Source organism: Larus michahellis, chromosome 11, assembly GCF_964199755.1.
Source record: "Larus michahellis chromosome 11, bLarMic1.1, whole genome shotgun sequence".
NCBI lineage: Eukaryota > Metazoa > Chordata > Aves > Charadriiformes > Laridae > Larus > Larus michahellis.
Window position 1 is genome coordinate 15,727,221 of NC_133906.1, and position 121,896 is coordinate 15,849,116.

At 45.8% G+C, this 121,896-nt stretch overlaps 4 protein-coding genes and 2 long non-coding RNA genes across 6 annotated transcripts; 4 read left to right on the forward strand and 2 right to left on the reverse strand.

The window, feature by feature from the left end:
* The first annotated feature begins 979 nt into the window (after positions 1–979).
* Positions 980–12,684, forward strand: LOC141749746 (F-box/LRR-repeat protein 21-like). The gene is given in 7 exon segments (XM_074603804.1): positions 980–1,069; positions 3,449–3,544; positions 7,595–7,655; positions 7,658–8,044; positions 9,421–9,543; positions 10,245–10,416; positions 11,731–12,684. Coding segments are annotated over 7 exon segments (1,488 nt in total). The 5' UTR covers positions 980–1,064; the 3' UTR covers positions 12,375–12,684.
* A 2,961-nt stretch (positions 12,685–15,645) lies between these two features.
* LOC141749747 (myeloid protein 1-like) lies at positions 15,646–20,364 on the reverse strand. The gene is made up of 7 exons (XM_074603805.1): positions 20,283–20,364; positions 19,652–19,784; positions 18,625–18,776; positions 17,901–18,071; positions 17,036–17,150; positions 16,319–16,470; positions 15,646–15,879 (listed from the first exon to the last, which is right to left on the reverse strand). Exons 1-7 carry the CDS (start codon positions 20,326–20,328, stop codon positions 15,689–15,691), a joined length of 960 nt encoding a protein of 319 aa, XP_074459906.1. The 5' UTR covers positions 20,329–20,364; the 3' UTR covers positions 15,646–15,688.
* Positions 20,365–26,230: 5,866 nt separating this feature from the next.
* On the reverse strand, positions 26,231–29,408 carry LOC141749961 (leukocyte cell-derived chemotaxin-2-like). The gene is made up of 4 exons (XM_074604313.1): positions 29,171–29,408; positions 27,654–27,750; positions 27,365–27,510; positions 26,231–26,840 (listed from the first exon to the last, which is right to left on the reverse strand). Exons 1-4 carry the CDS (start codon positions 29,220–29,222, stop codon positions 26,674–26,676), a joined length of 462 nt encoding a protein of 153 aa, XP_074460414.1. The 5' UTR covers positions 29,223–29,408; the 3' UTR covers positions 26,231–26,673.
* A 30,724-nt stretch (positions 29,409–60,132) lies between these two features.
* On the forward strand, positions 60,133–82,999 carry TGFBI (transforming growth factor beta induced). Its single transcript, XM_074604236.1, has 17 exons — positions 60,133–60,304; positions 64,714–64,812; positions 71,575–71,639; positions 72,527–72,684; positions 73,786–73,950; positions 74,449–74,595; positions 75,297–75,438; positions 76,024–76,236; positions 76,386–76,523; positions 76,766–76,911; positions 77,070–77,206; positions 77,824–77,954; positions 79,827–79,951; positions 80,910–81,012; positions 81,214–81,293; positions 81,657–81,681; positions 81,851–82,999. Exons 1-17 carry the CDS (start codon positions 60,192–60,194, stop codon positions 81,904–81,906), a joined length of 2,043 nt encoding a protein of 680 aa, XP_074460337.1. The 5' UTR covers positions 60,133–60,191; the 3' UTR covers positions 81,907–82,999.
* A 655-nt stretch (positions 83,000–83,654) lies between these two features.
* LOC141749883 (uncharacterized) lies at positions 83,655–121,235 on the forward strand. The gene is made up of 3 exons (XR_012589495.1): positions 83,655–83,964; positions 112,222–112,328; positions 121,053–121,235. It is a non-coding gene; the product is annotated as an uncharacterized LOC141749883 (long non-coding RNA).
* Positions 91,595–97,455, forward strand: LOC141749882 (uncharacterized). Its single transcript, XR_012589493.1, has 3 exons — positions 91,595–91,828; positions 96,280–96,716; positions 96,868–97,455. It is a non-coding gene; the product is annotated as an uncharacterized LOC141749882 (long non-coding RNA).
* Positions 121,236–121,896: the final 661 nt, after the last annotated feature.

Consider the following 121,896-nt stretch of genomic DNA (forward strand, 5'->3'; position numbering starts at 1 on the left):
CCCGCTTGCGTGTAGCGTTCGTCAGCCCCCGTCCCCGGCCTGAGGGGAGGTGACCGGGCAGGGACCCGGCCGCGCTCCCTCCCCTCAGGGAGAGCTGAGGAGGACGTCTCTGGAAAAGGTAATGCCCTGCCGCGGGCTGCCTTCGCTCCCAGACGCCTTGTGCTGAGGTAAAACAGTGTGGGAAGGATTTTATGTGCTTTACAGTCGGCTTGTTACCGCTCGAAACTCCCCTGGCCGTCCCCACGCCGGCAAAATGACCGGACCGGGCCCCGGCGGGGTGGGCGTCCGCCCTCGGGAACAGGGTGCTAGGATTGCTCCGGGCCGTCGGCTGGAAAAAAAGGTGGTTTTTTTTTTTTTTTCCATGTGAAGAGCTTGAATGGCTTGAAAGTCGGGTCTAAAAGTTTCTAGAAAACCTGTAGAAAGAATGCTTTTTTTTCTTCCTGCCGTGTGATGTTTGGGTAAGCCCTCGAGAGAACTCTTCAGATGTGTCATGTAGTGAAACAAGGGAAATCTTGAGTGTTGTTCGTGGTCTAAAAGCTGTTCAAGTGGGGGTGGTTTCTTCTAAAAATAGTGCATCAGTATAACACGAATAGCAAAGTTTGATCACCTAACTAACACTAAAAGTGGCAATGAGTTTGTATTTCTTCACTTAATGCAAGCATTAAGATGTTTAGCTGAATGCTGTTATTTTTAGGTCTCTGAGGCTTTGTTGTAAACATTAAAAATGTGATAAATCCCTCGAGAGAGAGAGGCTTGGTTTTAAGAAAAACGAGGATTGATTTTTTTTAAAAAAATAATAATCCTGTTCAGAAGCAAAAATGCCACCCACTAGAAGATCACTGTGTCCTAAATGAAGGAAAAAAACTTAATCTTGGAGCTCATCACGCTGAAGGACTAGAATATTCTGAAACTTAAGCTAAAAATGCATTTTTGATCTGTGTTTTGAAACATACTCAGCGATTGCATTTGAGGCTGCATCAGGAGTTCCAACAGTCTTCCAGCGCTGCCTTTTTTGTGTACCGTGTCTGCTGCACTTGTTCCCCAGATGGACTCTGAATTCCTTAATGTTGTGAGTGGGTGACCTTGATACTATCACTGAACTGTGATTATTTTTTTTTTTTAAAGACACTGTGATTAATGTGGCAAGTATTTCAGCTGTTAAAAGGCAGATCCATAAACATTAATTTCCAAGTGTTAGAAAGTTAAAGCTTAGTGACCATGATGGCTACTTTATCCTGGCGGATTTCCAAGTTTGAAAGGGTTTTTTTTATTTCTCAGAAACTTCATTTCTGCTGGATTTGGTTTTTTTGGGTTGGTTGGTTTGTTTGTTTTGTGGGGTTTTTTAAGTGTCTCTATTAGAAACCTGATTTTATGGTGTTTTGTTTTATTAATTCCTGCTGAGTCCTGGTGTTGAGAACTGAAAAGGAGAATCTACAAATTGGAGAAAGCGGTTATTTCTTTGTGGCTTGAATCTTTGTATAATAATAAAACCTCTTTTTTGCAACTGTAGCATGGGAAGCAGTGAACAGCTGCTGTCTTAACTGAGCCACTGCTGACCATTCCTTAGAATCCCCTGCCAAGACCCCATGTCATGGGAGAGATTTCATCGTCTTAATTTTAGCAGAAGTTTACAGTTCTGTTACCAGGATAAGCTGCAGAAACAGTTATTTAACTTGAATTTTTGTGGATCCCTGTTGGGTTTTGCAGATTTGAGTTTGTTTGAGTAGGATAACATGCAGCTGTGCAAAATACTTGATCACAGGACGCTGAGGTAGTAGAATTTATAGAGGAGAACAGCTGTATAGGGTACTGAACTAATATTTAATACTTTGCTCTACACAAATGAGGATTATGAGTAGATTTGATAAACCCCATCAGTTGCCAGAGTGTTTAATTTCAACGACTGTGCTGCTGCTGTTTATGTTTGGTAATAATTTGGCTAACTCTACTTTAGACTAACAATTCACTGTTATTTACGTAACAAGCATCTGTGATAACTAGTTATTTTTTGTCATAAACATATCTGTTTACATGAGCTGACATGGTTGCAGCTGCTTTGGATGGTTCTTGTGGCCTTGGACGCTTAAAGGAAGCATCCTTAGACTGTACACCTGATTATTTTTGTTGTTAACAAGAACTTTCAGTAACTTTTTTTTAAATGTAGTATCCAAAATTTTGCTACTTTTATCTGCAATGTAACATATAAACTCCTGTATGCTGGGGGGTTCAGGTCTGTGAAAGGGAAGCTCCCTTCATCAGGAGGCAGTCTGTAGTTAGGAGGTAGTATTCGCTGCTATCAATAACCAGCCCAAACCTTTGTGAAGTTCAGAAGCCTGCTGAACGCTATAGCTAGTCTTTATTGACTACATTAATAGAACTATATTTGATACATTTCTTACTATAAAAGGACATTGCTGTCCTTATCTTAATTTTCAGATCTTATTTTACTATTAACGATTACTTTGCTTGCACCCACACTGAGAAGTGTTGGAGAGAGTACTGAAGTCTTGAGTTTAACAGATGGAAGGGTATACTCCCTGTCCCCCCATGATAGGCACGTGAAGTTTATCATGCGGAGGATTTCAGTTATTTGGTGTGTTTTTATAAAAGCAAACTTAGTGATATTCTTGTGGGTAAAGCTTTGAATGATTACTTATGATGCGGGACACACAAACTTACCTGTAATGTGGTATTGAAAGAAAATAGTGTGGAGGGAGTTAGGGGACTTCTAATCTAAGCCCCCGTGATGTGGTTGTTGGTGATACACCTGCCAGGTTGTCCAGGCTGTCATGTGCTTTCTGGGAGCTCATAAACTGGGAGGAGGCTGCAGGCTGGGAGGTTTGTTGTTGATGGAGCATCTCCTGTCTTCCTTCTTGCCATGTGACTGTACCCAGGGCTGCGCCGGGTGGGGATGTCAGGCTGCTGCACGTTTGGTGGTAGGAAGCTGTGCCATGTGGCCTCTGTGTTTTCATCATCTGTTGCATACTTCCCTAGGCCAACAGACAGCCTTGCCAATGAAGGGCAAAAGGCAGGAAAAAAGATTTGGGGTTTTTTCACCTGTTCTCCATGTCTCTTAGATTACATTAGTAGTTATAGACAGTGTTATTAGCCAAACTTTACTACTAATGGTAATGATAATGCAAATATTGAATAACTCACTGTTTACATTGTACTCTTGGCCAGTACAATGCAAATGTAATTGCAACACATGTTTCCTATCAGTTTTACACTTAATCTGAGCTCACACTTCTATCAATGACACAGTATTTGCAATGTAGGATAAGCTACCTTGTGTTAAAATGATGCCCTCAAGCTCCTTTACTAAAGCAAGAAAATGTGTAAATTGATGTCAGCTTATTTTCCTATCATTTTTGCGTGGGATGTAATACAAGGATTATTTTTTTTTCCCAAAACTAATAAAGGTTTTTGTGGCATTTTATCTGGACAGGAGGGGAAAACAGACAGATGCTTGTGAGTGCCCCATGGCTGCAGCTGCCTCAGTTCATTCCTTTATTGCCTATTGTAACTTGGAAGCATTCTTTAGGTAAGAAAGCTGCTTCAAAATATGTCATGTGGTTTATAAACTTACACTTAATATGCTTCTGTGTTGAATCTTTCAATTGCATCTCAGTGTTTTGTGCTCTCAATTATAATGTTATTTATGTGTTCTGTTTACATGTGTCATAAACCTGCCTTTTATGTGTTAGAAACTGACAGCACTTTTTTAAATGAATTTTATGTGCTGTGCCGAGTTAGCAAAGGGATAGTCTGCTTGCTTCACAGGAGAACATGTAATACTTGTAGACTGACTGTGCAATACAAGGCCACTATAAATTACAAACTTCATCAGATGCCGCCTGTGAACAGAGTTACTAATGTGTATCAACTTTCTAATTATAAAGAAGCCTGTCTACACAGATCTTAAATTTTCTGATGTGCGAGCTGAGCAAGAGCATTACTTGCACAGATTTCAGTACTTGAATTTGATTTTGCTTAGGAGATAGGGGCTGCTTATCCTATTGCATTCCTAATTAACATGTGTATTACACCTATGTTAAACTTTACAACCATAAAGCTAATATTAACTGGGTAGTTTTTCAAAAGATGATGATATGACCCAGGAGAATCTAAAACCTCGTGTCTCCCATCTTTTAAAGAAAAAGATGGTTTCTAAAGATGTTATTACTGGCTGAACACAACAGTTTGTAAACATCTTCAGCTTCTAATTTACTTTTAATTTCAGATCTGTCATGATTTAGTAATATATGCGTTGCTGTTCCTGTAGCTTTCCATTAAAGCATCTTCAAATAATATAAAATGGGTAACTGAATTTGGAGGTTTGAGGTATATTTTCTTATAGCAAACCAAGATACTGTTTCATAATAAGATACAGGGCAGCTCTTTCGTATTAGTATATGGGAGCATATTTGTACATCATCGCTATCTCTTTTTCCAAGTAGAGTTTAATTAGCCAAAATAGTTTGTTTACTGTCAAGATTATCATGATGCAGTAAGCATACTTTTGGAGTAAAAGTGGGTAATGTTTAAAGCGAAGAGTCCTTAAATTTTAAAATATTAGAAGTCATATCTTTAACTATTTTGATGTATGTGGGGTTTGGTATATGGTAGGCTGCAAAAAAGTTAATGTTTCGTATCCAGGTTTGTAATTTCTCTAGGTAATATTCAAGAATTCAGAGGTGTATTTGTGTTGCATGAGAGTACTGATGTGACTAAAATTGTAGATAGTGCAAAACGTAGATTTCTTACAACAATTACACCTTCCCATTAGTTAAATGATAGTTTTCAGATAACATCTGGTAAAACTAATTGCCACTTTTTGTTATTCTACTTCCATGTCAGCCTTGCGGTACAGTGTGTACTGTTCATCTCAGTCTTTGTTCCAAAACTTAGTCCCTCCAGTGGGTCTCCCAGACATTGCAGAACAGTTTTTCTTTGGTCGGTGGCTTCACAGGTCAGTTCATCTTCTGGGACCCGTCCCTGCCTTCTGGTTAAGGAATCCATGCACACATACAGGATGACTCAACAGTGGGATGGATGTTCAGATACCAGAAAGGTGCTGGTAACTTGACAGGAACTTCCACATTCTTTGGAGGTATGTGTGCATGTAAACCTCTCATTGAATGCTACCTGGATTATATCACATGGAACTACAATGTAGTTAACTTCAGTTGTGTTTTAAAATATATACTGTTCATAGTTTAAGTATTCAGAACAAAATAAGCATTCACATTTTTACAGTAAATATTAGGGCTTCCAGTTTGGTGAAAAAAATTGTGATATGTAACCAATGGAACCTTTTTCTGGCTTTGCATCCCACATTGAGTAATAAAATTAAATTCTGCTAAAGTACTGCAATGCAGAATACTAAAAATAGAAATTCTAGAGTTATGAGTTTGAGGGATGCATTAACAAGAACAAGTTACGGCTGCGTTCCATCAGTGAGAGCATGGATACTGTGTATGCCATGCATACCTTGTTATGTCTCTTCCTATGAAGAGTCTCAACTGGATATACTGCATCTGGTCTGTAGCCTGGCCTGTGGTTTAGGGGAACGGTGTCCTTTCTAGTAGTTCTCAGATGCCAAAACTTCTTTGTGGGAGTCAAAACAGCACCCATGAAGCTCGACTAAGTTTCAAATAAAGTGAAAATTTCCAATTTTTTTTTTTTTTCAGAAACTTACAGTTTACCAAGATGTTGCAGAGTTACATGAGAATAGCAAAAGCGTAGAGAAGCTTCTCAGACAACAGCATTTGTGTAATTTCATTTTTTGTTCTGGACTTTAGTTTTAGGAAACAGGTGAATTTGTAATTCCTCCCAAGGAGGGAGGAGGGAAAAAAACCAAAACGAATATTTGACTGAAGCTAAATTTAGCAAGGCTGTGAGAAACTGGAAGAGAGAGTTATGTAATGGTTAATTACTACATCCACCCATAATGCTTTGGAATGCCCATTCATTGTGTGACTTAAAGCACTCAAAAGTCATAAAACACAGTTGTGTAGATTATAATTTGATAAAATTGTCAAGTAGCAAAATATTTATTCGTGTTAAGCTTACGTCTTCATTACATTAGTAACACAAATGTATTGTTTAGAAATACTGCCTTGTTTTGGAATGTATTGTTCTTCATTCTCTTTGACTTGCTGCCTTTGCTTGTTAATGCAAGGCACGTGTATCTATTGAGGGATGGAAAACTTCCATTATTAAATATAAAGAGTGTTACAAGCTTGTCTTTCTGTGTGTATCACCTATCCCTATCATAAATGGAACTTTAAAGAGACTAAGTGAAGATTTCTGAAGACTGCTAGAATGAATTCCTTGGTAATTGAGATGATTTGTCAGGAGGACAAACAGTAGAGAAGCTGGTCATACGAACAGCTCTTGATTAATTGGCTAGGTTGTTCTTTCCACTTCTCAAAGAATGCACATGCTTTCTTTTCATAAAAGTGGAGTTACGCTTGTGTGTCAGACACGTAATCAGCCATACAGATTGGGTTTTTTAAGTTGGGAAAAATGACAGATAAGTTTTCGATAGGATAGTCTGTATTTTGGCAGCCGTTTCTGGATTTTTGGTGTCTCCCCTTCCCTTTGCCCTGAAGATACCATGGAAAATTTTCAGTCCAGAAAAAGCACACTGTGAAGGTTGCTGTGGGAGATTTTTCAGTAATAATAGATAACATGTTCTGTTTGTTGTTGAAGAATGCATGGTTGCTTTGAAAATGTTAGCTTCAGTCTGGCTGGGAAGAGGTACAGTCTGGCTGAACACCTCATTAGTAGGGCACTTGAGATGGGGCCTCATCCCACTGTAAAATGAAGTAGCACTTGAAACAGTTAACTCGGTTGTTGAGAATTGACTGAATAACAGAATTCAGTCTAAAATGGTCTTGAGTAGATTGCACTGCTTCAGCACGCAAAAGCAGAGCTTTTCCTTATGCTGCTCTTTTCCGAACTCTGTCTCACGTGGCAACGGTTCCTCAGTCAAGTAGGTTCATGCATTTTGCTGTATTCTGGGATTACCATCTTTTTCTCTTGCTGAAAAACAGCACGTGAACCTCACTTACTTGGCCCTGTTTTGATAATTGGTCTCTGAAGTTCTTTGTTGTTAGTTGTACAGATGTTTTTCCTCTGCCTGGCATGATTTAAAAAAAAAAACAAAACCAACCTAAAACAATAAAGCAAAGCAGTGGGGGAGGTGGGCAAAGCTTTTGAATCTGTATCTTCTGAATGCATCTGTTCCAAGTTCATCGTTATTTAAAAAGGGAGTTTATGAATTGGGTTCTGTAGTTGATAAAATTCTTCTAGAAATCATGAGTAGATTCTGTAGTTTGTCTGTTGAGTTTAAACATAAACATACATAATTTGCTACTGCTAAACTAAATTTCTGTTAAATACTTCTTTTTCTACTTAGTGCTTGAAACACTATGAAGTACTAACACATAAAATGACACTTGGTAAATTAACAAACCCAAATTCTTTGGATTCAAATCAAGTTGTACAAAACAAAAGGTATCAAGAAAGACAGTCCTTGGTAATGTCTGTGCACTGGATATTGATATACGGACATGCCTTTTTTCAGAGACCTACTGTACGTGAGACCTTTCAGGAAACTGCAGTTTGAATCCATCGGATTGTTACAGTACCTGAAACCTTCACAATGAAGAGAGCTAGGCAGAAAGTTGGGGTTGAAAATGAAGCTCCTCAAACATCACAGAAAAGCAAAAAGCAGAAAACTTGTTTATATGGCTCAGTGTTTGGTGAATCTGACTTGCACACCTCGATGGACTGGGGAAGCCTTCCGCACCATGTTATTCTGCGCATTTTTCAGTTTCTACCTCTAGTAGATCGAGCCAGGGCATCTTCTGTTTGTCGAAGGTGGAATGAAATTTTTCACATCCCAGATCTCTGGAGGAGATTTGAATTTGAGCTTAGCCAGCCAGCCACTTCTTACTTAAAGTCTACACATCCTGATCTCATTCAGCAGATTATCAAGAGGCATGCTGATCATCTGCAGTATGTCAGCTTCAAGGTAAGTCTTGAATGAATGGTGGCTTGTTTTGTCAGATTACTGTGCATGACATATGCAGCTTCTCTGTCGCATGGCTCAAGTGTTGTACCTGGGAAGTCTTAGGTTTAAAAATGCAACTACTGCTGTAATTTATTTCCACACGTGCACATGGGTTCCTTCCATTCTCTACATTCTAATCTCTACAAAGTAAAGAAAGAGCTAATGTCATACAATACAGTGCTGAAGATATGTTTTCAGAATATGGAGAATACGTAGTATCTGTGAATCAATGTTAGTGGCAATCTGAGTTGGAAGACTGTTGTGCAGATAGACGTTACTTACATGTGGAAGCATTTGAGGAAATAAGTTTGTGTTGTATGTATAATTTACTTACAAAATAGAGCTATACAGTGAAGAACGTTTTGAAATTTAAGAACCCTGCTTTGAAAAACTATGAGTAAGGGAGAAAGATTCTGTGCCTGTATATTCAGGTGATTGACATATAAGGACATATTTAAGTAATGGTACACTTGATTTAAATGCGGGCTATGTTTGTAGTCTCAAAATTGCATGAATTCAGACTTTTCATTTGAATACTCGGTAGAGTTCACTGTTTATCTGAGGAGATCATAGTTAGAATTATAGGCACTTTGTTCACTTTTAATAGAAATTTCTTAAGAGGAGGTCATAGTTCTAAGCTGTGAAGGAAAAGCAGAAGAAAGCATTGATATTAAAGCCGGGTGAAAAACAGAAGCTTCTTTTTCTCGCACTGTTAGTGGTTTTACATTTGGAGATACTGTGACTTGCTTGCAGAGCAGTTAATGGATAATCAGGTATTAAATACCTGTAACTTCTACACTTCATATGACTGATTATCATGAATTAGCATTATAACATCTTAATGCAACTTCTGTGCTTTTTCAGCTATTCTTTTATCAGAGCTACTACAGAGGAGGAAGGTGAGATGAAACAGTGATTTGTCCAAAGTTAGTCATCAGGTTTATAGATGAATTAAGAATCAATTCATTATTCAAGATGCAAAGGTGTTGTCCTTGCCCCAAGAGTTTAGAATTGCCATTTAAAAAAAGGTGCATACTTACCACTGTCTGTTATAACACCAACACTAAAGTTATTTAGGAAGGCATGAGGTCATTTGAAGAGAAGGCTTAGATTTAAGCTCTCTGATCATATTAGAAATACCCAGCAGTCATACTTAGGAAAATTTTCTAATATAACTTTTCTGAAATTTCTAATTAATGTTGCGTTTTGTCCTTGTGGTAAATAGTCTGGTGCAGTACAGCTGAGTGGATGTGGACCTTGCAGTCTTGAATATCCAGGATGCTGTTTTCTAAGTAATAATAAAGAATGACTTCATGATTTTTAAATTGCTTTTATAGGTTGATAGTAGTACTGAGTCTGCAGAAGCAGCTTGCAACATCCTTTCTCAGTTGGTGAACTGTTCTATCAAGACACTGGGTTTGATTTCTACAGCAAAACCAAGCTTCATGAATGTCGCTAAGGTAATGTTCTGTGAACTGTAAATAGAGTTACTTAATTCACTCCTGAACTGCTTTAGCTTTCTTATTGTGTTGTTATTTGGCTGATGGTATTTTTATGAAACAGTCTGTATTTATTGGCATATCTTCTTTAATTTGTGACATCTGTTAGTATCAGGAAAATAGTTAAACATTGATTCCATTCTTTAAATCTAGTAGTGTTGATACTTTGTGGTGTAGAGATGAGGAATCGTTAGAAGGATTGAGCTTCCTCGTGTCAAGATTTAAAGATACAATGATTACATGCTGCAATATGTTAAAATATTTGGGAGGTTTTTTTCTTTGACTCTGTAGGTCACAGCAGAGTTACTTTCTGGAAAATAAAATAAATACCGTTTCCTTTTTTCTACAGATAAATTCTAGATACTTCATGCCCATCATTATGTCCATTTATCCCTGGTTTATTACTGCGAAAATATAAATCGGAGTGGATGAGTTAACTACTGAGTGTACAGTTAATTTTTGTCACATGTAGCAGTGTATTTTTAAACAAAGATGTCCTGTGTTCAAATAAGCCTGTCTTTGTTACAAAAGAAGGGGGATGCCTAAGATGTGATTATTTTTGTAGTTTCTGTGCATGCAAAACCTGAAGTTTAGATGCTGAAGTTCTGCCTGTCTTTTAATAAGTTAATTTTTTTCCCCCCTCCTTCAATTTCTCCAAACAGGCTCATTTTGCGTCAGCACTGACAGTAGTTTTTGTGAACTCCAAGTCATTATCATCAATCAAGATAGATGACACACCACTTGATGATCCTTCCTTGAAGGTTCTTGTTGCTAACAATAGTGATACTCTAAAACTGCTGAAAATGAGCAGTTGTCCTTATGTATCACCTGCTGGTGAGTAGTGAATATATATGAAAAATGTAGTAGTAAAGTATCATAAAACAATAGTCAAGAGTTAGTTTGAAACAAGTGATTCATAAAACTTTTAGTGCTCTTCTGAGTCTCTTAGAGGCCTTTTATTGTCCTGGTCTCGGCTTTGGACAGGATGAAGGGGAATAAGAATTGTGTCTTTGTGTTACTGAATGAGTTGGATTAATGAAGGTGGAGTTGCTTCTTGCTTTACTGTGTCTTCTAGAATCCTGGGGATTTTTTTTTTTTACATTCTTCTCAGCTGCTTCAGTACCTCTCGTGATAGGCCTTGAGGAGGAAAAGCCACCAAAATTAGTGCAAGCCTTTAACACACATTCCAAGGAGTTGTTCATTGTCAGTTCTGTGTAAGGGTAACCAAACGCGTGCGACTCTGTAAACTTAACTGGCATTCTGTGGGAACACACGTGCAAAATCCCTGACCCTGATGAAAGCAGTTGTCAATAACTGTTTTGTAAGGTGCTGTGCGTTTAACTTACTGAGCAGAAGTGTTATACTTCAAAGATACATTAAAAAAAACCACCATGGAGTGTGTATTAATTTAAAAAACCAGTAGTGCAAGACTAAGAGACTTTCAGTTTCTCTAGTGCCCTCGTGTGTCCAGATCTGGTAGTACAAACATGCTAATTTAGTATTGGTTGGTGAAGGGCTCAGTCCCTTCAAAATAGAAGTTGAGAGCTTTTGAGTCCCTTCTCATGTACCTTTCTCCTGAAACCCTGGTCCTAGGGAAGGGGAATTCTGGTCTGGTCTCCTTCCTATATTCTTATGAAGAGTCTACAAAAGGTGTTTTAATCTGTGTACGTTGTATTCCAACAGATTAAGAGCAGTTACGTTGTTTATGCCTTAATTCAGGGAAGGATCTGTTTTAGCATAGCTCTTAAAGTACGCTACTGGTGGTCATTTAAATAGAATGCTTAGATGAATGCTGAAGGAAGGAGTATTAGGGAAGGGAGCAGTGGCAACTTCAGCTGGACCTTACCTGATTTCAGCTGCCTCTTCAAAGCTGAGGAAATTCTGCATAGGGATGAGCAAAGAGGAAAAAAGATATGCAGATCCAAGATGAATGCGACTAGTTAGACTTGCTGCTTTTACTGATAAGTGTTCATGGCCAAAACACCATAAAAGGGTGTGGATATCTAAACTTTATCATATTTCATGGGGTTTGGATGTAGGCAAGAATACTTGAGCCAATAGAATTAGTACCTGCTTGAGCTTTACAGCAAACAGCTGTGCTTATATTCACTTGTTGTTTTACAGAGTAACTTTTTTTTTGTTCCTCAGGAATTCTTTGTGTTGCTGACCAGTGTCATGGACTTAAGGAGCTGGCTTTGAACTACTATATATTAAGTGATGAACTGCTACTGGCTCTTTCAAGTGAAAAACATGTTGATCTTGAACACCTTCGCATAGACGTTGTGAGTGAAAATCCCGGACAAGTCGAATTTCACACTATTAAAAAGCAAAGCTGGGATGCTCTTGTTAAACACTCCCCCAAAGTCAACATTGTGATGTATTTCTTCTTATATGAAGAAGAATTTGATGCTTTCTTCAGAGAGGAAACCCCTGTTACACACCTTTACTTTGGTCGTGCAGTCAGCAAAGCAATGTTAGGTCGTATTGGCATGAATTGCCCGAGGTTAATTGAGTTGGTTGTGTGTGCTAATGGACTTCAGCCTTTGGACGATGAACTTATTCGGATTGCTGAGCGCTGTAAGAACTTAACAGCAATGGGACTTGGTGAATGTGAAGTAACTTGCAGAGGTTTTATTGAATTTGTTAAGATGTGTGGGGGCAGGCTAACCCAGCTTTCGATAATGGAGGAGGTACTGATTCCAGATAATGATTATAGTTTAGATCGACTTCATTTGGAAGTCTCCAAACATCTTGGAAGAATGTGGTTTCCTGATATGATGCCAACATGGTAAATTCTCTATATTTGTGGGTAAACTGGTAGAGTCAGGCGTTGCTTTCTATGCAAATAAAGAATTTAAAAATGAAATATGAAAACTTAATTTCCAGATTTGAGTTTTTGTACCTTGAGAACCTCTAGTAGCATAACAGCAAAACATTCTAGAATGTTAATGGTCTATTGAAATAGAAAACAGATTAAGTGTACTTAACACTTCTGAAAGTATGTCTGTGGTTTACAGGTGCTTCAAACTCCAGTGAACTTGGGCTTCTCTGAGCTTCGATTTAAATGTTCCATTCACATTAAAGAATTTTTTTTTTCGTGTCTATGTTTAGTCTTTCCAATCTAGTCAGAAGAGGACTATAGAAACTTTTCCTTTAGCAAATCTAACTTTATGGGAAGCTGAATACAACTTGGAATTCATGAAAACCATATTACTTTTCATGTTTTATACAGCTATTTTTTCAAAATATTCATGTTATAAATGTAAAAACTTGTACATTAATATACTTAACACTAGCCCAGGTTACTCAAATATATAATCTAGCTTAAACTCATGACAGGATATTAAAATGTTCTGGTAAATAAGCTTATACTTACAAAAAAAAAATTACAGTTTTAAATTGCACTTTAACTTTTGCCATATTAGCTAAACTGTATAGACTGCATTGTACAGTATGTTGTTATTCTGTCTTATGCATTAAATGGATGGGAAAAAGACCTTGTTAAAATTAATTAATTTAAAAGTTGGATCTAGACTGATTGATTGTGTGGGTGAATGACAGAGCACTCTGGAAACTGCCAGAGTATAAGGAAAAACTTCTGGGTTTGAGAAAGTTGAAGTCTCTGATTAGAGATTGACGTCTGAATGCTGTTGCATGTTCTCATTATTAAGAGAAGATATGAAGGATGTCATAAACGTGGCTAGTGAGAAGGAAGGATCAAATGGAATACGGTTATCTTTGATCACTTTCCATCTGAATCAAGGGTTTAGAGCACTTAAAAAAAAAAAAAAATATATATATATATTTGCCAGTTAGAGGCCAAAATGGCCTCTGGTAATCCTGCCTATATCTCACAGAGCTGTGCTGTAACCCCCGATTTCTAGAGTAAGGATTGCTGGAGGTGATCCTGAATTTTTTATTTCAGGACTGTTTAATACTTGTTGCTATTAATTGATTTTTGAGGAAGCAGGTGTTATTTCTTTATTTTCTTTAAAGGGGAAAGGAACGGTGAGTTGATGTGAATTAGAGTATGTATTTTCGTGTTGACGTTTTGCACACTGTAAACTGAAATGCATCATATATAAATTTTGCTGTAATTATTTTCATGCTGTAGTTGTTCCATCTTCCTATTTATAATGAGAAGTCTACATTTGATTTGCTGGTAGTATTTCTCACATCAGATAAAATGTCAGTTTCTTCCACACTTACGCTTCTCTACTGCAAAAATAACAGCTACAGGGTTAAACCGCCATTGTCTTGGACAGACTTGTTCCCAGTTGCAAGCTAAAGGATTTAAGATAACAACATATAAGGCCTGTCTGACTTGGTAATGCATTATTGCCTGTTGCACAGTTAAGAAGCATCTGACTCTGGTTACTAGCACCTGCTACCCAAGCACTTGCTTCTGTAATAAAGGGGGTTATAATTGTCTTTTAAACAAAAGACTGAAATATTTCTAAACAGTATTTGGTTTAAGGTGGGGTTTGCTTTAAATGTAAACATAATAAAGTGGTCTAATACATGCACAGATATTAGATTTTTATCCATTTGTTGTTGCATCACGTCCTCCCATTATGCAGGGTTCTGTCCTGTTAGAAACCATCTACTTGACAAACCTGGGCAGAGGCAGTAGAGATGATTACCTGCTGGATTATAGTGAATTAGTCATTGCCATTTCATGTTCATGCCTCAAACTTGAGGATTTTTGACATGCTAAAACTATAAAATGGCATATGGACAATGTTGTAGATGGTTGGTAAGTCCCAGAGTCCTCCATGTCTCTAGCCAACATAACAGCATTAATGAACTATCAAACACTGGTGGCTATATCCAGAAATGCAGTTCAGGAGGAAACTAAAATGCTTTGAATATTGTCCCTTTCTTTGTCCCTGTTACTAAAGCAGATTTTTCTGTGAAGTTGTGAATGTTAGCTTGCTCCAGCTCCAAGCTTCTAGTAAAATGGGCCTGCATTTTTTAATGTTGTGAATTTTGGTGTGATTTCTTTTTTTTCCGGTGCATTCACTCCGCTAACTGATCTTAACAAGACCTGTTGATACTTGGGTTTATAACTAAATGTCAACAAAATGGATGCATTGGTCTCAATGTGAAATATTGATTGCTCACTGGTAGAGTGGGAAACTAATTTTAGTTCTTTTCATTCATTAGTCGGTCATCCTTAATGACTGTGGTGGAGGTATTGTGCTTGGCAAGAACCTCTGCAGGTAGCTGCCTGCTGCCACTACTTCCTGGTATCCCTTGTGTAGCTGGGACTTCAGAGCTCTGCCTTGTCCTGTCTGGGGCGAGGTTTGGCTCTTTTATTGGCTTTTCCTGGTTTTACTGCCCTGCAAAGGCTTTCTGCAACCCCATCTCTGAAGTGTATAATGCAATCATACAGTTTGTTAGAGTAACAAGAACCCTCAAAATGAAGCACAGAACTTCCCCCCCATGTGCTAAGGGGATTTGTAGGGTCAGTAGGAAGTCCAAGTTGCAGTGAGAAGCTAACAGTAGTGCACCTCTTCTGCCACATGAGGGGGTGAGAGATTTCATGCTCCCTGACTTTTCAGACTCCTTGAGAAAGCTTATAATTAGTCATTGTTAATTTCTGGATTCTTTTGTAAATGCAAATTCCAACAAAAACCTGACTCTTTTTTTTCCTTGTGTGGAGTCCCTTTTGCCACCCAATAGAGACACTGGTGGTTCTGGCATGACATCTCTAAACAGCATATTTTATTCCTTGTGGAGTGTTTAAATAAATTTCCTTCTACTTCTCAGTTCAGGTACCTTCAAAATCTAAAGTAATCTTGTTTGCCAAGGTGTAGTTCGTCAGTTAGCCCAACATACAATGCTTGCAACTATTACAGGTACTTAAAAACCAATACCAAACTGGTATCTGGAGTGTGTATCAATGTTAGCACCTTGCACTATTGTGTAAGGCCCAAAGTCATATTGAATCAGTAGTAACATTGTGCATATTGTGTAACTTTTTTAATTATGTAAAATACACTTTTTCTTTCCTTCCTTCACTGAGATGGGCTGTCCACATGATAAAGAAAAACAACTTTTGGATGCTGAGATGAATTTATTTGGAATTTACTGCATTTCCATTTCACACTTTCTGCCCTTTCCCCCTTTCAAGATTGGAAGTAGGATCTGAGTGATCGCAGTTCTCAACATGAATATGAGATGTGATCCCAGGAAACACTCTTTGCATTGGCAACATTTTCCCAAGGATTTGTCCCTTAGAAATTCTACCGTTGTATCTGATGGGATGGATGCAGAGTAGTTTTACACAGAAGCCTGGTGAAAACAAGAGGAGGGAAAACATCAGATGACCGATGAAGCCTTTGTTTATCTGTACTAACTCTATTTCTGAAATATTAATGTTTTCTGTCTTGTCCTTTCCGCTGAGATAGCAATAGTGCAAATACCAAAATAGCAAAGACACTGTCATCATAAAAAAACTAGAGATAATGGTTGGAGTTGTTGGCTTGGTGGAAGAGGGAAGGTGGGAGGCAGGGAGAAGGTGGGAATTCCTGCTTCAATAAAGAGAAGAGCTCAAAAACATTCTGTGAAACTGAGTTATTTGCATTGTAACACAGGAGCAAAAAGTTCGGCATGTAAATGGATAGATGATGCAGTGTTTCAAAACATGTACCTTGCTTAACTGCTTGGCTAGCTGCAAGATAATACATCCTGTATGACCTAAAGACATAGTAAAGGAAAACTAGCGGTTTACCTGATCCCCTGATTTGGACTCCATCATCAATGGCATTTCCGTTGTGGAAGAATTTAATGGGTCCCGAGAGCTGGCCAGAAAAGGGAGCGTACACGGTTGCTCCATCAGAACAGATGACATCCACACCCGTGTGCTTTCCTTTGCCGTTGCGTCTGAAAACAAACGTGTAATTAGAGAAGTCTCTTGTCAGGCCTGAAGTTATATAGAGATAGATCAGTTAGCAGGCTGCAAGATCTGGAGACGCGTTGTTTTTGTACTGAGACAGCATTGACATAACGGACTGGCTGAAGAATCTATAAAAAGTGTTTTGGTGTAGATGATGCAATGCCATGTAGGGCTGATGGTCTGGTAGAGTTGAGGTTTTTCAAATTGGAAGCGGGGGGGGAGAAAGCCTTCTTCCAAGCCTTTAAATAGAACTGTAGAGTCTCGGAAATGGTGGTTGGCAGGTACCTGTGGAGGACATCAAGTCCTTTCCACTTGAATCAAGCCTGTTCCCAACACCAGGTCAGGTCAGGCACGGCTTAGCCTGGGTCATAAAAACCTCCAAACAGAGGTTTTATGAGCAATTTGGACAGCCTGTTCTGGTGCTGTAGTGAAAATGTTTCCTCATGTCCAACCTAAACCTTCAAAGCTGTAATTCTTAAATGGCTTCAACAGAGTTCAGCTCTATTTCAGTGGAAAAGCAATAAAACCCCACAGATTCCAATTATATAGTACCTTGGAGCTCCATAGTATCCGCAGCCGTAGCGATCGCAGCCTCTTATCTCGTTTGTAGGATTCCCAGAGCACACTGTTGCCCAGTGACTGCCTTGCTGTGGGAATGGTGGAACAACTTGGAAATACAGAAACACAGCACATGGAAATTAATTTTTAGGTTCTGTTTTAAGTGTCGCATGTTTGTAACTACTATGTTTTAATTTTAGTTAGGTAGGAATATAGTGGAATTATATCCCATGCCTGTAGTTAGTTGTTTCCTCCACAAAATTTGTCATCCTTTAGGAAATGTAAATAGAATGTACACATAAAATTGGATTGTAACATTTCTAGGTTAGGATTATCTCATATAAGGAATGTGCTTTAAAGAGAAAAATTCAAAAAGAGCATCTGAGGGATGGGAAAAGATTTAGTTTTGTTTCTTATTCTATGCCCAGGCTGATGGGACTCGACCCCTCAAGTCATAGTCCTCCATTGCTACCAATGTAGTATTTGTAATTGCAAACAATCATCCTAAAATCTGCTAAAATGCGATACTGAAAACGTTGGTAGTAGGTAAAAGCACGCAAGCAGAAGAGATGTCTGACTTGGTTTATGGCTGAGACTTGATGTTGCTGTGTCATGGCAGGGCAAGAAATACAACTTGGTAAGCTGATACGTTCTCCCTGGAACACTGCCTACAGTCCTCTTATACTGTATTTATAACGCGTATTTTCTTTCCTTTGGATGTTGCTGTCAGGGAGAACATAAGACAGAGGGGACTATTGCTATTTGATAGTGTTGTCCTTATTTGAAATTAATTAATAACTTAATTTTCATTCATTATACTACTTATTCTGGTTGGTGGTGTTTGCTTTTTGTTTTGTACCGGGCATAAGTTGCTGAGTAGGATCGGAGTGGTCGCAGTTCTCAACATGGATGTGAGAGATAATGCCAGGAAACACTTTCTGCATTGGCAGCATTCTCCCGAGCTGTTGCCCTCTGTGGATTTGGCCGTGGTACCGGATGGGGTGAATACAGACCAGCTTCACGCAGTAACCTGGAAGAGACGGGGGAGGAAGCGAGGTCAGGAAAAAGCAGCTGCATCTGTTCTGGGGGTGAGCGAGAAACCTTCCGTGCTGGTGGCCTCTTACTGGAGACAGTAATGATGAAGCAGAAATGTGCTCAAGGTACCAACAGTCCTGAAATCAAAATTACTTGGATTGTTATAGAAAAGAGGAAAAGAGGGGAGTGGAAAACAGGGTCAGGAAAACATCCTCTCAGCAAAACTGAAGGCATATTTCTGTACTGTATTTTTACAATTTCCTTTTTTTTTTTTTTTTTTTTTTAAGATGGGATTGCTGTTTTCCTGCTACCTATTTTTCAACTCCCTTCTTCCCTCCTCTCCAAGAAAAGCATAGGAAAAGGAATACATCCTGCTGGTGCTGATTTCCGATATCTCTTAGCAGCGGTCTAGTTGTGCTTCAGTGGAGGAACTAGAGAGGGTGTAAGGTTAGTTCTGTGGCTTCTTGAAGAGCCACAGAAAGCTTACTCAAGTAAATAAAATGATTACTTGTGCGTGCCTCACAACGCATCTGCTGTTAATTACTTGCCTGATCCCCTGATTTGGACTCCATCATCGATGGCATTTCCATTATGAAAGAATCGGATGGGTCCGGAGAGCTGGCCGCTAAAAGGAGCGTACACTGTGGCTCCGTCAGCACAGATGACATCCACACCCACATGCTTTCCTTTGTGACCGTGCCTGAAAACAGAAATATGTAATCAGAGAAGTCCGTCAGGCTTACCTTTATGTACAGTTAGATCAATCAACGCAGAGCGATAGCTGAAGCTTGGCTGACAAAACTTTTGCAACTCAGAAATGAATAGTGGCTTCGATCCATCTTTTGTCATTGCAAAATGGTTGTATTACTCTGACGTTCTTCAAAAAGGGGGGTGAAATTTGAAATTTTAAGCGTATTTTTATTTTCCCAAGTCCATAGGGTTATTCCAAGCTGTGATAGAGAAGTACCCCTGTTCTACCCCAAAATACATCTGTACCGGTGCGAAATAGAATCTTATGTTTGGCATTTTATCATTTAGAAACTTGGAAGTTGCATGGTGAGGATGGACACTTACAGTGCCTGGGGGGAGGAGATGTGAGGAAAACACAGGGAAGGCAGGAGTCATTCTACGTATAAAAGCATTTTTCAGGGAAATAGGACCCGTTCTGCTGTGAGGTACCTACTTAAAGCCAACGATGCTGGCAGACCTTTAGCTTGTCCAAATTAATCTACTTACCTTCCTGTAAGCTGTTGCTGAATGTTAGTTAAATATCTGGTCCATCAACAATAAGAATAAATGACCCACATCCTTGAAAAACTTTCCATTTCCTTTACTCTGGCTGCTAATTCATGTACCGGTCTCACTTCTTCCCCTGTGCATCAGGTTAGTAGCAGTGGTATTACTGTACTGCGAGATGGCCAAGTAACGTCCCAAAAATGAGCAAGAGATCCCGCAGACAACAGTATTCTCTCATTCTAAGTGTCAACTCTGGTTAAACTTCGCTTTCTCCCTTGTGAATATTTAATTTAGGAAAGCAAGAGCAAATCCCACTGCTCCAGACTCCCGCTGTGTTACCTGTCAGCGCCGAAATAGCCACAGCCGTATCTATCGCAGCCCCGGATCTTGTTGACGGGATTCCCGCTGCAGATCTGTGCCCAGTGTTGGTGTTGTTGTTGGGGCGGGTGCGCCTCCAACTGCTTGGCAAAAACTTCACGTGCGAAAGAGGAAAACGGAGAAAATTCAACCATGTTCTTAGTACAGTACACCAGAAAGTGTTAAGGTGCAAAAGAAGGTGTTTAAAGTGGAAGACATGAGCTCATGGGAGTTTATAATTTCAGAAACTGGAGGTAAAAGAACATTGTACAACCTGCTATATATTTTTGATGCCTTTTTCTTGAGGTCTTAAAGGTACGTACACTACAACCAAAGCAAAGCTGTAGATAAACATTTTTAATATTAGTTTGTGAAATAAGTCAAACCACTTTGACTTTCTTCATGAAACCTCTAGAGGCTTCAATAAGTGACTCCAAATGCACACCTAATTCCATATTTTATAATAGTCATAACTGCGTACATTATTGTAATTCTTCATAAAACTGGATTGGAAAAAACTTTGCATTATTTATATTAGAGCGAATTTCAGTAATTCATTCCTGCCTGTCTAAAACCAGTCAAGGTCAACTGCAATATTTCAATTTCAACTCACCAGTGGACACCAGGCTGACCAGAGCGACCAGACTGAGAGCTGGCATCTTGTGGCTGTTCCGCTGGTGTTCTTTGACCGAATCAAAGGCATTGAGCAGTAGCTGCCTGGGGTATTTATGTGTTTTTGAAAAGCCAAGTCTGGGTGTCTTGGCCAATCGATCTTGAGCAAAGTATTACAGCTCCGGACAGATGGTGTTGCCATATTAGGCACTGAGGATGACTACAGACTCTAACAGTTGTTAGAGCTGGTTGGGAAAGACGGATAAAATAGTCTCTTAGCACACAGTAACAGATGGAAATGGACAATCCCACATTTCAGGAAGCTTTGGTTGAACTGTTTCTTAACACCTTTTCTTCCCCCTCCAGAAGCAAGGGCGCACTTAGGCCAGAAATAGTTGGAACCAAGAGTCTGGTCCAGAGGATTGAGTTGAAGGGAAAAGATGGGCGAAACTCCATGGTGGATGTATCCAGTTTGTCCTTTCCTTCTCATTCCAGTACCCCTCCCCAGATGTATGTGCCCATTAGAGCTTTCTAACAGAGTGACAGAGAACACATGGAGGTGCAGTGTTCGGTGTAGCATGAGCATTCACTTAGGCTAAGAAATACAGATGCTTTTGCATGGAAATGTGTCTTTTTTCCTGTTCAGCTGAAATTACCACCTAGCCTGGGCTTAAATCCATGAAGTCTTTTCACTAAAACCCTAATTTTTGACAATTAAATTCTTATTAAAACATCTTCCAGTTCTGAAACAAACAGGTGCAAACCCAAGTGGCATGGCATAACTGACATGGAGTTAAAAAAATCTAGCTTTTAAAATGATTCATTTAGTATCTGCTTGATTTCAGCTACTATACTATTAAGCAGGTTCCTTAGTGTCTCTCTTAATCCTTCAGTTTGAGTTTTCCGCACTACTTACAGAAAGGCATTAGATTTTCTTTATGGACGTGTCTCAGTTAATATGGAATTTAAATGAGTCGTGGCGCTTTCACCTAAACTATCTGATATTCCAAATTACGGAAACCTCTGGAAGTCCTGCACATCTTATTCGGAGCAGAAACAGACGTCCCTCTGCCCCGCCTCTAGTTTGCATCGAGTGTCGGTACATCGCGTTTTCTGAAAACCGCCACGGAACAAGCAGCTGGAGATGTATTTTTTGCTCGTGGTTCCAAGCTTTTTTTACGGCCACTATTTAACCCCCAAACAATCTTTTAGCCCTCCCCGGGGTTATTACAAGTCGCTTTGCTGGTTTTACCCCTGCTGCTTTCTCCCCCGTCCTGCCAGAAAGAGCTGCTGGTTTTCACACTCGCAGCCACCAAATAAATATTTATATAAAAGTTACGTCCTCTCAGTCTAGTTTTGATGAGTTTTTTGCTTATAATTTGCTAGTCTAATAGTCTATTTGCTAAGCCTGGGCTTACAAACGATACAAAGTGCTGGTAAGAGCTCTCAGCGGGTGTTGAGGATTTGGGGATGCTGCTTACCCCTGAACTGAGAGAAGTGGCATGTGGGTTTGTGTAACCTTTGCCAGAAAGAGCCTTTGTCACTGCGAGCTGGGAGAGCCGGTGTAATATTCGTTCCAGGATTATTCACCTTCGCTTGGCACACGCTCTCCACGAACCCCCTCAGCTCTCTTTGGCAAAGAGAATCAGCGAGGGAGGTGGTACGCGTGGAAGCTTTCAATGAGATTTCATAGCATAAAGGTAGTAAAGTATTTCTGAGCTTGGCTAGCTTGATATCAGCTGCTGTAAGTTTTTTTTTTCCTGCTGGAAACAAAACCATTTAAAATTACAGACTTTATTTGGGTGGTGCCTGCGCACTCCCGTTTGAGGGGTCTCCAGTGAGGTTTCTGCAATAATGATGTCTCTCAACCAGATTTTATTTCTGATTTACTCCTGGCTACCAGTTTGCATTAGTAAAGGTTTAAATATCTCATTATATAGATTTTGGCTGGGGCAGACCTGCCTTGAAAAGCTAATGATTTTTATAGACTTTTGTGAGCTCACATGCTCCGAATTTTACCAAAGAAGGAATCGCAGCACTCGATCCACTCTACAAAGTGTGGCCGAGGAAAGGCTGGGTGTAAAGCCAGCCAAGCAGGTAGGCACGAGGAGAGATGTACAACTGTGTAATAAGCGCACAGACACTGAAGAAGCTTTTTTGAGACCTGTTTTGCAGTCTGGTATTTTGTAAAACGGCTCAAAGATACCCATTCTTTGTGATTTATTTTTTTCCATCTCATTTATGTGTTAGAGCTGACTCCAAATTGCTCGTGGCTGTGTATGTTTTTTATATTTTCTCCACAAGAGATCTTAACAGCACTGTACCTTGCTCTGTTCTTTCTAAAACATGTCAAAATGTCATTTGCTACAATAACACATCTAATGCACTTCTGGTAAAGTATTCTTAACAAGACAGTTTTCAAGTGTATGATATCGCAGTTGAGATTTCCCAGTGCGTTCCCCATCCCTCCTGGGCGAGCTGGAAGGGGCACACCTCTCACCTTGGGCTCGAGGAAGCTCTCAACCGAAGCCGGTGGGATTCCTGTGTTGGGCAAGGGAGATGTCGTCGGTATAACGGTTGGTGGGTGCAGTTGTGAAAGACCCGAACTGTCCGCTTAGCACGCACCAACAGAAGGATATGGAACAACCGTCCGGCGTTGCACGGCCCCCGGGAGCTGCGGTTGCACCGTTTCCTTCCCTGCAGTGGGGAGCGGGCGAGGAGGTGGATGGAGAGGAGCCAGCGTGCAGCGCTGCGAGGAGCACCCCGAGAGCAGCTGGGCTCACATGGGAAATGTTGACCTCTTTCTCTTGCATGAACGGTGTGAGTTCCCCATTTTGGCCCTTTTATGTCAGTAGTAACTTCCCTGGCTATGCAAGTCCTTTTGAGGTCGTCTTATGGACCAAGCAAGAGTGCAGTGGGCAAATGCAAGCGTTTGGGCTGATACCAACAGGCAGGGAATGAGCTAAGCCTGATGCTGTCCAGGAGAAGTCCTGACTTCGCTATTCAGCCTTTCCAAAAGCACTGTGACTCTGCTGTTTTAATTACATGTGTTTCAGGAGGGTCCACTGCCAGTTACCAGGGCTTTGGGATAGATGGTACCTGCCATGCCCGTGTCCATAAACCTTGCAAATGTTAGACTTGACCTTCTTAACGTATTAATTATCTTAACGTTATCTCCTAGTAAGAAAAGTCAGATGGGAGAATGGTGGAATGAGGTTTTTGGAGGAAAAAAGCCATCAAACTGGCACACACCCAGGCAATGGTTGTGGACCCTTTGAGCAGAAACATCAGCAAAAGCCACGGCCAAACCCTGAGCTAGAGAAATCCAGCCCCCAGCCAAGGCTGCTGTTTCCTTCCAGCCATGCAGCCGTCCTCCTTTGGTTGCCCACAAGTGAGGGCTGGTTTCTCCACCATTAACTTGACACATGTTTTGGCTTGGTGGGATTCAACCGACATCCAAAAACTGATGATTTGCTCCATGAAGTCCTTCCCCTTTGCGCCCTCTGTGGGGCTGCAGCCCTGGTGAATTGGATAAACGAGAGGTGCGCATCTTATTTCTTGGTAATGTTAGAGTATCGTAACTGTAGCTTTGCCAGGCCTGTTAGCAGGCAACTGAAAAGGTAAATCCTCTTCCTGTCTATATTTTACAGAACAATTGGCTTTGTCCTTCTTGGCAAAGTTGGCATGTTCAGTGTGGGAACAAGACAATGCTGAGCACTCGCTTCCCGGCTGATCTGCATGTATTATGTTATTAAAGAAGCTTGAAAGCTGTTTCTCTGTAAAAGAACTAACATACTCTGTGCTAATCACTAAAAATCAAATTATGATTTAAAAATTAACTGTAGAAGAATTTACTTGTGCAATTAATTAGCAGCGCAGGCTTTCACGGTGGAAATCAAGCTGGCACAGCGTAAAACAAATGGCACTCGCTATTTATTCAGGCTTCTGATCATTGACAAGGCTGAGATAAGAGGAATTTTGCCACAATGATGAATTAAGCTTTGTGTACATGGCTTATACTGTAGTATCGCTGGCAAATCAGCAGGTTGCGCTAGCTGATCAGCCAAAAGGCATGGTTGGACATGTCATTTTAAGCAGATAGCAGGCTCTGGGAGACCTGAGCGAGTTGCCTTCTTTGCTAAGGATGAGCTAAAGGCGAAGCTGCGGTCGTGCTGGTGCGCAATTCTGGTTCACGGCTCCGTCTCAAATTTATTTGGCTTTTATTAGCATACTTGCGAGGCCTAGTTAGGCAGGTTTTAATGGGGAGGATTGAGGAACGCAAAAGAAAATCTTTTTGCTACCGACGCCCTGTCTCATGGGGAGGATAAAGCTCTGTCCGAATCCTCCAGAAGTCCTTTAATGCTTGGGGAAATAGAAGGGTATAGTGTAGATTTGGGTTGCAACCTTAGGCAGTTAGTCTGGGACCTTGGGGTGCAAACGTACAAAATGAAAGGGATAGCGAGGAAAAGGATCCCTGCAGAACTGGCATGGCACTTCTGCATGGCCCGAGTTTGCTAACTCTTTCCTGAAAAGCCTAGTTGTCCCCGGTACTGCTCCTCGCCTTCAATATTTCTAGAACTATGTATTTTACCAGCCCTTTATTTCCTTCCCAGAGTTCAGCTACAAATTGTACTTTCAGTTCTTCTACGGCCAGTTATTTTTTCACCAGACTGAAAAGATAAAGCTAGATTTACTTATACTGTTTGCCCCAACTGCTCTGTAGCCTAAAATAGAAGTGGTATTTGCTTTTTATTCTCTGCTGCTGGGTGACAGCCCCAGCTAAACCAGGAATTTTTAGTATTTGCCCTCTACCTCCCTCAGGCGCCCGCAGGAGCGTCCCGCATCCCTGCAGCCAAGCACTGCACCTCCCTGGGCTGCTGGAAAAACTCGGCTTAAACAGTGGCTCGCTGAAAAGGTTTGTGAAATCAGTCTGTGGGGACAGACCAGGAAAGTGCTGCGCTGTTGTCATTAACGTCCGGGTGAAAATGTTACTTGCAGAGGAGCAAAGCGGGTGTGCTGGCTGGAGGCTCAGAGCCCTGCTCCCTCGGCAAGGTCAGCTCCCTCTTCCATTAGGATTTGCACGGAGAAAGGGGGGCTTGATCAGGACCTTCCCTTTTCAAAAGGGAGAAGTCGATAACTGGGTTAAAACCTGGGATTTCAACCAAGCGAAACTTAGGTGAGAGTCTGTCTTTTCCGCAGGCAACTAACTTCATGACAAAAACTTTAAAAATGGGTCAAAACTGGAGAATACTGGGTTCTTTTGCTGAACTGTTTCTGCTTTCAGCGTAAGGAAAAGGTTTTTTTCACAGCAAACTCAACCGTATCGGCTCACCTTCAATGTCTGGTTGCTGTCGGCAGGTTTGGGCTGTATATTTCTATGGACATGCTGGTTTTTCATTCATAGCAAAAATTAAAGTGGTCGCTGAGGAAGGTGAATGGCACACAGCAGGTTAAGCCCTTCTCACGGATGTAGCAAATACCCTTCTCTAGTTTCTTATAAGAAATAAATCTGCTGTCAGGACATACACAGCTCCCATGGAAGCAGCTCCCCTGCTTGCCTGAGGCTGCAGTTGTGTTGGTAAACACGAACTAAATAGTCCCTGCAGCATTTGTGGAGACTCCGAGTAGCGTATTGGGAGCCTTGGCCCAAAAAGCCTTGTCCTGTTAACAAGAGCTTGTTGTCCCGGGAAAGTCTTCAGCTGATTTACTAATGGAAAGAAATGCCTCACTTGGACAAGAGGAGACCTGGGAGTGCCAAGGTATTCCTGAAACAGGAGCCTGGGGAAAAGGAATGAGTTACTTCATTAATGTTGTTTTATATTTTGGGTCATGGGCCCCCCGGGAAAGATTTGGGGTTCAGCTTTATACCGGGTTTTTTTCTCCTCAGCTGCATTTAAAAAGCAGAACCCAGCCCAAACTCTGTGACAGCACCAAAGAAATTCAAAGCAATTTGTAGTGAAGCAGCCCTTTAATAATGCGATTTTTCCATATGTGAGCACAAGTGAAATTTGTGGCTTATTGAAGAAAACTTCGTGTTTGGCTGCAAAGAGAGCAGAGAAGTCCAAGAGGAGGGAGCTGCAGCCCGGGGCTCTGCTGGGCAACCAGGAGCCACCACCTCCCGGCGACTCCGCTCCCCACCGCTTCAGCCTCCATCGACGGGCGCAGTGATGTGCAAGACACGACAACCGCTTTACATCGCGTGTTATACCTCACTGTGAGTCTCTTTATGTTCAGATAACCACCAGCATTTTGGTCCCGGACACTTTTCAGGTGGAACAACTGTTTGAGGCTCAGCGGTTTCCACTTTACTAGAGCGAGTACGTATGCCCAAGCAATTTAATGAATGCACAAGCCGGGGGCTGAAGGCTTTGCCCTAATGCGCTGCCTCCCATTTACAGGTTGGGAGTAGGATCTGTTAAGTCGCAGTTCTGGATATGGACATGGGATATAATCCCTCGGTAGACCCTTTGCATGGGCAGCAGGACGCCGATTTTCTCTCCCTTCTCGATGGGGCCGCTGTACTTGACGGGTTTGATGTAAAACATCTTAACGCAGAATCCTGTTAACAGGGGGGAGAGGAGAGAGGGAAAAACCGTTGCTGCCGTGAAATGGTTTAAAAGCCTGGCAAAGTCAGAATGTTCAGTAGCAAAATGCAAATGACAACAAAATGGCAAGCGATTCAGCAGCAGAAAAAGTGACAGCAAATGCTGTGATGCTCCTAAAGCATCAAGAAGAGAGAGTAGGAAAAGAAATAAATTAACACAGAGGAGACTGGGGAAGGAGATTAAGATAGGTAAAACTGCACGAGCAAGTCAGAGGCTTTGATGAGCCAAAATGTGCAAAGTGACCAGCTTCGTCCTTTGACTTTTTTTAGTAGAGGCGAAATGCTGTAATCCCTTCAATCAATTTTCCTGCGTTAACAGAACCTGGATTTCAAAGTTACAGTTTTCACTTGGATTCACGTGCAAGCACACTGCAGTTTCGGTTGGATTAATGATTTTTGGCTCAGTTTAAAGCTCTATAAATGAATCGGAGCGTTTCACAATTAGGCTTTGCAAGACGCGCATCTTTCAGCGCTGGTACCTGATCCCGAGAGCTGGACTCCGTTGTCGATGGCATTGCCGTTTCCGTAGGGCCTGACTTGCCTGGTGATCCTCCCCGTGAAGGGTGCGTACACCACGGAGCCATCCTCGCACACCACGTCCACTCCCCTGTGCTTCCTCCCTCCTCTGAAGAAGAAGAGCAAGGCGGGTTAGCCCGCGGCAGAGCACCTTACCAGCTAGAAACCCTCCTCCTGCCCATTTTTTAATGCTTATTTCTATTTTTAAGAGCATCTCAAGCGCTGCCATCTCCCAGCAGCCCAGCCCAGGACCTGGGGACGTTGTATCCCCCGCAGCCATGGGAGTCGCAGCCTCTGATTTTGTTCGCAGGTTGACTCGAGCAGATTCTTGCCCATTGTGCTGCAGCAGCTAGAAAAAAGAAAAGAAAAAAGAACAGAAGATGAAAGACCACAAGCTAGAAAAGGGATTTCCCAGCCTGTGTTGTTTATTCAATAGCGAGGTCCCTTTGGATTTTGCTGTAACCATGGATCAGGCTTCAGGGAACTAGAGAGTTGTTCATCTTTTAATGCAAGTTAATTTTAGGGATGCAATGAAACAGCATTTTTTTGTTTTATGCTTTGTCCAGTGATGTCTGAGGGTACTTAGAGCAGCGACTTCAAAGGAAAGATGCAGAACAAATAGATCTGGAGGGGACATCGTGGCGTGACCCCCTCCTCTCCCATTGCCCCGGGGCAGACGTGCTGCGTTCACAGGGCAGGCGTGGGGCTGGAGCTACGGGATGTCTCTGCCTGGAAGGTGACCTGAGCCACCCGGGATCCTGGGATATTGAACTGCGGCTGTAAAAAAATAAGGCTGAGAGAGACCCACCGAGTCCATCCCTGTTCCCTAATGCGGGATCCAGTCAAAAATACAAGCTGTCATCTACCTTTTACTAATTGCATTTTCTATCTCCCAGTGTTTCTATATGACTATTTCAAAGTAGCAGCCAGTGGGGTAACATCCTCACATTTTTTTATTCCAAACTCCAGCTATCATCACCCAGAGTAAACCCACTCTGATCCTACGGCCCCGGCACTGTCTGGGAGAGGGAAGATATTTTATAGGGGAGAAGCGGGGAAAGGCAACCCCTGACTCAGTACCTTCTAGAAGCCTCTAACAGCCTTGCTTCCCCCCACCAAAACTTCTGGGGTTTCCCAGGGGATGCTTTAGGAAGAATGGGGCTGCTCCAGCAAGAAGCAACGCGTTGAGGTTTATTCGCGTGCGAAGAGCCCGGGAGGCACCATCCCCGTTGGGCTCTGGGGGTATTCGCAAACAGGGGAAATGGTGTGCCGGCGCTGAAGGTCTGGTGCTAAAAGGGTGCAGGAAATCTCTAATGCCTTCCTCAAGCGAAACAGCCCTTTGTTCTCGGTTGTCTTCATTTATTTTAACGAATTGCGTATTCTTTGTGAAATCAAAGGTGATGACATTAAACACAGAAACATCTCTGGGAACACTCTATGCTCGGCGGGCTGATCTTTAAGCAAAAGGCTTTTAAGAAAACGCGCATGCTGTTAGTAATTGATACACCTCAGCCCATTCTTTGTGATTCAATCAACATTATTACTCCAACAATTTTTTTTACCACAACTCCTTACCGTATCTAAAAAGCATTTTTCTGTGGAGGTTTTTATGCAATGGGAGAGGGGTTATTTTCAAAAAGCAAAAAATGGCAGAGAACAAATCAGTTCCCAAATCCTTACAGATACACTTCATTTAAAAAGAAAAAAAAAAAAAAGAAAAAGAAGGCAGGTTACAATGAGCAATGTTTACTAAAATTCAGCTAACTCACCACTGGAGATGGCAATCACGAGGACGACTGCTGTGACTCTGTGCATTTTCATGTGCCTTGAGAGCTCTGCTTTCAAAGTGAGAGGAATAAAATACTTTGCTTTCTATTTATACACCTCAACAGAGGCTGTATCCAAATTTTTCCAGCCAATCAGGAAATTTGTGTGGCCTTTTGCTTGCAGATCCAGACCAACAGCAAGTCCTGACGGCAGCCCTCGAGGTGTACCTCCAGCCTGGCTAATTGGCGGTGTAGAGGTTCCAAACTATTTAGCAATAGCAGCTAAGTGGGTTTGTTTACAACGAAACCATGAATATTAAAGCCAAATTTTCAGGACAATTTGTAACTATTCCTGCCTGTTGCACAATCCTGAAATGTAGCAAGATTACTTGGGTGGAGAAGGGGAAAAGAATTTAAATGAACTTTAAAAAAAAAATAAATATCTGGGCAGATGGATACCTTGCCCTCCCACCGTGGCTGCCGTTTCATGGAAAGAAATTCATCCAGGTGGACACAGCTCGGTGCCACGCATCACACCCGGCCTCATGCTGGAGAAATCTGATTAGGCAACCCGTGAAGTGAGACCTTTGTACCCCGTTTTTATTAGCCAACTTCATTACAGCATCCCAGATATTGCCATGTTGCTGCTGCTGAACCTTCAGCATCAACAGTGGGAGAGACACATGTTTACAATCTTCACTGTCCCTGAACAGAAAATATTATAAACCCTGTAATATTGTGGCTGAGCAAAATTACAGGAAATTGAAGAAGAGGAGAACGCTGGAGCACAGACAAGGCCACCGCGAGTGTTGTTTCTGGGAAGGGAGGGAATGTGATGTCCTGGTTTACAGCCAGGAGCTGGAAGTTGTTTGTCTAGAAGACTCTTTGGCCGCCTGGTCTGTGCCGCTGGAAGCCACTGAGTGTTTTGTTTCTCTGTGCAATTCAAAACTGAGAGCCCAGGTTAGATACGGCTTTGGGTCGGGGCTCTCAGCGAGGATGCCATGTCCTCGCTGTCTCTCTTTGGTGGCACTAGGTGGGTGAAGACTGGTCTTACATCCCAAAACAGAACCAGGGGCAGTTCTGCTGCACAGGATTCAAACCCCACCTTTGCTGGAGATGAAAACATCAGCTGCCGGTGGATGCTGCTGAAGAGAAGTTGTACTTCATGGGAAAAGAAAGTGATCCCATCAGGATGTCTTCCAGACACGCGTGCCGCCTTCTCCTTACCCCTTCTACCAGTGAAGTGTCATCCAACTATGTCACTTGTGTCTGTCGCATAGTCACAGTGACAGGGCAACAGCTTGAAGAAAGCCACCACCTGAACCCAGCGGAAGCCTGGCTGGAGTGGGCTTCACGGCCTGGTGGAGACCATGCGAGATGTTTCAACTCCAGACAAATTGGCAAGACAAGGAGGAGAGTCATGCCGGTCCTGCTACACGAGGGCTTTTAAACCCACCGCTGCCTTCCCCCACCCTCTGCTCCCCGTCAATCCCCCCCGATTTTTTCTCCGGAAGAAACACTCCTGGTTTCCCATTTTCCTGCTCATCAGATGTTATATGTAGGGGGGGAAAAAAACTATTTGACGGTAATACTTTGAAACGACATGTTCCAACAGAGCATGTAGGGGAAAAAATATGACAATACCTATCTCTCTCTGCAATGCTTCTTGTGCCCAGGGCTCAGCTAAACCAGATAAAATTGCATTATCTTAAACTCATTTTGTTAATTGCTAATTTTGTTAGAGACCTAGCAATCAAGATCAAAGAGGAGAAAAGAATGAGTGCATTTCCTCAGAAGCTCAGAAAATAAGATTTTTTTTTTTGCCTAATTCTGTTTGTCATACTTATCCCGAAGGCTGGGTACTTTCTCAGTTTCAAGCTGCAGACTCGGTTCAGTGCAGCGGAGGTGAACGTAACATCGAGAGATCCAACAGGAAAACCCACCAGCTTCAAGGGCATTCTTCAAACACAACAATAAGGTCTCTTGGCCATCGGCACCTGCCATCTCTGATGTTTCCCTGATTCATGGGAGCAGCCACAGCAGCTAACTTCTGCTTATGTCCTAAATTTAGTGGTGTCACCAATACACTTGGCTGTGTAGGCTGGAGAAAATGTGCACCTGCTCTTGTGTCACACTGGGAAATTTGGGTTAAGAGCTTTTTGGAAATCTGGATTCCCAGGTTGGATATTGGTTTCTCCAGGGTTTTTTAACAATCTGATGCCTTGCTGCCTTTGGCGTGTGGAGGATGGGAAGACTGCAACAGTCTGCAAAGCATGGCTCCCTGCACCCCTCTGTGACATTTTTTGCCTTTGTTTTGATTTTGCTAGCTGAGTTGACAAGTTTTTGCAGAGCTAATTGAGTGAATTAAACATGGTAAGACTAAATTGTTTGCTGACATATTACATTATATCCTGAGATACAGATCAGAGAGGTAAAGGGTGATTCATGTAGATTTTGTGTGAACTGTGCAAGAGCAGCGGATGCGTCTCTCACCTTCTCTGTGCCCACCACACTGCATTTCATGGGGGTTACAGCCTTATTGTCTGTCTGAAGAACATCTCAAGGACTGAAGCAATGCATCGATGCATGTAACCTACCAGTTTCTTCACATTTTGCTTGTTGCTAGCTGTGGCACAAAACAATCTGGGTGGAGAATGGCTGGAGAGCAGCCCTGAGGAGAAGGACTTACTTGGGGGGTGTTGGTGGATGAGAAGCTCAACATGAGCCAGCGACATGCGTTGGCAGCCCAGAAACCCCCCACAGCCTGGGCTGCATCCCCAGCAGCGTGGGCAGCAGGGCGAGGGGGGGATTCTGCCCCTCTGCTCCGCTCTGGGGAGACCCCCCTGCAGTGCTGCCTCCAGCTCTGGGGCACCAACAGCAGAAGGACACGGAGCTGTTGGAGCGGGGCCAGAGGAGGCTACAGAGATGCTGGGAGGGCTGGAGCCCCTCTGCTGTGAGGACAGGCTGAGAGAGCTGGGGGGTTCAGCCTGGAGAAGAGAAGGCTCCGAGGAGAGCTTGGAGCCCCTTCCAGTCCCTAAAGGGGCTCCAGGAAAGCTGGGAAGGGACTCTGGAGCAGGGAGGGGAGCCATGGGATGAGGGGGAACAGTTTTAAACTGAAAAAGGGGAGATTTAGATATCAGGGAGAAATTCTCTGCTGTGAGGGTGATGAGCCTGTGGCCCAGGTTGCCCAGAGAAGCTGTGGCTGCCCCATCCCTGGAGGGGTTCAAGGCCAGGTTGGACGGGGCTTGGAGCAACCTGGTGTGGTGGGAGGTGTCCCTCCCCAGGGCAGGGGGTGGGAGTGGGTGGTCTTTCAGGTCCCTTCCAACCCAAACCATTCTATGATTCTTTGCAGAAAAACCAGTCGCAGAAAGGTGGCAGCGATGGGCAGTTCCTTAATTTTGCATTGATGGCAGGTGTGTGGAAGAGTTAAAGCAGCACAGGGGGAGCAAAACTAAGGGTAGAGCCTGTGTGATGCAGGCAGCGAAGGGCTCCTACAGTGGGGAGGAGATGGAGGATACCGTGTGGGAGGTAAGTGAGGCAGGACAGGGCTTTTCCTCATCTCACGTGGTGCTGGGAGCCACTGGGAAACAGAGGTAAAATGTGTGTGTGGGGAAGGCAATCCTCTTTACTGGTAGCTGCAGAGCCTAGATAGCATGGATGTCTGGAGGGGAAAAAAAAATACAAAAAAATCCCAAACACTGCAGCTTTGTAGGCTTTGCAGGACACCCTGTGGTTTCTGAATACCCACTGTGCTGTGTTTGGGGGTAACGCCGGGGGAGGTGGGCGTCTTGCAAAGGGGTGAATAAGTAGCAAACTTTTAAACTACTCATATGCAAGTAAGTACCACAGTGCAATCAAATTAAATGTAATTCAAGCAAGATTAAATTTAAAAGACAATGGCATTAAATCCTAGCTCCGAAACTCATCGAACTCACTAAAAGCAATTTCCAAAATTGTAACCATGCTGGGATCTAATAAAGTTTTCATTAAAGGGGAAGTGTTCGACTCAGCCTGTCGTTTACCAAAATGGGTTTTTTTTTCCCCTGTTAGGGAAGGGATGTAAGTAGCTGTCATAGTTTCCTTTCTGTTTTACCAAGTACCAGGGCATAACCGAGTTTGTTGGCAATGCTCTAAAGGCTGTGAATTCTCAGCCCAACTAATTTATGCTAAAAATGCTCTTTGCTCCTCCGTCCCACCCCTTGAATTTTGAGCTTTTTGGTAACTCGGGCACAGGAAGCTCACAGCCTGCTTTGGTTTTTGCTTTACTGGAATTACCCAGTGTATAAACCCAAAAGACAGGAGCCTTCTCATTTTCTTCTGTTCATCACTTAGTACAACCTGAAACACCTAAATACGCTTAAAAGACCTTCAGATTAAAATAGAGCAAAATCCCTGAGTACGGGTAGATTGCAGTAAAGATGAGAGGGCAGTTTGGTTACCTAAATGTCAGGTTTTGGAAATATCCAGGTTTTGCAAGATACTAGTTTAATTTCTAACATGAAATTAAGGGAAGTAAGTCCCAAGGCATGGTACTGCAGATGTCTAGTATCAGCATCTTATTTTCCTTCTCTTTTTTGGTGGTGGCAACATTCAAGGAGGTGACGAGCTGTAATCCCACGTGCCAGCACACTTTCCCCTTGCTGCGCTGGGTTGTGTTGCCCAAGTTTCCTAGGGATTGCCAAGTGAACGAGAGAGGGTCTGATTTAGTCAAAAAGCTGTCTATGTGGATAACAACTTATTGCTTCTGTTAATTATGCTTATAAAAAGAATAAATTGGAAGAACAGAGCATTTTAGAGAGCACTCTAGTGTCCAAAAGCAGCTGTTTCATCTGCCTCCCCTTCCCTGACAACATCTTGGACCTTTGAAGAAATAGGAACTAGTTTATCACCAAAAACATTTTTTTTTATTATTTTTTGGTTTTTTTAGGAGGAAACACTCTTGTTGTTAGCACGTAATGGATTCCTGAAATGCAGCATCCAGCTGGTGTAAAGGGCACTGAGGGAAAGGAAGGTAATGAAACCCAATTTAACTAATGAGTGTAATTTAGAGAGAGACTTTATTGCAGAATTTCACCGGAAATAGTTTAGAAACATTCAGCCTGTGGAAAAGAAGGGTTTTGTGGTTCCTCAAAAAAGCCTTGCTTCAATCTGTAGAAACACATAGTGGGTTTTTTTATTAGTTAATGTGAGCAACTGAAGATGCTGTGTGCAATCATGAGAACACACTTGTCCCTCCAGCGCTCCCCCGGCTGATGCAGAGCCGCCTCCGGGCTCTCCCAGGAGATGCCCCTCCAAACCCAGGCAAGGTGCCGTTTGTGGGGGGTTGCGCCCAGTATTTAATTTAGTCCGTCGTTAGCTTTAAAACCCGCAGTTTACTGTGCACAGCTGCCTGTTGGCTCTTGCAGAAAGCAATTTCTTTGGGGTCCCGGGTCCCTGTCAGCATGGCGGCGTGCAATGGGTCCGTTCCCCCGCGCTGTGCTGCATCGGCCCCGAGATGCCCCTTGTGTTCCAGGGAAACGGTCACCCTCTGTGTATTCTCCGTCGGTGGCCTGGTCTCTGTTCTTGTCAGAAATCTTGCTGGATTTGGCAGTATTTGAGGTTGTTTTTTTTTTCCTTCCGAAAGACCTACTGAGCGAGAGCTTGTCTTGGCACAGCCGGGCTCATCCAGAAGCCTGTGGAAACCTGGTCCAGCCAGGTCTTGGCTTTGGACACCTGAGAAACAGGGGAGGACCAGGGAAGGGCAGCACTGCGCCTCCAAAGAATCCAGGCGTTCGTCAGCTGAACTGGACTGTGCTGGGGAAGGTGGCCATGGCTGGGCTGCCACTGCCCTCTGATGGAAAGCAGGCGCACGCAGTCCTGCCGAGTCCTTCCTCATCTCCCTGCATCTTCATATCGGCGTGTAGAGAGAGAAAATGTCCCTGTGAGTGTGTATATTTGCCACCTGCACTGCTCTTTCTCAGGTTAGGGGAAGCTCAGTCCCAGTGCTGGCGTTTATGGGGATGCTCATCAGCATCTGCCCATTGGGACTGGGATGAACTGGTGTGTGTCCCCACTGGCTGCTCAGATGCCCCGTGATTCTTTTTTCTTTCTTTTTCTGCTTTACATATGCAGTCCCTCCCACGCCCGTGTGTTAAGGATGAGGTGTGTAGTGCAGAATGAGTCCCTTACCTCCCCCGGGGACGTGCTCTTTATCTGACCTGAAATGCTGACCTGGTGGCTGCATTTAGCAGAGGTTTGTGGGCAGAAGTGGAAAAGTTGCTTTGCTTTTCCTTCATTGCACATCTACGTGCTCCTGTAGCACCCACCATCCAGGGCCGTGCTTTCATTTGGAAAAAGGAAGAGAGAGATTTATCTCACCAGGAATAGTTTAATTTGAAATCCACAGCCCCTTGTGGTGCCCAGGATCCCAGATCTCCCCTGTCCAGGTATTCCAGCTTCCAGGATCAGCTCACAAACAGCTTCTCAGTACTTCGGCATTAGCAGCAGAGAGAACTGCAATATAAAGATGACTATAAAAATAAGTGATACAGCCGTTGTGGTGTTTGTTACTCCTTCGTGTTCAGCAGATTTTCTTTTACAGTTTAAGAGTTGTTGTTGTTGGATTTTAAAAAGCTGCAGACAGAAAATGTGGTGCAGGAGTGGAGGCTGGTTTTGCTGATAGGCAAAGGCAGATGCCGCCTATCGCCCTTACCTTGGGGCTGGCAGAGCCCTGCCCTCGCTAAAATAAAGACTGTGTGGGAATGGCTCCTTGGCAGGTCTCTGAACGGAAACCATATAATTATAAACCACTGTCTAGCCTAAAGTACTGCTAAGTGTTTAAGCTATCGTATTTCCACAGCTCGTTCAAGGGTATTTTTAGTGTTGGTGGAAAAAGTTGCTGACTCTAGGTCAAGTAATCCCTCCTAAAGTCTATGGTCCTGATTCGGGAAAATTAACCATTTGCTTAAATGTTATGATGAAACCTCTCTCCCTTCTTCTGCCTTTCCATGGAAGAGGGTTGGGCCTGGAGTATAGGCATGGAGAAAGGAGACCGGCTTGCCTTAACGTTCGAAGTAGAAAAGTCTGCTACTGCTAAAACGTAAATATTTGTCTAAATATCATTTGCCTGACATACTTCCATTGCACACGCCTGTCTTTGCCCGAGTATAGGCAAGCAGCAGAAGAACTGCTTCCATTGGCAGTGCCTTGGCCAAGGCTGTTCATGGCTGTGCAGCAGAGCTGGCTCAAAAGCCTTGGATTTGTTTGTTTTTAACATAAGTCTCTCTGTAATGATGGGAAGGCATCATTAAACTGTCGCTCACCCAGCAAAGAAAAAAGCCAGAAGCTGGAAGTTTGCACGTTATTTGTTATCTTGTTTGTGTGTTTGGAGATTTAGCGCTCCATGGTCAAGGCTGATGGTCCCTGTCACCACTCTGGTCCCTCGTGCTCGGGGCTGTGTGAAAGCCCACCGAAGGAGATCTGTGCACAGGGTGAATGGGCTGGGCCTGCAGGAGGGTGAAGGCAGCAGGGAGACCGCGTTGGCCAGCACCATGGGTGGAAGGCTTAGCCTGCTTTTTCATAGGTGTCATGGAGGAGCAGACCTCCAGGGGACGTCTGAGGAGGGTTGTTGGGTGATGGGGAAGAGGTCTTCTGCACACAGCCAAGCAGGGGACAGGGCAGGGGACCGGCTGGAGAGTTTGCTGTTGGCAGGGGAGGCGAGCAGTGCTGGCAGATTGGAGGTGGGCACTGATGGCTTGACAGCACGTGGGAGATGGCCAGTGCAGGGATGAGCTGTGAAGAGCGTTGAGATGGAGATGAATTGACATGTTTGACATGACAGAGGGGGAGCTGTGGAGAGAAGAGTGATGTGGTTATGTTGACAAGCCAGAAAATGAGCCCAGGCTGCTCTGAGTAAGAAGACATCCTACCTCAGAGCTGCAAACACTGACACCAGAGTGGACTATTGAGGTCACCCAAATTAGTTCTAGTATAAACTAGAAAAATTATCCCATTTAATTTAAACGCTGCCAATGAGTATCCAGCAGCATTCTTTCTTCTGGGTGACTAACCTCAGAGTCAAGGACATGAGCATGTCCAGGGTCTCCCTTGATGCATTTGAGGTGTCTCAGCTGCTTTGTGATGCCTTAAATGCCCCTTCCAGTGGTCTGAGGCCCCCGCTGTTGCCTGTGTACTTCAGGTTAGGAAACTGCTGCACCATTAAGAGAGGGTTCGTAATAAAACCTCCTCCTTGTGCCATTAAATCCACAGTTCATTCCTTGCCCTTGTATTTTATCGCTTGGGTTGCTGATAACTTTCCTGTATAGCTTCTCTCGGAAAACAGTCTTTCCTGCTATGCATTTCCTTCTGTTGGTGCATGAGGGTTAACTAAAACCTCCCTAGGCTTTGTTGCTTTGATGCAATGAAGACTAGGGAAGCTTTTTTTCTTTTTCCCCTTTTAAGAAACAATCAAGTGTCTGCAGGTAGTCTGCACGCTCCCGCAGCTCTGATAAGAAATTCCTACTTGTTTGCAAGGTCTTTCTTGGACACACAGCTTTGGTTTAGTTGGTTGTACTGTGAAATGTGGGAGACCTGTGGCTCTGGAAAACCTCACGGACTAATGGTTTGTTATGGATAACCTGGAGCATTTTATCTCAGGCCATGGTTATCCAGCTCAGGAGCTGGATGATGCTTCACAGTTTTGTTGCGTTGCTCCTCAGAAGTAGACCATGTCCCACCAAGATGTGGGGTGAGTCCACACAGGGATGTGCATCCCCAAAACCGTTTGCTCCTGGATGCTGCTGCAAGGCTATCCCCTGAGCCGCTCTCAGTGATACTTAGGCTAAAAGATGCTCAATTTCAATTGTTGCTGGAAGCAAAATTGTCAGCTGCCCATTCATTGTAGTCATGCCTGATGCTACATGTATTCAGTCCTGGTGCCTAGAACACAATTTGCACCGCTGGTCGTCTCTTAACTGGGATGAAAAATGCTTTGAGCCATGCTGTGGTTTCATCTGTGCTGTACAATTGGAAAGACATTTTCAGGAAAAATTAAATTCTCTTGTACAGGACAACGTCTGATGTGTGCAGCTTGCCTAAAGTTTGTCTGAAGGACTCCTCGCGGCAGTGTCCGGCAGAGGGTGCAGTGGTTTCTCCTGTCTGCACAGCTGTTTTCCAGGGAAAGGATATCTTCATCACTGACTTTGGTGGGTTTGGGGTTTTGTTTTTGTTATTTATTTATTTATTTTCGAGGAAAAAAGAGATTGCAGGGGCCTTTTGCAGTCTGAAACCTGAAATTATTTAATGCCCATATCAAAAACAACATCTACGTAATTTTAGAGAAAAGTATAGCAGTATTATAATTCATTCAGAAAACACTCTCTGATATCCAACTATGTGAACCATTTGTTGATAGGCAACAGACAGGATGTTTATAAGTGTCCTTTTATATTTAATTTTATATGCTTTTATGAAGGCTTTACATATCAAATTGTCTTAGGGTTGTTAAAATTTTGTAATGCCTTCTGTGGTGTGCTGTTCCCAGTGTTCGTAGCGAGGGCAGGGTATTGCTTTCCCCACGTTACGAGTTCTCAGTGTCACAGATGCCAAGGGAGAGCATTAGCTGAGGGATCATTTGAATCTTTAGCCTCTTGCTTTCAAAATGCAAATACTGCACAAGATTAGCTCTCCTTTATGCCAGGTACAAAAACTTTCCCAGTGCTCAATGTCTGCCCCTTCCAGTGCGTGTGTGAACTGACACGAGCTTTTCCTCCTGGAATCACATGCTTTAAAAACTACCCACCGATACGCAAAATTGGGCAGGAGAAACTTGATATTACAATTATGAAGCTCTCCTTTGTAGGACCAGGTTCAGAAGTCGCTTGGTTACGATCATTATATCAACCAGTCGTGAATAATTGCCACCGAGGGTCAGCCAAACAGCGCCGGGGAATTGCCAGGGATCAAGCGGTTGCTTTGGCCAGCAAAGTCTTAAACCAAACAAAACACCCAAACACTGGTCCTAAAAAAAAAAAAAAAAAAAAAGCCGGCGGGCGTTTTGCCCCTGCTTGGGCAGAAGCAGCGCTGGTGTGAGCTGGGCAGCCTCGCTACGTGCTGGCCCAGGCACGCTGCTGCCTTTGTACGCCGGCGCCCGGTGAAAAGGGACAGAGGATAATTTCACTAGATTACAGACCGGGGCTTGATGCTGAAGGCTGAGTTGATCAGGGCCTCGTTATTCTCGTAGCAGTGGGCTTTTGTACCGAGTTCACCCACTGGCAAGCAGTGCGACACGAGTGCCAAGTCTCCAGGAGGTTCCCAACCCCTTGGTAGCGGTGTGGGGATTTATTTATTTTATAGCGCCAGTTATGATTGACAGAAATTGGCATGGGGATAATGAGGACTGCTGCAAAAAATGATCTGAGGGTTTGCAAAATCTGCTCTTTGCAAACATCCAGCATGTAAACTGCACATCTCAAATGGGACGGGGCTTTCGCGGTCTCTTTAAGACCTGGAGCATTGCAATTCAGCGCAGCCTAATTGGATTCAGCCTCTTAATTCAAGTCTATATTCTCTTCGTAATGAGCTACAGATCTTACGAAGATTATTGACGGGATATTGGTGAGTGTGTTGGGAGCGACGTGCCAAATGTATTCCTTTTATAAAGGAAGAGAGAGCCAAGACCTCGGCAACGCTGCACGCTGGCTGCACCCAGGCAGAGCACCCCTCATCGCCTCGGCTGCTCTAACAGCCGTGTGCATTAATCTAATGAGGGCCAAAAAGTGATCTAATTCCTGCAGAAGCTGCCCTGAGCAATTCAGCTCCCATATTCAGACCTGCCGCTCCCACTGACATCTTAGTCTGGGTACAGCCTGGGACCACGCGCTCTCCAGCTCGTGGCTGTGTGATTTATCTCCTTATTTTGAGCTCCCTCTAGACATCACTTAAGGGCTTGCTAGTGTGTTTGAAAAGCCTATTATTTCTCTAAAAGGACAAAATTGCCTCATTTAAATGTGACACTTCTTTGTGTTTATACGTGCCAACATGATCCCTGTTGTTACGCTAGGATTTGGACACCTTCCACTGAACCTGCTCCGATGCGTTGGGCTCAGACGGTCTTGCTGCAAGTAAGAAGCACAAATTCAGCAGCTCCTTGACATGGTTCTCCTGGTAGAAAGAGAAAATGAGTCATTTCTACTTCCTCCTTTCCTTCCCAATGAAAGGGCTGAGAAATTGGGTGAAGTTTCCACATCTCTGAAAGAGGAAACCAGCCAGATGCTGGTCAGTATTCCTGCTTCCCCATTACTTGTGCTATGCGTCAAAGCTGACCCAATAGGAAATGGCAGTATTTTCATTTTTGATATTTATTTCTCTGTAGGAAGGCTGTGAGCCCTCCCTTTGCTGTTAAAGATGTCCCAGAAAGTTGTGGCAGAGCAGAACGGAGGAACCTGATCTCTGTAGGAAGATTGCATCATAGAATGGTTTGGGTTGGAAGGGACCTTAAAGACCATCCAGTGCCACCCCCTGCCCTGGGCAGGGACACCTCCCACCACACCAGGTTGCTCCAAGCCCCGTCCAACCTGGCCTTGAACCCCTCCAGGGATGGGGCAGCCACAGCTTCTCTGGGCAACCTGGGCCAGGGGCTCACCGCCCTCACAGCAAAGAATTTCTGCCTCACATCTCATCTCAGTCTCCCCTCTTCCAGTTTAAAGCCATTCCCCCTCATATCATAGCTACACTCCCTGATTCCCTGATTGAAGCAGGTTGGTATGAATTGATGGGGAGGGTAAAATGAGATAATTTCACCCATTTCTCAAATTAAATGCTTGTTTTCCTTCTGCCTTGCCTCCCATGACCCCTGAGTTCAGAGAGGAGCCAAGGTGAGTGTGTGCCTCAGCAACTCTGTTTCAGCAAAAGCCCCACGGGATGCTTTGTATGATTTGAGCTCTGATGCTGTTTCCAATGGGAGAAGGAACCAAAAAGCATATGAAGACCCCTGAGAAACCTTTCTGCGAGATTTCTTACAGTCTTGAGGAAACTCAGAATCTTATTCAGACACGGGGGAAGAGGAGGGGAGTTGTTAGGGCTCTTCTTCAATGAACTGGAGGTGTGAGTTTGCCCTGGGCAAAAGGCTGCCCACGCACAGCTTGGGTGATAAACCGTCCGGAATAACCTTCAGCCAACTCTTGCCGGTAATTAAAAGGTGACTAATTAGTACTCGTAGGTTAGAGTCCATAGTGGGTATTTCCCTAATGACCAAAGCAAGCTGAAGCCATGGTGTGCAAGCGTGCCAACCAAGCTGCAACCGAGCTCAATGTGCTTCCTAGCAAAAAATTTAAATCGTAACTTAACTGTATGTATTTTCTTCAAAAATGATGAAGCAATGTTTTCCTACTGAAATGTTATTCCACCCTCCCTGCAAGCCAGCCTTCGTTTTTATTCTCTTTGAAAAACGTACATCTCATTTCAGTTCTGTCTCTGTCCTGGTCTCAATCTTTTGCATTTGCAGTTAATTTCCTACTTCAAAGAAAAACAGAAAAGTCTTTGATTTACTAGATTGGCTAAATTCAATATCTTTCCCAGAAACAGTGGCTCAGTGTTTCCTAACAATAAGTTCAAATGTTTGAATGATATAATTTCCTCGCTTCTGACACTCATCAAAATCAGTATATTCTATCCAATTTGGTCTCCTTCATATTCCCGTGGCAAGCTTAGCATAAATTTTATCCACTTTAAACAATACTTGTGTTTGCCACACAGTGTCCTAAAGCTGCAAGGTTTGATTCGTGATACGAATAACATGCACAGTTGGACACCTACATTAAGTATGTATGATGAGATCACTTCCAGTAAAACCTTGAAATGCAGTAATGTGAAAAACATCTGGTTGTTGTGCGTTTGATTTAAAGTTGGAAGTCTTGGACAAAGGGACTATACATTTATTAATGAGTTCTCTGCTTTATGGAGGTTTCCATGCAATTTACTCATTAGACTTCAAAAGCAGGAAATTATACCACCGCTTGATTGAAATTAGCTTATTAGACATCAAAAGTAGGAAAATATATGATCTCTTGGTGAAATTAATTATTGCATTAGGTTGTGGGTTTTTTTAAAAAATCCTCTGAATTTAACATAGCAGTTCCCTCCTATGAACCCACCACTGATGAAATAGGCGTGTGTGTGTGTGTTTATGCACATGTGTGCCAAAAATGAAATGGGGAAAAAGATTTGGCTGTTGGGATTTGGCCACACAAAGCCGTCTTGATTCCTTAGCCGGGGACGCTGGTATGTGTCAAGGGGTAAGGCCGGAAGAGGGGCTCCAGGGGTTCCCATGGCACAATCCTGTGTCCCATGCCAAATGTTTAAAGCTGTGTGGGGTGCCTACGTGTTGTCTCTTGCCCAGAGCAAGGAGAAGCAAGGTACCACCTCTCCCATCACCTCTCGCCTGGGTTGGTCCCTTCCATCACCTTTGTGGCCCCGGCAGGGACCGGCGCGGGGCTCGGCTGCAGCCCGCTGCTCCGGGCAGTCACGCGGGAACAGCTTGGTGTCTGCGTCTCCCCAGCAAAAATGTACAGTATGTTTGAGGCGTATCGGTAGCGAGCCCTGGTAACCATGGAAACCCAGCTGTTTAGCAAATTGTAGCGAGGAAAATTCAACCGAGATGGCCAAGGGGATGAATTAGAGCTGCCCCTTGGCAGGCGTGGCATAGAATCTAATGGGGGTTTTCTTTTTTTTTTCTTTTTTTTTTTTTTAAAAAAGTATGCATGTGAAATTTCTAATTTTTCATTCATTGCTGACTGTCTGCTCTGAGATGTGGAAAATATTTGCAGGGGTGTTGCACTGTCTCCCACGTTTCGTTTGCGGTCCCGCCTCGCCTGGCCGAGATGGGCTCTCTTTCCACCATGGGCGCCACCGTGGCGGGGTGTTCCTCTGTCCCCTCTGCCTCACAGAAACGTGCTCTTCACAGCCCCAAATTCACATTCTCTAGGGCAGATCCCCAAGTATGGAGAAAAAGTTGCTGGAAATGCTGCAAAGGGCCAAAGTGGCGCGTTGAGGGGGTGTGACCCCTTCCTTTGCCCATCCCAGCTGGGACCTCTCTTTCCGTACATAAATCTTTGTATTTGATCCCTCTGTTGATCTCGCGTTGTCCCCAGTTCCTCACAAACATCCAGTTATGGTGTTTTGGTCATTTTTCAAATGTGAGAGCTGCGATGGCAGATAAAGTCTAGACCGGAAAAATCTAAGAAAGGTAGATTTTAAGAGTTATCAGTCTTTCTAAAAATTTTTTGTGGTATATTCTCTCTGATGCTGCTAAAAGGTGCATTTATTTCTGCCTTTTATTTGGTGCTGCTGGGGATTTTGCCGCATTAATCCTTAGTTCCTTATAAATTGCTATATATTTATATAGTGTATTATGATCTTAGTCCCTATAACCTCTGCTGTGGAGAAACAGCAAAGCCATACAGCTCTGCAGCGGTCACCGCGTTGTCCTTAGAAATACGTGCAGCCAACCAAGTATAATTTAAGCAGCTTATTCTGAAAAACAGGTTATTTTGGTCTTCCCTCAGGCTGCCTTTTGGGGATGCTGATACACAAATTCCTCGGCTTGGGTGCAATGGGGATAAATAGGAGCAGTGGGGATTGGTAGGACCCGTTTCTGCTCAATGTGCAGTTTCCCACCAGAAACAAAGGTGTAAACCTCAGGAGTTTGTGTAAACCTCTTTCTGATCAGTCATTTTTAACTCGGTCTTTTCTGGTTTTTTATCTTTTGGGTCCAGCAGTGTTTCAAATGCAGCCGTGGTTCAACCTGCCGCATCCCCGTACGTGGGGCTGGGGAAAGGGCTGCGAAAACCCGTCCTCTGGACGTGCAGACAATGACAAATGACCAATTACTGGGAAATATTCTTCTAATGACACCGTCTGCATACAGTCTGACTCATCTAAAAGCAGATTAAGAAGACGAGTCACCCCTCATGTTTAAAAAAAACCAGGTTAGCCCCATGTATAAATATTCTTTTCAAGCAGCCCCATTACTATATCGGCAAGGCATGTTCTGCCGAGCCCGCTGGGGGTCGGTTCCCATGAAAGCACAACCAAGGCACGATAATCCCCGCTACTACAGAACATCTGCTCTAAGTTTTTACATGATTTATGGTAACATGTTGCAAACATATATGCACGCGCGCATGTGTGTGTGTATATGTATATATATATGAAAGAACAATACATCTTGCTTATTACTCTAATGCCAACAAATGTATTTCTTACATTTCACAGACCATTTGTTGTCCAAATTTCTACAGGGCATAATTGCACAACAAGATAAGGAGAAAACAGCAAATCCATTGATCGTCTTCAAAACCAACTGCGCTTCATGTTTCTATATGAAAAGATCATGGAAGGATTTATATACAACATTTCGTTATTCCTACAGTGACCCAAGACTAAGGTAATTAGCAGGAGTACGGATCAGCTTTGGACTATATGGAATCATTTATCTTCATGTAATACCAACAAAGGTCTCTAATTATTTAAGAGCTTACAAGGTTCAGAACTTTAGCTCAAATTCCTCACATTTGCTCTTCATTTGCTTTTTATTATGAATAATGGGGTAGCCTTGGAAGAAAGGGAAATGTTTTTCCTAGATTTTTCCTAGCTATGACTTTGCAGGAAATTTTCTGGATGAGCATCTTACAGACTAGATTTCACGATTTCTATGCTTTTGAGTTTGTTCCTCCTCACTCTACCTTTCTTTTCTTTTTTTTCTTTAAATGGGAAGGATTTTTTCTTCCTCCTTTTCTGCTTTTTACAGTGTAAGCAGAACACGAGGCAATAGCATCAGGGACTAATGTTAGTGCCAGAGTTTTCCCAGTGGGCAGGCAAAATGGGAAAGTTGATTTCTAACTGTAAAAAATGAAAATTCCTCAGTGAAGGTGCCCAAGGGTGTAAGGCAGCGCTTGGGCCAGGCATTCAACTACCAGCAGTGCATGTGGGTTGGTGAGCACCAGTGAGGCATCTCCATTTCATGGTGCTGCTGGGTCGTTGGCGTTACGCCACGATTTATAGTCTGGTGAACCCGCTCATGGCGGTGAGCGCGGGCTTGGTCTATGCTTTCAGGTGACATTTTGACGTAATAGGTTAATTCCAGATATTCCGTGGCAATAAGCAGTCGTGATACTTTCCCCTCTCTCTCTCCTCTTGCCTTCCGTGCTAACAGGGATGATTTCATTCTCCCACACGTAATACCCAGAGCCGCAGCCTCGGGTCCCCTCCCCGCCTCCGCCGGCAGCTGGGAATGAGAAGCAGCCCCCGACAGCAGCGCGGAGCCTACTGTAGGTACCGGGATGCGGATGAATCATGGCCGGCAATTATGTCAGACTGCGCAATGTGTTTCTCGTTTGCTGAACTAAGGCTTTTACAAGACAATAGTGCAGTGTGTGCAATGTAAAAGGCAAGAGAGCTGAAGGGATAGCGGGGAAGCCAGGGCGACAAGAAATAAATAGCCCATGGTAGGTATGGACCCTGCTTCCTTTTCTGATTTTTAGTTTAAATTCAGTCACTTTAATGGCATTGGACTTACCCTCCTAGTAAAATCTGTATTGCCACGCATCCCCCCTTCTTCCTTTAGGCTATTTAGAGCCTTTGGCAAAAAAAAAAAATAATAAAAAATTAATTACTCATTCTTAAAATATAATAATTGGCAATTATGTAATGCGGTTGTTCATTAATCCATTAATCAACATATATGGGCACATCAGGCTCTTGGTGCTATGACCGAGGAATCCAAAACATTTACTTGGTGGAGGTTATTTGTCCCGTTTTCAGTCCTGGGCGTGTGCTGAGACGTAGCGCGAATCTGGGGGGCTGTGGTGGGACCTCCCAGGGCTGCTGCTCCTGGTGGGGACAGGTCCCCATTTGCAGGCTGTCCCCAGGCCACAGAGCAATCGCAGCCACCGCAGGGCTCTCCCCACACACAAGTGCTCTGATATAAACAATTCACATAAATCCTCAAGAGCTCGTAATGCCATTTTTTTGCACTGACGAGTTTGGTTAACAGCAGTATAAAGTTACTGGGAAATGAATAACCATTGTTGCAAGTGTCAAAGCAAAACATTTGCAGAGAGCTCTGCTCCCTGGTTTCACCTATCTCATTTTTCACTCTGGTTTTCTGTTCTTCTATCCCACCTCACTCCCCAAACTGGAGCCAATGCCTGGAGGGTGCTGCGTTTTTTGGATCAACTGCATCACTTACTGGCACGGTTTTGTCCTTCGTGGGGAGGAATAAGGTTACATTTGTGTTTTCCACCATACTTGTCTGCACCTCAGGAGAAAACTGGGTTGCGGTCAGGCTCTCCATCACTGAGAGGAGCTACGGGAGGAAGAGGAGGAGGAGGCAGCCTGAGGCGTACAGGAGGGAGCGATGGGGAGGCGTTTGGTGGCAGGTCTGGGTGGGTGCAGGATTGGGGATGCACAGGGCTCAAGGGAATGGAGAACTGCTGTTACATTAGCACAGGGGGATGCCAATATTGCAAGTTTGTGGGGCTTTGGTGATATTTTCTTTATGTCCGTTTGCTTTAAGGAACAATTTCCATGAGAGGCATCCCTCCCAGAGCATCGGGGAAGGGAACAAGGAGCATGCGTCAGGGCTGGGGGCTGTGGGATGGAGAAACAAACCCGCCTCCCAGGGGGAAGAGGAGGAAGAGGGCCCTGGGAGACGGGTTTTTCCAAATTTCTTTGTGGAAAACACGAAGCACCCTACTTCTGACTGCCCAGCGAATGTGTGTTAATGTGTGCTGGGAAGGAGAGACGGGCCTGGTTTTGGAGAGAGCTAGCGGTTCTTTCCTGGGGTTAAGAATGTCATAGTAGTGGAGGAAAAAAAGAAATAAATCGTCACTGGGAACTGTGTGAGAGGCAATGAGCTGAGTCAGCACGTGTGGGCTCGCTGTCAAACAGAGCTGCATCTTCTAGTGGTTTTATCTGGGGAAATTCAGAGGTCTGATCCTCAAGCAATGCTCTCCTGGGCTGGCTGCGGTGGGCTCACATCGATGACCTGAATCTGGGAAGGATTCAGCCTCCAGATGCTTTTCAAATGGGTGTGATGTGAGCAATCCTCTGCAAAACTGGTGGGTTTGACTAAAAATGAGGTGCTAATGTCTTTGAGGAGATATCTGTATGTTCTTTTACGGCATAGATGTTTGCATCGTTTTGCAACCAAACCTCCTGGTTTGGGATTTTTGCTGAGTTGCTCTATTTTCTGATTCACCCATTTACAGAATGTTGCTGTGGGAGTGATGCTGATGCTGAAGCTGGTTTCACACCAGGCGGGACATCTGAACCCACAACAGCTCTGCAGCATGAAGAGGTGAGCAAGGCCTGAGTTTCTGCTTCATCTAGCAAACATCTGGTGCTTGTTCTGAGGCTGTGCTCAGGAGCACAGTTTCCAGAGGCATTTGCTAACCTTCCCTGGTACTTTGGGTGTCCAGATGAGGCACCTCGTACCTGATCACTGAGGGTCCCGCGAAGCAGGGGTGGGAGGCTCCAACCCAGGCTGGATCCTGCACAGTCAGCAGTGAATCCATAAACGAGAAATAAAGCTCCAGGAGTTGAACCTTTCATCCTGTCAACCTGGGAGAGATTTGCCCAGATGACTTACATTAATTTTAATGGAAACTGTGTGCGGAAACCACAAGCTTAAATCAAGAAGATTATGTCAAAAGAGCAGACTTTACATTCATAAATCCAAATGACAGACTCCAAGTGGGTTTTTCTGCTTCTGCAAAGAACCCATCACTATTTTCAACTTCTTAAAGCTGACACAATGCCCAGCCTTCGTGGGGATCAAGTTTTGAAATGGTTTTCATAATTCAAAGGATAAAGGAAGAAATCTCCCCAAGTAGGGTCATGCTAATAAGCAGCTACATTAAAAGAGCAGTTCTCAGAGACTTCAGCACAAGTTTTGGCTTGGCATCTCACTGCAATCTCTGTGCCAAGGTGGGATCAGCTGCTGAATATCATTTCCTTGCGGTGGTGTGGTTGGGAGCATGGCGAAGGATGTTGCCTCAGTCCATCCCGCCTGCCCATCCCAGCAAGGAGACCGGCACTTTCCATGGAAGAAACAGCCTTTCCTGGCAAGCTGCACTTTTTTTTTTTTTAATTCTATCCGTTAACTGAGATAAAAGAAGGGGAAAATACAAACGTCAGGAATCTTCACAATGGATAGCATTGATTTTTCTGAGGATACTTTTAGCTTGGAAAAGTACGTCCTGAGCTTGCGAGGAGCTGGGTGTATAAGACAAATCCAACATAGCAATCACAGACTGATCAAAATGCACTCGAAGAAGGGTGTGAAATTTAATGTATTGCAACAAGTCGAGAAAACCATGGCATGTCCTCGGGCAAGCAGAAAGGAAAGGACCTGGCTTCCAGGCTTGGAGTCAAAATCCTGTTGCATCCTCTGTTTGAAGGAGCCCCTCGACACACAGCTCCTGGCCTCCTCCATTAGCAAGACAGGAATGTCAACACATGGCTCTCCTTGCTTAGGAGAAAGAAATAGCCGGATCATTTCCCTCTCTTCTATTCTGAACTGCTCCCAGAAAGTCCTCCTATCTGCTTGTTTTTTCCAAAGCCATCCTGACCTCAGCATCTACTCGAATTCATACCTGGCTCCTTGGGGCTGGCAACAGCAAAACAGAAAAAGCACCATCTAATGCCACCAAGCTGTTGGAGATCCTCACAGCCTGGGGCTTGTCAAACCCCACCAGGTGCCTCCAGGTCTGGCACTTGTCTCTTCTCTGCAGATCCTAAAATGCCTCTATGATGTGGTGTCTTGTGCCTGGTTTTCTGAGCAGCTCTCAACGGCAGTCAGGCCAGGGAGCTCCTTGTGAGCCATCAGCAGCCCTGTTCCTGGGGAAGGAAGAAGAAACCCTCCCTGCAAAAACTGCTTTCAGAGCTTTCTGGGGGGCGGGAAGAAAAACCTTTTCTGCCAGGAAACAGTAGCCATCGCTAACGAACAGGGAGCAACTTGTCATTAGGCTCTTGTCAATGACTGACATGTTTGTGGCTCTGGACATCTGGAAGGGATTTAGCAGAAAGGTCTGGTTCCTGTGACACTGCTAGTCTCTCTGGCTGATGGATTCAAAGGGAATGAGGTAGAAAAAAAGAAAACTGAAGATCCAAGAGCTGAGTCTTGCCACATGTGAAATAAATGAAGGACCTGCTCAGAAAAGGGGGTAAACAACCCAGCTCTGCATCATCAACCACTTTCTCTTGTTTTTCCCTTCTCCTATTATTTATCAGAGGTCACTGCAATGCGCTGAAAGAAAACGTGCTCAGCCCTGCGGGGTCCAGGTTTCTACAGGGTAGCGGGGGGCTCAGGGACTCTCCCCCACGCTGGCTCCCTGGCCACCTTCCCTCTTGGACAAGAGGCTCGGTGATATTTGGGGCTCGGTGATGCTCGTCCTGGGGATGTGGTGAGCAGAGCTTTAACTAAAGCCCAAATCACCACCTGGTATTAACTCTCATCCAGATTTTCTGAATACGTTTGAGGCTCAGCCTGCGACCCTGCCTTTAGCTCAGCAGCCTTGTGCATCTGCTCCATGGCATGACCCAAGGAGACCCCATTGCTGACCAGAGACGAATGTGGGAGTCCTGCCGCAGACATGGGGGCGAGACGTGGAAACCCAGAGGTTTTGATTGTTTTTCTTTTGGTGGGACATAAACCCCAAGAATTCTGGAAAAAACTATGCAGAGAAAGAGAGAGATTTCCCAAAGCCAAATCTGATTCTTGGTAGTTGAAGCTCACCTGGGCTGTGGGAGACTCAAGCTCCCCTCTCGGAAAGCACTTGGCCGCAGGGAAACAGGCTGCTCCAGGTTCGTCACACTCAGAAATTACTCAATCTTATGTAAAATTGACGAGCCAAAGGCTGGGTCAAAATAAGAGGCATGACCTGACTTTCCAACCTCCTTGATTACTTGGCTGTCAGCTTCTTCTGGGAGTGACCCCAATTTCATCTTGTCCAGGGTTTGGGAAACCTTCCAGCTGAAAATGCAAAACACAATACGTTGGTTGTGCTCTTTCCCTTGGTTCACTCCTGCTCGAGACATCCTCATCCCTAGACACAGTGCTGCTATACATTGTGTACTGATGAGCAACATCTTTTAAGTTGTTTTCCTTCATATCACACAATGTTTGGAATATTATCATGTACGTGGCACGCCTCTCTTTATGCAAGGAGAAAACTGAAGGAACATAACTGGTCTGTGTGTTTAATGCACAGTCCTAAAACATGCCATTGCATGTCTCATGGTTTTGAGATGGTCTTTTTTTAGTACCATCTGGGCTAAAATAATAAGGGTCTGTCCGGGAGCCATGAGCCAGCCTGTTAGTTCAGACCTCGGTAGGATTCAGATACAATTCCTAATTTGGGCAATTCCTGATCCAAACAGTCCCTGGCGGAATACGGATGAGGAATTCCCTGGTTCTTCAGTTTAAAGTGTGAATCACCGAAGGCCAGCGAAAGGCTAATGAGCGAACCAAAGATACCTCAACCGCCTAAAAAAGGATTCCCCGCAGCAATCAGCTTAGAGGACCTTCTGATGACCTTTAAAACAATGTTTTATCTTATTATATTTTTCACTTTTGAGAAGAGTTTTTGTTTAAAGGAGCTTTCAGGGAATTTGACAATTGGATTTTGACAAGTTTCAAAAACTCAGAGCAAAAGGTACCCCGTGTCAGTGCTGGAAACTGAATGTTGCACCCTGGCAGCCCTGTTGTGCTCTGGAGCAAGCCTTTGTGCGTGTTTGTGGATGTGTATTTGCACATCATGTTCCTAAAACCCCGCAGTTTGCTCTCAGCGAGCCCCAGGAGGGGAGAAGTGAGCTCCATCTCCTACCTACCTGAACTGGCCTCTGGAAAAAAAAGTACAGTTTGGGTTTAAACAACCATGACCTCATCCCGGGAGTTTCACATTGCTGTGAGGATTAGGACCATATGACTGGAAAGCCTGCCTGATAAATATTTGTTCCTGCTCACGGACAAAACACCTCTCCCGTAGCAGCTGGAGTGAGGGAGCCTTGCCCTCCCGCTTCTCCCAGCGTCGCGGGCACACCGGACTCCCGGCGTAAATTTCCCCATCCCTCTGCTATAACGAAAGAAGAAAGTCCGCTTGCCAGCTTCAGAGTCGGAGAGCGATGAGCGTGGATGGTGCCAAACCATTGTGAAAAGCAGACTTAGAAGAATTAAAAACTAATAATGAAGAAATTAGTCTGTCTTGATTGCATTACAACTGCCAGACTAATCCTACTGGAATCCTCCCAGACCAGAGCATCACTTATTCACTTTCTCAGTAGCTGGCAACTCTGCTTTTTAAAAGTAGTGGTGGAAAAAACTTTGGTTTTAAGAAGCTCTTTATTTGTAATGAGGTTTTACTTCATTTGAATTCCAGATTTCCAGGCACTTGGGGCTAATGCTAATACAAAGTCCTATTGTATCACACTAAAGAAATCACTTCTCTGATTCTACCCCTAAATGCCCAAAGCTGAGTTTCTGTTTACCTTGCCTGAGTGAGAAACACCGTTGAAATCAAGAGGTCAGTTTGCCTAAACAAGAGGAACTGGATTTGGCCCAAGATACCTCGCTTTACAATGTGCTGTGTCTCCTATAAATATCCACGTCTCCAGTTTGTCTCTGTCTCAGATAGGCCAAAGTCCTGGTGCGTGTTCAGACATCCTCTACGAGACTTATTCCCACACCTGCCTCTCTTGTAAAAAGCAATAAACCTACGTGCATGTGAACCTCAGAAATGTGCACACGCCTGTTTCAAATATTTGACCGAAACCTGTAGGAAATGCTGCTCCTTATATTTTATGGAAAATAAGCTACGTGGACCTGGCTGGTTGTAGAAGGGGTTTATCCAGGAACATATGTCTGTACGTTGAACTTGCATAATGAAGGCAATTATTTTCCATTCAACCCTCCTAACACATATTGCAACATTCGTTCTCAGCAGCGGTGAGGAAATGGATCCAAACTGTTCCAGCTCTCCCTGGCCCTTTATCAAGGAGCCTTTACAAGCGCTGTAGACTATATTATTAAATCATTCCCTCATAGAAACAATTACTACCCTTGTCATGTTATCTACTCAGCTGTAACTACAAAACCATTGCAACTAAATTAAGCCATATGTCCTCTATAATTCCTCGCAGTGATGAGGAACTCGCGATACCTGATCGAGACGTACGTGTGCAAATGGTTTTTGTGTTTGTATGTGCGCATATACGTACAATACATAGAAATGCTCTAGAATCATGGGCTCGGGTGAAGCTCTGCTTGGCGTGCAGCCCCCCAAAGCAGACAGTGGTTAATGGGCTGTCTCCGTCTGAGTTTCCTAGCCATGAGGAGGCGGGAGGAAAAGGTAAAATCTGGACATGAAGGAGGTGATGAGGTATGTAATTGCCTTCAGCATGCAGAGTCTCAAAGCTGAAGGAAAGCCTGAGAAGGTCTTCCGCTGCCGTCGGTGTGGTGCCAAGCAGGAGAGCGTGCCGAGCAGGGTTGTTTGGCTCTCCTACCTACCACGGTCCAGCGCCGTGGGGATGGCTGTGGAGGTGGCCAGCACGGGAGAGCTGGGGCAGGCAGAGCCCATGCCCAAGTCCCTGCTGCTGCTGGTGTCATTTGCTCCGGCGTGCCTGCTCCTCCAGAAACGCTCTTGTTGCTGGGGAGCCGCTTCAGCCCATGAATCCAGCAGGAAGCTGGACCTGCAAAGAGGGTCCCACTGTGCTGGGGGGAAAAGGAGCTGCCTGGGAGCTCCGTGCTGGGCTGATGGAGCAGGAGAAGAGCTGATGCATGGGAGAGGGAGGAGAATCCTTTTTGGAGGAAATCAGCCGTAGTGTCGAAGGTTACCCAGCAGAAACTGGTCCAGGAGTCTGTAAATGGATCTAATCCCCACTGACAGCTCAGGTCATCTAGTCCATCTCCCGATCCCAGGGCTGGCTCGGCACTACCTTTCCCCTCCCAGCAGACGTCTGCTCGAGCTGTCACTGAAAGCAAGAGGGGAGGTTGCTCAGCTTCCTCCCTCCCAGCTGTACAGACCCTCTGCGATGCCAGGTCTGGGATCGCACAACCGCAGGGTGGGTTGGATCTGCTCTCAGAGCCGAGAGAGAAGCGGTGGGGCCAGAAGGAGGGTGGTTGCTGGGTCCAAGCACTTGGCCTGTCGCAGGGTGGGACACGGCTGTGCCTCCTCAGTGGTGGCCTGCCACGAGACGTGGCTGGGTGTGTTGTGAGATGTCCCTCTGGTGTCATTGACGTTTGTTCTCTCTTCATTAAAAAGGGAGACTTTTCTTTATTAGGACCTGGTTTTCCTAAATTTATCGCTGCTCGCTTTGTCTTCTGTCCTGAGCTTTGTTACATACCTGCTTCACCTGGGTGCTTGAGGGGGCCGTTGTCTGAAGAATGGAGTAACCAGAAAAAAACCACCCAGCATGCGTGTAACTCTGCAGAACTGGGACATCAGTGATGTGCAAATGCTATGTGAAACAGCTACCAATCATACCAATGTTATTGTTGTTATTATTGGCTCTTTCTCTTTCTGCCCTTAGATGCAGCGTCTCTTCCTGCTGCTGAGGGTGTGAATCAAATGAGGCATTGCAGCCTTGGGAATACCCTGCTGTTCTCCAAACAGTTTCTCGACTTCCCAGCACTTTGTGATCCTAAATACTTACAATACTCCTCACTGCGAGAGCCCCCAGGGTTTGTACAAATCCTCAGGTTTACTTCAGAAATGCGGATGGTAAGTTGGGAGATGTAGAGTAGGGAACATGCTTGAACTTTCATGCCCTACTGTCTCTTTTCCTTTGCTTCGTTAACACCATGTGAAACATATGGAGAGATGATTGCGCAGAGGCCCTGCCGTCAGTAGGTAATGACCACCTTTGTCACATTGGGTGCCGCATATTGTTATGGCAGAGAGATGGAGAAGCAAATGGCTCCTCAAATCTAGCTGAAGAAATTATTGTGCTGAGCTACAGAGGGCTGTTTTGAGGTTGGTCTTGAAGTCAGAGTTTTGTCATGCTTTCAGTGAGCTGAATTTCATCCGAAGTCTATGGGCTAACAGAAGCAGCCTTCTGGCTACACATCTCCCCTTAGGAGATGGTCTATTGACACAACGTAGTTTGTGTATCTTTTTGGCAGGCAGTGGTTTCTCCTGCCTGTTCTATTTAACTGAAGTTAATGAGCTTTTTTTTTTTTTTCTTTCTATAGGATGTTCCAATATATCATAATAAACTAAATGAATTCAGATTTCAAAGCTTAACATCCCAAAATAACAGTCTGTTGTAATTTGGCTCAGGATGCTCAAACGTTTGCTCTCTTCCTGCATTACGAAATGGCTTACAGCCAAGCTCAGCAGATTACCGCACTGACGTTGGGCGTCTATCAGACCTTTAAATCAGTTGAAGCAGGCCAGAAAAAACTTGCTTTTATCCATTTTAAGGTCTGTAGACTCTGCTCGTCAAGTGGTTTGCTCTCCAGTGATGGCACAGAGTTTTCCATGGCTTACGCAGCTATGCATGGAAATGAATACTCCCCAGAAAGATATGTCAGGCTAAGATTTCTTAGGGTTTTTCTATTTCATTGCTGGCTTGCTGAAAACAAGAAGATAAATTGCAGGATAAGGAATAAAATGAGAACATGTGAGAGCTAGAAATGCCTTGTGGGAGCTGTTTTCTATCTCTCCTTTTTCTTTTTCATATATGGATGATATAACTAAGTGACACTGAATTATTCCCTGAAAGCTGAGTTGCTGCTTCTTGTGACTTCCTGCTCTGTAATTTTACTGTATCATATATCTGCAATATGGGGCAGGGGGAAGGAGGGGAAAATAGAAAACAGATGAGGGGATGTCAATTTGGCCCCATAGCACTACTCAGGAGTTCCAATGGGTTTATTTCGTGTGTGTGCCTGTCGGCATCCGAGGGAGAAACAGAGACCAACGGAGAGGCGTTCTTAAAAAGATTTATCTCGAAGTATCTAATGTGGGAAGATAATTACAAGCTTATACGATGAGGTAAGAGAATTGTTTTGTTTATACCAGAAAAGATAAAGCACGTATTTCTTCCATCGCAATGATATATTTAAAGGAAACAGAATGTTGTGTATAATTGCCTTTTTGGCCGGTGCTCCCCGAGGCCCCCAAGGACAAGACGATGGGGTGCCTTTTAAAGCCCATGAGCTAACTCAGGGCATCTACCCTGACGAAATTCTTGTGGGGAGGCAGCTGAGCATCGCTCACAGTAGGTTAATTTGGCCAGTCCTAACGAGACATTCAGGAGTAAGTTCGGCCTTAATCAGAAAGGAGAGAGAAAACCAACAGTAACCGTACCTGATTCCCTTCTAGCAGCTTTTTGGGGGATGCGGCAGAATTGGGATTGCGTTGCCTTCGCCACGGAGCATCCCGGCTCCTCCCGGGCAAACGCATGATCTGGCAACTGCTGGGTACCCAAACTGTCTGTAGCTCATGGCGAAGGCCCCAGATGGATGCCGTAGGCTGAGGGACTGGCAGTTTCACGCCTTTTGACAGGGACAGTTCAGCTGCGCCACCGCAGCAGCGACCAGGAGGCTTTCAATTTCCTGGGCTCTAATGAAGCGCTGGTCCCTCACGCTACATTTCACAGCCAAAGCATGTCTCATTTTTGCTTCTTTCTGCACTTCTCCACTCTGCCTCCCCCCAAACACTACCCCGATTTGTATTTTATTCTGAATTTCCACCGTATGTCACCTCTCCAAAGGGCCGGACAGGCTCTTCTGAGGTTTCAAAGACAGTTCATGCTGCCTCCCGCTATTCCAATTGCTGACCTAGATGTTACTGTATGTAATAATAACACTTTACACCTACCGAGGGCCTTTTGGACACACTTTTGAGTGGAGCTGGAACATAAATCCCATGAATTCCCCGCCGTGTGTGGCGGAGGCAAGCGGGATTAGTTCTCTTCCTTTTTCAGCAGGCTCTGGACACGTCAACTGGAGCTGAGCTGTCTACAAAGGGAAACGAAGAGGATTATGAGATCTTTATCAGGATCTTTTTACAAGACTGATGTGTGAAAGCAAGAGCGTGGTGCGAAGGAGCATCTGCCACGTCGTTAACACATAGAAGATGGAAAGAAGACCCAAAAGGCGAGCGCGGGAGCATTTGGGGTGAAGAAGCTGTTCAAAAAAGACCTAAAAAGACACAGAAGGGAAATCTTTTCCCTTGATACTAGCACTGATAGTGAAAACGGGTAACAAAGTGAGAGCGTGGGATGAGATGGGATATATCTCATACCAACACATTGACGGGCTCATGGTTAACGTAATTTCCCGTCAGTTAACTGAATCCTTTGCTGAACTCCTGACCCAAGCCAGGCTCCAAGAGTAAAATGAATAAAGGATCACCTATTTATTCGTCGGAATAAATTCTGCTGAGTTTAAAACAAGAGCACAACAAACACGCTCAGAGCTATTTCCAGTGCTTTTGCTCAGAGTCTGTGAAAAGGAGAGCAGAGGCTAGTCTGGGGGAAAAAAATCTGACCTGAAATCAGCAGTAATTAGAGATCAAAATGAAATGGAGATTCAGCCTGTTGCAGAGGTGTGGATTTTACCAAATGTCACTATAACTTTTTATTATGGGAATTATTGCTTATACTATTATGAGGATAGTAGAAATGTAATGTGGCAGGCAAATACAAAAATCCTTTTAATTCTATGCTGTTGATGATTTCTCCTAAAAATATTACTGGAGAGGTGGAAAGGTGGGGTTTTTTCACGAGCTCTCCTTCTGGCCTTTCTGTGCAGCTCACAGAACAAAGTAAAAAATATTTATGCTCTTAATGATTCAGTAATTGCAGCCTTCAGATTTGTTTATACAGGAAAAGCTTTTTAAATAATAGATGTTTATTATTGCTGAAGATTTCTTCGTTTTGGCTTAGGGTATGTCTTGAGATTCCTCCCTTTTATCGGAGCAGCTGTTATTTCTGCGTATTGCTTACTCTGGAATGTATATGGAAGTGTCTATTTGTGTAAGTGCAATTTTCTACGTGATTGATTTTAGAGTATTTGTATGAATGTGCAGAGAGTCCGCTGCCCATGGATTTCATTTCAAACTAAACATCCGTCTGAAAGCAGAGGTTAAAACAAGTGCAAACCAAAGCAATGGTCATTCACAAATAAGCTTGTCACAGTCTGATAGCCTTAGTATATTTGAATATTTCTTTGCAACAGTTGAACCGCTCTCAAGCAGATCCGCAGAAGCTAATTGAAGGCTCAGGCAGTACAGAGAGTCCTGCTGGAGAGGAACAATGAATAAGGACGCACTGGAGAAGAACGAGGAGGCAGCAGGACCGGGAGGGAGGGATGTGAAGGAAGGAAACCAGCAGTGGTAGAAAAAACAGTGAATTTGCCTGCGGGGTTTGCGGGAGATGCTTTTCCACGTGAGCTCTCTGCTGCCCAAATGGCAAATGCACCGGCTCTGCCCACCTCCCTGCGCGCTGAGTGTTTTCCAGCCCTGCCTTTGCCTTGCTCTGTGTGTCTCAGCACAAGCGATCCAGACTTTCTGGGGCAGGAAAAGCAGCGTGTCACTCAGGGGAGCCAGGACGCGTGCCAGCGCTGGGCGCAGGAAGGCGGCAGGGCTGCCCCAGCCCTCCCAGCCCTGACCCCTCGCAGCCGCTCGTCCCTCCTCCGCCACCGTTTGCTCCGTCCCCAGGAAAACACTTTGCTGGGAAACATCTTTGCCAAGTTCATTTCCCACATTTTAGGTTCAACAAACTTCTGTGGACTAGGGCGTGGGGTTTGGTGTCTTGAGGACATCAGCCCTCGTTTTGGAAGGTCATGATGGAACATGGTGATCCTGGTGAGCTCATCCTAGGACAGGCAGCTTCTGGGGGAAGATGCTCTTCCCAGGATCTGGGGTTCCTGCTCCTTGGGGGTGTCCAGGAAAGAAGTTCATGGGTCTGTAAACCAGCTGCATGAATGAGATGGACGTTGCCATTCCCAAAACAGCAGTCTAGCATGGGGAAGACAAGGCAGGAGCCTATGTCCAGGTGCTTGGTCCTGCCACCATGTGGGAGCTTCACTGTTCTTCGCAGAGAAATTGCAAGCGGCCGCTGCTTTTGAAGCACTCAGCAGTTGGCAATGCCTTTGCTGTGATCTCCCTCCTTTTTTTGTTTCACTTTTTAGGAGCTTTAAGCCTTTCCCTGGCAATAAATTATGATAGCTGGCGGAGGAGTGAATTTTAAGGCTTGTTCCCTTCTGGGGCCAAGGGGTCTAACTCTGACCTGGAAAAATGCACATCCATCAGATCAGGCTTCACAGCCCTAAATCTTTCCCAGAGCCAGGGAACCAAGTCACCCCTTTCTGGGGAAAATGCAGATCACTCCTCCCTTTTAGAGAGAGCACTGGAGGCACTCATAAAATACTTCCATTTTACAGAGGTGCCGCTGAGAAAGGCTTGGGTTATACCTGAGAGGGTTCAAAACCTCACCTTTTTCTCAGGAAGACCCAAAACCTCTATTTCTTGTCTTTTAGGCAGGAGTCATGAGCCTTTGCAGGTAAGACTTCATGATTTACCCACTTAGATGGAGGCAGCAATGAGGCACTCCCCGGGGAGAGGAAACCCGACTGAGGAATGGTTTTGTGTATTTTATCCAAGAAGCGTTAATGCTGTTTACACTAATCAGATTTATTTACTGTGGGGAAAAAAATCTGTGTAAATTTGAAGTGTTTATTATTGCTAAAGACTTCTTCTGTTTGGCTTGGTGGCTGTTCGTTGGATACGTTTCAATTCCCATCCTCATCCTTTGCCGAGCAGCTGCCCTTTCTGGTCACTGCCCAGTCTGCAAAGCCACAGGAGGGTTTTGCAAAAGTCTGTCCCTGAGGGCAAGTGGCCACAAAGGACCCCTCCTTCTTCCCAGGAGGATTTAGGGAGGAAAGAACCCTTCAATTCTGGTGTCAGTCCAGTCAGAGCAAATCCATTGCAAACACTGGGATGCCGCGGTGAGCCAGGTTGGATTAACTGGCAGCTAGGTGACTTCAGTCTTCCCTGCCCCTTTGCACATGGCGTTGCACAAGGAACCTCAGTTTGTGCTTCGCCCACATTTTGGCCCCTTTGGGAATTCTCCTGGGAAGACCATGGTGACGAGCACAGTGACAGCATCAAGTGAGGTTTGGCTTCTCTGCTGCCATTAGCGGAGATGCACCAAACACCCCTCTGGTTGGAACGGAGGTTTCCCACGTGAGCTGTTAGGATGGCTGCGATGCCACGGCTGGCTCCTGGGCATCTGTCCCTCTGGCCACGGCGGACCAGCACCTTGGTGTCTGTGACACGTCAGAGCAATGGGGTGGCATGTGGCTCGCTGCAAAACTCACCCCTGGGCCGTATGTAACACAAGCAACCTGGCCAAGGGGAATGCCGACGGCAGCCTTATTGCTCCTGCTTTGGTTTCAAAAGAACCAGAAACTTCTCAATACGTGTGACCCCTGACGGCGCTGGATAATGCTGGGAGGGGGCTGTGATGCCAGCAGGCGCTGAGAGGGTGCCAGGCGAGGGTGCCAGGGGTGGCATTAACACCAGGCTGTGGGGCAGGTCAGCCAGGAAAGCTCCTGGGGCGGGGGGTGGGGGGTCACAGAGGGGCTGGGATGGATGGGACCCCCGGAGCGTGTCAGTCCAATCGCCCCGCTCTGAGTCCCGACTGGCGCGGGGGGAGGATGGAGGAAAAAAGTCCAGAAGAAGAAGCGATTGTGGATGAAACGCTGAGCTGGAAGGGAGGACGGAGGACGCCCCTGGCTCCCGCAGCGGCGGGGCACGGACGGACAGACGGATGGGTGGGCGGATGGATGGATGGATGGATGCCCTTCCCGGGGGGCGGCCCCCTCTCCCCTCCCCTTCCCTCCCCTCCCGCCGGGCCGGGCGGCGGCTCCGCTCCCCCCGCGGGGCCGCTCCGCCGCTCCCCGCCCCCGCCCCGCCGCCGCATTTAACGGGGAGCGCGGCCGCCGCCGGCCCGTCCCGGCCCGTCCCGTCGCCTCCCGGCCATGGCGAACCGGACACTGCTGCTGCTGGCCCTGGCGCTGGGCCTCGCCGTCGCCGCCAAGTCCCCCTACCAGCAGGTCCTGCAGCACAGCCGGCTCCGCGGCCGCCAGCACGGGTAAGCGCGGCCGGCCGACGGCCCCCCGCCACCCCCCCCGGGGAAAAGTAGAATGAGAGTGGGGGGGAAACGGTTTTCTCCCCTGTATTTGCACAAATCCCGGTGGGAAGCGGTCCCGCGGGGGGTGGCGGCTCCCTGCACCGCCGGGCTCCGGCCGCTGCGCGGGTGCGGAGGCGTCGCCGAGGCCGGGGTCGGTGCGGGGCATCCCGCAGCTCGGCCCTGCCGCGGGGGAGCTCTGGCTGGGGGCTTTCTTCCTCCGAAAACGGCTTTTTCTTTCTTCCTCCGCAACGACTTTTTCTTTTTTCCTCCGATAACGACTTTTTCTTTCATCCTGGAATCACTTTTTTCTTTCTTCTTTGGATAACTTCCTTGCTCTCTCTCAGGATGCTTAATATCCCAGATGTCGTTTCAGACTCCACAATGATTCTTTATCGCTCTATCCCCATTAAGGAAAACGCGGGGGAGGGTGGAGTGGGGAAACCTCAGATTTTGCGCAGTTAAACATTTTGTGGAAGGAATTATCGTTTTCATGAATTTATAGAAAAAGAAAGAAAATTGGTTCAATGTCAGAGGAGTGTCTCTGTGGAGTGGGCACCAGCTTACTCTTGATTGGAACCCCCAGTAAGTCTTGAAAGTTTTCTTGACATGAGTAATCACTTATTTACTCATAAACATTCTGAGATAAGGAATATCCAAAAAAGAGCTTGTAGACCTCTCTAGATGGACAATGTGTTATGGATTGAGTAGTTTGAGTCTTCATTGATAGAAAACTAACTCAAGGTTAATAGTTGTTCCCACTGTTTTTAAAATTTATTGGGAATTAGGAAGGGTGAAAGGACTACAGACCTTTCAGCTGGCTTTTGTCTCTCACCATGGTGACATTGATTGAACTGTAGCTTCCATTTAAATGGATTGCTGAAGGCAGGGTCATGGAACGCTTTTAAAAACCCCCAAGACTGAAATATTGCAATTTGATACATTACCTGGCAGGGATCCAGGTCAGTATTTATGAAAAGGGGTATGCTGTGTATGTGTCTAATCGGGTACAGAACCCAGCAGACAAATTCTGGGCTAATGTCTATTTGTAAAATCTCTATAATGAAAGAATTACAGTGATTTGCGTACAAATATAGTCAGTCTTGTTCTTCATCTCTGCGTGATCTGAAACGAGGTAAATATCCAGTTCTGCTGATAGCCCTGAGGCAGAAATTTGCTGGGACTTGGCAAGTTAGTGCAGTCCCGGTGTAAATCAGTGCACTCATCTCTGCAGAGAGAAGCCTGTTGCTGCCGGTACAATCAATAGAAACACAGGGTAAGATGTGATGGTGGTCCATGCTGGTGCATGAAATCTTTGGGAGATGCAAGGAATTAGTATGCCGGGGTTTCCAGATGAAGTGAAGTTACGCTGAGATAAATCCAGCCACAGCACTTTGCTCATTGGTCCCTTTCTGACAGAGAGAGCAATTTATACCCAGCTAATTTTTAAACATCAACTGAATTTTGAACATCGATTAATGATGTGCCAAAAAGATAGAGAGACGCAAAACCAGCCAAAAAGTTCTTGGATGTGAGGCGGGTTGTTTTGCTTGCAGGAGGGAGCTCCGGAGGGATGTGCAACCAGAGTTGCCACCCTTTCTGCTGTGAGCATCCCCCCCACCATCAATGCTCCTATTGAGCCGAGAGCAAGTTGGGTGGCAGAGCTTGGCTCTGCAGCAAAACTTGTACGTCTTAATTAACTTTTTTTTAACAAGTGAATCAGGTCAAGTCCGGGAGAAGAGCTGAGAAGTATATAAGGAACGTTAATATTTGAAGGCGAAAACCTAGGCGCGCTCTCCCCAAACTCACTTGGTTTTGTGGGCACTACGTGATGCCGGGGAGCTTCGTGGACATGTTTATGGCAGGTAGCTGGGGCTGTATGGTAGATCCTGCTCTTCTCTGCCCCTTCCCGAAGGGCAGCCCCTGTCCCAGCAGCTCCCAGCTGCTGCCTGCCAAGTGGAAGGCTTCAGCTGAAAGGGAACAATAGGCAGTTTTATCCTCGAGTCAGCGCGGCTGGCTGGGAACGGCATGGCAGAGGTGATGAACTCCAACGAGGAGAGGGGAGAGTGTTGACAAATTCATTTTAAGCCAGACTGGGCAAAGGACCAGAACAGGCACTGCGGGGAGCCGCTACTACAGCCTGCCTGTGGGAATCATTGATAACACGGCCCCGGGGGGGGGGAATTTTTCCACACTGAGGGAAAACTGGGAAGACGTTTTCCCCGATTAGTCGGTGAGGGAGCAGCAGTCCCACGGATCTGCGGTCCCAGGCAGGGAGGAGGGAGCAAGGCAGCGCCGGGTTCAATACTGTCCTGAAGGCGCAAGGGTTTTCTTGGCAGGCTGCTCCTGGGGATACGGGGGAAATGATCAAACAAGTCCTTCGGTAGCCAGGCTTGTCAAGATGAATATTAGAGGGATTGTCCACTGCCGTCAGCCAGACGCTGAAATCGAGGCAAGGTTTGGAATTTCGATGTAATTGGAACCATATTTCGGCGCGGCGGGGCCGGGGTAGCCGAGGTGGGCTGAGTCAGAGAGCACAGACGTCTCTCTAAGTGATGATTTGGCATGGAAATTACTGAGCCTGGGCCAGTCTGCACCAGCTGAAAGTTTGGCTTTGTGATTTCTAACTTTTTTTTTCAGTTGATTCTTTCTCCGTGTCCCTCACCTCGTATATAGAAAGGGGGAAATAAATGCTTTCATGCAGAAACAAGCCACCATTACTGGATATGGCAGTAACGAGGGAAACGGTGAGCCTAATTCCCCCCGGGGTCCCATGGGCCCTCGCCTTCCCCTCGGGGCAGGACGAAGGTGCCAGGGCTGGATCCTGCCTCCGCAGGGCCCTGCAGCAGCCACATCAACAAAGGCTCATTGAAGGCAAGCCAAGCTCCCGCTGAGACTCCTGCTGGACTTAGCCAACATATAGGAGACCCTCGTGTTAATTCATGCTAATGATGGGCGGGCTGGCCCGTTTTGGAGAGAGCCGAATTTGGGATGCCAGTGAAAAACAAGCACGGCCGCAGGAAGACTTGGTGATCAGGCTGCAAATTCTGCTTTTGTTAATTTTGGTAGGCAAGCGGGCAGCGTCTCGGTCAAACCCAGCGGGAAACAGGCTGCTGTCTGTTTTTTCTAAACAGACCAACAAGACCTTTACAACAGCATCTCCAGACCCCATCCGGAGTTTCATTTGTGCAAATGAAAACTCTGTCCTGGACAGTGCAGAGCGCTTCTGATGGGCTGAAGTGATGATTTATGTAATTTGCTTAATTATTTGTTTTCCCTCCATCTGCCTGGCAGCCAACACTGCGCATACTTTTGGTGCCGCTGACGCAACTGGGACATGGCGTTGTTGTTGGGAATCCAGTCTCAGTTGACCTGAGCATCCCCAGCTTGCTTGGGTGCTTGCTGCACCTCTGGCTCAAGCCCAGGGGCAGTCGGTGGTCTCACAACCCGGATCCATAAATCATATCTCATGCGCTGGCCATGTGTTGCCCACATCCATGGCCAGGGCTGCTGGCCACAAACCATGGAGATGGTGAGCCAGGCTGAGCAGGGAAATGCTGTGCTGGCCAAACCAGTGGCAAGTAAACTCCCAACTCCTGTTTGACCACGTCTTTGCTCACTGTGATACCACTTCTTAGAAAGCTGAAAGGCTGCAGTCAGCTCTCAGTGAGGTTAGTCACACATGTAATGCCAAGCGTCTACTTTTCTGGTTGAGAAGCAGCTCTTGGTACCTTATGATAGCCACTGTCAATCTGTGCTGTCATACCTGGTGTGTCAAAACTGGAGTGGGCAGTGCCACTTTCTCGTTTTCCCCATCAGCAGCTCAGCATCCATGTCCAGAATGGGCCGAGTCCGTTTTGATACAGCAAAAGTACCCGTTCCAGTTTTGGTGCAGGTTGGTCCAGAGGCTGATAAATATCTGTCCTTCTTTATGTCCCAAACAATGAAATAATGGGGTTTTTTTTTTTTGGAAGGATTTGAATTATTGCATAAATTTATCAGGTTTTAGCTGGGATCCCAAATTGTAAGTAGCTGTTCGCCGTAGAAATACTGACCAAAGTATTATTTTTAACTTAATTTCTTGCTATTTTGGTGAGAGGTGGAACACGGAAAGAAGTCAAGATTTTTGCACTTAGTGAAGAAAAAGATACCCCAGCAGAGTGAAGAGAGATCCCTTTCACTGCTTCCTCCACGTCATGATAGTCATTATACAGCCAGATCTAGCAAGTTGTCTTGCAGCACTAAGTTTCCTCCTTTGCAACCCGAGCAGGGCTTTTCGGGTGCTGTCAGGTGGGGTCTGGCTCCGTGCTGGGGGTCAGCACCGAAAGGAGGGAGGCTTACCAGACCCTCTTCTGCTTTCTCGTCCCCTGTAGCCCCAACGTGTGCGCGGTGCAGAAGCTGATCGGCACGAACAGGAAATACTTCACCAACTGCAAGCAGTGGTACCAGAGGAAGATCTGCGGGAAGTCAACGTAAGTACCCGAGTGCCGGCCAGGGTCTCCCCAGAGACCCCATTGCGGAGGTGGGTGCTGGGTGGGAGAAGCAGATGATGTGACAGATGTGGGATGTCAGAGCCCGCGGCATGGGCTTAATGCGTATAGGCGTTAAGAATTGTTTTAGCCGTCTACTCTCGAAGAAATACTTGTGCCTTGTTTGTTTTCTCAAATGGCAAACGTGATCCTAAAATGCTTAGATGTTAAGAATGGAAAGTACCATGTAAATACAAACCCTGACGGTTTATTCTAGTTGCATTTCTATGTGTACTTCTATAGCTCTCAGTGCTGTAATGAAGTGCATACCAGATGTTTTCTAGTACTTCGCTGTGTCTCTCTCCATGCTGCCTAGATTAAAAAAAAACCAAAAGGGGCAGGGGAAAAGGCAACCCAGAGCTGATGGATATTGGAAGGAACATAAAATTCATCTAGACATGTTTGCTTTGGAAGGGAAAACAGAAATAAGGGGAAAGAGGTGTCGGTTTTAGCCAACACTCTCTGATGACTCCACCAGGAAAGTTAATTAGACTTGCAGGCCAATTCCCCGACTAAAAGTGCAAACAATAATATTCAAGTAGCTGTTGCATAAAGTATCTGTGTAAGCAGCCTCGGGACATTCTTTTGAAAGATGTAGTCAGCAGATAATTAAGGATCTGCATGCTTGACGATCTGCCAGGCTGTAGATCAGGAGCAGAGAATCTTTTTCCTTGGAGTAGGCCAAACTGGGCTTTCAGACACGTTTGCTGGCCCACACTTTAGCACGCACCACCACGTTACCCAACGTCAGCGCGAAGATGCCCTGGGGAGCGCTGGCCGTGGGGAGCAGAGCTGTGGGCCAGGTCTGGTCCTGGAGCTGCACGGTCAAGAAGACCAAACAGCAGAAAATCATCTCATGTGTTTCTGGTATAGTCCAATGTAATATGTAATTAGATCTATAGCAACATGCTGTTCTTTATTGCACATTAAATAAATTCTGTTTCTGTAGTAAACAGCAGACGTTGAGATCTTGAACTGTCATGACCTATATGGCTTTTATTTTCATTGCCTTTACGGGTTTGGCTGTGATGGGATTCGTTTGGGCGTCAGGATTTGTTTCATGTGTCTGATGTTGGTATTGTGAGGAGGAGCGCCAAACAAGGGTGGTCACTGTGCATGGCTTTCAGCCTTTCATCATGCTACCCATTAATTCATCTGAAAGAGGAAGATTCTGTACTTCAGGAGGATATATTGCAGGAGGTACCGTATAGCAAACACGTATAGCGGTTTCCCTTATGTCCAATTGTCCTTACAGGAAAAAAAAAAAAAAAACCAAGGAGAGGCAATATTGTAAAAAAAAACCAACCAACCAACCAAAAAAACCCAAGTCCCTCCCTTTAATTTTACAAAACCACCAAATCTGGGAAGACTTCACCCGGGTGATTAGAGTTCAGGGTCTCCCGTTGGCCGAATGGTGGCTTTTTTGACGTAAAATGGACAAGATTATGGAATGGCAATATGGAATCATCATTGCCCCTTCTGATAACAAAGTAGCTCAGTAGGTCTCCAAAGAAAACATGACTCAGCGGCAGATGTGGGACGGCTTTGCTCTTAGAGTCACTGAAAGGCAAAGCAATCCAGCCACGGATTTCTTGAGCTCTGAAGCAAATGAGAAACTAAACTCAAGTAACCCAAGTGTGCAGCTGTATTTGGCAGAGACAAACTCATCTGCTTATCTCCAGAAAGAGGTGGAACAACTGGCATCTGGCAATATTTCATGATTTCATTTGAGGAGATGGGGTGATCCCTTCTAACCTCATTTTCTCTGCTTTTACCCAAGTGTCTAATCCAATGGTGCATCGCTGAGAGAAAAGCACACACAGCGTTAACCTGCCTGTTAACCTATGAGCTAATGTTCCCATTATACATGGAATTTGCTCACTATTCTTCGCTTTGCATCATCTCCACAATGGGTGTTATTGTCTTTTTCTCTCTTCCTAGTCATTTTTGAGCCTGGGCCCTACTTTGCCCGTTAGCAGTGCTTGTGCAGAACAAAAGACACGTGCCTTGACTCACATTTTCTGGAGGACCCTGGGACAGCTCTGATTACAAATGTTTGCTGATGATGGCTCCCACTGGACGTGGCGTTCCTGGTGTATGGAAACAATCAGGAGACATTTGGGCCATAAAGGACATGATGCGTTATGCTGCAGCAGTCAAATTCTTAAACCAGTGTCAGAGGCCTGATGCTGTGCCACGCTCAGTGCATCAGCACGCAAGAGAGTACGTGGGCACAGTTAACGGTGCTCAGCATGAACCCTCGAAACTGGCCCATTGTGTGGGACTGAGCTGGTCCGCGAGAGGTTTTGAGAATACCAGCTGTCTTTAAATCCCAGAAAGAGTCAGGATTTGGCACGTTCATCACCATAACCGGGTGGATCCAGCCTTTGTTTGGGATCCGTAGTCAGAAGTCCTCTCCTGAAGCTGTGTGCTGGGTCCTCTTATTGGCAGGGGGATCCATTCCATCAGCCCAGGCAAGATGGTGGAGCTGGATGAGCATGGTCATTGCCCTCCTCCTCCTAAAAGGTTTTTCTGACCTGTGAGGAGTCCTGGGATAGAGGATGCTTGACCCATCTCACCTACTTCACATTTGACCTGGCTGTTATCCTCCTCAGTTGCTGAAAGGGTCAGTGGTGCCGTAAGTTGGATGTGTGTTGCAGGTACAAATACCTGGCTCTAGGAAGACAGTTTTGACTGCTTTGATCTATTTTCTTTTCCTGCCCTGAGCACTGTTTCAAAAGGTAGGAGGGAGGGAGATCAGTGAGAGACCAGGTACTGCAGAGAAGCAAAGCTGAGCTCCTGCAGAGCGACTGGAGCAGCAAGGAAAAGCCAGCTCAAAAGACCTGGATGTGCCTGGTCTTGTCTCCGGGTACATCAGCTTTCGGTCGCTGCTCCAGGCTCACGTCTGAGAGCGCTCACAGTCACCCTGGGGTGCAGCAGGCGCCGTGCTGAGTTGCTCCATAGCTCTAACCAGAAACAAATAGGTTACGGCTGTAAGGCAGAGGCTGGTAGGCTCTGCAGGCTTTCCTCTTGAGCAGCACCTTTTGGTCCGTGGAGGTGGAGTGCTCTACTGGGGCTGGATGTGCTCAGTGGAAATTTCAACTCATGCATCAGAAGAGGAGTCTTAGCTCTTTATCTGCTTTTTTTTTCTTTGTTTTTCTTCTCTTTGAGAAGTATTGGCTCGCAGAGTTAGGGAGAAATTAGATAGAGAATTTATGTTCATTTTTTATCATTGCATTACTTGCTGATGAAGTGAGATAAGGCAGTTGGCAACACGTCTGACACTGCTTTGATTTTAATGAGCACTGAAACAAGATTGTTTTGGTAATTAGGTAATTTTCCACTGTTGGTTATTCCAAAGCCAAAGAAATAGTTTATTTAGAGTATATTCTCATCGTTGTGCTTGTGTTTCTTTTATATTTTTCTACCTCCCTATGCACTGGACTCATTCTTCCAGAATTGGTGTTGCAATTGAACGTGTCCCTAAACACTTTTTTATCTCGAGAATGAAAAGGCAACTTACAGAAATTTGGGGTTTGATTATTATTTGAGGAATAACTAGTGGTAGTAAGTTTCCCCTAAATATGTTCCTTTTTTTTTTCCTTTTAAATTAACTTTCCTTTTCTTGTCTGATGTACTTTCCTCAGTTCAGGAAAAAAAATTACTCTCTGGCACTTATTTTACAAAAACAAAACATATGGGTTTTATTACAGGAAATTATTACAAATGGATCTTTATGCACTAATATATGCCTAAGCTTATTTTTATTACCTTGAAAAACGCACTTAAAATTTAATTTCAGATTCTAAGACTGCAACAGCAGTGAAACAATGACTAATAAAAGCCAGGGAGCTTGCTTCTGCAGTCAGGCACAGATAGACATTTAAGAAATACAGTGTTTCAAAACCAGCGGCTGAAAAACTAGAGATGTGACTCAAAATTACTCAATGAGGAGGTCAGGAAATTGTGGGCAGAGGCGTTGCAGAGTGGATGACAAATGCTCTTTGTACGAGGGCATTGCTTATTTAACCCACATCACTGGCACCCGCCGTGTCCCGGTGTAGCAGTCTGTAGCCGCTGAGCAGGCACCAGAAACAGGGATGGACTTGGCAACTCCAAAGGCTTCTGTGCAGAACCCGGTACACGGTGCAGTGGTTGCGAGTGCTCCATGTTCTCTCCTGTGAGCTGTTTGCCCCCAGCGGTGCAAGAGAAATACTCCTCCCCGGTCACCAGACTGTGCTTCCTACCCAACTGGAGGAGGACATGTCAAAGGAGCAGCCTTCCTCCCATATGGATGTGTAGGGTCCTGTAGCATCGGGATGCAGAGTCCTGCAAGTGGGGCAGAGCAGCCTTCAAACATGGCCATGCTCCTCCTCCCCAAGGGCTGGAGATGGCTGTGGGACTAGCTGGGAGGATGCCCTTTGCCCAGCCCTGAACAACCCCTTAAATGCTGCTCATGTGCCTTTGGGTGGGCTTGTGTTTCCACCAAGACCACAAGCCATGGGAGGGAAAATGGCTGAAGCTGTTTTTACAAACCCCATCCTTGTGGGCGCAAGAAAGCCAAGTACCCTTGCTCCTTGTAGGTGCAAACACTTGGCTGAGCACCTCTGTGTTCACCTAGCCCTTTGCAGAAGATTCCTGGTGCTCAACTCAAAATGCTGGCATGCAAAACGCGCACCAGATGATGCTGGCTTGTCAACTCCAGTGGGTGAGTGAGACTTGGGGCTTGAATAAGCCCCTGCACGGGTGGAGCTGGCCCCATTACTGGCCTCGGTGCTCCTTGCCATTCGCTTCCCTTGTGGGGTGGTGCTGGAGATGCCCATGAACCTGCTGAGAAGCAAGCGGTGCCGTCCCTCCATCCCTTCCCGGTGCCCTTCCTCCATCCCTTCCTGTGCTCTCCCCTCCCGGCAGGCGCCTGGCTGCTGGGGCAGCCCCGAGCCGGCGAGCATCAGCGTCCTGCCCCTTCGTCACAGCTCATTAATCTCCAATCGATCTATAAATAAGCCTTTTAAAGCCTACGTCAGCACTCAGGAATTACTTACGCTGAACTTTGGAATGATTTCTCTTTAATCAGCTCCTCGTCTTTGATTACAGGTCTGAACCAAGGGAACTGTCTAGACTGGATTTAGTTTCTAGGGTGAAAAAAAGAAAAATCAGAGGTAGGGGAGGGAAGTGGCGGGGGGGAGAAAGTGTGTGTTTCTAATGAACATGAGACGGGGGGGGTTGGGGAAAGCAGAGCAGCAGGGTGTTAAGATCTCCAGTAGTCAAAGGAAGGGATTGCTTTAGGCAAACTCTTTCCCACATGGAATATATAATGTCTAGACAATCAGTCTGGGTTTGCTTTGTAATTCTCTTAGGAAACCGTGACACAGAATTTATTTGCTTCTGTCACAGAAAAGCAGGTATTTGTTTCACTTACTGGCTCTTAATTACCCCGAAGAATTCCCTCTTAAACCCCAGGCATTTCCACTGTTTGTTAACAGTGGTAAAATGATGACAAATATCTGAAGCTTGAGGATTTTCCTTTCTCTTTGAGTGAGTGCGCTGAGGCTCGGCGCTACAGTATCCTACTTGTCTTGAATCCAACCGGGAGCACAGAGGAAACGCTTGTCTTTGGGAGGGACACCTATTCCCTCCCTGTCCTAGCCCATCGATCGGATGGCCTCGCTCCTGTCACACCAAGCATAAGAGCAATAGGTGAAAGAATCCCCTGTGAGAAATAAATGGACAACTTCTGGATCGATTCTCTTTTTCCTTTTTCTTTTTTTTCCCCCCTGTTAATATCAAAACATATTCTCTCAAATGGCCAACTCTGAGAATCAGAGGACTTTTATCTCCCATTGAGCTGCAGACGATGGATGCAGCATTCAGGTGGCTCTTGCTTATTTTGGGTCTGCAAATCTGCAGGATGGCCCCGACTCCCCAGGATGGGGTCTGCAGCCCCTGTGGTTTTACTGGGGGATCAGTGCTTGGTCAGAGCAGCAGTTTGCTGCCAGCCAGAAGGAAAAGCTGTGCTGAGGGTATACGGATGTATCCGGTGTTAGTGAAGATGGATGTGCTGTGGTACTGCCTAGGGATGCCCATGGATGCGCATTCCACCACCAGTGAGGCTTGTCCTTGCAGGGTTTATCGCAAGCCTTTCTGCCACAACACCCAAGACTAAGGATGCTCCTTCCCCTCCAGGGCTGTCTTGTGGATTTTGCCATAAGTAAGCTAATAATTTCTGGTGGTGGACAGGAATGGGGGGAAATGAAGGGGAAACGCTTGGCTGGTTTGGTCAAGCAGCCGTACCGGAGTTGTAGTGTGTTGCCCAAACAGTGATCAGACGTGACAGCAGCAGTCAGCCGGGGAGATCCCCAAATCCCGCGGGAAATGTGCCCAAAGGAACCAGCACTTGCATTGTCTCACGTAGGTTATCTGTTGGGACCGTGCCCTCGGTTTCCATCCACTGTTTGTACAAAGTCTCCTGGAAAGTGTGGTTTTTGAAAAGAAATCATGTCTGCTTTTTTTTCTGGGGAGAAATTGGCAACATGCAGCCCTGAAGGAGATAAAATTTGTGGTTTGTCTTTTATTCAAGTCTATATTTCTAATGAAGAGTCTGCTTAGAGCCATCACCAAATATGGATGGAAACACAACTATAGCAAATAGGGGGAAAAGCAGTGAGACGCCATCAGTTAATCTGCCATATCCATCTCTTATTCCAGGGTAATCAGTTACGAGTGCTGTCCTGGATATGAAAAAGTTCCTGGAGAAAAAGGCTGCCCAGCTGGTAAAAATACGCTTGACGTTTTTTAGACTTCTTAAAATTATACAGCTGCCTAGTAAAGGGATATGTTAGAAAATTACTCAAAGTGGATTTGATTTTTGCAATTTGTGCACAATATTGCCATGAACAAGTCAAAAACGGACTCGGCAGAGCACGAGCTGAGTGCCAGATCAGCTCCAAAGCATGCAAAATGGTCCAGACAACTTAAAGCCTTGGTTATAATTAAACTTAATCAAGCAGAGGAGGGCCATGGGGAACTACTTATTCCAACAAGTAATATAGCAGTATTGGAAATGCGATACAAAGGAATGATAGAGTAGCAGACAGCTCTGCCAATCTCTGCTCATTTTTATTTTGGCAAGCATGAGGTTAGCAAAACTGCATTTAGGAGAAAATACAGTTCAGCCACCGGTGGGGGTTGGGAGGGAATTAACTGGGTTTATTGAAGAAAGACATATTCTGCTTTTGCTTTCTGAACACTTCCTTCCACAAAAGTTTGATGCCGCCCAGTTAACCATGTGGGCTGGTGTGGATGGGCCAGTGGAGACCGAGACCTGCGGCGAGCTGCCGGCTCCAAACACCGAAAGCCTGAGTACAAACAAGGATTAGGTGAAAGCAATGAACACCTTTCCTTGCCTCAATTCACATCCATATAAATCCAGAGTAACTCCATTTAAACCTGCAGAGATGCAGTAGACCCTGGATTACGCTGCTGTAATGGAGGCCGGAGCTGTCAGGCTATGATTATTTATTACCTAATTAATGAACAGATACGAGTTCCCTGACGTGCTTCATTTCCCCAAGTGTTCTCACTCGCAGCTCTCCTTTAATTCAGCGCAGTGCGGGAAGGATGAATGATGTGTTGGGAGCATAACCTTCTCTTCTTTCAGCGCTGCCGCTTTCAAACATCTATGAAACCCTGGGAGTTGTTGGGTCCGCCACCACGCAGCTCTACTCCGACCGGTCTAACCTAAGGCCAGAAATCGAAGGACCTGGAAGTTTTACAATTTTTGCCCCGAGTAATGAGGCCTGGGCATCCTTGTCTGCTGTAAGATAAAATTCCTCCTCTTCCTCCTCTTCCTTTGGCTTTCTCTAGTGGAGATCCAGCTCTGCCGGGGTCTGGATCTACTCCTGTCTAGTAGAACAGGCACAGTCCTGATGTGGGAAAGACTGAATTTCTAGGATGGGAATCACTGTACGGGTCCATCAGCTCCAGAGCTTTGTTTCTGAAAGACCTAACCCTAGAGAGATGTGGATACTCTGCAGTGGGTGGACGTAAAAATCACCTAATTCAGTTTTCCCCGCCTTCTTACCACGAGGGATTGCAATAAGACCCACAGCAAGAGACTTTCCATCCCTTTTGATTTTTCTTGTTGACCCTTGCTTTACCACTCTGGTTGTTCTGACTAATTTGCACAAGCAGCCAGTCCCACCTGGAGCCTCTGTTGCCACTGATGCCTTTCTGCAGCAGAGTGTTCCTATGCTCAATTACATATAAATTTCCTTCATATTGGTTTTTATTTTCTCACTCTGTGACTTGTGAAGTTTCCACTCCTGAAATCGTCACCGCTGTCCTGCTGGTGCTCCGACCCTAGCAGAGCATCTCTGTGAACAGGGGAGAGTCCAGATTGTACAAGCCCTGCCCAGTTACATCCCTCATTTAAATCCCTTGTCCGTAAAGACGTAAGAACAACTACTGGGGGAGGGAGGGGGCATCTTTTTGGCTATCCCCACTACCAAGCCTCTACCCCAAACCTGCATCAGCTGAGCCTCTTGCGAGGACAATGCTGTTGGGGAAGGTCTCGCGGTGTATTTGTCCTTGGCCCTGAGCGATGCCTTTTGTTGCCTTGCTGCTTATTTCGATGCAGTGATCCCACGCTGGAGCTTGCTGCCATCATCCCTTTGTCTGCCAGGGATGGGGGTGCCAGAGCTACTTCCTGCTGTTGTAAGGGAAAAGATAAAGAGTTATGAAAGTCAGAGCTCTTAATTTGCACAGACGGCTTAAGGCTGAACACATCACTTAACACATATGCACACATACACACACCCGCCTCGGAAGTACCTCGGATGCAGCCAGAGCTCTTGTCTCTCTCTAACAACTAGCTTAATTGCACTCAGCACTGAAAAATGAATTTTTCTGATTTTTCAGGAAACTCTGGATTCCTTAGTCAGTAATGTTAACATTGAGCTGCTCAATGCCCTTCGCTACCACATGGTGAACAAACGGGTCCTCACGGATGATCTGAAACACGGGACAACACTAAACTCAATGTACCAGGACCTGCCTATCCAGATTCACCACTATCCCAACGGGGTAAGGCATTTGTATTAAACCTACCCCCAGCGGACTTGCTTTTCTGCTGCCTTGCACCTCCCACAGTGTCCTTGGACCTCCAGGACTCTGTAATGCTTAGGTTGACAGCTGTTGATTTAGAATACGTATTTAGAAGGAGCTCAGAAATAACATTTATAAGCAGATAGTTTCATCGATGCTGTTGCAGGGAAGTTGCCCCCATTGCTATATAACTTGCCTAAGCTTGCCTAAGTATTGGCTTTTGCATATTTTCTTAGTCTTGATGATGCAGGGTAGACAAAACCACTGATTATTTTCAAAGCTCTTTAAACATGAACTGTTTCAAACATTCTTGATAGAGCATTCTCATTCTTTGTGTGTTTTTTTAGGAAACCACATTTCGGCTCCTGCTGATTCAATATTACAGCGCTCGCTGCGTTTGAAATAGAAAACCAGCGGAGGCTGCTTTACCTTCTTGGTTTAGTGCCCGTAACACCCCGTGGCTCTTTCCCTCTGCAGATTGTGACCGTGAACTGTGCCAGGCTGTTGAAAGCTGACCACCATGCCACCAACGGAGTGGTTCATGTCATCGACAAAGTCATCGCCACCACGACAAACAGCATCCAGCAGATCATTGAGACTGAGGAAAGCCTGGAAACTCTTCGGGTGAGTCCACCCCACGCGTGCTCCAGGGCTCCTTGAAGATGGTCAGTCATCCCACTCCCAGTGGATCATCATGAAGAGCTTGCTAATGCCTAGGTGCTGTGACCCTAAAGCTGCTGATAAAAATCCTTGCACCAATATAATTTATTTTGCTTTAGGAAGAGAAGTGTTTGATATCAGCGCAAGTAGGGTTTTATGAGAATAATTGCCCCCCTGCTATCGCTGTCAGTAGAGATGTAGACTGAGTCTGGCTTCTCACTCTTCTACAGGAATCTTAGCCTCAGGAGATATTAGCTGTTCAGATTTTATGAGTACCAATTTATTTGCCTCGGTATCTGCCAAGTTAAGGAATAACTTAAAAAGCACGGGGGTTTTGCAGTTAGCCAGCTGTGGGTTCTGATCTGAATTCTTCACTGGAAGTCCTGTGACCCTTTCCAGGCATATCATGGTATTCGAACTAGCACTCGGTCTTGCCAAAAAGGGCTCTTGTACTCAAATTTCTGGAGCACAAGAGAACCACAGGGCCAGGTCAAATTTATAAAGGCATCAAAGGGCTGAAAGAAGCTATTCATGATTTTTTGTAAGTCGTCTGAAATTATAAAAGCCGTAATAAATCTGTCCCTTAGTGTGCACGCCTGGACAAAGTTGCTGACCTTTGTATTCTGGCTGAATGCTTTTTACCCTCTATTCTTGTTGCTCTGAAGGCTGCTGTGGCTGCTTCTGACCTCAACAGCCTGCTGGAAAGCGAAGGCCAGTACACGCTCCTGGCTCCAACCAACGAAGCCTTTGAGAAGATCCCACGAGAAACACTGAACAGGATCTTGGGGGACCCAGAAGCCCTGAGGGGTAAGTGCTTGTTTACTGAGCCCACTGAGAGACTGAAGAGTATTCATTTCTTCTGAATTCCTTCTCAAGGACATCTGAACAGCTCCTTGATACACTCTGACAACAGCTGCAGTAAACACATTTGACAGACTCCAGCTTTTGAAACTGGACAGCCAAGACTTCTTTGGATGTAGACATGGTAGATGTGTAGACGTGGCAGGGAGAGTGTTATCTAGACATGGAGGAGGGGGCTGAAGCAGTCCCTTTTCCAAGTTTTCTTGTAGCACTCCTACATGTGCTATCAATCCAGCAACATGCAAGAAAACTAGCATCTATTCAATGTAACTCCCCCTAACAAACGAGTCAAATAACCACACAAAACCTGTTGAAGTTGACAAAGGTGTGTAAAAATCACTCTTTTCAAGCACTTAATTTCCCAGGCTACTGAATTAAAACCAGCCTAATTTAAAATGACTCACATCTTTTGGAGTGGAGCCCCATGCAGTGCTGTACAGGAGGCCCTTGCTGTTGAACAGGACCCCTAAAAGATGCAATAATTTCATAGATGATTTTTCCAGCTCCCTAAGACACTTGCTTCTCTTCCAGACTTGCTGAACCATCACATCCTGAAGTCAGCCATGTGTGCTGAGGCCATCATCGCTGGCCTGACGATGGAGACTCTGGAGGGAACCACCTTGGATGTGGGCTGCAGTGGGGAAGAGCTGACCCTCAACGGGAAGCCCATCATTGCCAACAAGGATGTCCTGGCTACCAACGGTGTCGTACATTTTGTTAATGAGCTGCTGATCCCAGACTCAGGTACTGGTGCCTCTCTGCATCTTTCTTTCTGTTGCCTTCCTTTTGTCTATTTTGCCAAGGAAATACTGGATTTAGAGGGTGTAGATATTTTGTAGTGATGGGGGCATTGCCTTTAACGCAAGGTTACTATATCTTGCTTTTCTTTTCAGCTAAGACCCTGTTTGAGTTGGCACAAGAATCTGAAGTTTCCAAGTCCACGGACCTTTTCAGACAAGCTGGTCTCAGTTCTCATCTAACTGGCAGTGAGCAAGTGACCCTCCTTGCCCCAGTGAACGATGTGTTCAAAGGTAAACCGGGGAGTAAATCCCTTTCTTCGTCAGTTTGGGCCACAGATCTGCTTCAAACAGTCTTCAGCCATGTTTCAGTGCAGGAGCATGGAAATCCTCACTCAAATGCCTCAGCTATAGGCAGTGGCATCTAGCTTTAAAATTAAAACCTGATGCAGATAATACTCTCTATTTGCACTTTTTTAGCATCCCAATGGTCATTTTAAGTGAATCACTGGTTCTTTCCATACTTTTTGCTGCAGATAGACTCCCCGTCGTTGACAGCAACATGAAAAACTTGCTTCTGAACCACATTGTTAGAGACCAGCTCTCCTCTAAATATCTTTATCATGGGCAGAAACTGCAGACTCTGGGTGACAGGGAACTGAGAGTTTTTGTGTACCGCAATGTAAGTTCCTGCAGCGTGCACTGCTTGAATGATGCTTGATGTCTGTAATGTTATGGCTGTCATGTAAAAAGTGTAATTGAACATTGTGGAAAGTATAAAAATCTCTCTTTTGAAGCATATGCGAATAAAGTCTTTTTTTGGTGGAATTTTGTTTGCAGAATCTTTGCATTGAAAACGCCTGCATTGCTGCCCATGACAAGAGAGGAAGGTTTGGAACCCTGTTTAGTGTGGACAAAATGTTGACTCCACCGTCTGGCACAGTGATGGATGTTCTCAAGGCAGACCATCGCTTCAGGTGACCTTTCTGCTCTTCCTAAGTGCTAGGAGCAGAAAAGCTGGCAAAGCAGTTTCCATTTATTATGGGTTGTAGTCATGACTATATATATTTATATTTTTTTTTAAGATAGAAAGAGCATCCAAAACCATGGTCTCATGCCTAAATTATAGGGAGCGAGACTTCAAATAACCCTTCAATGAGCTATGAGCCAAGTGTGTGGTCCCGCTTAATACAGTCAGAAGCTGGCTCCAAAGCCTTCTCTGCCCATCACAGCTGCTGTGGCCAGCCCTCTCTGTCTCCTCACTACCATTTGGTCCCCGAGGATTCAGCATTCCCAGCTTGCTTTGCTATTTCTCAGATGTTCTGGTTGGACCTCACAGGCTCATTTCCTACCTAATCAACTTTTTGGTTAATTGATTTGGGTAATTGTCCCTTCCCATGGCAGGGAGGTTGGAACGAGATGATCTTTAAGGTCCCTCCCAACCCAAACCATCCTATCATTCTGTGATTTGCTGGACCCCAGCAGGATTTTGCAATTGTAACTTCACAGCTCTCTTTTGAACACAACACGCAATTGCGCAAAGACCAACAAAAGTAATTTATAGTGAAGCATTTTTTGTGTGTTTGTCTTGCAGTACGTTGGTGGCTGCAATCCAGTCTGCAGGCCTAACGGAGAACTTGAACAGGCCAGGTACCTTCACAGTGTTTGCTCCAACAAATGAAGCTTTCCGAGCCATGCCCCAGGGGGAACTGAACAAACTAATGGGTGAGCATTTTCAGAGTGTTTAGATGAACAGCTGCTGTGAGTTATTGGCATGGTGTGGGAGGAATGGCTAAGTTTTTCTGACGTATCTCATTCTTTGACCCAGTGTGTTGGAAGCATGGGCTTCCTACACAACTGATTTGGATAAGTCCTATCCAGCCAAAAGCTGAGGATGGCACTGAACTCTCACACAAAGCGTGGGCATGGGCTTATACTTTTCTTGTGGTTGGAACACGTGTTTGTGCTGCAAACTCACTATGACTTAAATTTGGCTGTGCTGGCTGGTGTAAGCAAGATAACCCTCAGGTGTTTCTAGAGGAACCAGTGAGATCTCTGCCTTGCAAGGCAGGGGTGAAAGAAGTGAGAATGTGGCAGTCAACCACATGGGATCAGGGTGTCTAAGGGAAGTTTTGCAAATAGAAAACATGGTCCAGATTCCACTTCAAGTTACACTGCATGAAATTTAAGTATTAAAGGATGGAGCTGTTGCTCCATCTATGTGTACGTGGACAAAGCAGGAAGTCCAGTCTGATCCTGAGAGGACAACAAATACCCCAGTCTAGCACAGACGAAGATCAGTATCCTGAAAAGCACAGGCGTGCAGGCTGGGTGTGGAAAAATGCATGGGAAAGTTTAATAGAGCTCTTCTGGATAAGCAGCACGATCTTTTATTTTGTTCATGTTGAAAACTGGCTGTGGTTGGAAACAATGCCAGGTATTTGAGTGTAATGTCCTCTCGTCATTAAACCCCAACCAAACATTGACATCATAATTTGGGAAGCATCTGCCCATGGTAGCTGGTTATCCTTTTAAGTGCAGGGATGGAGGAACTGGTAGTATCAGGCTGTACGTCCAGACTAGTGCTTAATATATAAATATTTCAGAACTGTTTTGCCGCTATTGTAAACGGCTGCAGGAGTGAAGTATCCCAGATGCGGCCACTTCAGATGTTCTTCTTTTTTCACACAAATATTTAGCTTACGCTCCTGATGAAGAAGTGAATCATGTTGGTGGGGATGTGCAGTGTGAACTGGGGCCACCCTAGAAAAACTGCAATGGAAAAAAAAAAGCTGACAGCGTATTTAGTTATGGGCAGTGAAACAAAAAGTCCCCCTTGCTGAAGGAGCTGCTCTGGTTCTGTAGATGGAGGCCATCTTTGCACTAGCTGTTCCCCATCGCCTGCTTGTGGGTTTTGTCAGTGACACTGCATCCTCTAACGGAGAAGATGGAGGAGGGCTGCTGGCCCGTGCTGTGCACATCGTTGCCTCTTCTGGAAAATAGGTGGCGAAGGGGAAGCATCTTATCTTCCTAAGGTCTGTTTCAAAGCGCAGCTAGATGAGTAGACACTCAGTGGGGTGGGGAGCAGGCCAGCAATCTGTGAGCCATTAGTGACATTTCTCCTGCGCTTTTCCCCTTCCTACCCGGGAATCCTGCAGTTTCAGCCGTGAGGAATATTGCCAAGTGACACTGGCGCTGGCGAAGGATTGACGTTTGCAAATACCCAGTGTGCTCTATCTGCTTCCTTATTTCACATAGGCCTTTTTTTTTGCCCTCCTAGACTTCTTTGGGAAGTGAAAGCAGCAACAGAAGCAGGTTCATGCTGTGCACAGTGAGAGAATGAGGGACTGAAAAAACAAGAGAGGGATTTCATATACAGGGCAGGTTTGGTATGTACCAAGGTGGGACATTGGAAGAGTTTCCTTCTGGAATTGCTGGGATCCTGATGGCCTCAATGTCCTAACCAGCTCCAACCAAGGTCCTGCCTTGCACTTTCAGGAAGTTATGGTATTTTCCATGCAAAGTCATTCCAGCACATGAAATACGGGAAGCAAGGGCTGATGCTGTTTTGCAAATGTAAATGTTTTCTTCCCTCAGGTAATGCCAAGGAGCTTGCCAACCTCCTCAAGTTCCACGTGGCTGATGAGATCCTGGTGAGCGGCGCAGTCAATGCCCTTGTGAGGCTGAAGTCCATGCAGGGAGATAAACTGGAAGTCAGCATGGTGAGTCACCTGGGATGGGGTTTCGCGGTCAGCGGGGCTGTGGGCTGTGTTTAGCTGTCCACCTCGAGGACCAAAGTATGTCTGCACGCACTTGGACAGTGTGGGAACCTCTTCTAAATGTGTGCACAGACCCACCAAACAGGGTTTTCTGGGCTGTTGCAGAGGGACTGTTGCCATGTGTTCAGTTCAACAAGCTGGCAGTCTTGAAATGTGGTTTGCTTCAGCTTTCTCCCCAGAAGGCCAATTGCAAATGATTTCCAGGAGCTGTTATAAATTTAAACCTGAGTCATGAGGGAAAAAGCATAAATAAATTAAACGAATGGCTTGTTCTGCTAGCACATCTTTTTTAGTGTAACGTAAATGATCTCGGCATGGGCTCCTTTAACACAGCGGGATTTATTTAGATGTATAATTTCATTTCACAAATTCTGCACTACATTAAGAAAATACAGGATCCTCTACTGAGGGAAAAAAAAAAATTCAGAAAATAAATAACTCAAGACCCACTCTGTGCGTAAGGAAGAAAATGCGGAATGAAAATGGAAAGGCCAGTGTTTCCAAGGGCATTGAGTTGGACAAGTTGTGTGCTAGGCTCTTCCCGTGTCCAGTCCTGGTCTGCCCTCTCCTGATGCCGTCCCCACAGCCATCCTGCTTGGCACGAGCAGCAGCGCCCGCTGCCGCCAGGGAGCTGGTGGCTGTGCTCCGATGCCGCGGGACAGCATTCCCAGCCAGGGCATGGAGAAAGTCCGTGCCCCGAAGCCCACCAGCCACTCCAGGACAAGCTGCTCAGGCTGTGATTTGTTTTTATATTCTCCTTAATTGGCAAGAGGAATGAAAACGCCTACAGCCATCCAGTAAATGAATGAATGCAAAATGAGGGCTTTTTTAATAAAATTGGAAACCACTGATGACAAAAGTTTCTCATTTTCTACTTTTTTTTTTTTCTTTTTCTGAACAGAAAAACAACGTAATACATATCAACAAGGAGCCGGTTGCTGAAAGTGATATCATGGCCACGAATGGTGTGATTTACGCTGTGAACTCTGTTTTACAGCCTCAGGGTAGGTCCTTGGTTAGAAATATCTAGAGCTACACCGTTACGGCAGAGCTGCTTTGGGAGGGAGAGGTGACACGTGGCAATTGCTTCAGTTTATTGAGGATTAATCTGTTTTGGGATTTTCAACACACCCTCCAAAATATCAGAAGGAAGCAGTCTGTGTGCTTTGAAGAGTATTTCAATGCTATCTGTGTCCCACCCGTAGCTTCAAGGCCGCAAGAGAGAGGTGACGAGCCTGCGGATCCCGCATTAGAAATCTTCAAACAGGCATCTGCATTATCCAAGGTAAAAGACAAAAAAATCTCTCACTGTAGAACTACTGAAATTACATCTTGGTAACAACGATTGGAAGATAATGTTGCATTCAGGTTTTGACTTCCAAAGAGAGTGAGTGCATGTGTTTCACGGAATGACCAATCCTCTCTTCTTACATGATTTAATTATATAAGAAATAATACATTTTGCAACATGAAGCCTACTGTGAATGTAACCTTGGCACGGTACTACATATGTCATCTTCCAATAATGAAGAGTCATTCATCCATAGTTTTTGCAGACTAGGGGTAAATATATTGACATGCAAACTGTTCTTATAGCTGTCGGAGATTTGTTGTATTTATGCAAACCTTGTATTTTCCTCCCATGCAGGTTTCTCAGAGGAATCCTCGACTAGGTAAAACATCTTCTCTAGCTTGTTTCTAACTTCCGTTGCGCGTCCCTGTCCCTTAAAGAGAAGTTTATTCTGTTTTCTTGCTCCAAGCAAAGATGTAGCCTAACCGGGAGGGGAGGGGACACGGAGATGCTGTGTATTTGTCCCACCCAACTCTGTCTTCTCCTTGCAGCACCCGTCTACTCCCGGTTACTCGCGAGGATGAAAGAGAACTCGGGTGGATTCTGAGCCGCGTCGTGAGCAACCGCAGGCAGCGCCTCCATCCCATCCGCTCCGGCTGACAGCTAAAGAGAAGGACAGAATCGTTTTTAAAAACCAAATATCACCCTTAAATTTATTTTTGCTTCCAATGAAATGGATAGGAAAAATGAAAAGCCATATATATATGTATATATTTTAAGACCATTTTTATTTGGTTTCGACCTTAAAGTTCCCACACTGAGGATAGGTTTGGGGTTTGCTTTTTTGGGTTTTTTTGGTTGGGGTTTTTTTGGTGTTTTTTTTTTTTTTTTTACAAAGTAGTCACTAATTTGCAATTTTTAACACACCCAGTTTTGGGCTTGATATGTTCATACAAGGGCAGGTGCTTAATTGCACCCTGGTTCAGGAGCTCAGAGAGAAGCTCAGGGCTCACCTTGGTGCTGTCTCACTGGGGGAGACCCAAAGGGGCTGAATTAAAGCCCCTTTTCCAGGCTCCCAGTGGTACCTACTGGCACTGCAAACTCCAGGCTCCCCACGTGGGAAGCCAGGTATGATCTCACTGAAACCCCCCTCCAAAGCAGTGCCAGAATTGGGAAATTTTGGCCAGAATGACTTGGCGGGTATCGCGTATGTTCAGCTTTCTGAGCAAATACGTCACTGGGCGCCAACTTTATGGCTGGGCAAACAGCGATTCCTTTGGAGGAAGTAAATTTGTTGAATTAATTAACCATTACCCAAGCAATTTTTTTCCTGTTTTGGGGGGCTTTTTTTTGTTTATTTTGTTGTTTTTTCTTTTAAACAAGCACATGTTTCCTTCTTCCCCTGTGTTTTAAAAGTCTTCCATGAAATTCTGAATTGAAGGCTTTTAACAAAAGCCTCTCTATTGACATTGAGGAAACTGCATAATTATAAGCTATGGTTTGAGCTGTTCTCTTTTTCTTTTTTTTTATTGGGTTTTGTTTATGCCTATGGGTTTTAACTGTGCTGCGTTTTGTTCACGAGATCGAAATGAGAGTTCTCCCTGGCTGAAGCCTTCCAGTAAATGATTCATTTTTAATAATGGTTGTTTTTTTAATAAAAAAATTAAAAATAAAATCAAAAATATAAATATGACAAGGGATTGATGCTGCTTGTTTGGGTTTTTTTGTTTGGTTTGAATTGCCTGATGGCCCAGTTTGACCATCTGATGACTAGTGAGGAGAGGGGGGTCAGATTTGGTTGGATCAGTATTTACAGGTCTAATGGTTACTAGCGAGGAATGGCAAAGCATTTCTCCTCTCTGATCCTGGCCTGTCACCATTTTTCGGTGGTATTTTCATGAGCAGTCGCTGTCACACATTTCAAGGAGCCCAGGGCAGCCGTGTGCATCCTCCCGCTGATGCTCAGCCACCTTCACCAACAGCTGGAGCTCAGCGCTCCACGGCACGATGCTAACAGCACCGATTCACCCCATCAGGGCTTTATATTCGCTCCCCGGCAGTTATTACCTTGGTAAAACCCAGGATTATGAAGCAAAAAAAAAAACCAAAAGGGGTATCAAGTGCAGAATACAAAAAATCCAGATTGTTTTGGTCTCTCTGGCTGAGAACCAGGATGGTAGTTTTTCTTTTATTAAAAGCCCAAAGTGAAATCCCATGTGCTGTGAGCCATCTGCGTAACTCAAATGTGGGGAAAAATAATCAAGCTCTTCTTTTATTTCCCTTCCCCAACTTCCCATCTCATCTTTTTATTTTTCTGGCATGATGCAGTCCTGTTATTTAAGGCTGGAGTGGTGATGGAGAACCCTTTAAGCCACCTATTCCCAGGAGGCCAAGGAAGAGGAGTCCTATCAGGGGACTGGCTCCTGGGGGAGGCTCAGCTTTTTGCAATCAGAATAATTAATTACTAACTCCTACAAAAGCCTGAGAGAGGGGGAAAACTTTGCATCTTGCTCAGTAGTAGCATGTGTAATTCTGAGGGCAGAATCTTGCCTTTTTTTTGTTTTGTGTTGCTTTGCTTTTTTGTCCTCTGTGATGCTTCATGACTTAGTGATATGGAGTTCTTCACAACTTGGGAAGGTGGAAAGCAGATCTGATCCTCCTCTAGGTGAGTGCCCCTTGCTTGTACCTTCTTGGTGTCTGGCCTAGTGACTAATTAAGAGTTTCTTTGCAAAATGAACCCACTTGAGTAGACGGGAGTAGGAGAAAATTTACTTAGATGTTCTTAGAAACTGCAAGAAGTCTCATCTGCTGAGGGAGCAGTTTTCATCTCTTGGGAATACAGCCCTGGCTTTCCCCTGCCTGGTTTATGGGCAGGCGTTGGGGCTGGTGGTGATGCAGTGATGATCTCCATTGTGTTTTGTGTATGGCCTGATGTTGCTAGCCTTGCTTTGAGGGGGACACCAGGTTTACAACTCCCAGCAGAGCTTACAGCAGGTGGAGGTGCATTATCCTTTCAATACAGTTCCCTTTTTGCTCTCTCCCATTGCTAATCCTCCCTGGCCCTCTGGCAGTGCTCCCTCCCTTGCTCCTCCTGCTGCCTGTTCCATCCCCATAGCTGCTGTGGGTGCCAGCAGCAGCTCCCCGCAGCGCCATGGATGCAGGGCTGGTGTCCCCATTGTGTTGCCTCTATAATTTCCCCGGGATCCCACATCCTGGGAAGCCATCCCAGGGTGCCTTCCCACGGGCTCTGTGCTTGGAATCCCCCCAGGGCTTTGGTGTCTCTGGATGACAGTTCATGTTGGTGGAAACTCTTGAGATGACTTAATTCCCTCCCATTCCCTGCTCCAAGTTGGTTTCTTGCCCCACTGTGCTCCGGGAGGGTTACCCAGATGGCTTATATCAACAGCAGTGGTTGGGTTGCTTTAGTTGATCAGCAAGGACTGCACCTCTTGCTTTCATTCAGGGACTCTTTGGGGGTGTTTTGCCCCATGGATGTTTATCCCTGTGGAGCAGTGGGTGCTGGCAGTCACCCCACCAAGGGGAGCGAGACGTCATTGCTTCAGCCTTCGAGGGGAGCAAAGGGAGGAAGCGAGAGGAAAGCAGCTGAAAGATGGGGAAATGAGGAGTGCTGAGATGATGGGAATATAAAACTTATCTGTCATTTTCTAAAGACTTTTTTTTTTAATTATTTTTTTTTCGATGTGGCAAAAGGTGGAAGTGAAAGGAAGAAGGAAGTTGCTGGTGCTGAAGCGAAACATAAGCCTCCCAGGGAAGTGCTGGCCGAGGGGCAGAGAGCTCCTGCCAGCCTGGCTGGGTGTGGGAACCTGGGGGATGTCCCAGCTGGGGGCTGTGGTGGGATGGAGGAGCTGGGGAGTCACCCCATCCCACCCCACAGCTCCAGGAGTCTCCAGGCAGCAATATTTTGCAGGGGGGAAGAAACAAAGCCCGGTTAAGGTGCTGCTGGGTGAGGGTCCGGGCTGCGGCGGCTGCAGAGTCCCTGGGGCAGCTGTGTGACAAACAGCATTTAGGATTGGCCTTCTCGCGGCAAACACCACAGGGGTGTTTGGCACAAAACCGAAGCGTGCCAGTGGGTTTTGGTTTCTCGTGTTGTCAGGGTATTTTCCACCTGAAACCCAGAGCGCGTGGGGACGCGCCACCGCAAGCTCGAATCAGGGCTGTCCTCTGCAGGAACTCCCTGCAGGGCTAGGGCAAAAAGAGCCAAACTGAGACCAAATATGAGGCTTTTGGAGGAGAATCTTGCTTTTTTTCCTCCTCTGGAGTCAAGAGTGGTTTTCTATTGAAAATTTGCCGGAATGTGCAGCCGCCCTTGTTTACTTTTTTAGAATAATGATTCCTTCACTCGCAGTGGCTCCAGTTCAACAAAATAATTAAATGTATGCAGAAATCCATTTAGGAAAAATACAGCTTTTAAGTGTGTGCTCTGCTAAGTCCCGAAATCCTGCTGATGCCTAGCGATCGCGGGTGGGTGGCTCCTGTGCCGGCTCAGCACCAGCGCTCTCCTGGGTTGGAGGAATGAAAAGAAGGCAGCACCTCTGAAGGGCCAGGAAAGCAAACGTTGAATGTGAAATGCTGCGTTTCAGGAAGCTTCATGTGGTGGTTTTGCTCATTTACATTTGAGACAAGAGCCAGAGACGCTTTTCTTCTAGAAAATTCTTTTGCTTTCCCATGGCCTTCTGCAAATATAGTTAAAGCAAGAGAAAACGCAGCGCTGTGCTTTGTCCCAGGAGAGATCTCGCATGCAGCGGCGTAGTGAAAAACACGTGCTCTTCCAGCATCATGGAAATGTCGGAGCACTGTTTGCTTGGCTTATGAAGGAGGTTTGGAGTTGACCTGCCTCATGTGCTGGGGTTTGGGTGGGGGGGAATCAGGCTGGGAGGGCTGTGATGGCAGCTCCCTGCGCCTCGTTATGTGAAAGGAGGACAGGCAAAAGCCTTTGCGGGTGTCAAAGGCCAGGCAGAGGCTTGGACGAAGCCAAGGCAGCACAGCCAGATGCGCTGCAGAAGGATGACCCCTGAAAGCCAAAGCTGAAGGCAGGGGTGAAGCCACCCACATGCCATCACTGGAAGAAATTGTACTCCCTGCTTTTCCGCTGTACATAAATTCTTGCTTCTATGTGTGATTTATTGGAAAATCATTGCACCTGTTAGATCTTGTCTCAGGAGGAGCAAAAAGGAAAACTAAGGGTAACACAGCTCTGGTGAAAGACGGGCTCGAAGGAGCAATCGGCATTAGAAGCATCCAGCTGCGGCTCAGGCAACTCTTGCATTCCTTTCTTCAGAGTTCTTTTTGGTGAGACATTTGAGAAGTTTTTCAGAAATCTGCGAATTCCCCAAAGAAGAATATTTAGGGCAGTTTTCTTTCCAACAACAAATGATGCCTTACTGTTTTGTAACATTTTTACGAGTAAAAACTTTGCAAAAGCTCAGCGCTTTTCCTAGAAGTCATTTGGTGCAAGAGCGGAGGGGTATCAAGTGAGCGGTGAGCCACGCAGCACACAATGGCGTAGGAAGGCATCCCCCTGCTAAGGTAGAATAACCTTCCTGAGGATCGGTTATCACCTCCTGGAAAGGAAGGTGACAGGAAGGATTTGTTGGATGCTGCCATTTGTGGTATGCTGAAAAATTCTTTACAGAATTGTCATGAGTTGGGCATGTCCCTTTCCTGGTAGGCTTAGCCTTGACTTTTCTGCAGCTTTTCAGAGAGCTCGGCTGCCCCTTAGCCTTTTCACTTGCAACCTGTCTCTTCTTTGCCTGTTTGGTCAGTCTTTCCCATGGGACTTCATCTGACTTCTGAAGTCACATCTTTTTTTTTTTTTTTTTTTTCCCATGTGCAGCTTGTGTGTCAAGCCCTATTATGCAAAACCGGCTATATTTTAACTGTTACTTCTGGAGGAAGAACAGACGTCTCCTGTCTGGAAAATAGTTGTGTAAAACCTGGAGGCCTTCTGAGGGCATTTGTTGAATTTGTGGTTTTGTGGAGGCGGGATGATGAATTCATAGATTTCAGGATTTCCACCGGCGCTTCTGTGTAGGTCTTCTAGCTCTCTGCTTTTGTTTCAAAGTACGCAGCTGGGATAAGTGACCTTTTTCAGTGGCCGTTAGGTGGCAATTCCATATAACCCCCAAGTATTACAACACTATCTTTGTACATGCAGCACTTGTGGAGTTACCAAGCCCCATGAAGAGCCAGAGGGTGGCTCTGAAGAAAGGTGAAGTGTCATGATGCCAGTGACAGCAGTCATGGCTTGATAGTTAAGGCTGATTTTATAACACTAGTCTGAAGACACATCCATTTGATGTAAGCTGTAGGCATCCCCATAGCCAGCATGGTGTGTGTTCTCCGAGTGATGCTGTCAGTGGTGTTCCTGGCTTTGGACACCAGACAGGCTCATGTGGTGATGTGGCTTCCAGCTTGGAACTGGCTTATGGTGGGCATCTCAGAGTTCAGCCTGTGGGTCTGGCCGGACAGGGCGCCCTACCAAGTCTGTCTCTGTCTGGTCCTGTTGCTTGACAGAGAACAGGTCCCCTCACCCTTCCTATCATGTAGACCCCAAAGTGCTCAGATAGAAATATTTACAGACTTGTCCCTGGCAATGGGACATCCATCCCCTCACTCAAGCTAAAGGGACCCAATTTTGCAATCTTCGCTCACATGAATGGTAGCGACACACCCCGTTAATCACCCCCGCGGACGTGCACTGGCACCAGCAAGTGATTAAACTAGCAAAAGTGGCTGGTTCCCTTCCTTAGCTCATAACTGCAGAGCAGGAAAAAGTGGAATAAACAAACCAAAGCTGCAGAGTAGTCACGCGAGGCAAAGGGAAGCACAGAACATCAGCAGAAAGTGCTCCAGGACAACACCATCTGCGAGCACTTGAGGTTCAGGAAATGCTGCTCTTTAAGAAGTTCATGGTGCTATCGCGTTTGGCCGGAAACTGGGGGTGAGGCTGTGCAATTATGCCTTTTATTTGATCAGCATATTTTGCCTCTTTTTACGTAAAATCAGCAAATGAGGAACTTAAAGTCACTTCTCCCATAAAAAGCTTTTGACTGCAGAATTGTTTATGGGCTTTCTTCTTTTGGGCTGCTTCTACCTTACATTCTTGCTGCGTTACCCTGAAATGTAGGGAAAGAATAATAAAATGACCTGTGCTCCAAGCTTGTCTGAAATGCCTGTGAAGCTGCGGAGGCCTCTGAGTTGACGGCCCAAAAGATGGGGCACTGTGAGCTGGATCAGCACTGAAGCATGAGCCACAGTAGGGCTGGTTGGGCTGTGCAGGCTCAGAGGTGGTCCTCTGCTGTGCCCACAAAGCTCCTGATGCAGATCTGGGAGATGCTTTCCATTGGGTGTGCAGAAGAATGATGCTCATCCCATGCTCAGGCTTGGGTGCGGGAGCTGTGCTTGCCGTGAGGTACCACCTGCGTGGCTGGTGTCACTGGGGCACAGTGTAGAGTCTCCGGGGCTGCCCTGGCTTTACACAGGGAGAGAGCAAGATGTAGTGTTGAGGAGGTAAAACCCAGATAGCCTGGGGGAAGGCAACTCACTGGCACACGTGCCCTCTCCACCTGCCATTCCTCTGAGTAATCCCTCCCCTGCTAAGTACCTTTACAGTAAAAAGGGCAGCTGCTGTTTCAGGTTAGTGGTTTCTGAGGCAATACCATTGCCTCACTGTTTATTGGGTTTCCTGGCTCCTCAGAGTGAGCTGGCTCATTGGGAAGCCACGTTCTCCTATTCCTCCTCTGCCCATCAATGGGTGATGGCACCAAGGGTCAAAAGCATGTCCACAGAGCATGCTTTGCATCAACTGTACAAAAGTCTTGCTAAGCCCAAGGAGATGCTGAGATGCTTGGAGCATTTTTTCTTTTTAAGGATCAGAACAATCCAGATCATATCAGAGGCTATTTAAACAGGATGGGAAGAAATTTGCCCCAGGAAGCCCTGAAGTGATGTAGTGGCTGCCTGGGGAGAAATAACCTGCCTTTGGTTCAGTGGAAGTAAATGATTTAGAAAACCATGGGCAGACCTGCCTGGGTTGTCTTCATCTAGGCTCTTCCTTCTGCCCTTCACTCCAACTTGCTTAGCTTTAGGTCATGTTAACAAGAATTGGGGGAAACTGAGGCTGGGCGTACCCAAGGAGAGCACGAAATGCTGGGATGTGTGGGGCTGATGGGCAGGGAGGGATGCTTAGCTTGAAGGAGCGCGTTTCTGCACTGCACGACCCGGGGATGCTCGGGGGCTTTGGGGAGCGAGGGAAGCGCCACGAGTAATGCTCGGAGTAGGTGGTCCCAGGCCTGCTGACCAAATGTGCCTCCCGAGCTGCTATATTTGGATACCACGAGCAAGTGATTTCACTTTCCTGTTTAAAAACAGACCCCCCCTAAAGTGACACTGCTGGCTGCTGACGCTGGCCGAGCAGCAGCCCCTCTTCTCCCGCGGGTAACCTCGGGCGGCACCAATTCTGCCTGGGAGCGAGGGACTGCAGCGCTGCGTCGCTGGCTGCTTAATTGTAACCAGATTCCCCGAGAAACGTCTGCTGAAATATTTATAAATATCATAGCCAGCAGCTGCTAATGCCAAACAGGAAATTTTAAGCTGAACAAACTTTTCCACGTTTCTAAGTGGGAAAAGTAAACTGTAGCTAAGACCAGTATTTTTATTTATTTAAAAAAAAAAAGTCTAAATAGCAACAGGCTTCCACTGTTCCATATCCTGAGAGAAGTTCAGAAGTCTTGGTCCCTCCCAGACAGGCCATTTTCTGTAAGCATTATGTCTGTGCGGTAATATAGAAGGTGGCTGTAAAAAAGAAAATTGGATTATACCTCGGCACAGGCGGCTGTGCGGTGTGACGTGGCAGCCCCACGCAATGGGACAGCCTTGACATTACGGCTGTCTCACAGCGGGAAGGGCCATTGGGAAGCTTTCAGTAAAGGGACATGGTAGTTATCCATCTCAGGGCACTGGCACTTAACTGTTGGTTAATGTCATTTCAAGGGAAAAATAAAAATACAGAACTCGAATGGAGAGCAATGAGCCGGGGATGAGGCTGGTGGGAGCAGTGGCCACCTGAGGGAAAGGAGTCCTGTTTCATCTTGTACTTCGCGTTTTGGGCTTTTTTTTCCCCTCAAGTTCTTTTCTAGGGTTTTCTTGTTTCTGCTCATTCATTACTTGGTATTGAGGCAATATTTTGGAGCACTAAAACATGGAAAAAATGTAACACTAAATCTTTGTGGAATTAGTTGTTCTAAACAACTTCTGCTATGTATGAATTCACTAAATTCACTTTCAGGCAAAAGGCATTACTAGGCTTTAAAAAAACTGATTCATTTCATAGTCAATGGTATTGAAATAGAGATGAAATGAAGCAAATATCCTCAATGTGCATATTAATTCTGAAATTGTATTCTTCAGTTCAAGCATCTTCAAAATGGAGTACAGATCTAAAACCTTGAGTCTTTTGAAGGATGAATTATCAAAATAACTCAGTCTCTACCATCCTCACAATTATCTTCATATACAGATATTTTTGAGCTCCTCTTTCAATAAACTCTGGTCACTATGGTACCTTAACGGAAAGAGAAGGGTTTTCTGATGCTGAGAATTTTCTTTGTTGTTTTTTAACTTCTGGCCAGTGGTAGCAAATCCTTATCCGCTTCTTTTAGATGAGTTTATTTTCTTTGAAACGAGTCAATGGTGTACAGTGAGCCCAGCTGTAGGCGTGCATAGGCTGAATTGCATTTCACCGTCCGGCTGGTTTTTGGTGAGCAGCATGCATTTCAAGAGGTAAAAAGATCGTATTAGGAAATGAAGTTTTAAGGATTCCTGTAAATTTTAGCGACTATTAGCAGCAGGATCTCAGGAAGGCTTTTTTACCGGATAAAATGTGGAGTTCAGCAGCAAATTTATTCATAGCTTTTCTACTTGAATGACTCTATCTGGTTTAATTCCGGGGGAGGGGGGTGGTGGTGGGGATAAAGCACCCAGGTGGGCAGCCCTGTGAGCACCTGATTTTATTATGAGACTGTGATGAAGGAGGGTTTCAGCCTGGTGTGGGATGAAGGGGAGCCTTGCTGGCTGGACGGTCAGAGACATTCATGGTGCTCAGAGGTCCCTGACAGCTTCCTTAGGAAGCTCACTATCCAGAAATTCATTACATGAGAACTGCAAAAGTTTTATCCCTAAAAATCCTGCTTTCCGTTCTGCTGAGGTTGCTGCTAAACTTTTGGCTTTTAGGTTGGGTCTTTCTCAACTGTTTCTCAGTTGTCTTTCTCCTTTCCTCAGGCACCCTGGAAGGATGCACGTGGGGCAAAAGAAAGGGTTCGCTCTCCTTCCTTCACAGGCAGCTGGTATTGGCATTAATCCTGCCTGTATTTTTCCATGCATAAGAGAAAACATCTCTTTGTAATTAATTTTCCTTTTTTTTTTTTTATGCTATCACTGCAGATGCTATATGGAAAACCAAGTTAAATTTTTCAGCAGTTGGAAAGATGCCATAGCAGCTGAAAAGAAAGGTGGGGACCTTTGGATAGTATCTGCGTAAATGTTCTTGACCACAAGAGTTTTGAACAGGGTATCTCACTAGTTGTTTGTCACCACATAATCAATCCTCCAGCTCCCTTTAAGGTGGAATATCCCTCAGTGCACAGGTTTGCCAAGGTACAGTCTGCTTTGCTTGAGCAACTCTTCCCTTGGGAATTGCTCAGAAGTGCGTGTTTGTCCTGTTGTGGACAGTGAATCTCTATCCTAAACCTTAAGTCACCTGCGTCAGAGGCTTGACTTCTGCTTGCAAGTCCTGGCTGAAGAGATATGTGATGTGCAGACTCCTTGGCAGCTCCCTGATGCTCCCTGCCGTACCTTTTAAAGCATCACTGGGGTTTCCTTTCCCTGCTTGATAGGAGGCACCAGGCTCCCCTGGGTCACAATGGGCATGACGGAGCATGAGTCACGAGTTCTCCATGTTCTGGTATCTGGAACAAGTTTCTGAGTCTAATTTAAGCCAGACACTTAGTGGGAAAGAAATGTGCCTTTGAGCCTCTGCAGATGCGTAGGCAGCCAGGAGGGGCACATCTTAGCAGAGAGAAATGTTTTGTCTTGCTCTTAGTTAATGCTTAAGAGGCCCAAGTGTCACTAAGTGAGGCTTGAAAATGCGGTTAAGGCATTTCACTGCCACTGGGTGAGTCTCTGAGCTCTTTGATGCACTCTAAGATACAGATCTAATAGTGTGAGGCCAGGGTACTCAACTGCTTGCTCTTTCACACATACCTTCCATCCAGAGGTACGGCTTTTCAAAATTCTTAGTGATGGCTTTAGCCAATAGTTGGTCAAAGCCTTGATGTGGATCTTGCATGCATAGACAAGGAGATACACAAAGGCAGGGAAACACAGACCTTAGGTCATCAGAACCACTGGAACAGCCTCAGCTCTTCGCTGTTTGCTGTCCTGTGACTCTTGTTTAGATTCAGATGTCTCCACGGTCAACGTCTTCCTCTGACCACAGCAACATCTTAAACATGCAGATGCAAGACAAAGCAATTGAGCTTGCGGTCAGATGCCACTGCTGTGACAAGGAGGTCCATTTACAAGCCTAGTTTTGAAAGGCCAGCAATTAAACTCATTTTCTGCATAATTGATGAGAAAATTCTGGCTGCCTTCCACTAAGCTCTAAATAAGAGGGTGGTTTTGAAGGAACTTTACTCTTCCCAGAATGTGGTGCTGTATATCTTTGGGCTGTAGATTACTTCTAAGTCTCTGCCGATCAGCTTGGATGGGCGTTGCTTGACTCCTACCCAATTCACTTTTTTTTTTTTTCATTTGATTTATCTTAACATAGATAAGTACTAAGGTGCCACTTCGATATTTTTCTCCCAACCTCCATGCGATTAAGAGGGAATAACAGGAACAGAGCAATGCTGAGAGCCCTTTTGCAGGGTTTGGGGGAGAACACCATATGGGAGTAGATGACTCTGTCCTGAAAGGCAAAGCTGGCTCACTCCAGACCAAGACGAACACTGAGTAATGAATGCGTTGCCCTGCACCATCCACTGCTAAACACAAGATTACAGACAGTTCAGAGCAACAGACCACCATGATAGCTTGAATAACAAGATGTGAAAAAAGGAGCAAGCTACAGGTCTAATATTACAGTTGTCCACTGCAGATTGGGTTGTTTAAGGTAAAGGCAAACTGGAACATCCATAAAGAGCGAGAGGAAAGTAGCTGGCCAAAGCACTGTGTGCCAGGTCCCTGGTGAGGTGGCATCACTCCACCCTACCTCGGGTGCTGGCGCTGCAGCACTTGAAGGTCTGGTCTGGAATTTTTATTACATTCAGGAGCAAATTAGATCTGGTTTAGGAGTTTTCCAGTAAAATTCTTCTTTGCTGGGAAATGTCGATTCACTGAACCCAAAACTTAGCATAATGATAATAAGAAAGCTTTTTCATTATCTCCTGGGTGGGCTTTTCAGTAACAGAGATGGAGACCATCACAGCATAGCTCACACGGGCTTAAGAAACTAAGGTTGGTATTTTAGGCTGGATTTAGGCTAGAAAGGAGCTCACCCATACCTCAGGTGCAGCTTGGTGCTTTCCCCCTCCTCCCCTCCAAGAGATTCTGGAGGTCTCCCAGCTCCTTGTATGGATGCAAGTAGTGCCATGAACTGAATGTCAGGCAGTATCAGAGATGGCTGGCCCCTTATAAAGCCCAAAGGGGCTCTTGGGGACCAGAGGAGAGGATCTCCCCTGACCAGCCATGCAATGCTCGATGGTCATGAGGTATCCCTTGAGCACACAGAACATGCTGGAGATTTACAACAGGTGGAGGTTAATGGGTTTGCATCTGTTCTTGGCTCCACAATGCAGGAATTAACTTGTCAGGTTTAAACATTTGACATCTTACAGTTCCACAGACGCTTCCCAGTTGCAATAGTGGAAGAGGAAATTAAGCTTGATTAAATCCCTACATACATTAAAATGTACCATGACTGTTTACACCCTGCTTCTAATAATTCAACCCCAAAGCAATGACTCTTACCTCAAAACTATTTTCTTCCCTGACTTCTGGGACTGTATCAGCTGTTCACTAGGCATGGCAGCTGTTTAGAGAGGGATGGAAAAGAGGAAGATCTACTAACTCCTGGAGTTCAGACTGCTCTGCAAAAAATGTCTTTTCTGCTCCATGCTGGGGGCTTAGCTGAGAGAGGCTGTCCTGCAGGAGGCGGGACAGCCCTGTGAAATAGTTTATCCTGTCAATTAATCAAAGTTCCCATTAGACAGACTCTTAGAACTGGACCTGTCAGAGGAACAAGGCTCTGCTGCAGCCGGAGGCTGCAGTCGAACCTACTCGCATGCAACTCAGTGTGCCTGAGCACCCATGTCCTGGTATTTCTGGGCTTGTTAACTGTATGGATTGTGCCATATGTGACTTACTGGGCTGACTTAGCCCCAACAGTAACGCCTTTTGGTGACTTGTGTGTGCCACACATTGGCCCAAAAGCAAAGACATGTATTAGTGCTGCTGTTCCAAAAGAGCTCCCCCCGCCAGGGATCTATTCATAGATGTACCCTTGAGTTACCCACTTCCAGCCCACTCCTTTGTGGAAAGATGTCCTTACCTTCTGTTTCTCTTGTTATTTTTAACCAGGGCCAGAATTCAACCAAGGATTTGCAAATGTGAGCTAGCGAGCAGTGCACCTGATGGCACTGGCCCTGCCTGCCTAGAGCAGGTGTGAGACAGCTTCTGGTTTGGTCCCTCCCTACCCCATCTTGCCTTCATCAAGCTCGGCCGTAGACCTTGGCATCTTGCTTGGGACAACGCTGAAGCTCAGCTGCAAGTTCTGTGGCTGGTGTTGTCAGCCATGCAAACTTGCCTCTCCATTTAAGTAAACTGCCTAAATAAATAGATAAGTACTTAATGTACTTAAAGATATAATGCCGTACTGTAACACCACTGCGACATCTATAGCAGCAGCAGCAGCTCCATCCAGATAGAAAGTGTATGTCCAGGTTAGTGTGGCCTTTCAAACCACGGCAGGAGGCCTGTTTGTGAACCATTACCTGTCCTTTCACAACTATGTGCTGATGGGATGCAGACGTCTGTAAAGTTTTGGTCTCCGGTGGCTGTAATTGCTGCTAGCTTAATACTGGCAAAGACTCTGGAATTTGTTCTGCGTTTCATCTGTTGGATTTTAATGGGTATTTTTTTTTTCTCCATCACTCTACATTTTGCACATGCAGATGCTTTGCATTTTATGAGCCTTATGTAGAAAACATACCACTGCTGTAAGGTAGTAAATATAATTATATTTACTATAAACTCCATCCACATTCTTCTGGTTCTGGGGACTTATCTAGCTATGTCTCTGGCAGTCAAATACCGTACCTGTGTCACACCATTACTGGAGGAGCAGAATCGCTGTCACTTGCAGCAAGCCTGTGTTTTTACTTGTAAGAGGGTGACTATAATTGGAACCACCTGCAGCCACTCAAGCCAGGAGCCTTTTGGCTTCAACACAGTTTTGCAGAGAAGGCTAATGCAATTACTTATGTGAACTAATCTGTAAAGGATGTTTTTCTGTTGTCTCTGCATTAATTGCTTCCAGCTTATGGCATGGAAACGTTATTGGCCCTGGGAGGCCAAGGGGAGAAGGGAAAGAAGGAATGTCAGAAGCAAATGGAAGGTTTGGCTGAATGTAGGAGGTACTTGGGTTTTTCCCTCCTACTCCTACATTCATTAAATCATGGGAACAGAGGTAGAACTATTTGATTAAGTCACACTCGGTAGAGCAGGCCTTGGTCTGCATAGGGCAGCTGTGAACTATTCTATACCTGCAAAACTTTCTTAAAATGGGTCATTCTGGTCTCCAGGGGTCTCTTGCTGCTTGGGAGCAGGTCCTCAGCCTTCTTTCTGTCACTGGTGCAAAGAACTGGCTCTAGTAAAGGTGTTTGTGGGATTCATCTCTTCCCAGATATCCTACAGACAGACTTGCTGTCCCGAGGTGGCTGCTCTGGGACCCTGTGGCTTCCTCAAGTGGTTCTGCTACCCACAGCAGCTACCAGCACACAGAATGTGGGCACCAGTGGCTTTCAGCCTAAACATTCAAACCTTGGGATCCCGTGGAGCATCTATGCAGCTTTCTTCCTCCTGTCGCTGCTGAGTCTGTGTTGTTCAGCTTTGGCTTCCTCACCTGTGACTTACAAACGTTGGCCCTTCTGCCTTCCCTCCATTTCATCTGTCTCCTCATTGTTGATCTTGCCTAACTGGGCTATAAGAATGTTAAACATTGCATTAAGCTGGCTTGGCAAACAGTCTTCAGAAGAGCAACCTCCCTGCTGGGTTGCCAGAGCAGCGTTGCCTTCAAAGAAGCATCTACCAATGCATCTGTTCCCTCATGCCACCTTTTTGGTAAGATTCATTCCTTTCCCCTTGTGTTCACCTCAGAAATGCCTACCTTTAATTTTTTTTTTCTTCTTGGCACAACTTGTTGTCCCTCCTCTCATATTTTTCATATTTATCTTATACAATGGATATTCACAGTCATTTTTTTTTCTTCCAGCTTCTGTGTGGGAAATGTCTGCGGATGTGGGGGGGGGGTTTTTTGAGGAGAAAGCACTGAGAAGATCTGGTCATTTCCAATACTTGTGCCACTTGAGTAAGAAGGTTCCGTACGTGGAGCCTGATGCTTGGAGCACTTGAACACCCTGTTCTTGAAGGGGGTGTTGGAAACTCTGTCTGACTCTCCTATGTCTCTGAAGGCTTCAACCGTGCGTGTCAATGCTAAGATCTGAAGGCAGCTGTACTGAAGAAATGTTCCCAGATCAAAATGACTCATTAGCAGAGGCTGGGCTCAGGCCATATTATTTTTGAATCAAGCACCACTTGTCCCGTCTCCAGCACCCAGTCCATTCCAGAGAGGCTGCATGGGCTAGACAATCTTTGCTCATTAACTAATACATGAACATCCCTTCCCAGCAGTAGCTTCCACATGCTGAAATTACTCACTTGACATCCAAATATTAATGGAAAATGTCTTTTTTTAATACTGAAAGCTATTCCCTTCTTGCATTCATGTCCAAGCTGTAGCCTTTTGGATAGGCTTCTGGCATACCACTGGTTTCTCCAAAGCAACCATCTCCTGCAAACGGTAAGCAGCTAATGGAAAAAGAAAATCCATTTGAACCACTTGGAAAGAGAGGCCATGAAGGTGTTTCACACAAACCTGCAAATTTTAATCCTAGATAAAGAAACTAGAACTGTTCTTTGGAAATGCCCTTTGCTTTGCACTGGCTGTTCTTTCCAGGCATCAAAGTTTCTCCTACAGAAGCAGAGCAGGGAAGGTAGGTGTTGCAGAGCGTTGCTTGTCAGGGTGTTTTGCAGGTTTTTGTGTGGTTTTCCTGGGAGGGTCTCTTCCACTACCCGTTCCTCTTTTCTGTTCCATTTTGAAAAAGAAAACGACTTGCTGTGCCAACGCTCACAGCACAGGGCCACGACAAAGGGCAGTTTTGCTAGATAAAATGTAAGCAAGTATATTTGCCTGTTTACATAAGGTTTCTTCAGGCACGTCAAGTATTTTAGCTGTGGAAAGAGCACAGTCATTTTAATACAGTCAGACTGTACACAGACAGTCTAGGGATTTCAGAAATCATTTCCTTAAATTTATTGCTGTTTCAAGCTTTCATTTCGTCTATAATATTGTGTGTCCTGGGTTTTCCTTTGCAGCCTACTCACCATCTGCAAAGTAGTTTTAAATGTGCTACTGTACCTTGATCCTTTTCCTCAATAACCAACGTTTCACACTAAGTAGAAGTGCCTTCGCTCTGCCCTGCAGAATCGGGATTGATTTTCACTGAACCTCGACCCAACACCTGTCAGTCCCAGGCCACCTCGTCCTTTCTGCAGAGGTGTTGGGGATCTGAACAGGATCACCTTTCAGAAGGGAAGAGACCAGCCTGGGCCAGGTTTGGGCTGTGATGTGACATCCAGGGCACCTCACCTGGCTTTGCAGAGATGGTGGCCGTGGGGCTGGCCTGAAGGTCAGGCAATGGCTGGAAGTTCCCTTTCCCGTGCACTTTGGGGAACATCCTGAATGGAGCACTGCACCTTGTGAGCATGGGTCTGTCAGCACCATCTTTCTTTCCACTCCTGTTCCCTCTGCTCCCCGTGGATCTCCGCACTGGGGCAGGTCTCCCCAACCTCCTGGGAAGGGTCCTGGACTCCCCTCTTCTTGCAAAGGCCCCTCTGTTTTTTGCTAGCTGTTGGAAGCTGGAGGGACTGGAGTCTAATGCATCTGGATGTCAAACAGAAATGCATGGTGAACAGTGAGGTCGTTGGTGTGATGTCAGACAAAAGCTTTTGAATGTGGTTTTAGCGGAAAAAAGATGTGGCTGATAGTTTGCATATTAACTTGAAATTTTTCCAGCTAATTCTGAATTAGAAAAAAATAAAATTGATGGAGAAATACTTTATGTTGCGATGAGGAACATTCATGTTCAAAACCAAAAGCAATGTAGTACCACCATTAGGATTCTTGAATGTAGCTCTACCATGTACCTTTTTTTAATTTTTTTCCTTAGTTGTAGCGAACATGTTAAATTCTAAGTGTGACGCTAAGGTCCTGAAGAAAGCATTTGTCTCTGATTTTACTCAGAAAATATTTTTCTTTCTATTGTAACCAAAAAGCCCAGGACTTTGGCTGGGTCCCATGGTTTTCAATGGCTGTGGCTCTCCATGTGGTTTCGTTATTCCACCATCAGTTGTGTAACGTGGAATGCTAATGTAGACCAAGAGCCAGGCATGGGCCATGCACGCACCAGCTGGCTCCTAATTTAATGTCTCTAGCAATCAATCACTGGTGTGATGTTATGGCACACTGGAGCCTTAGTCTCTCTGGGACTGAACCTCCTCCAGAGTCAGTACTGATGGAATAGTCATGAATTCCTTCAAAAATCAACTATTAATCTCAAGTTTCATTTCTTCATCAGCTGTAAACATCAACATAAATATGTGTCTGTTACCATGTAATTAAGATGACTTTCACTTACGTAACAGTGTCAGGACTTGGTAGACTTCCTGTTACTCCACTGAAAAATGGAAGAACACGCGTGTGGACTAGTAAATGGAAAAAAAAAAATCTCCTAAGTCCTTCTTCTGCCACTGGTTCAGCAGCACCATATAGGTAAACTGTGGGGAACAAATTCAGTTCCAGTGTGGGCAAATGTAGGTCTGTAGGCACCTCTCTCTGGCTCTTCTTGCCGGAAAACAGCCCAAAGGTGTGAAGCCCCTCAAGGTTTTTTTGAGAGCCTGCCTGCCTTTCTTCTGGGTCTTACCTGGGGGAAAGAAACCCTTCTATCTTTTAATAATGGGCTCTTAGCTCTAAGGAGTTTTCTTGAATTTGCCTGTCCACATTAGCGGTTTCAGATTGAAAGTGCCTCTATTCTTGTGTGAGGGTAAAAAGACATTTCTCTATTCCCCTCTGTGTGCTGGGTTTCTCCTATATTGTCTTGGGTTTTGTTTTTTGTTTGTTTTTCCTGCAGTTCCTCCAAATAACATATTTCAAGGTTAAAGAAAGAAGGACTCTTGCCATCTGCTATTCTGAGAAACTGTTGGTCAGCTGGACCCGGTTTTGTTGTCCCCAAACATTCAAACAAGAGGTGAAAATGAGGCCAGAGAGAGAAGGGAGACTTGCTTAAAAAATAACTTAAAAAATAAAGTGAATGGGCTGCTGATAGGATATGGTTTGATTTAAAGATAAATGCCTGATGCCCCTGAGCTCTTGGATGAATTCCTGAGGGCTGCACAAGGCGGCTAGAGAACTAATGAGAAATTTAGATGTTGGTCTCCAGGATGGGTTTCTCTTTTGAAGGACCATTTGCTCCTTCCTCAGCAGACCTACCTTATGTGGCAATAGTCTGCTCCAGCTAAAAGATGCCAAAACCTTCTGTAAAAGCTGAAGGAGATACAAAACGAGCTCACTTCTGCATACCTGTGCTGGTCCAAATTCTGCCGAAATCAAGAGAAAGCTTTTATTCCAGTATTTTGACTGTAGATTTTGGCAGCTCAGTCCTCTGCCTTGTAGGAGGAATTATAGCTGCTAAAACCAAGGGGACTGAGATCCTCCAGCCCTCTCTCCTAGTAAAATGATCCCACCTTTTATGTGACATTTGAATTGTCCAACCTTTTCCTCTGATGTGAAAAACATGCTGACAGTAATGAAATCTGCTTAGTTTCTGCTGGAATTATTGCTTTAGCTTGGTGCCACTGTAAATTCTGGCATGGCTTTACAGGGAAGACGTCTGGAGTTTAGTTTATAGAAGAAAATCAACAATAAGCATGGAAGACTGATAAGAAAAGCTCTGTTTGCTTCTGAGCCAAGCAATTAAAAAAGCGGAAAAAATTGTAAATGAAAGGAAATTTCCCTAGTTATCTGGATTCTAATTTTGTCGCTATAAATGCATTTAATTAAATGGATTTTTGAAAAGTTGAAAATTACACTTAGGAAAAACTCAGCTGTCACTCAACCACGCTTTTAGAGGTAATATTACATTAATGTTTTAATATGTTTTCCTTCTAACTGCAGAGAACATAAAATCTGCTCTCTCATCTTTCAGAGTGAGGACAATTTAATTTATAATACCAAGAAATGAAATGTAGAGTGAAAGCACTGGGATGCGGGGGGAAGATGACAGTGAGCCATTATGCACCCAGTTTCCATAGCGTGAGGTAATGACTTTATGACCATCTCTGACACTAACACTGAGCCTCTGGCTGTAGCTATGAAAATTTGAGAGTTAAACACCACCTAGGATTACGCTTGGCCAACCATGCCAACTAACATGGGAGTGTAACAAAGTCCATGAAGACTGAACAGGTCCAAATGGACAGTGTGTGGGTTTCAAGCATGGCAGGCAGCCAACAGAACCCAACTCTAGTCTCCTAAAGGAAAAACACCCACTGAGCAGATGAAGAGGTATCACTGGTCATCACCTGGTGGCATCCTGTTTTTCACAGAATCACAGGGTTGGAAGCGACCTCTGGAGATCATCTAGTCCAACCCCCTGCCAGAGCAGGGTCACCCAGAGCAGGTGGCACAGGAACACGTCCAGGCGGGTTTGGAATGTCTCCGGAGACGGAGACTCCCCCACCTCTCTGGGCAGCCTGTGCCAGGGCTCTGCCACCCTCAAAGGAAAGAAGTTCCTCCTCGTGTTTAGGTGGAACTTCCTATGCTCAAGTTTGTGCCATTACCTCTTGTCCTGTCCCCGGGATTTTGATTTCATCAGATCTGTGAGTCTTTGAGGCCATGAGTCCTTTTGGAGCCCTGGAGAGGGGAGGGATGTGTTTGGTAGAAACCTTGGCTTTGGTGTGATGTGCTTGAGGTGGAGGTGGGTTGTCCACAGATAGGCAAATGAGATGATGTTATTTTCAGGGCACTGAATGACAATAACAAACACAAACTGTCTGCCCAGAAGAATCCCTCAAAGTGGGGACTGGCTGCATCTTGCCAGAAAGCCCGATTTCTGGCAGAAAGCATTTATAGAAGGCCAGCCTGGGGACACAGACTTGCTGCTTGTCCTAAGGTCTGTCCTGTAATATCCGCCTTTATTCTAATTAGATAATTGTTGGCTCTGGAAATGCTTCCTTCTAGTAATTACAGCTTTTGTTTGTTCCTCTGTCTCAAACATGTGGTGTGACAGAGTCTTCGTCGCCTCTTAAGGGCTTCCCTCTCATTACAGCATTTCTTGTCTCTGCCAGTGTCTTCAGCAATCCCTTCTTAAAGCACATCAGGTGCTCCTAAATCCCTTTAAATTTACTTGAGTGGTAATTTGGTGAAGCAGACAAAGGTGGATTTGGATCTGCTTGTTTTTCTGGGTGTTCTTGAAGCACTGTCTTGGCCTCAGTTTCCTTAAACTCTTGTAACAGATAAGGCTGCTTATTTCTTTTAAACATTTTGAAGATGTCCAGCTACAGAATTTCCTGGCTAATGACTTTCTGATGTCTGGATCTACAAAGGTGGTGGTGTAGCTCCTTCTCCATCACTGCCCGTTCAGATGTCAGGTCAAGGCTGAGTGCTGTGTAAAGGCTTTGAAAGCCATTTTCCAGTATGATTCTCAGACATCTTTTTCCAGACTCCATGCTCTTTTGTTGCTGGTTAGACAGTTACCAGTCTCCTGACAAACTTGTCATCCTCAAGTGCTCCATCACCCATTCCTCCTGGGTGCTTTCCTTGGGAAGTGAGTCTGGGCCAGTATTTTATTTTAGTGCCATCTAACAAAATGCCTTTACAAATTGATGTGGTCTCCTGAAGCCCTGCTTCTTGTTCATGGGGATGTGTTAATTCAAAATGGAGGGGAAAAGATTCGTAGTGTGGAAGGTGATTTTCATAAGCAAATGCTGACGTGAAGGAACAAATGAATTCACATTCACGCAGAAAGTCGGGAGGTGATGCTTTGTGCTCTGCAGCCTGCGGTAACCACCCTGTGGGTGATGCCAGGTGTCTGCCCATTGAAGTATTGAGGTGACAGAAGGACAGAGTTCCTCACATAAACAGCACTGACAAGACAAAAGACGCACTGGAGAAAGGAGCTAAATTTGGCTGTATGTAGAGATGACTCACACAGAAATCTCATCCATTTATAGGTTGTCTCCTGGATAGAGACTGGCCCGGTTCCCCCTGGAGCCAGTGGAAACACTTACAGGGATTTCAGTGGGAGTTCAACTTGGCCATAGGGAATATTTTTCCCTTTGTAGCTCGTCGGTTTTCGTTGAATTGTTTCTTCCAAGACTGCGGAGTGTTAATCAGCAGCAGTGTGATGAGCCAGGCACGTAATTCTTAGAGCATCGTTGCTTCTGTTAATGATGAAGCGCTGCTTTGAGCTGAAATCATGTCTGGGACACTGGGAAAATGGGGTTCAAAGCAGATGTTGGTGCGGTGCTGCCTGGAGATTGCTGCAGGGAGATGTTGCTTAACCACCCATCGAAACAGCATCTGCACATGTGTGTTGCTGGGTGAAAGCTGTGGGGCTGGAGAGGGACCCGGATGGTGCCGGGGCGGAAAGGTAAAAGGCTGGAACAGGCAACAAGTGATGGGTCAGGAAAGGATGGGGTGTTTCAAGGACACCAGGCAAGGCTGGGGAGGAGCTGCCCTTTGCCTGAAAGGAGAAAACTAAGACTAAAGAGCACAAAATGTGAGTTTCCTAACGGAAGGGCAGGGAATTGGCATGGGGCTGTCACAGGTGACCCCTCTTTGCGTGAGCAGCAAAACCAAGGGAGATCTCGGGGGCTTCCCTCCTCTGCCCGGCAGCAGAGCGTGGCCGGGGCAGCTCGCTGCTGATGTTTGCAGAATGACTCCCCGTGCCATACGATGAAACCCCGGGACACGGCAGCTCCTTTGGAGCCGGACAGCTGGGATAGGGACATGCAGCCCTCCCAAAAACACCCGCCCCACGGCCAGCGCGGCGCGGCCCTGCACAATGGCACAGGGGCCGGCTCCCTTCCAAGTTCAGCAGTTAAAGGAAATGATCATATCAAGAAAGGAAACCCCCTTAACATCAATACGAGAATTAATCTGCACATAATTCAGAGCACTTGTGAGACTTAGCTTGCAGCCATTGTTTCTCGCTCGTGGAAAAGCGGCTCGCTTTGGGCCTCGCCACTCACGCAAGGAAGCACAAGCTGTTTGCAAAGGCTGTGGGACAATTCTGAGGTTGGAATTTTACCATATAATTATTAAGCGTTTCAGTTCTCAGCACAAAGTTTATTAGTAACCAGGTGGAGTCGTGTATGTGGGTGTCTACCACTTTTTTGAGGCACCATTTAGGACTACCATTTTTATAATTGAAAATTGCTCCGCAGCACAATTATTTATATATTTAAAAAATTAAATAAATCGACAGCTGATTCATGGTGCATTCAGAGCATGTTTGAAGTGTGGTGCAATCAGGTGTGGGCTCTAACTATGACTTCGTGGTTCAAAAAGCCCTCCAGAACCAACCGAAGTCAAGAGCTGAGTCCATCTGCCTCCAGTGCCTATGCAACAGGGAAGTTCTTACTCTTCATGTGGGTTAATTGCCGAGGGTTTAGTTTCTTTGACATGAAATAAACCATAAAGCCCAAAAATATTTTTAAAAGTGAATGGTTGTGCCCACATTCTTATTATCAAACTATAAATGAATATTGCATCCAGGGCTCAAGTGAGCTGTTGTCTAACCATGATGGGTGTTTCCACCTGGAGCGCCTTAGGAGAGGCTGGAGAGCAGCGTCCCCATCCTGCAGGGATAGGATTAATTCTCTGAGGTTTTCCCAGAGGTGGGAAAGTTCCCTGGATCCCCTGCTTCCACCATTGCTCTTGAAGGAAGACCTGAGATGTTTGGGTCTTTTTTACTCCCCTCCCAGAAAAAAAGGGTTTTTGGAAAGAGGAAGGAGCAGCCTGTGGCCGGTCTCGGTGGGAGGAGGGAAAAGGATGCTCCCTGGGATGCCAATAAAACATCTGATGCTGCAATAGCAATTATATATTTATTATATGGGTATTACACTGAGTTATACCTAATTATAATATTTTTTCCTATATATATTATTATATTATTATACTTTATAGGGGTAGTTCCTCTGGATGAGTGCGGAGCCAGGTGACTAGATGTCAGATAACGGGGTACCCCTGAGCTGCAGCCCAGGAGCTCCCGGCAGCCCGCGGGCAGAGTGCCGGCAGCATCGCCGCCTTCGGGCAGAGCCCAGCATGCAGCCACACTCCGCTGGCTGCTCGACACGGCTTTTGCAATGACATGAGGGAGGGAGGAGCATTTTAAACTGAATCCTGTAAAAACTGGGGCTGTGGGTCAGAGCTCCAGCCTGGATGGAGGCACTGGGTGATGACCGGGAAGCGGGGCTGGAAGGAAACCTCTGTGCTTAACTGGCTCCAGGGAAAGAGTTTTAAGGTGTTATTCAGTTCTGGTGCTGCCTGATAGCATCATACACGCCGCAATAGAGCAGTGATTCTGGTGCATTTCCAAGGAAGCCATCTGGAAAGGAGGGTTAATCGCAAGCTTCTGCTCATAAATGTTTGTGTGTGTGTTTAACTTGCCCCTGCACCTCTTCTCCAAACAGCATCAGCAATTAAACCCCATCCCAGCCTTTCTGCTCTGAGGTTGCTCATGCTAATGCAGGCTAAGGTGAAAAAGCAATGCAGTGTTAACGGGAGGCAATGGCTGCTGTGGGCGCTGCTGGGCCACCCGTCCTCACCCCGTTACGTGACCCGCTGTGTTGTTTGTGAGGCTGGTTGGGGTTTGCTACAGGTACGTGCTGGCACAAACTGCCTCTCAGGCACTCCATATCCTCCCCTTGTTGTTTTTGCTGCTCTCCTGGGGATCTGGGGAGGCAAACTAACCTCTAATCCAATTGTTGTCAGAGCTTATTTATACTCAGAGTCATGCTAGAGAGAAATAAAAATCTCCCAGCAGAGCGGACGGGGCTCAGAACCGCTTCCTTGGCAGGTTCCTCCTGCCCACGGGCCCGGCGCCAGCTGAGGATCCTATTAGGAGAGGGAGGAGGAAATCGTTCAGCCTGAAATAGCCGTTCTGATAAAAGTCCCCTTGGTCCATGCAGCCTCCTATCTACCCACGGAAGGGTTAATTGTGCGTGGTTCCGTGGCTGTGGGCACAGATGGGTGCTCAGCCTCTCCTCCAGGTGTGGATGGGGAGATCCCGCGGTGAAGTGGTTTTTAATGGGAGACAAGAAATCCAGTTATTCAAACACTTTTATGCAAATGTGCTGATTTAATTTCACTCCGGTTGGGAAATCCCGAAATCAGAAGGAATTAAATTAAATTCCCACAAAAACGTTAGTGTGAGGAGTGAAAAGTTCCCTCCCTCCTTGCATTTAAGCTGCAAACTCAAGTATCTGGTCTAAATGAGGTGGAAAAGGAACATGATTCCCGGTGAATGGTTATCGGATCTCGGGCTGTCTGATGGTGTGGCACAAGGACTGTGCATGTGTGCGTTTGTTTGACAAGGTTTGATTTGGGATGGATGGAGGAAGGTAGAAGCCGTTGACATGCCGACACCCCGGCGGTGGGGTCACGGTGGCTCCTCTGCAGCTCTGCTGAGAACTGAGGCCAAAAGCAGCTCATCATTCGTGCACCTCCTTCCTCGCATGCACCGGCGGCAGCTGCTGCCGGAACGAGGAGGATGTGCCGTTTCCTTCAAAACGAGAACAGGGCTTTGCTCTCCTGGGAGCTCGGCAGCCGTATCCCGACATATTCACTGGAGCCTGGGCTCAAAGCAAGGGCTACTGCTCCTGGCTGTCACTGCGCAGGGGTTTGACTTCAGCCAACAGCCGAATTTCATGGTACCCGGGATGGGCTCATACTGAGGGGGCACAGCCAAGCGGGGAGCTGCCCTCCCTTCTCTCCCTGGTGCCTGCGGGAGATGGGGTCCTGCCCGCATAAGCCTCCCACCCCTTCCCCAGTAACTCCAGGCTGCTTCTCCGAAAGAGCTGGACCCAGGTGTTGACCCAGGGAGAAGCAGACAGGCACCACAGCCTGAGAGCTGATCCGGCCAGCCCATGCCTCTCCGCGGGGCAGGAGCCTGGGCACCGGGGCAGGAGCCAGCCCAGAAGGATGTCTGGAGCCTGGCTGGAGCCTGGTTTCCCCAGCTCTGAGCAAGAGGTCCCTCTGGTGGGGATCTCTGCTCAAAAGCAAGCCCAAGGCAGCAGCACTTGGACCTCTGGCCGGTCTGACCGGCAGCTCCCTGCACCCCTGGACCTGCTGCCTGTTGGAAACCAACAGGTCTGTCCATCTGACCCCACAGCAAGCAGGGGAAGCCCCTGCTCTGGGGCTGATTTCTGACACTCCTCTTTGCTCCCTGCCCCTCCTTTGCTAGCCCTTCCTTGCCTGGCCCCTTGGCCACACGCTGGCCAGTGGCCTTGGCTTTATCGCTCTGCTTTTGCAGAGGCGCGGGGGGATTTGCCCAGCAAGCAGCCCAGGAGCCCTGCCAGGGCCGGCAGATAAGCACCGAGCGAGGGGATCCAGGCTCTGTTGGCTGTAGGAAGGCGGTGGGGGCTGGCAGCATCCCCCTCCCTTGCAGCAGAGCAGGATTCCCCCCACTGACCCATAGCTGGGCTACCCACGGACCACGCTGGCAGACGGCACTCCGCAGGGTCAAGGCAGCAGTGCATACCCTGCCCCTCTCTAGTCGCATTTTCCGTACTGCAAAAATAACCCAGGAGAAGAACCAGGACACCTGGATGATTTTCCAGGAAGAAAACCACCAGGGAAAAGAGGCTGCTTTATACTTCGAAGTTTGCTGTGCTATCAGCGATTGCTTCTAGCTCATTACAGAGGTCAGCGGGGAATTTTTCCCCTGCTCTTGCTGGGGGGGAGGGAGGGAGAAATCACCTCTCCCCGGCTTCAGCCGTGTTGTTGGTCAAGCCTTGAGCGTGGTGGCTCGCCTCACTTTGTTTATGATTCCTGCCATGTCCCCACCCTGCGTCCAAGGGCTCGGCAGCCTTGGGGAGGGGAGGCAGCGGGGTGGGAATGCTGCGGGACAATGCAGGCGCAGGGTATCCAAGTGCTCGCGCTGGGCCAAGGTCAGCTATTGTTCCAGGGATTATAAATAGCCATGCTGGTAATAACGCAAAACTGAGCCTTGAAAGAAAAGCTTCATTTCTTCTTTAGCTCTGAGGTGAGGAAAGTGGAACAAGTTACGCGGCAGCGGCAGGGCGAGAAAGGAGCATCTCCCCGCCCACAGATCAGATCTATAAAACGCGGTTATAAAGTTATGCCTGAATCTCCTGCTTGTACCAATAATGAAGATTTTTTTTATTATTATTATATTTTTTTCCCCGTCAAAGCACAACAGGTAAATCTGCTCTGAGGAGAGATGTAAAATAGCAAGCGTGTTTCCCCCTTTTCATAAATAAATGGGACATTTGTACCTGAGTGTGTGTGGCAAAGCCAAAATGGGCTTTGAATTATAGAAGTGGGAGACAAAAAGCTACTTATATTTTAATGTTTCTGCAAAATCACGTTTAGAATAGTAAAACTGAAGTTTCTGCTTGACAAATCTGCAGATGCAAAAACTGGGTAGTGATTTATTATTTTGATTTTTTTTCGATAGTATGGTTGAAACCTAGCAAAACCCAGATCCTCATTGTGTTCTTCCTTTGGGTGAAAGTATTGGTTTTGTTATTTCAGAGAGGGACAGGCTGCGTCAGGGCCCGGGAGCGCTCTGCAGGGTGACTGTCTCCTGCAGTGCAAGTCCGAGGACAGCCTGGGTCGGTAAAAGTGAAAACAGCTCTTGTTGAGTGGCTCCTGGTGCCGACTTGCAGCCGATTTGGCATGGTCTGCGGTGGTGGCAACCACATTCCGACTGACCTCGGCTAAAAGGGTTAATCCCTCACTAAATCTTTATGTGACACTGTCCTAATCCCGACTTTCCCCATTGCTGCCCAACACGAAGGGGTGGCTTTGGGACACTGGAGGAGTGGGATATCCCTTTTTATTCGCCGTGTTCTCCTTTCAAAGGGGAAGCAGGGAGGAAGCCAACACCAAGGGACTTTCCACCCGTGTTATGTCTGCTCTGCAGCCAGAGGACTGCAGCCTCTTAGCAGTACTACAGGCAGAAAGCACAGTCCCAAACAGGTAGGATGCTGCTGTTGTGAATCTAGTCCTCCCCCTCCAACCCTCATTTCTCCACCTGGGAATTTCACTTGAAAATAATTATCACCCTAAAACCCGTCCACGCTTTGTAAATCACGGGTGCTTTGCAGCAAAAAGACACCACAGATCTATCTTCATTTAGGTAAAGGGGGTAGCGCATGCGCAGATCCTAAACTGGCTGAGAAAAGGCAGTGTCAAAGAAATAATAAAATTAATGTCTGTTGTTGTGGCAGCATGAAGTAGTTTCAGACCCTCTCAGAGCCTTTATCCACAGTTGTTTTTCTTCTATTAAAGCATTTATTATTTCTAGAAATTGACTGAAAACCTGGACTTGCATCTCAGGCCCTTTCTGTGAACCAGAAGCTGTCACAGGTATTTAATTGCTTGCGCTTGTTTAACTGGGGGGCGGAGGGATGAGATGGGGTGGCCTGTGCGATGCCGCCGCTGTGATGGTGTTGTGCGACCAAACGGAAGGCTGGGCGCTTCCCCTTCAAAACTCCGATTGCAAGAAAAGTGCTCTGAAAGCTTGGATTGTATTAATTACAGCATCACTGTGCATTATAGCTTCGGTGCATGTGTTAGTTTATATCTTGTCTTCGTCCGTCTTGCCAGCCCAGAAGAGATATAATTACAGCCCATCTTTCCTTTTTAAGTTTCCTGCCGGGATATTTTCTGCTTGAAATCAATGCTTGCCAGTGCGCCTGTGAAATTTCCTGAGGAAGTAGTTTAAATGGTGCTGTAAAAACCGGGACTGATTTAGTAAGCGGGAGCAATCCAACATTGTTTTCCAGAAACCCATGGCACTGAGGGAAATGGAGGGCAGAGGGGCCGGGGAGCTCGTGCCCATCAGCTGCTGGTTCCACTGCTCTGCAAATACCTGCGTGGGAATGAGGATAAGTGGGGGAAAAAAGGGACCCGGATAGTGAGGAATGGAGATCCAGGACATCAGGAAGGATTGTCCTCTTCAGTGTCAAACAGGAAGGTCTAATGAAACAAGGGAAGTAGCACTATTGCTTCAAACTGCTCTACTTACAGGAGGTGTCCTTGTCTCTCGTTAGCACAATCTAGAGTCACATTATGGGAAATAGCAGAACAATCCCCTTTTTATCTCTCCCAGCTACCTCTCTCATCTTATATTAGGATTTACCCAGCCCAATAGCGAGGCTCTGTTTGCAGTCCTGACCTTCGCTGCCACGCGCCTGGCACCAGCAGCAAGTGGGAGGGTGAGCCCTGGCCAGCTGGGAGAGCCCCTCAGTGCCACTTGCCATAGGGAACGCAAAACCAAGTGACGCCAATCTGTTTCTTACTCTCCTATCGCCCTTCTCTTGCTGTTATGTGTCCAGAAGCATTTCTGCAGAAGATGTCCCTCTGGCAAAGCCTAGGGTGATACTGGTTTTTGCAGGCTCACCAACAGCATTTCTGGTGGGAGGACAGTGAGCCCCTGGCCCAGGTTGCCCAGAGAAGCTGTGGCTGCCCCATCCCTGGAGGGGTTCAAGGCCAGGCTGGATGGGGCTTGGAGCAACCTGGTGTGGTGGGAGGTGTCCCTGCCCAGGGCAGGGGGTGGCACTGGATGGTCTTTAAGGTCCCTTCCAACCCAAACCATTCTATCATCCTGTGACAGACTGCATGTGGGAGCGCTGCCAGGCTTGGGGAGGAGGCAACAGAGATTGTCCCACTTGAAATGTCTTGTCCAGGTCCTGGGATGCTGCCCTGGGGATGTCGGACTGGAGTCAGTGGTCTGGAAGGCCCCTTCCAGATGCAGCTGCGATGGGCAGTTTCATGCAGTCCCTCTCCTAAGTGCTCTAGCTGCTGTGATAAGAGCGTCGCGGTGGTTTTGCAGTCTGCTGGAGGCATTCCACAGCCTCCTAAAATCAGAGCAATTTTCTATGTTCCAGTGAAAATATATCGATAGGCCGCTTGTAGCTATTCAATTTTTACTGTGAGAGACGGAGGCAATTTCTCTGCTCCATTTCTGTCCAAGATCATGTCTTTACAGAGAAGAATATGGCAGGGATGTGCAGTCCACAGTGTTAGAAATGTTCCACTACAGAGAAGCAGTGTTGGCATAGAGATGCCAGGAGCTAAACGTAGGGGGACTTATTTAGGTGAATCCCCACTGTTGTTGAAGGCGTTACTGGTGCTGGGTGTGAGCATTTGCACCCTGCTGCGACGCTACCGAAGGAGCTGGTGCTCGAGGCGGAAGCTGGGAGTGAAGGGCCAGCTTCTTGGCCGGACCTGGGCTCTCACTTCTACGGTTATGGATATGTTTTACATCAATTCGCCATCAGATGGAGCAGTTTTGGAAGCAAAGACCAGATTTGTTCCTTTTCCACCCTGCCTGAGCTCAGGACCCAGGCAGCGTGCGATAGCATTCTGCTCGCAGCATCAGTGGAGCTTCAGTTATTTGTCTGTGTGCCTTTATCTGCAGGGTAAAACAACACCTTCACAAATAACCGCCAATAGTTTGGTAGCCCTGGCACTCTCTTAGGAAGTGGAAGTTGTGGCTTTCAGTTTCTTCATGCAAAAAAACCCCCGGAATTCAGCCTGGACCTCTGTCTGCTGTGTGAGTGTGGGGAAACCGGGGAGGTGCTGTGCTGGGACCACGGGAATTGCAACAATTTGGGGCACGTCCAGAAGTTTAAGTGTTTGGTGATGTTTCAAGTGAGGTGTTAAAGCCCTTCCCCTGGTGAACAAGCAGAAAGAGTTTTCAGGGTCGTAGCCTGGGTTTGAAGAGCACAAAATGGGAGTGGAGCACAGGGCAGATGGGCTCAGGGATGCCGCTGGCATGTTGGGAGAGTCAGCCAAGTGTCCTGCCCATGCTTCAAACGCAGATCTGTCCTGTCTCACCAGTGACATTGCCCCCGTTTTGGTTTCTGTGGACATTTGTTCAATCAAACCAGTCTGCGCTGCTCTGCTACAGGAGGCCACAAGAGCAATAATCAGCTGTTTAGGGCAGATATTTGAGCTGTGCTCCAGGAACTCACTTACTTATTAGTATTCACTTTGACGCTGCAAGAGTAGTCCATAAATAAGTACCTCTGTATTTAGGCATTGGTGCATAAAGCGGGGGGGGGGGGGGTTGCTGGAATGGGGCACCTGAGCTGTGCTGCAGCACACAGCAAGCGGGGGATAAATGCTGGTCAAAGCAGCAGAAAAGAATAAAAATGCTGGATCGTTAAAGAGAGACTGAAAACCCCTCTTTGCCTCTGGAGGGCTCTGGGGAGAGGGGAAAGAGTATTTTTCTTTCCGACTGTTTTTCTTCAGTTCTAGAAAGGCACAGGCTGAATGACTGCACGCTGTCTCCATTAGCATCTCGTGTGCTCCAGAGAAATACACCTGCTGATTCCTCTGAATAATCGGAGTTAAATGAGGTACGTTAAACACGCATTTCCTTGTCGTGAATTTCCAGGAGCTCAATAACGCTGTTTTGGCAGGTTAATTTGGCAGTCCTTGCAGTGATGTCTTTAAAGGTTCATTAAAACCTTCAATGAACTCTTGTTTTTTCTAAGCAGAAGACTAAAACAAAGACTTTTGCGAATAATAACCCCAGTAAAAAGACATGATAAAAACCTCTCATCGTGTTATATCATGTGGTACCTCATCTTTACGATGATGGTAGGATCATTCTTACGATGTCTCAGTGTGGGACGCCATCTAATTGCCTGGAGTTCCCCTGTGAATAAGCTGCCTTCAGCAGCTCTCCTGCCCAAGGTGTGCCCTTGTCCTCCTCAGGGGTTTCATATTTGATACCACTTCTTGGCGATAGGTGGCTGGAGGCCTTAGGGGTGAAATCCTGCCCAGCCCTGGGCACCCATCAGGGGCGAGGAGCTCTTCAAAGGGAGTAGGAGTCACCTCCCTGTTCCTCGCGTGGGGATGCGAAGGCGGCTACAGCTGGGATGCAGACAGGGAAATGTAAACCAGCCCAGGCAACCCAAGGAGATGACAACCTCCCTCGCATCGCCCAGCCCTGCCCCCCTTCTCCCCTAAATCCGCTCCGTTGGTTTTGGCTGGTAAATGAAAAGCCAAGCTGGGGCTTCGATCCAAAGCTTGGTCCCAGGCCGTGTGGGAGAGTTTGTACACGAACCTACAAAAGACAGACTGTTTTGTTTGGGAGGTTTTTTGGTGGTTGGTTGGTTGCCCCCCTCTTCCCCCCGCCCTCACTCCCCCCCCAACCAATTCACTTTAGGTTTCAACAAACAATATTAAGCCAACGATGTCTGCGCCAACAAATTGTGATTCTAATCCTGCTTCCTGATACTTGCAATCCCGGTTGTTTGGCTGGGTGAGCAGTTTGTGTCAGCTGGCTTCTTCCCTGCCTACCAAATAATCTTTCTTTTCCACTCCTGGGAATTTCTCCATTTCTCTGCCTTGGCCAAACTGGGAACGGCTCTCCTGGCCCAGCAGCCCACACCAGCAGGGCTGCCGGCTCGTCCGCTGAATTAGCCATCATCGAACAGGGATATCGATCTCTGTTCCATGTAGAAACACCGCCACGATCTGCTGCGGGATAGGGGCTAACGAAGTACTGACACAGATGCTGGCATAAAAGTCTGGGTTTAGGATGATGGGAAAAGAGGAGAACGTCACTGCACATGACAACCGGTTAATTTTTGAGCAGCCCGTAGCTATTTTAGTTACCGTCTCTTTTAAGGAGATCAACACTGAGGGCGAATTCCTTCCTGGATAAATCATGCTCATTCCACATGCACAAGAAAGTGGGGAATTTTGTTTTTCAAGTGGCTGCTTTGCATGTTTCTTTGGCTGGCAGCTTCCACGCCAGTGCCAGAGCTGCGTTAATTGTGCGAGCGATGTTTGTCGCTCCCGATGAGGTGGGGGGGAAGTTTTAGCCTCATGTGATGCCTAAAGGATAACTCTCCCTGAGACAACACTCTGAAAAGGCAGAGGATTTTTGGTGGTTTAGAGAATTTTTGTAGATTTTTGGTCTCCCTTTAGAGAAGGTGTCAGCCCCATGCTTTTAATAATCTTTTGAGTTCGGGGGCAAGTTGTTTGTTGTTTTTTTTGGTTGGTGGTTGTTTTGTTTTGTTTTAGAAAGGAAGGGGAAGAATAGCCTCAGGGCACAAGCTGCTTTTCCTTCACCCTGACATTTACATCCTGAACGAGGGGCAGCTGCATCCCACTCCGTTCTGCAGATCCGCTGCAGCCCCTGCACGGGGCAGGGCGGGCGGCCAACAGCACCACCAGCGCTGCAGCCACCCCCCCTGCGCAGGACCCAGCTGCTTCCCATGTCACTTTTGGCCTGAGCTTTGCTGTTCACCTGACCCTGTTCGCATGGCACTGCGGTTCCTCTGCAAGATCCCACAGGAGATCCATAGAGGTTGGAGGTGATGCTGTGGTGAGGACCATGGATGCAGCATGCCTATGTCTCCTTGCTGGGACTCTGAGCATCACCTTCTCATGCCTAGTGATGACAGATCATAGAATGGTTTGGGTTGGAAGGGACCTTAAAGATCATCTGGTTCCAACCCCCTGCCCAGGGCAGGGACACCGCCCACTAGACCGGGTTGCTCAGCCTACATGAACACCGACAATATTTGTCCAATTTATTTAATGAGATTTATCTGCCACTTTTTTCATGGTTGAGCCACAAGTGGAGTCTTAGTTCTAAATCAGCTGCGACCACAGTGTAAATTTTCCATGTCTGTTACTGTGAATTGGGAATAACCAAAGGAATTAAGATGTATTCATCCTTAAAACAACGTTGGTAACTTCCATGCAATCTGCAGAGGTTTGTATTGCACGGCAAGGCCAATATTGCCCTTGGATGGTTTTAAAACTCTGCGTGTTGTACTTGGTTTGTAAAATTATGACAAGCACTGTGAAAGGGATTGTAAATCATCTAGTCTGTTCCACTGGCCCAAAGCTAATTCGACTCTCTAGCCAAAATAATGGATTTGGCACCTATTAAAAGCTAGAGATGGTTTTCTTACATTTGCAAAAACAGCTCTAGATTTGAGGGTTAAACCGAATGCATCTTTGAAGGAGTGAAAAACACATGGTTTGGGGGGGATTTTCCCCCTCCCACCATGTCTCAGGGTTCCTCATGCTTTGTGTGAGTTTTTGATTTCCCGTGAATGAGCACCAGCTGAAATCTTCTGGTCCTTGCTGTGGATAATAGCGTCTCTTTTAGAGGAAATGCTGCAGAACTGTTCCTATGTTTTCCAGTAGCTCTTGACCTTAAGCCAGGCCGCGTTTCTGTAGCTGGGTCCTGGCTCCAAAAGAAGCTGAACACAAGGACTAACTCAACCAGACCCAGCGAATGTTTGGGTCCTGGTCTGAATTCTGCCTCTTCAGTCTCTCTGTCATTCAGTTCACCAATGTTAGCTGGAAATAAGCTTGCAATGAGCTCTCCTCTGCTCACATGAAAGTGCTCCGATTTCCCGATATGTGTTGTGCATGTTAAACTTCTCGAGCCGATTCTGCTTTGGGCAGCATCTGCTTTTCCCGGTTTCAGCCCCGCTGCAGCCCTGGTATTGTTTTACACGGATCTGAAGGCCATGTGTGTTTGTCCCTTCCATGGATAATGTAGTTTCTGTTAAGAACCATCACGTGCTTTTTGTTTTGATCCTTTTCCCATGTGCTTGGGATGTGCTTGGGGTCATCTTTGCTGCAAGCTGCAGATCACGTACATGGCAGTGAATATTTATTTTCTGGATTTACAAGAAAGGTGTTGACTGCAGTTGCAATGAGTTGTTATTACTCCACGTCAGTGGAGTTGACAATAAACTGTTTTCTTTGCAAACTTTTATTGCTGTGGATTTACATTGTCCACAGCAATAGGATGTTCAGAAATAAATATACTTTTATTGCTGTGGATTTGCATTGTCCACAGCAATATGATGTTCAGAAATAAATATAGGGCTTTTATTTCATTTAGACAACTCTGAAAATTGTATTTCCACGTATTCATAGACTAGCCTTTTTCTTTTTTTTTTTTTTCCCTGCATTTCAATGTCTGAATGTTTCTCTTTGCTCACGTTTCAAATACCAGCATGGATATGAGACCCTGCATGGGATTGCCAATAATGCTATTTTCCCATGCAAATTTTCTTACAGATAAGGTTTTACAATATATTCTTTACCACTGTGCGTAGATGGCGAGGCACAGACTAAATCTACCACGAACGTTGAATGGGCTGGTTACAGGGAGCCGCTTTTGGGGAAATGATGCTTCTCCCTTCCCACCCACGCGCGCCATCTCTGTCCCTGGCAGTGAGACTGGGTGAAAAAGTCCCCAGTGACAGGTCACACATGACCCGAGATGTAACTGGTGTCAGCCGAAGTCTTTCACCAGAAGCCAGAAACGCTATCGGTCTCTCAGAAATACTGAGATACTTGATTAAAATCTTCTTTGTCAGAGTTTCTGATAAGAATTGCTACGGTGACTTTCTCTCAACAAATTGCTGCGTGGGGCGTGTGGGAGGCAACCTCAGGGCGACACTTTCCAAATGTGTTTCTGAAAGTCTCCTCAGGCCCCATCTATCGCTAGCAATTCCTTTTAAAACCCTTAAAAATCAAATTCTAGAAAACCAGCCCTCACTGTTGTCTCAACTCTTCCGTGCTTTTGAAAACCTTCCTGTGTATCTTGGAGCCAAATGCTGCGGCGGCATGCGAGTCTGTTCGGGGTTTAGTTCAAAGGGGCTGGAAGGAATTCCTGGTATTGCAAAACAGGCGGCGCTGGAGGCCAATCGCTGCTGCGCTGGAGGCCAATCGCTGCCCCGCTGGCCCCCGCGCACCCGGCACGGGACTGGCCGCAGCCCAGGGATGGCAAACTGGTGACTCAAAGCATTGGGTTAGTCGCTACTTGACTGGGAATCCAGTAAGACGTCTTGGAGGATCACACTAGATAGGATGTTCTCCAAACATGGCAAGGAAAGAGTTGCTCAAACAACTGAGAATTCGATGCATGCCTTAATTTAAGCACGCCTTAATCTTCCTAGCAATGTATTGCCATGACAACTCCATCCATATTTCGAGAACAATCACTTCCAGCCATTAAACTATCAACTATGTACTCAGTGTAACAAAATAATTCATAAACCAATGGACTAAGTGCCAGGAAAAGATGTGATCAAGCAGTCTTATGATACTCAAGAGAAATATTGTACTGCTCCAGTGCGCGTTTGAGTTTATTTTTTGTTAAAAATAGATGGAGATGAACGTAAACTGAACACAGTGAATGTTTGAGATAACTTACAATAAATGCTGGGAGTGTTGAAATTGCAGCGCTGGAGGAAAAACACTGCAAAATCTTACAGGGTTTGATAATAAGATACTCCTTTTCTTGTGAGCTGAGCTCTTGAAGGTTAAACTCTGGCATCATTCTGGGCTTTAGGGAAATGTAGATCCCCTTACTGTATATGTTTCAGTGACTTGTGGCCAAGTGAGAGCTCGCCATTTGAGCTCTCCATCCCACTGTTTTCACAGCGGGACACTGCATGGTTTTGATACTCGCAGTTTCAGCACGCTGGCAATGTTTTTGCCTAACCAGAGGGGAAGAAAGCAGCAATGGCTGTGGCTCCTTATAGAAGGATCTGCAAGTAGCAAGGTGGTTTGCAGCTGGCTTCCCAAAACACCCACTTTTTTACGAACATCTGATAGTCTATGCTCAGAAAGTTTGGGACCACTGAGAGCACGCAGGTCTCTGTGATCCCTGTTTGTTGGGGTTTTTTCATGATTAATGAGGATGAAGATGACATGATTTCTGAGGGATTTCCTAAATATTCCCTTGGTAGTCTTTACCCCAGCTTAATCTCCAAAATGTTTTCAGGGTGCGCTTTTCTCCTCCTCCTTCCTTCCTTCCCTGGGAGTTTGTCTGTGCAGAATGAGCCTGCTCCGTGCCCTGCACCCCTGAACAAAAGAGGGGACACACCAGGGCACCCCAAAGTCCTGGCGGCCACAAGCGCCCGCGTCCCGGTGGCCGGCCGAGCCCCGCGGCCATGCATTCCTGCCTGTAATCCAGAGCGAGACGAACCACCAGATGTCTGACCTTCTCACCCTCCTGGCAACACTAAACGTCCTTTCCTGTAAACTTCTGCCGGGTTTTATTTTCCTTTCTTTTCCCAGTCTCTGACTGCTGGTTATTATCATTATTAAGCATAAATGGCCTCTTTCACACTCGGCAAGGCGAGTGCTCCTATGAATAAAGCCTAACTACCGTGAAAGGGTTTGCAGGATGATACTGGGAGTGATTCAGAGAGCATCTTGCAACTAAATTAATATGAGAAAGGAACACTATGAACCCATCTCACTTTGTAGGCGAGGGGATATTTCCATATGCTTGGATCAAGAAGGCATCCTGTATTTTGCTTTTGCAGAGAAAAAAAAAAAAAGACCAGGGAGAGGACCTTTCCTTAGGGTAAGGAAGCTATCAGAAGCGCAGCTAGGAAGGAGATTTCAAGAACTGAGCGGTGGGAAAGTATTGAGATCGTAGTTTGACTCACAGTCCAAACAAGCAGTTTGTCAGTGGTGAGTGCAACTGCCTAAAAAGAAATCTGGCAAAGGGCATCCATCGACACTACCTGACAAGGGAAAACATAATATATATTTGACACGGAACAGATGGGTATTGCCCTTACACTGTACTTTTAGTTTATCATCCAGCACATCTATGCACTAAGGGCAATCTGAATGCAAATGTTACTTCTATTTGCATGAAGGGCTGAAAATAGCTGAGCGCAGGTTACAGTTACGGGCATGTAGATATCAAAAAGCCTCTAACCGCATCCTGTTACAATTAATGGTCCGTGTTCATACCACTTCACGCTGTGATGCCCTTAAATATCTCAAACTAAGCAGAGTCGAGCAGGATCGTTATGAGGAAAGGAGAGCTCTGAAGAATCCTCCTGTGTTGGCAGTGCGGGTCGCTCCGACCTGGCATTGTGCTAATTCCCAGCGCAGCCACGGGACAGGCTGCTGTACAGCAGCACGCTAGAAAATGCACAGCCTGAGACTGAAATACAGTAGTCACATATATATATTTTTGTTTGTTTGTTTGTTTGGGGTTTTTTTTAAGGAGGGAAGGGATTTTTGTCTGTTCCCTTAATCATGTTTTGGTGCACAGCTCAAGCATCCCAATATTTTCCCCAAAAGGCCAGGCTGATACATTGCTACACCAAAACTGTGCGGATTTCCTCCCTGCTGGGGAAAAGCCGTCTTGCTCCTCCCCAGAGGGAGTTCCTTCTAGGCTTAAATACAACCATCTCTTCTCCCTTCAACGGCGGTGGGAGCTGTGACAACCACAGGTGAAGGGCAAGGAGCACGCCATGCGGTACGAGGAAGAGAGCAATGATCTGCCACCATTTTGCCAAGAGGAACTGTGACTATAAGTCCTGTTTTGGAAAATGCATCCCATGGAAATGTCAAATCTGGCATTCAGTAATCAGGAGGAGGTTCAGTCCAACCTCACAGATCTTTAACACCAACAAATTCAGATCCAGAAAGGCAAGGGATGACCGTGCCCCCAGCCTGAGCGGCTGCGTGTTGTTGAGCGCAGTGATTTCCTTACGGTTGACAAAAGCCCCAGGTTCTGAGCGCGATTCTTCCCCGTTTCAAAACTGTTTTGCAGAGGTGTCAGGATATCTCTAATACTTGAAAAAAAAAATGTGAACATCGTGGTCATTTAGCAAGATTCCCCCCCTCCCCCTTCCCCCTCCTTTTGTTAGAGCAGAATGAGGCTGGATGGCCTCTTGTTTACAGTCTCTTACAGTGGGCTCTTTTACTGCCAATGCCACAAATGATGTCATTTGTTTAGCGGGAGACTGACTATTAGAAATGCCAAATGTAATTAGGATCTTTACTTTCAATTGCGTTTCACAAACACTGATGGTGAGAAATGGTTCCTACCTTTTGAACTTTCAGACTAAGGGTGGGAGCCTTCCCCTCAAAGGGCTGTTGGCAAAGGTTTCAAGCCAGGGCGAGAAGCGATTTCACACGGTATTTGCAATTCTCCTCTGAATTTGAAAAGTTCATAGCTTTCAGCAGGGAGGGCGGTGACGTCACTGAAAATAACTCCTCTCCTGGGTGAAAAAAACCCCATCGTTAACCCCTGGAGATTGCAGAGCGGAGGCTCTGCCTGCTTCAGGTCCTCCAAGCCTGGGAGAAATGGGGCCGAGCCTGGCCAGATGCTGCCAGCTGGTTTGGAGCCAGCGTACTGGGATCCTACTCCACCCATGACACTTAGAGAGAAACAAAGGGTGTAAAGGGTGTGTTAGGGACAGGAAGAGGCGTGAGGCTTGTGACTGTACTCCAGCTATTCTCCACTGTCAGAAGCCCCCTGAGGGAGGAGGTGGGAGGAGGCGAGGGGAGGAAGGCCAGTAGCAGATGGCATTAATTTAGCACAGCCCAAGGCTGCTGCACAATATGCTGAAGCTTGGTCCTTGTTTAGAACCAGCCTTTAAAACCTGCAGCCCTGTGCTCCCAGGCTGCCCTTTTACCCATCGTGCGAGCAGAGGAAGCCTGGGCACCTGAGCCAGTCCCGAAATTCACCCAGCGAAGCCCCAGCTGACAAGAGTCAAGATGTTGTATGCGTGGAGCGAAGCTCTGGGGGCCCATCCCAGCGCCGGCTGACGTCAATGGAAACCTTTCTGTTGACTTCAATAGACTCTGGATCAGGCCCCTGGTTTATAATTGCAAGCATACATGGCTTCTCTCCTTCCTTCTGGTAAAGATGGTAAAAAAGAGATGGTAAAAAAGTGTACGAGACATCTGCTCTTCAACAGCTCTGGCTGTTCAAGCACCTTTCTTACCCTGACAAAGGGAGCATGCAACCAGAATAACGTTTATGAAGACACTATTAGACTTTCACGGTGTCTGTTTTATTGTGATTTAGCTCCAGCGTATTCAGCGTTAAGAACGCCACTCTCCACAGCAGCTGGCACCGCTGTGCACTGAGGTGTCCAGCCCTGCCCTCTCCTCTCCCCTTCTTCAGCAAGGGCCGCTTCTCAACCTGATGTTGAATTATTAGCTGTAAAATTCACGGCCAAGCAAGCCTAAAGAGTGTATTTTATTTATTCTCTGTTCACAAACAACCATAATTGTCGTGTGTGTAACTCACAGGTCCTATTTGTTCTTTCCAGACAACAAAAGCAGATTGCCCACCACAGAGCCCGGCCTGTGATCTGGCAGCTTTGCATGGACGTGAAGAAGCTGAACCCAGAACTCTCCTGCTGCCTCCGATCCTCCGGCGCCAGCTCCGTGTTCTCCTCAGACTGTCTCCTTGATCCTCTGGAGTCCTCCCACCACCACCTCATCCAGGGATTTTTGTGCAGGTTATTTGAGGATATGGATACTTGAGCGAAGATATGATGATGAAGCACCTGTGTTTTGACTATACACCATCTTTTGCTGCTGGTTTTAATGTTCTGTACATTCCTGTGTGATTACTTTTTCTGCGTTGCCTCTCTTTCATTGAGCTCGTGAATGCAAATCAGTGCTGGGATGTTATTAATTTTCTTCCAGCTGATAAAATGTCTGTGAGGCAGGAGGGAGCACAAAGTCTGGTCCCGTGTCCTTTGAGCACAAGCTGCATGCAGCCAGCAGCTTTTCCCTGTAGTTCACAGTTATGCATTCTCCTAACAAATGGATCAGCAAAAGTGTTTCTCAAAATTCTCAGAAAATTCAAGAAAAAGGAAAGAGGGCTCTTAGCAAAACTATGGAATCGATGAAGAAACATGCTGCTAAATTTACTGAATCACTTCTGCAAACCCCAGCCACTACGTGGTTTTTCTAAAAAGGACAGTCTAGATTCCCAGTGCAGAGCTTCCCAAAATGTTCTCCTGATTTTGTGTAAATTTGCCATCACGTTGTAGAAACCTTGTTATTGTTTGAGGGGTTTTTGGCCTCAAAACTACGGGTTTTGAGGCTAAAAGTTCCTTTCAGCTCTTCACATTATAGGAAATCAATGAAAAATCAGTAAAAACA

Excerpts from the sequence above, each read along its gene's own strand:
- LOC141749747 (XM_074603805.1), bottom strand. The coding sequence starts at position 20,328 with ATGCCAGCTCTCAGTCTGGTCGCTCTGGTCAGCCTGGTGTCCACTG. Across the intron at positions 16,471-17,035 it reads GGATACTATGGAGCTCCAAG|ACGCAACGGCAAAGGAAAGC; the intron begins GTACTATATAAT and ends GTTTGTTTTCAG. Across the intron at positions 15,880-16,318 it reads AGTCCAAATCAGGGGATCAG|GCTTCTGTGTAAAACTACTC; the intron begins GTAAACCGCTAG and ends TGTTTTCACCAG.
- LOC141749961 (XM_074604313.1), bottom strand. The coding sequence starts at position 29,222 with ATGAAAATGCACAGAGTCACAGCAGTCGTCCTCGTGATTGCCATCTCC. Across the intron at positions 27,511-27,653 it reads GGGGGATACAACGTCCCCAG|AGGAGGGAGGAAGCACAGGG; the intron begins GTCCTGGGCTGG and ends CTTCTTCTTCAG. Across the intron at positions 26,841-27,364 it reads AGTCCAGCTCTCGGGATCAG|GATTCTGCGTTAAGATGTTT; the intron begins GTACCAGCGCTG and ends CCCTGTTAACAG.
- TGFBI (XM_074604236.1), top strand. The coding sequence starts at position 60,192 with ATGGCGAACCGGACACTGCTGCTGCTGGCCCTGGCGCTGGGCCTCGCC. Across the intron at positions 60,305-64,713 it reads CTCCGCGGCCGCCAGCACGG|CCCCAACGTGTGCGCGGTGC; the intron begins GTAAGCGCGGCC and ends CGTCCCCTGTAG. Across the intron at positions 73,951-74,448 it reads TTCACCACTATCCCAACGGG|ATTGTGACCGTGAACTGTGC; the intron begins GTAAGGCATTTG and ends TTCCCTCTGCAG.